General features: G+C 45.5%; 1 protein-coding gene across 1 annotated transcript; it reads left to right on the top strand.

The window, feature by feature from the left end:
- Positions 1 to 47,578: 47,578 nt before the first annotated feature.
- On the top strand, positions 47,579 to 133,942 carry MEGF10 (multiple EGF like domains 10). The gene is made up of 25 exons (XM_054287317.1): positions 47,579 to 47,636; positions 66,629 to 66,760; positions 69,486 to 69,587; positions 70,272 to 70,372; positions 75,307 to 75,399; positions 88,467 to 88,713; positions 89,265 to 89,385; positions 91,215 to 91,351; positions 93,622 to 93,834; positions 99,425 to 99,599; positions 100,459 to 100,579; positions 102,965 to 103,128; positions 105,603 to 105,705; positions 115,021 to 115,167; positions 117,582 to 117,716; positions 118,019 to 118,147; positions 120,721 to 120,849; positions 121,926 to 122,054; positions 123,944 to 124,072; positions 124,614 to 124,850; positions 125,811 to 125,938; positions 126,101 to 126,224; positions 128,042 to 128,086; positions 129,547 to 129,753; positions 130,650 to 133,942. Exons 2-25 carry the CDS (start codon positions 66,645 to 66,647, stop codon positions 130,811 to 130,813), a joined length of 3,396 nt encoding a protein of 1,131 aa, XP_054143292.1. The 5' UTR covers positions 47,579 to 47,636; positions 66,629 to 66,644; the 3' UTR covers positions 130,814 to 133,942.
- Positions 133,943 to 144,179: the final 10,237 nt, after the last annotated feature.

The raw sequence follows: 144,179 nt of genomic DNA, 5'->3' as shown, positions 1-144,179 counted from the left end.
TTTGCTGTACATGTAAAAACACTAAGAAATGTCTTTCAAAACAAGAACTCTTCCTCTTAAATATCTTTTTTTTTTTCCCTAGACTTCTCCATGAGACAGGAATGTCTGCTTTAGAGTGTATTTTGGAAGCCATCCTCTTGCTTTAATCCAGAGCCCTCTGAACTGTGCACTGCAAACACAGGGGAGAGCAGTTTCAGTCTAAATTCTGGCTGCCACTGCAGCACCTGGAGCTAAAAATCCACACAGAGGTGTACAGGTTGGTGTTATTTCCTCTGTTAGATTTGTTTACTGCAGCCTTGGGGAGGAACTGGTGTTTTCTACATAACAGCCTCCACCCCCTTCACCTGGAGAAACCACCCAAAGAGTCTCCCTGGCCTCTGAGTGGTTTCTATGGATTTTGGTTGTTGTGTGTACTTTGATGCATTACAGCACCTGGAGTGGCTGCAGTCCTTCCTGAGACAGCAGGAATACACAAAAAAGTACCATGCAGTCGTTCCCATTCTGTTTTATCTTTTCTGGTTGTGGACCTGCAAGGCACCACATCAGCTTCTGCATTCTTCAAATGTTTAAGTGTGAAAATAATTAGTCATTTCTGCTTTAATATGTGGAAGAAAGCAAAGGTGATAGCCAAATTTCCAGAGTGATGTGAGCGTAATACATAACTGAAAAAATACAGGGTGAAATAAATAAACAAACACACCCCTATGGGTAATAAATAAAGGTATAAATTAATATTGACCTGTTGAGTCCAGACACACACTCTGTGCCTGATCTATTCCCCCCAAGAGCATGGTGATTTTGTTATCAAGAATGCATAGCCGTAAATATAACTGCCTTATTGATTTTTCTCCCCTTAGGTACCAATGTGAACAGCAGCAGAGGACAGCTGTGCTAAGCACAGGCACATCTGGCAAAACCTCAGAGTTCCAGCAGCATCTCCACGTTTTCCCTGCAATCCTATTTCCACGAGCTCTGAGATAAAGCAAAGCTGTGGCAGCCAATAACCTGTGGCACCTAACTGAACTTCCAGGCTACTGAATTACGGTGCAAGGAGTGTGACAGTATTTCCTACTTCTGCTTTTCCAGCATGGCAGGCATTTATAGTCTTTCAGACTTTCAGCTCTGCCAGAATACACACCAGTTGTGTTAAATTGGAAGAACATCCCCTTAAGTGCTTAAGCTGAATTCTGAATGCAAAAGAAGCAATCCCAAACCCCAATTATCTTTTGAAAAAGTAAATAAGAAAGCACTAAATCCTTGGGGGAGGGGGTGGTAGGGTGGTTGGTAAATCCTCCACCCTTTTAAATGCAAAAGGATGTTATATTTGAACATGAGGGATCTCTGATGATTCCCAGCACAGCTGGCAGGGCAGCATTTGGTGCCAGGTCGGTGTAATAAGGAATGGAGTGCTTTTTTTGTCGAAGGCTGGAACACGCTTATATTTCTTGTAACTTGTTACAATTTTTAAGTTCCGTAACTGTTCATGCATTTTTGCCACCATGAGTTCGCCCTCCTCAGACATCTCTTCCAAGGAAGCTGATTGCTGAGGTCCAGATCTGAATTTTTAAGTCCAGAAGTTTAATTCCTGCTTTTGTGGCTTATTTATTTTCTAGATGCCTGAAATGACACAATTCAGGTTGAGGAAGAACCACATATGGTGTGATACATGCAAACTGTCATAGAGTCATCAGAGGTAGAGACAGTTTCTGCCAGCAAGCAGGAACACTGCCCAGGAGGCACAGGAGGGTTTTCCAAATTAACTGAGGTGGCAGAGGTTGGTTTTAAGTCTTGCCATGAGCCCTGTGTTTTATAACTTGGTAACAGTTTGATCTCTGGCACAAACTATTTGTCTCTCTTTAGTCTGTACAAAACTGCCAGTTATATGGGAACTGTGAAATTCGACAAATAGAGACCTTGGTTAGAAAATCAGACTGCAGTCTGCTCTTTTAACTGCAGAGGTTTAGCAAAATTACGCTCCTAGGTAGTAAGTGCAAGAACATTTCTCTCAATTCCAGAATTACTCTGCATTTTCTGCCAGCTGTGGAATTGAAGCTAGTGAAAAGCTGCTTTTCTGCAATGGTCAATACTCACTGTAATATTATACACGTACTCTTTTAAGTAAGAACTGACATTACTTTTGTACTACTTTTGCATATTTACAACTAAGTTTAACTTGATTTAAAAATAGTATTTTAGAAATGTGCTTTTAGGAGACTGGATGTTTTATGAATAAAAACACCCTTTACTGGGGTGTTTGTCATGAAGGAAGGAAGAAAGAAAGAAGAAGGAAAGAAGGAAGAAGAAGAAAAGGCTGTGGTTCCTGCTGCTGCTCAGGACATTGGACTCTGTGCCAGGGAACAACTGCTGCTGCTGCTGTTCCTGCACAGAACCTGGGACTCCATGCCAGGGGCTCTATGCCAGAGAGCAGCTGTTGCAGCTGCAGCTTTTGCTCCATATCAGAAAATTTTTAGCATGGACTTGAATACTTAGAACTCTTTCCCTTCCAAACTGATGCATTCATGCAATAAACAACTTTATAGCAACCAACAACTGCTCTTGCCTCTTTGAAGACCCCAGACCCAATGACAGCCTTGACAGAAAAGTAATGAAGATGTAGCACTATAAAGACATCTCATGCTTGTCTGTAGGAGCCGAGATCACTTTTAGTGTCACTGCTAATATTTGAAAGTACAGAGAAGAAAATTATATTCCCTTTTAGATGTCCACGCTAAGGCATCTATGGCTGCCTTGCTGTGCCATTGAGGGCAGCTTTGTGCCAAGGGTGAGGCATAACTCCCTCTCACTGAGCTAAGGAGCTGCAGGCCTTTGCTGCACATGGTGGCCAGTGTGATTGTGGTGGGTGAGAGCCTAAACAGCTGTTAGGTGTGGGACAGCAAGCACACAATGCTGCAGGCAGCTAGGAAGGGTGGGAGGACATTGCAAGAGCAGGAGCTCTGCTGCAGAATCGTGCTGCCACGACTCACACTACTGTTGCACACCACACTCACACTACGCTGCACACTGGGACAGGGAGGACTGGGAGAAATGGGAAACAGGCTGCTGGAATATGGTTGTTTTCTCACCCCAAATTTGGATTTTAAGATTGTTCTAATTTGGAGACTCCAGAAAGTAAATTTAGAGAAGGAGGAGTTGCCTGGCATGCCCAATTCTGTTAATTTATTACCAACTAAATCCCCAAAATTAATGTCATAGACTTGTTCAGAGAACACCTCGGGGAAGTGAGGAAACAACCATGGGACAAGCTGTTTCAATTCCCTTTTTGAATAATGAACTGCGTCCTGAAAGGATTCCCACAACTTGATTTAAAACTCCTTTTGGAGCTGCTGACAGCCTAGCACCCATGGCTGAGATAACAAATTGAGCAGCTCAAACCAACCCACTGCCCCTGAAAAACCAAAACTGAAGCAGAACACCACTGCCAGTTCCCCACAAGAAAGAGAAAAGGCTGCGTAGCAAAAAGAGAGAGATCCTGGCTCCAAACCTACAGGAGCACAAGGACAGGGTCCCTTAGAAAAAGGGGACCTATACAAATGGCAGGGAGAGTAAGGAGGAAGGAACCTCACTCCACAAAATGGGAGGAAAGAGGTTTCCTTACCTGTCAGGCAAGTGGAAAAGAAAAATCTGGAAGTGGTGGCTCCTACCAGAGAACGATTCCTGTGATGCTTCAGGAGCTTCCATTCCCGTCCCCCAGGAGTGTCACCCACCAAAACAGTCTGCTCCCACTGGGGTAGCTTGCCAGCCAAGAAACCTCTGGGGGCACTCCAAGGTACAAAGGCCAGGGAAGTGTCCGAGGTCTCATCTGTGGGGTCTGACATGGCTCTCAGGCCCCACCTTGGGCGCCATGCTGTCACTGTGTCCCTCTGAGCGAGCGCCCGGAGTCACCCACCTTGCTCTGGCACAGCGAATGGTGGGGTGTAGGAGCGTTGGGGGGAAGGATGGTGAATAGTGTAGGAGCGTTGGGGGTAGGATGGTCAATGGTGTAGGAGCCTTTGGGGAGTAGGATGGTCAGTGGTGTAGGAGCGTTGGGGGTAGGATGGTCAATGGTGTAGGAGCGTTGGGGGGTAGGATGGTCAATGGTGCAGGAGCGTTGTGGGGAAGGATGGTCAATGGTGCAGGAGCGTTGGGGGGTAGGATGGTCAATGGTGTAGGAGCGCTGCGGGGTAGTAGGGTCGGGATCGATGGATATGAGAGATCTCTGCAGCCAGGTCAGGAACTTGTGGTTTATTGCAAAGGGCCTGGGTGCAGGGCCCTGCTGGGAGCTGCCAGCCACAGCTCAGAGCAGAAAAGAGAGAAGAGAGGGGTAGAGAGGATGAGAGGGTGAGAGAGTAAGAGGGTAAGAGCACAAGGGAGTAAAAAGGGTAAGAGAGCGAGGTTCCCATTACAATACAGTAAACCTTCCTCTGTGTTGACTATTCTAATTCTCACTAACCAAGAGCTCCCAACCCTGTAAGAAATCTCCGGGACCCCCAGCCCCTTGACACCAGCACAGCACCCACAGCCTGACAGCCCCAGGGCAGCAGCAGCTGCTGCCCCACCTGCTCATCTTGCAGGTGATGGCACCCCCATCATCTTACAGTGAACGAAGCAGCACTGGAGACACCACAGCAGCCCCTCAGCAGCACGCTTGCGGCTGCGTGGCCACCCCACTGCTCCGCACTGGGGCAGGGATGGGGCACTGCCACAGCACAGCCCCAAACATGCCTGGCACCCCAAGGTTTGCCTGGGCCACAGCCTCTGTGCACCACAGTGCCGCTGTGCCTCTCCCAAGTGTCCATTTGGAGTGTCCAAGCTGACTCCGGCACAGCGGATAGCAGGGAACACTCTTCTCCTGCTCCTCTGGAGGCCGGGAGGGCAGCTAAGGCTCTTGCCTTGCACGGATCAGACACTGAACAACGCTTGTTATGGATATGAACGAGACCAAACTTTCTCCAGAGAAAGAGGTTCTCGTTTATTAAAATAGCTACAAGGAACGGAGTGTCCAGGATAAGCCCAGGCACCCACACAGCGAGCCAAAAACGAAAACAGTGCGCTCACCCCAAGTGCACTGGGTTCTCCCAAACAACAAGTACCTCAAAATAAGAAGAACCCCAACCCAAACGAACTCCCCACACTTATAGTCCCCCTCGGGTCCAGGATTGGTGCATTTTGGATCCTCGTGATGATTGGTCCATTTCCAGGCTTCTCATTGGTCTTTACCGCCGTTCATTCTGGACCAATCATTTCTGCAGGGCTTCGAATGATTGGTCAGATGTTTCATCCAATCTCTCTTCGACCTTGCCTTGCCCCATCAGACCCCTGTTTCACCAAACCCTGGACCCTTCTAGCACATTCTAATAAGCCCCTCCCCTTTAACATAATACAAATAATAGAACATAATAATTACAATATAATTGAACTATATCCTATTTTAAATTAACTTAACTTTTACCTATAACACGCTGGTAGAAGTAAAGGGGTGGACTCCTGCCCAGATTCATTCCAGGTATATTGTAGGATGGTATTGAAGTGAAGGGGAGAACGACCATCCTGGTAATGCATCGAACTCCAACTTTATTGATCAATCAATCACCTTAAATAACAGTGCTAACGAACGCCATGAATATTCTGTAATCCAATGTCATGATAGGCTAACAGAGAAACTTCTAACCACTCCTCTTGTTTTAGAATACCTACAATTGTTTATTAAAAACAGAAACCAAAACAGAAACCAGAAACTAAAACAGAAACCAGTGTTCCCAAAACTTCTACATCTGTTCTCAGGATGGCAGGCCTTCCCAGAGACGGTGTTCTACTTGTTATGGGAAGACAGTCTGAGAACTCTATTGTTTATAGAATGATGCCTGAGAGAGTCTAATTGTTTATACAAATCAGAAGGCTGAGAACTGTTAGAAACTGCTTTACTTTTCCCCTATACTTTTCTCTCAATTGTATGTCTCATGGCCTTTTCTTTAAGTCATTCTCCGACATTTCCCCTGTTTTTTTCTTTTTTAAGAAAGGAGGTTAGTTTGCAGGTTTTTTCTATTATCTTACTATTTTTTGAATGCAACAAGGTAAGATAATGGTGAAGTTTTTCCTCACAGAAACTCTTGTGGAGGAGACATTACCTCCACGACAGGTGGTAATTGGACTAAGAAAAGAAAGCTGTTAACTGTTTTCATTCATGCAACCTGGAGAGAAGGTGAAAAAGTCTGAAAATGATTCTTTCTGTCATTCAATTTATCACATCCACCTTTTTTCATGAGCTTCCCAGAAATGTTCAAAGTCAGTTTTCAGTTAGTAATCCTTTAGTCATTTGGCTCAAATGGCATCAACTGGGCAATTCTCAGCCCTTTGTTAATTTGGAGTGGTGAAAAGATAGTATGCATTTAAGGCACTTAAAATATTTGACTTAACAGACTTATTTGCAAATCATGTAAAATCACTTAAATCTAATTCAAACTTAACAGAATCTAACTTAACTTACTTAATAATACTTAACAAAATTTAATTTTCTTTAAATCTCACACAACTCAAACCTATATATAATTTAAACTTAGAAGACCTCGAACCCAACCGAAAACAAGCTTAACAGATTTAACCTTAACATTTAATGGCACTTAATTGATAACTTAACTTAAACTACTTAATAACAGATAAAACCTACTATAGAAATAAAATACAGCATTTACTATAACTTACTTACAGGCCTGATTCTAAAATATTAAGCTAAAATAACTTTCTTCACATGTTTGCTATAGCATTTTTATACCAAAACCACACTCACAACATCTCACTCATACAATCAATCCAACACATCTCAACATTTTTAAACTTTTCAAAATACAACTTTAAAGTCTAATGTTCCACCGGCCCAGCCATCCGGGCTTCTGATGTTCAAAGTCTCTGGTAATACAGATGTTTCCAAGACAGCATAACCAATGCCGAGCCAAATCGGCCAAAATTTTGACTCCTGCATTCATTTACGCTGATCTGCTTTACAGTCTGTGCTGGGGAGAACAAAAGATCTCTCTAACTTAGGTGAAAAACATCCTGACAGCAACAGTCCTTGGTGTCGCTTGTTTAGTTTCACTAATCTTTTAATTGCAATAGGAATCTTTTCTTTTGTTGACAAGAGTCACAATTATTACGGCTGTTAGATCTCAAAGTGTAGCTTTTTCCTGCTACGGGGCAGAGGGAGAAACGTTCCCGCTCGAAAAAGCACTCTGAAGTCGGAATCCGCTAAGGAGTGTGTGACAACTCACTTGCCGAATCAACTAGCCCTGAAAATGGATGGCGCTGGACGCTCATCAGAGCCCAGAAAAGATGTCGGTCGATCTAAACAGCAGGACGAAAACTATCAATGCACAGCATGATTGCTCCTCCATCACCTGCTCTCTGATGTCCAGTTACTGTTCCCAAGCAGCAACTGGCCGCCCGTGGACATCTGGCCCCCAGTTCACACATGAGGGCGATGCGGCTCCGGTCGCTCCCCCCGCGGCGCTCTTTGTTCACTTCCGGCGCGGCTCTCGGGGTGGCGCGGCTTGGTTTCTGCGGCGGCGGCGCGGCTGCTCCTGCGCAATGGCTCCGCTCTCGGGGGCGGCGCGGCTCGGCTCCTGCTGCAGCGGCTTTTGATCTTCCCGCCGCTGCCTCCGGTGCGCCTGTGCCGAGTTCGGAGTAGCACAGCACTGCAATTCCACCATAAATCACCGAATTCACACATTTCCGTTAATCCGTAAACCATATGGAAAATCCCTTTACCGTAACTATAAGTCCAAAGTCCTGTTGAATCCTTTTGCCAATTCATCTCTGCTTTGCGCTGCGGGTCACTCCCTTCGCGGCGGTTCAGCTTCGCCCGCGGTGGCTCCCTGTTGCGGGGGATTAGAGGCAGGAAAAGGTACCGATGATGCAGCGATGGCTTCTGTTGGTGCTTGGCATTCCCGGCGCAAGCGGCCCGTGCCTTCGCAGCATTTCGTGCGGCCCTCTTTATTTGATGCTGCAAACGCAGCGGACGTTTGAAGAGGTGCAAAAGCGGCTAACACCTGACTCTGAGAGGACCTTGCCTGCTTTCGAAAACCTATTCCTATCTGCTTAAGTGCATCTACCACAAAAGCCTGCTGCCTGGTAAGAATAAGAGCCATCCTCTCTAATGCTTCCTCTACAGTCCAATCCGCACCTAAAGCATTAAGTATGTTTCTAGTAGCAGAATTACAATTTTGAATACAACACTGTTTAAGGAGAGCCTCGCGCATAAATTCTGCTACTCCGGCTCTCTCAATTGCAGCCGCAGCTCTATCAACAAAAGCGCCAAATGTCTCATCTTTGCCTTGCTTAATTCCCATATACACTGGTATCCCTCCTGGTTCCTTTACCTTATCTATCGCGAGTCTGACTAACCGCATTGCCTTCCGGCACTTTTCTTGACCTATTAAAGCTTGTGCATCAGTTCGAAGAAAACGTCCCAGACCCATAAGTTCATCAACAGTGACACCATGCAGAGGGTCATCCGGCTGTCTCTGAACTACCACACACTCACTAACAAGTATCCGCCAATGATCATTAAACAGCAATTGTTGATGGTGGGTAAAGATTAATTTAACTATGCTAAGACAATCATTAACGAGGAGGATACTGGTGTTAAAAATATAGTCGAGCATTTGCTTAGCTGGTTCACTCTTAAAGCCAAACTGACTAACAGTAGCTCGCAATTGAGATAACAGCTTCCAGTCAAGAGCGTTAATTGCGGCTTGAAAACCTCCTCCAGCCTGAGGGTTAAAGACAACCGGACAAGCCAGTTCTCGAGCCGAACTTATCAGCTCTTGATCTCCCCTGTCAATTGCATCTTTGGCCAGGGCAGCCCACGCGTCCCATCTTTCCCTCGCAATCGCCGCCGCCAAGCCGATTTCCGACCCAGGGACCGGCTGATTGCTTGTCGGGAACGGAGTACACGTATCTGGCCCCAGCTGCTGAGACGCAGCAGGTACGGGAGAGTCAGAGGTGCTCTGTGTAGCCTGCGGCAAAGCAGACAACAAGGCACCCCGCGGAGCTTGGCTCGTTAGGGGGGGCTGCGAAGCGGGTACTAAAGCAGTCTGCGTAGCCTGGTTTGTAGGCTGGCTCGTAGCCGGGCTTGTAGCCTGGCCCGTTAAGGGGGGCTGCGCGGCGGGCAGCGAGGCAGTCTGCGCCTGGCTCATAGTGTGACTCATAGCCTGGCTTTCCGAGGGAGGCGGCGAAGCAGGTAATAAAACTGTCCGCGTCGCGGGGCCAAGAGGAGTTCCCGCGTTCTTATCAAATTCCCTATCTTGATCGTAGTGTTTGTTACGATCGTGGGCAGCAGTGGCTTGATAAGCAGCCCTTTTTTCAGCTTGAATTTGCAAAAGCTCAGTGTTAACGACCCACCATAATTTACCCCACTTCTTAGCAGTTTTATCATCATTTAACGTAGCCTGCCACAATAAATCACCAAATCTACGCCACTCCAACAATTCGTGAACTGTGTGAGGATTTATAAAGATCCTCCTTTCTAGGCCATAAACTAAAAGGCCTGGTAACTCTTTCTGTAAATCTATTCCCTTAATTTGCCGTTTTTGCAAAAGGGTAATAAAAAGTTCATATGCGGCTTGCCTTTCCATACCTATGTGCGCACGTTGCAGCTCTTCAAATCAAGGTCGCGGCCGCATGTATCGGACGAGCCTATCTGTATAGTCGCTCGCAGCGCGGCGCGGGCCGGCGGGTTACCCTCCGCTTTGTCTTCCGCGCTTCTTCGCCGTTCCGGCTGCAGTTTCGATCTTACGGAACCCGAACCTGGCTTCACTTCGCGTGGCGTTCGCTTCCCCGTGGTGTTCGCTATCACGGTCGGAGGTCACCATATATTGAAGTGAAGGGGAGAACGACCATCCTGGTAATGCCAACTTTATTGATCAATCAATCACCTTAAATAACAGTGCTAACGAACGCCATGAATATTCTGTAATCCAATGTCATGATAGGCTAACAGAGAAACTTCTAACCACTCCCTTTGTTTTAGAATACCTACAATTGTTTATTAAAAACAGAACCCAAAACAGAAACCAGAAACCAAAACCTCTGCATCTGTTCTCAGGATGGCAGGCCTTCCCAGAGACGGTGTTCTACTTGTTATGGGAAGACAATCTGAGAACTCCATTGTTTATAGAATGATGCCTGAGAGAGTCTAATTGTTTATACAAGTCAGAAGGCTGAGAACTGTTAGAAACGGCTTTACTTTTCCCTTATACTTTTCTCTCAATTTTATGTCTCATGGCCTTTTCTTTAAGTCATTCTCCGACAGGATGGTATGAGAGCTTGTCCATCCACCAATGAGGGTATACGGGAGTGTGAAAATAGAGAAACAGTTGGAAGAACCAATAAAGGTAACTCAGGAGAGGGACCCCAGTGCTCAGCCCTATCATTCAACACCCCTGGTGGAAGTTTCTAGAGGGAAGGGATGGGGTGCCCAGTAATGGACAGGACACTGGGGAGTGGTTGGGGGCACTTTCAAGGGTGCAGGGGTGGAGGCAAGGAGATTGACAGGGAGGAAGAAGGAGGAGGCAACAGGGACAGAACCATTCCAACAAGGGGAAACTGGAGTAAGCCAGAATACAAAACATTGCAACAGGACATAAGTGAACAGAAAACAACATGCACTGGGGGCAGGGAAGGAGCACTGCCACAGCACAGTCAAAACCCACCTGGCACCCCAAGCTTTGCCTGTGCCACAGCCTCTGTGCACCGCAGTTTTTCACCCCATTTCCCTCTGGGTCCCGCAGAACTCCTTTTATTTTGGTAGGAGAAGAAATCTCACTTAGGGTGCACTCCCCTATGATTGTAAGGAACTGGGGCGGCGAGAAGAAAGGCCTCCTGGTTCCGGGATCCATGGCCTGTCACATCCAGTTCTGGTGACATAGGAACCAGAATGAGGGGTGCGGGAACTGGAAGTCAGAAGAGGATAGGTGGAACTGCAGGGCACAGGAAGGAGACATGGGTGGGATTACAACATGAAGAGAGGAACAAAACACATTGGGGGAGGGGCTGAAGGAGAAGCCCACATGAAGGGGAGGCACCTGATGGATGGGAGGAGTTAGCGGACAGGACGGGGGTGGATGAGTGGGAGAGGGTAGGGAGAAAGGGATTTTGGGAAGAAGAAGCACAAGTGGGGGGCCATGCCATGTAGCCACCACCATCTTTTGTCCTAGAGGGGCCATCTTGGGAATCAGAGAGTAAACCACTTTGGGGAACAGTTTGGGAATGATTAACTGGGAAAAAACAGGAAACAGACTGGAGGATCAGGCAAGGATCCGCGACAGCTGGAGCCATGCTGCCAGGGCAAGGATGCTAAGGAGAGCCAGGGAATTGAAAGCTGTAGCTGTGCCTCTTTACAGTCTGCTCCCCACAGACCCCCCAGGGTAGGAGACAGGGTTCTAGGATCATGGGATGGGGAAAGAGGGACATGCGGATTAACTAGGGACAACTGTGCTTGCCATTTCATCATTTTCTCTTGATCTTTCACTGCTGACCAAATTAATATGAGCAACACAAGAAACTCTGCGGGATTTGTCCTCCCCGCGAGGGAGTTCCTGGGCAGAGCAACCTCCTCGGAATTCGAGGGAGCAGCCCTCCCAGCCCACCTTGCACTCAGGCCCAGATGGATAGTCTTCTTTCCCATCAGATGAAGAAGGAGGACTCAAGACATTGCTGAAGGTCTAGCTAGGTTTATTATAGGAGAGTCAGAGGATCCAGGAAGAGAGAGGAGCAGGGACAGCACTACAGTTGAAGGGGAACTAGTGGCAGAGCCCAGAACAGGGGTGGGGCCAGGGTTTATAACAGGAAGAAGGTGGGCTGGGCCAGGATACAAAACAACCAACAGGGAGAGGGATCAGAGGAGTCGTCAAGGTGGGGTGATAAAGAATACACCAATGGGAGTGGGGAGAAAAGGTGGTCTCCTAAGCCTCTTGGGTGGACCTCAACTGGTATCGAACGTAGTGAAAAAGCCTGGCAGTTGGGGCATGTCGCTACAATTGCTCTGGCTTGTTCGATGGAAAGTCTGAATTGCCGCCACAAGGTGGGGGCATTTTGGTGGTAAAAATGGTGGCTCAGTTGAGCTTGTTGAAAAATGTCTGGCGTAGTGTGAAGAGTGGGGTCAGAGCAACCTGGCACGGCCAGAAGGTCTGCTCTCCTGTTGCCTTCAGTGATGGGGCCAGGCAGGTCTGTGTGAGACTGGACGTGCATGATATGGTAGGTTGCTCTCAGTGGGAAAGTAGCCAAATGAGTTCCAAGAGCAAGGTGAACAATTTTTTGTTTTGAACTTCTTTAAGCAAGGCACATTCTGCCCACTCAGCTATCCCAGCAACACAAGCCAAATCGGTGACCACATCCAAAGGTGGCTGAAATTTCCTGAATGCTCTCATGACCACAGCAAGTTCTGCGATCTGGGGAGATCCATCAACAGTTTGGACACTGGATTCCCACCTTCCAGTGTCGGTATTTCTCCAAGTGATCACCGACTTGTGGGACTTCCCTGACCCGTCAGTGAACACTCTGAGAGCATCTTTGATGGGTGTGGTGCTTTTGAATGTCCTTGGTGCCAAATGTAAAGAATCTTTAAAGAATTTTTCTTTTGGCTAGTGTGTGGAAAGTTGGTCGAGGTAGCTGTCTAATGCAATTTGGAGGTGTTCATCTATAAGAGTGACTAAATACTCTAATGTGAACGGTAGGTAAATGCATGCTGGCTCACGCCCTGCAAGGGTTTGGAGACAACCTCTAGCTTTGATTATTAATTGTGCGACCAACTCTTGTGGGGGTGTTATGGTTTTTCGTGACTGGTGCAGAAGGAACAGCCACTCAATGACAACCAGTGACTCTTTAGAGCCACTGTCCCACTGAAAGATCAAAGTGTGAAAGTGTGGTGCCTTACCTAAGACTACCACGTCCAAGGGAAGAGACCGGTCCACGCAGTGGGCTTGATGGAACGCTACAGCAGCTGCGACTCTCTCCAGGGCCTTTTGAGCTCCTGGGGTCAGGGCATGAGGGGAGGCGAGGTCACGGCCACCACGTAAGAGGTCAAAAAGTGGGGCCAGCTCCTCAGTGGTGAGACCCAGGAAAGGCCAGATCCAGGTGATGATTCCGCAGATCTGCTGCAGGTCGTGTACAGTGTGTGGATCTTCTTGGATGGTGAGGCTCTGGGGTGTGACAGTCTTCCTGGTGATGAGGAAGCTGCAGTACTTCCAAGGGCTGGACATTTGGATTTTGTCTGCTGCAATTTGGAGGCCTATGTGTTCGACAGCAGCCACAGTCTTTTCAAATGCAGTGTTTAGGTAGGCTTCAGTGGGCGCACACACCAGGATGTCGTCCATGTAACAATAAATCACCGCTTCAGAGAAAAGCTTTCTGACTGGAGGAAGCACTTGTGCCACGGAAGTCTGGCAGAACACAGGGCTGTTTTTCATCCCCTGAGGCAAAGTGACCCAGTGGTACCGCCTGTAAGGCTTCTTCCAGTTGATGGATGTCACCAGGAAGGTGAACCTGAGTGTGTCTCCTGGTGCAATGGGATGTTGAAAAAGCAGTCCTTGATGTCGAGGACTGTGAGTGGCCAGTCTCTCAGAAGCAGAGAGGGCAGGGATGCAGCAGTCTGTGGCCTTAGGCTAATGTCCGGCTAGCTAGAGGGGCGGCCAACAGCCCACTGCAACTCAGGCACCCCTAGGCGTCAAGGCCTATGGGCTGTGCCTGTGAGATGGGATCACTGGATGACCAAATGTGAAGCTGTGATGAAGGACGAGAAGGAAGAGCCGGACACTCTCTGGGGTCTGTCAGGCTTCAATGATGGAAGATGCCAGGGAGTAACCCCGACAGGAACCCAAGCAAGACAGCCAGGGAGTGACCACGAACAGTGGGTGCAATAGGGTTTTATAGGGGGAGGAATCCAAGGGAGGGGTTTACACAAGAACCAATAAGGGGAGGAAGGGGAGTGAACTTGGGGTAACAGACACATAAGGATAACCAATAGGTACAGTGTAAAGGAGGGGCCCTGGCGCCACAGCCAATCATGACTCCCATAGTGGAGAACTTTCTGGACGAAAAGGTGGAGTGGGGAGTGATTGACTGGGCCCGGGGGGGAGAAGCAAGTTTACATATAAGGGAGCATAGGGAGGAGAAATTATATAACTAAGGGGATTGACATAACTTAGCGCAGGAAAAACCATGGTAACAACATGACAGACATAACAAAGGCGGAAAAACTCTCGGGGGCAGAACCATTACATAAAATAGGGGAGCAAATGAATAAACTAACAGAACACACCACAATATCTCCCCGTTTTTTGTTAAATAAACTTAAAAAGAACGTAACTGTCCAAGTAGAAACTTAAAGTGCAGAGACCCGCAACTGGTCCGGCCATGTGCCTTCCTCTTCGTAGTCCTCCCAGTGGTAGTCCATTGGTGGTGCGGTGGGCCCCTCTTCATCCACGGCCACTGCCTCCAAAGAGAGGTCATCCACTTCTACAGGTTCATTGTAGTTGGCTACCACCTGGTTCATGCTGGGCGATGTGAATTTGGCTACAAGTCTCTGGACCAGCACGCGGATCAAAGACACAAAAACTAAAAGTAAAATCAAACCTATCCCAACCTTGAAAACAGATTCTAACTCTGAACTGGCCCAGCCGCTCAGGTCCCAGCCCTTGAAAATGTCCCCCAGCCAGTCTGATGTCTCCTGCTTGACCTGATGTAAAAGGTCCTGCAGGTGTTTGACGGAGTGTCTGGCGTCCTCAGCTTGAGAGGACAGGTTTATGCAGCAGAGGCCCTCAAACTCCTCACAATGACGGTGATACAGCAGCAGCAAAAAGTCTATCACTGCTCTGTTTTGGAGTGTCGCCTTCTTTGTTATTTCCTCATCTGCTAGGAGGTCGTATAAGGCAGCTGATGTAAAGTTGGCTTGTTTAGCCACCCAACACTCTAGGCAGCCCAATTCGCCTAGAGATTTAGCCACCGATACCCAGGGCAACAGTATGGTAAAGGCGACAGCTTTGAGTTCAGACCAATGAGTGATTTTGTTGTCACATTCCTCAGTGAGATCCTTAAGATCTCTTTTGGATCTGGCCAAGTCAGAGGCGACGTTGGTTTTTCTCCAATTTATAATTTGGGTCATGTTGGGTGTAAACAGCGTCAGCCTCCCGAATATGCACGGCCCTCGAATTAGGCGAGAGGGGATGCCTGCCCACGCTCGGTCGCCACAAATTAAAAACACTCCCCTAGGAAGGGCGAACAAGGTTTGACCAGTGGTGGTGGGTCCGCTGATCTTCAGCACAGCTGCACACCACTGGTGTGCTTGATACTCACTCTTTCTTTAGCTGCTGAACCACCTCTACACCCTTCTTGATGGGAACAAATGAATAATCGAACTGAAAGCAAATGGTAGCATTCGATGAACCGAGCAGCTGTAGCTCTGCGAGCTCGGAGGCTAAGGAGTCCAGCCTCTTTACTCCATCTCTCCAGGCACCACTAGTGTCAAAACTGGAGGGAATGGTGAGGCTCCGGGCCAAAATCGGGGCAAGGGCTAACTGAAAGGCAGAGGGGAACTCGCCTGGAGAGAAAGGGATCCCCGCAAGACAAGACGACATAGGGTCCTCTGCTGAGCCGGTATCTAGGCATATGTGATCCTGTCCAAGCGATTGAGCCAAGGCATGCCAGACGTTAACCTTCGGCTGGGGGATGACCCATGCCTCCACAGGTGTTGCTAGGAGAACACAGGTCAGCAGTATCAAGACGGCGCTTGGGTTGGGGGCCATCAGTGTTGTTGGTAGCGGGCACTCAGAAAACGAGGAGATATACTAAAAAACAAAATGATAATTGTTAGCATATGGAATTTTTAAACAAAAGGTTCTGCCCCAAATAATAGGTTTAACTCCAAAGAAGACGAGGAGATGGGGGAGGAAGGTTGAGACTCGAGGATAACGTTGAGGTGCGAAAGGGATGGGGAGGAAGGAGGTGAGGACCCAGCTTCTGGAACAAGAGGGAGGCTGGAGAAGAAAGAAGATGACAAAGGAGAAGATTTCCTCCTCCGCCGCCAACACGCCTTGTGCACCTGTGGTACAACCCTCTGTTTCGCCTGTTTAGGGAGGAAGGGCCTGACCTACTTGAGATGGTATCCACTTTGACCCTGAGGGAGTGGATACGCAAGCGTATCCCCTCCCCCAGGTGACTAGATCAAAGGGCCCCTCCATCCGCCAGGTCTCTGGATCCTTAATTAGGACCGGCGGCCTGGCTTTAGGCTGCAGCTGCTGGTGGCTGCCGAAATGCCGGACCGCTGGAGGATTCATGTTGTGGAATGAGCAGTTTAAGAAGTTGAGAGTGTACAAAGCTCTCGACAACCAGACGTGGGGGGTTTCCACCTTCACTGCTTGTTGACGTGCTGAAATTTTCTTTAGGCTCTGGTGGGCCCTCTCCACCATGGCTTGGCCTGTTGGGGAATAGGGGATGCCTGTCTTGTGTTCTATTCCCCATTGCTGCAGGAAGCTCCGAAGCTCCTTGGAGGTGCACACTGGGCTGTTGTCCATTTTGAGGACCCTAGGGATGCCCAAGACAGCAAATGCCAGAAGCAGATGCTTCTGGACGTCTGAGGCCTTCTCACCTGTGTGGGCAGAAGCAAAGATTGCGCCCGAGAAAGGGTCCACTGAGACATGGACGTAACACAATCTACCAAAGGATGGGATATGTGTCACATCCATCTGCCACACCTCACAGCTTGCCAAACCCCGGGGATTTTCCCCCGCTGCTATGGTAGGCATCTGATGTTTTTGGCATTGGGGACATGTGGCCACAATTGCCTTAGCCTGGTCTTGGGTCAGGTGGAATTGGCAGACCAGGCCAGGCGCGTTCTGATGGAAAAGCTGGTGGCTGATCTTGGCCAGGCCGAACACATCTGGGAGTGGGCTCACCGTGACTGCAGCCGCAGCCAGAGAATCGGCTCTGCGGTTGCCTTCAGCGATGAACCCAGGCAAGTTGGTATGTGACCTTACATGCATAACATAAAAGGGATGCTCACGGTGGGAGACCAGATGTACGATCCTGTGAGCAAATTAAATAAATTTTGGTTAGAGACTTCCTGGAGGACTGCCAACTCTGCTCTGGAAACTACACCGGCAACGTACGCAGAATCTGTAACCAGATTGAAAGGTCCAGGGAACCTCTCGAATGCCCTAACGACTGTGTCCAACTCAGCAATTTGTGGAGAAACCTCCACAATAGCAACATCAGTCTCCCACCACTGAGTGTGGGGATCCCTCCAAGTCATTACCGACTTGTGGGATGCTCCAAACATGTCAGTAAAAACTGTCAGGGCATCCAGAGGGGCTCTGCTCTGAATCTTTTTGATAGATAATTTGAATTCCGAATTAAATAATTTATGGGCCGGCTGATTAACTGCAATCCAACCGGTATAACTATCCAGAGCAAACTGAAGCATTTTGTTAGTTTGCAGCAGTTCATCCAGTGTCTTTTTGGTCAATTGGCCCGATTCTAATTCGATAGGGATATGTATGCATGCAAAGTCACAGCCTGCCAGCTCCCTGATCCAAGATCTTGCTTTACAGATCAGTTCGGCTACCAGCTCTTGTGGCCTTGTCATTCTTTTGGATCTCTGATGGCTGAGAAACACCCACTCTATGATTAACAGGGAGTCTCCCGAGCCCTGATCCTTTAAACTTTTGTCCCATTGGTGGATAATGCCGTGAAGGTGTGGCAGTTTTCCCAGTATGATGAATCTGAAGGGCAGGCCCGGGTTGTAACGGTGGGCCTGCCTGACCGAAATGGCTTTCTGGATTTTCTCAAGCGCTACCTGAGCCTCTGGGGTGAGAGCCCTAAGAGAACTGAGCTCCTCTCTCCCTTTCAGTAAATTGAAAAGGGGGGCCAGGTCTTCTGTTGGAATACCCAGCCAGGGTCTCACCCAATTTAAAGACCCACACAGCTGATGAACATCCACTAGGGTCTGGACATTTGTCCGAATAGTCAATTTCTGCTGAACAATGGTCCACTTACTGATTTCAAGGTCCAGGTATCTCCAAGGTGGCATCCTTTGAATTTTCTCTACTTGGAGCTTGAACCCTGCAGCAACCAACGCATTGGTTGTCAGGTCAAGCGCATGGGCAAGCAGATCATTGTCAGCGGCGCACACGAGGATGTCGTCCATATAATGATGGATGATGATGACATCCCCGAGGGCTGTACGTACTGGGGACAGCAGAGAAGCGACGTACCACTGACAGATCACTGGAGAGTTCTTCATTCCTTTCGGAAGGACCCACCAGTGGTAGCGCCTGTCTGGGGACTCACGGTTGATGGAAAGAACCATGAACGCAAAACACGGGCATCATCCGGGTGTAAGGGAATTTGAAAGAAACAATCCTTGATATCAATCACAGCCAAATTCCAATTTTGGGGGAGCACTGCAGGGGATAGCATCCCTGGTTGGAGAGACCCCATATCAACAATACGTTCATTAATTTGGCGGAGGTTGGTCAGGAGCCGCCACTTGTCTTTGTTAGGCTTCTTGATCACAAAGACAGGCGAATTCCATGGTGACATGGTCTCCTCTATGTTGCCTTTAAGTAGCTGCTCCTGAACGAGCTCATTGAGCGCCTTTAATTTTTGTTTATTAAGTGGCCACTGTAAGACCCGTACTGGTTTATCTGACCGCCATTCCAGCTTCCAGGTCCGGCGCTCCTCAGTGGCCACTGCCCGAAAAACCTGGGCAGCCTTGGGAAGGTCAATCTTGGCTCCCCATTGGGCTAAAAGGTCTCTCCCCCACAGGGGCTTGGTGTGGTCCAAAAAGAATGGGCGCACAGATGCCAATTGCCCATCCGTCCTCGTAATTTGTACAATGCTCTTAGACTGTTTTGCCAATTTGAGACCCCCTACACCTTGGATATGTCCGGCTACGGTTTGCAAGTCCCAATGTGATGGCCATTCCCAAGAGGGAATGATCATCACATCTGCCCCTGTGTCCAGTAGACCCCTCACTATTTTTCTGTCATTTCCTAGGGTTAGCTGATAAGTTAGCCTAGGTTTCTCCCTCCCCACAACCTGGGCCCAGGCTACCGTCGGAGGTGAGGATCCTTTAGATGACTTGGACTCCTTCACCTCCTCCGGCACCGGGATGGCCTGGGCGATGACCTGCCCTTTGGGGAGGAAGAGTGGGGGTTGGACACAGTACAGCCCTACCACAAACCTGTCCCGGTCCGTGGTGACGAGGCCCAGGACAATGTGTAGGTCTTGCGGTGTGTGCTTAGTATCCCCAAAAATGGTCCACCTGCAACGTCCAAGTCTCCTCCAGCTGCCGAGATGTTGAAGGTTGGCAGACACCAGGTGGAAATTGCTGTTAGGAAGATGTATTACCCTGGTCAGCTGCAGCCTATAAGGAGGAACAGATGATAAGGTGGTTAAACAGGCTGGGGCTGTAATCAACAGGTGCTGTGCGTCAAATCCGGTGTAAGAAAGTCAAGATTCGGTAAGGCATGTAGCGGTTTAATTCTTGTTCCTTGCTCCCCGCTGGAAGATGTTTTTCCTGCCTCATCTTTATCATTGCGCAGGGAGGGGCTGCACTCACATCTTAGTTTTTTTTCTCAGAGCTACCCTGCTGAGCAGCAGGGCACTCCCCCTCCCTTTTCCTAAATTCCAAAAACCTTTGCTGCAGTGGGCACTGCGGCATCCAATGCCCCATCTTGCCACATAAGTGGCAAGGGTGCAATGCTGGCGTCCTTTGGGTCAATCCAGGTGTTAATGGACCAGCAGCAGCAGCGGCTTCGGCTTCCAGGTAGTCTGGAAAAGGCGTCTCAGCAAAAGCAACTGAAACTCTTTGGGGGTGAGCCTTCGGGTCTTGCTCCACCCATGTTAAAGGAACCTTTCTTGCACAAAGTTCTATCATTTCTTCTATAGTGGGCTTCGGGTACAGGGGAAGCGACCGGATGGCCTCCTTGCATGCATCATTTGCATTTTGGAAGGCCATCTGCCACAAGACGTCCTCCATTGCCGCGTCCCCCTCAATGCCCACTAAACAATAAAATCTTTCTACAAACAAAAGGAAAGGTTCGTGAGACCCTTGTTTTATTTCCCCAAAGTCAAGCTGAGAAGTGGTAGTGGCGAGTTTAAAAAACACCCTTTCCGCCGCTTTACATGTTTCCATTAGATGGACCGGAAACAAAACCCTGGCCTGGGCCGCCCCACTTGCCCAAGTCCCTGTGCCCACCAGGTGGTCGGTGGACAACACCAAGCCGTCCGCATCATGAGATGTGGACTGACTCGCCCGCAGCGCTGGGAGAGCGTCCACAATCTCCCTCCCCTACTCTGCCGCCCAAACCCTGAATTCCATAGGGCCCAAAAAGCTGGAGAAGAGGGCCTGCAGGTCCGCAGGGACCAGATCTCCCAGTGCAAGGACAGACCAAAGGAGCCCCCGGAAATACTCAAGAGTCCCAGGAGAACTCCCTCTTGTGCCTTGCACAGTTCCATGATCTCTGCCTGTGATATCGGCACCCATTGGGCCTGCAAGCTCCCCTCCCTGCTGAGGCGGTATGTGACCGGAGCGGCTTACAATACAGGCACCTGCTCCGGCTTCCAGTTATCCACACCTCCCCCCACCCCGAACACAAACAGTGGGAACCGGATGAAGGAGCGTGGGAACCAGAATAGGAGGAGTCTGAGGCGTGGCTTGGTGTCTGGGAGGGGCAAGGACATGGGCATGGCGGTTTAGTTTTCTCCGCCTCCAAGGCGGAGTCAGGAAGTGGAGCAACATAGAGAGGCGGGTTTAGGGAAGAGTCAGCGGGGGGTGGAGCGGGGGGAGGAACAGAGGGTGGAGAAGGGGGGGAAGGGGATGGGTCAAGAGAAAGGAAGGGGTTGGCTTGGGAACGAAAGGGATTTCAGGAAAGAGAAAGGGCAGTGGTGGGAAAGGCCATGTGGTCACCAGGCTCTTGCCTAAGGAAAGAGAGAGACGAATGAGAGGTAGGAATATGAGAACTGGGACAACTGGGGTTCAAACTCGACCAAGATGAGCTCTTTCTCAGTTCCCCAGGTGGACGCAGTGAAACCAACACGTTGCCCGCCCAGTACGCCGCGGATGACAACTTTGCCTCCCCAGAATTGACCACAAGTTCTAATTTGGCCACAATGGCGTTGCAAAACCGTGGCTCTCGTAAAAGCTCTGGGGAAGCTTTGGGGAACTGAGAAAAAACCCATTTTACCAACCTTTTCTACTCTTTTTTTGGGGATTTCAAACCCTCCCCCAATCAAAAAACCTTTAACTTGATAAAAGACTCTTTTTTGAGCCGCGCTCAACCCTGCACCCATGGTTAAACTCTAAAGCACACAAAACTGTGCAACCTCAGAGTGAGCAAGGACTCGGATGTTAATTGCTGCCCGCCCAGGGGAAAATGAAAACTAAAACAATTCAGCGCACGCCACCGCCCCCTGCTCCGCGACCTGTCCCCAAGTCTGGGGTCTCAGCCTCACAGAAAGATGAGGTTGGGGGGTAGGGACTGTCCCCAAGTCTGGGGTTTCAGCCCCTACGGGAAGGGAAAACAAAAAACGGAGGGGTGAGGACTGTCCCCAACTCTGGGGTTTCAATCCTCAAGGGAAAAAGGTAGGGAGTTGTCCCCAAAGCAGGGTATCAATCCCAAGGGGGAGGCTAAAAAGGCAGGGGGGCAAACCACCAAGTCTGGGGCTTACCTAAACTGGCGGCGGCACAAAATAAATCCCAGGCGAGCAAGTCCCATCAGCGGAGTCCTCCTCGGGAGCGAAGAGTTGTGACTTCACGTCGCCCAGGAGTGCTACCCCTAAAATGGGGCCTGCAACCACTGGGTAGCAGGCTGCTGAGAGTGGCCCCTCTGTGACCAAGACTGCTCTGAGCAGCAGTAGAGCAGAGCTTGCCCTCTACAGCACGCAGATATCTTCAAGCACTGAGGACAGAGGCAATGATGATGAAAGAGGCATTTTTGGTCTGATTTTCCAAAGGGTTTAGTCTCAGAAAAGGTCAGGGATGAAAGCTGAAGAACATGAGTGTGCAGGGGTTTACATACAAGGGAGGTCCCAGGGGTGGTTTCAATGCTTTAACCAACAGGGAGGACATAGACAAGGGGAACAGTTTAGATGTACCACCAACATATACAAGCACGTGCCAGCATTGCCCCAGCCATGCCTCTCACCTCCCAGTGCCTGGCCTCGGCCACTCTCCAACAATGGGGCTCTGCTGGACAATGAGGAGATACAGCCTCAAGTGCCCCAGCAAGACCCAGAGCCAGGCACTGCCTGCTCCTCTGACCGTCCCCTTTCCACCTCCTCCACAGAACAGAGCACAAGAGCCTCAACACAGAAGGCACCAGGGCCTGGGCTGCCACTGCCCTTGGACCTGACACTTGACCACTTGGAAGAAAAACAATCCAAGCTCTTGGAGAGTCGGATCCCCACAGTGAGCACTGCCCAAACCAACCTGCTGGTATGGCCAGGAGAAAATGCCACGCCAGCAGCATGCCAGAATGCAGAGCCTGTCCCTGGCTGCAGCTCCCATGGAACCAGGTATCACCATGTGCTGGGCACACCATGGTTCACAAAGAGCCTGCACGGCTCACAAACTCCAGGGAGATAATGCACGTCCTCTCCTGCTCTGGCCAGGCCTGCACCCGCTGCTGAGAATGCAGCACCCGCCACAAGAACGTGCAGGCACACGGAAAAGAAGGACAAGTGCCAAGGTCTCTGACACTTGTCCCTGCCATGCCCAAGAGACCACAGATGCTGCCCAGGAGCCACGGCTTGGCCACACGAGCTCATATCGCTTCTGATGGCATTGATGATGTTTCCATGTTCTGTCTAGAAAAAATGATATTCCATTCCCTTTTAGACCTGCATTCCCACCATGGTTGCACCAAATCTTCACTCCTGACCAGTCTCCCTTACATCCATCCTGTCTCCATCTCCAGCTGCATCTCCCTTGCTGCTACATCTGCACCTCAACTACCACTCTGCCCATCCAGAGCCTCAACAAGGACATATCCCCTTCCACCTGCAGCTCACGCATCGCCTCTGCCACCATCTACTGCCCTTTCCTGGAGATACAGCACTCAACACTTCATCTCCATGTGGGGACTCACAGGCCATGTCACCATCTCAGGGCCACTGGGGCCACCAAACTGTACTGTGTCCCACAGTCCCCACTGACCATCTGCCTTGACAAGAGCTCCCAACCCTGTAAGAAATCTCCAGGACCCCCAGCCCCTTGACACCAGCACAGCACCCACAGCCTGACAGCCCCACGGCAGCAGCAGCTGCTGCCCCACCTGCTCATCTTGCAGGTGAGGGCACCCCCATCATCTTGCAGCAAACAAAGCAGCGCTGGAGACACCACAGCAGCCCCTCAGCAGCACGCTCGCGGCTGCGTGGCCACCCCCCTGCTCCGCACTGGGGCAGGGACGGGGCACTGCCACACCACCGCCCCAAACACGCCTGCTGCCCCTGACTCACTCTCCACCCAAAGCTTTAGGGAGTGCCATGACAATTCACCTGGCAGCAGGTGTGGCTACACAACTTGTTCCTCACAGCTCTGCAACCACAAATACACACATCCTCCCCCTCACCAATACATCACACAAACTGGAGACACACACAAAGCAACAGAGCCAAGGCCACCGGGCATACGCCCCTCTATAGGGCCAGGAAAGATTCCATGCAGGATCACCCCAAGGCCCTCCTCGACTGCCTGCCAGGCTGGCTCAAAGGCACAACAAGGTAATCTTAGCTGACCTAGTAGGTGCCCACAGCACAACCTGACCCCACTGCACCCACACAGGTGACTCACAGAGCCCAAGCCTGATACCCAGAATGCCCACAGTGTCTGAGGACAGCACTCCCATACTTCATGTGCATGGGGACAACTCCCTATTGGCGTTTTATGGGGCCACATTTTGCTTGTGTACGAAACTACAACAGAGGTTGTTCTTTCAGATGCTGCTGTTGGAAGCTTCCACCATGTGCCCTATAGGTCCACAACACCTCTCAGCCAGGCCCTAAACCACAAACACACACAAGCCCAGAGGCACATCTGCAACATCCAACAGGCAGGAGCATCCTCACTGGCTCCCCTGGGCAGCTCAGCATCAGCACAGCAGCACTTCCCAGAACAAGCAAACCAGGGACTGGCTGTGAGCGCTGAGTGCCCCAGCTGGGCCCTTCTGCTCAGACCTTCCTCCCCAAGCTAGTTGGAGATGGCAAACAGCCCATGTTCCCCCCAAACTGCTCTTCTCTCAGCTCCCTCCCTCATTTTCCTCCCTTCCTACTTGGCAGAGGCACGTGCCAGCATTGCCCAGGCCATGCCTCTCACCTCCCAGTGCCTGGCCTCGGCCACTCTCCCACAATGGGCCTCTGCTGGACAATGAAGGGACACAGCCTCAAGTGCCCCAGCAAGACCCAGAGCCAGGCACTGCTTGCTCCTCTGACCGTCCCCTTTCCATCTCCTCCACAGAACAGAGCACAAGAGCCTCAACACAGAAGGCACCAGGGCCTGGGCTGCCACTGCCCTTGGGCCTGATGCCTGACCACTTGGAAGAAAAACAATCCAAGCTCTTGGAGAATTGGATCCCCACGGTGAGCACTGCCCAAACCAACCGCTCATTCTGCTGCTGGCATGGCCAGGAGAAAATGCCACGCCAGCAGCGTGCCAGAAGGCAGAGCCTGTCCCTGGCTGCAGCTCCCATGGAACCAGGTATCACCATGTGCTGGGCACACCATGGTTTACAAAGAGCCTGCACGGCTCACAAGCTCCAGGGAGATGATGCACGTCCTCTCCTGCTCTGGCCAGGCCTGCACCCACTGCAGAGAATGCAGCACCCGCCACAAGAACTTGCAGGCACACGGAAAAGAAGGACAAGTGCCAAGGTTTCTGGCACTTGTCCCTGCCATGCCCAGGAGACCACAGATGCTGCCCCGGAGTCACGGAGTGGCCACACGAGCTCATATCGCTTCTGATGGCATTGCTGAGGTTTCCATGTTCTGTCTAGAAAAAATGATATTTCATTCCCTTTTAGACCTACATTCCCACTATGGTTGCACCAAATCTTCACTCCTGACCAGTCTCCCTTACATCCATCCTGTCTCCATCTCCAGCTGCATCTCCCTTGCTGCTACATCCGCACCTCAACTACCACTCTGCCCATCCAGGGCCTCAGCAAAGACATATCCCCTTCCACCTGCAGCTCACGCATCACCTCTGCCACCATCTACTGCCCTTTCCTGGAGATACAGCACTCAACACATCATCTCCAAGTGGGGACTCACAGGCCATGTCACCATCTCAGGGCCATTGGGGTCACCAAGCTGTACTGCGTCCCACAGTCCCCACTGACCATCTGCCTTGACAAGAGCTCCCAACCCTGTAAGAAATCTCCAGTGCAGCCATTCTAAGGTCAGCGGCCTTAGAATGGCGATGGTCCAGCTACCGAAGTGGCCAGCGAGCTGCTGCAGCAGTGAGGAGTCGACCCCGCTGGCAGAGCCCCAGGGTCGCTCCTACGAACGCCCCTCAGCCTCAGTGGCTTTGGGCGGCATTCGTGTGGACGAGATCGCTGCTGTGAAAGACGAGACAAAGAGATGAACACTATCTGGGGACAGTCAGGTATTTTGGCCAACGATGGTCTGCTACACAGTGACCAAGATACATGGGTGAAAGTAACTTATATAGTGGGAGGAATCCAGGGGAGGGTATTACAATGGGACCAATCATAGAGGGAAAGGGAGTGGACTTTGGATAACTGACATACCAGGAGAGCCAATAGTTACATATTTAGGGAGGGGTCCCGGTACCACAGCCAATCGTATCTCCCAGAGTGTAGAACATTCCGGAAAGAAGGGTGGAACAGGGAGTGACTGACGGGGCCCAGGGAGGGAGGAGTATGCTCCCATATAGGGAAGCAAGGGGAGGAGAGCTTGCATAACCAGGGGATTGACATAACATAAGGACGAAGTAACCATGGCAACAGAGTGACTGGCATAACTAAGGCGGGAAAACCAGTTGAGGGCAGAACCATTATGCAAAATGGGGGAGGAATCAAATAAACTAACAGAACACACTACAAAACTCCGGGACCCCCAGTCCCTTGACACCAGCAACCGGACAGCCCCAGGGCAGCAGCAGCTGCTGCCCCACCTGCTCATCTTGCAGGTGAGGGCACCCCCATCATCTTGCAGCAAACAAAGCAGCACTGGAGACACCACAGCAGCCCCTCAGCAGCACGCTCGCGGCTGCGTGGCCACCCCACTGCTCCATACTGGGGCAGGGATGGGGCACTGCCACAGCACCGCCCCAAACACGCCTGCTGCCCCTGGCTCCCTCTCCACCCAAAGCTTTAGGGAGTGCTGTGAGAATTCACCTGGCAGCAGGTGTGGCCACACAACTTGTTCCTCACAGCTCTGCCCCCACAAATACACACATCCTCTCCCTCACCAATACATCACACAAACTGGAGACACACACAAAATAACAGAGCCAAGGCCACCGGGCATACGCCCCTCTGTAGGGCCAGGAAAGTCTCCATGCAGGATCACCCCAAGGCCCTCCTCACTGCCTGCCAAGCTGGCTCAAGGGCACAACAAGGCAATCTTATACGACCCAGTAGGTGCCCACAGCACAACCTGACCCCCTCTTTCCACCTCCTCCACAGAACAGAGCACAAGAGCCTCAACACAGAAGGCACCAGGGCCTGGGCTGCAACTGCCCTTGGGCCTGATGCCTGACCACTTGGAAGAAAAACAATCTAAGCTCTTGGAGAGTCAGATCCCCACGGTGAGCACTGCCCAAACCAACCGCTCATTCTGCTGCTGGCATGGCCAGGAGAAAATGCCACGCCAGCAGCATGCCAGAATGCAGAGCCTGTCCCCGGCTGCAGCTCCCATGGAACCAGGCATCACCATGTGCTGGGCACACCATGGTTTACAAAGAGCCTGCACTGCTCACAAGCTCCAGGGAGATGATGCAGGTCCTCTCCTGCTCTGGCCAGGCCTGCACCCGCTGCTGAGAATGCAGCACCCGCCACAAGAACGTGCAGGCACACGGAAAAGAAGGACAAGTGCCAAGGTCTCTGACACTTGTCCCTGCCATGCCCAAGAGACCACAGATGCTGCCCAGGAGCCAGGGCTTGGCCACACGAGCTCATATCGCTTCTGATCGCATTGCTGATGTTTCCATGTTTTGTCTACAAAAAATGCTATTCCGTTCCCTTTCAGACCTGCATTCCCACTATGGTTGCACCAAATCTTCACTCCTGACCAGTCTCCCTTACATCCATCCTGTCTCCATCTCCAGCTGCATTTCCCTTGCTGCTACATCTGCACCTCAACTACCACTCTGCCCATCCAGAGCCTCAACAAGGACATATCCCCTTCCACCTGCAGCTCACGCATCACCTCTGCCACCATCTACTGCCCTTTCCTGGAGATACAGCACTCAACACTTCATCTCCAAGTGGGGACTCACAGGCCACGTCACCATCTCAGGGCCATTGGGGCCACCAAGCTGTACTGTGTCCCACAGTCCCCACTGACCATCTGCCTTGACAAGAGCTCCCAACCCTGTAAGAAATCTCCAGGACCCCCAGCCCCTTGACACTAGCACAGCACCAACAGCCTGACAGCCCCACGGCAGCAGCAGCTGCTGCCCCACCTGCTCATCTTGCAGGTGAGGGCACCCCCATCATCTTGCAGCAAACAAAGCAGCGCTGGAGACACCACAGCAGCCCCTCAGCAGCACGCTCGCGGCTACGGGGCCACCCCACTCCTCCGCACTGGGGCAGGGATGGGGCACTGCCACACCACCGCCCCAAACACGCCTGCTGCCCCTGACTCACTCTCCACCCAAAGCTTTAGGGAGTGCCATGACAATTCACCTGGCAGCAGGTGTGGCCACACAACTTGTTCCTCACAGCTCTGCAACCACAAATACACACATCCTCCCTCTCACCAATACATCACACAAACTGGAGACACACACAAAGCAACAGAGCCAAGGCCACCGGGCATACGCCCCTCTATAGGGCCAGGAAAGATTCCATGCAGGATCACCCCAAGGCCCTCCTCTCTGCCTGCCAGGCTGGCTCAAGGGCACAACAAGGTAATCTTAGCTGACCTAGTAGGTGCCCACAGCACAACCTGACCCCACTGCACCCACACAGGTGACTCACAGAGCCCAAGCCTGACACCCAGAATGCCCACAGTGTCTGAGGACAGCACTCCCATACTTCATGTGCATGGGGACAACTCTCTATTGGCGTTTTATGGGGCCACATTTTGCTTGTGTGGGGAACTACAGAGGTTGTTCTTTCAGATGCTGCTGTTGGAAGCTTCCACCATGTGCCCTACAGGTCCACAACACCTCTCAGCCAGGCCCCAAACCACAAACACACACAAGCCCAGAGACACATCTGCAACATCCAACAGGCAGGAGCATCCTCACTGGCTCCCCTGGGCAGCTCAGCATCAGCACAGCAGCACTTCAAAGGACAAGCAAACCAGGGACTGGCTGTGAGCGCTGAGTGCCCCAGCTGGGCCCTTCTGCTCAGACCTTCCTCCCCAAGCTAGTTGGAGATGGCAAACAGCCCATGTTCCCCCCAAATTGCTCTTCTCTCAGCTCCCTCCCTCATTTTCCTCCCTTCCTGCTTGGCACAGGCACGTGCCAGCATTGCCCCAGCCATGCCTCTCACCTCCCAGTGCCCGGCCTCGGCCACTCTACCACAATGGGGCTCTGCTGGACAATGAGGAGATACAGCCTCAAGTGCCCCAGCAAGACCAAGCCACAGCCAGGCATTGTCTGCTCTTCTGATTGTCCCCTTTCCACCTCCTCCACAGAACAGAGCACAAGAGCCTCAACACAGAAGGCACCAGGGCCTGGGCTGCCACTGCCCTTGGGCCTGATGCCTGACCACTTGGAAGAAAAACAATCCAAGCTCTTGGAGAGTCAGATCCCCACGGTGAGCACTGCCCAAACCAACCGCTCATTCTGCTGCTGGCATGGCCAGGAGAAAATGCCACGCCAGCAGCGTGCCAGAAGGCAGAGCCTGTCCCCGGCTGCAGCTCCCATGGAACCAGGCATCACCATGTGCTGGGCACACCATGGTTTACAAAGAGCCTGCATGGCTCACAAGCTCCAGGGACGTGATGCACGTCCTGTCCTGCTCTGGCCAGGCCTGCACCCGCTGCAGAGAATGCAGCACCTGCCAGAAGAACATGCAAGCACACAGAAAGGAAGGACAAGTGCCAAGGTCTCTGGCACTTATCCCTGCCATGCCCAGGAGACCACAGATGCTGCCCAGGAGCCACGGCTTGGCCACACAAGCTCATACCGCTTCTGATGGCATTGCTGATTATTCCATGTTTCGTCTAGAAAAAATGCTATTCCGTTCCCTTTCAGACCTGCATTCCCACTATGGTTGCACCAAATCTTCACTCCTGACCAGTCTCCCTTACATCCATCCTGTCTCCATCTCCAGCTGCATCTCCCTTGCTGCTACATCCGCACCTCAACTACCACTCTGCCCATCCAGGGCCTCAGCAAAGACATATCCCCTTCCACCTGCAGCTCACGCATCACCTCTGCCACCATCTACTGCCCTTTCCTGGAGATACAGCACTCAACACATCATCTCCAAGTGGGGACTCACAGGCCATGTCACCATCTCAGGGCCATTGGGGTCACCAAGCTGTACTGCGTCCCACAGTCCCCACTGACCATCTGCCTTGACAAGAGCTCCCAACCCTGTAAGAAATCTCCAGTGCAGCCATTCTAAGGTCAGCGGCCTTAGAATGGCGATGGTCCAGCTACCGAAGTGGCCAGCGAGCTGCTGCAGCAGTGAGGAGTCGACCCCGCTGGCAGAGCCCCAGGGTCGCTCCTACGAACGCCCCTCAGCCTCAGTGGCTTTGGGCGGCATTCGTGTGGACGAGATCGCTGCCGTGAAAGACGAGACAAAGAGATGAACACTATCTGGGGACAGTCAGGTTTTTTGGCCAACGATGGTCTGCTACACAGTGACCAAGATACATGGGTGAAAGTAACTTATATAGTGGGAGGAATCCAGGGGAGGGTATTACAATGGGACCAATCATAGAGGGAAAGGGAGTGGACTTTGGATAACTGACATACCAGGAGAGCCAATAGTTACATATTTAGGGAGGGGTCCCGGTACCACAGCCAATCGTATCTCCCAGAGTGTAGAACATTCCGGAAAGAAGGGTGGAACAGGGAGTGACTGACGGGGCCCAGGGAGGGAGGAGTATGCTCCCATATAGGGAAGCAAGGGGAGGAGAGCTTGCATAACCAGGGGATTGACATAACATAAGGCAGGAGTAACCATGGCAACAGAGTGACTGGCATAACTAAGGCGGGAAAACCAGTTGAGGGCAGAACCATTATGCAAAATGGGGGAGGAATCAAATAAACTAACAGAACACACTACAAAACTCCGGGACCCCCAGTCCCTTGACACCAGCAACCGGACAGCCCCAGGGCAGCAGCAGCTGCTGCCCCACCTGCTCATCTCGCAGGTGAGGGCACCCCCATCATCTTGCAGCAAACAAAGCAGCACTGGAGACACCACAGCAGCCCCTCAGCAGCACGCTCGCGGCTGCGGGGCCACCCCACTGCTCCATACTGGGGCAGGGATGGGGCACTGCCACAGCACCGCCCCAAACACGCCTGCTGCCCCTGGCTCCCTCTCCACCCAAAGCTTTAGGGAGTGCTGTGAGAATTCACCTGGCAGCAGGTGTGGCCACACAACTTGTTCCTCACAGCTCTGCCCCCACAAATACACACATCCTCTCCCTCACCAATACATCACACAAACTTGAGACACACACAAAATAACAGAGCCAAGGCCACCGGGCATACGCCCCTCTATAGGGCCAGGAAAGTCTCCATGCAGGATCACCCCAAGGCCCTCCTCACTGCCTGCCAAGCTGGCTCAAGGGCACAACAAGGCAATCTTATACGACCCAGTAGGTGCCCACAGCACAACCTGACCCCCTCTTTCCACCTCCTCCACAGAACAGAGCACAAGAGCCTCAACACAGAAGGCACCAGGGCCTGGGCTGCCACTGCCCTTGGGCCTGATGCCTGACCACTTGGAAGAAAAACAATCTAAGCTCTTGGAGAGTCAGATCCCCACGGTGAGCACTGCCCAAACCAACCGCTCATTCTGCTGCTGGCATGGCCAGGAGAAAATGCCACGCCAGCAGCATGCCAGAATGCAGAGCCTGTCCCCGGCTGCAGCTCCCATGGAACCAGGCATCACCATGTGCTGGGCACACCATGGTTTACAAAGAGCCTGCACGGCTCACAAGCTCCAGGGAGATGATGCAGGTCCTCTCCTGCTCTGGCCAGGCCTGCACCCGCTGCTGAGAATGCAGCACCCGCCACAAGAACGTGCAGGCACACGGAAAAGAAGGACAAGTGCCAAGGTCTCTGGCACTTGTCCCTGCCATGCCCAAGAGACCACAGATGCTGCCCAGGAGCCAGGGCTTGGCCACACGAGCTCATATCGCTTCTGATCGCATTGCTGATGTTTCCATGTTTTGTCTACAAAAAATGCTATTCCGTTCCCTTTCAGACCTGCATTCCCACTATGGTTGCACCAAATCTTCACTCCTGACCAGTCTCCCTTACATCCATCCTGTCTCCATCTCCAGCTGCATTTCCCTTGCTGCTACATCTGCACCTCAACTACCACTCTGCCCATCCAGAGCCTCAACAAGGACATATCCCCTTCCACCTGCAGCTCACGCATCACCTCTGCCACCATCTACTGCCCTTTCCTGGAGATACAGCACTCAACACCTCATCTCCAAGTGGGGACTCACAGGCCACGTCACCATCTCAGGGCCATTGGGGCCACCAAGCTGTACTGTGTCCCACAGTCCCCACTGACCATCTGCCTTGACAAGAGCTCCCAACCCTGTAAGAAATCTCCGGGACCCCAAGCCCCTTGACACCAGCACAGCACCCACAGCCTGACAGCCCCACGGCAGCAGCAGCTGCTGCCCCACCTGCTCATCTTGCAGGTGAGGGCACCCCCATCATCTTGCAGCAAACAAAGCAGCGCTGGAGACACCACAGCAGCCCCTCAGCAGCACGCTCGCGGCTGCGGGGCCACCCCACTCCTCCGCACTGGGGCAGGGATGGGGCACTGCCACAGCACCGCCCCAAACACGCCTGCTGCCCCTGGCTCCCTCTCCACCCAAAGCTTTAGGGAGTGCCATGACAATTCACCTGGCAGCAGGTGTGGCTACACAACTTGTTCCTCACAGCTCTGCAACCACAAATACACACATCCTCCCTCTCACCAATACATCACACAAACTGGAGACACACACAAAGCAACAGAGCCAAGGCCACCGGGCATACGCCCCTCTATAGGGCCAGGAAAGATTCCATGCAGGATCACCCCAAGGCCCTCCTCTCTGCCTGCCAGGCTGGCTCAAGGGCACAACAAGGTAATCTTAGCTGACCTAGTAGGTGCCCACAGCACAACCTGACCCCACTGCACCCACACAGGTGACTCACAGAGCCCAAGCCTGACACCCAGAATGCCCACAGTGTCTGAGGACAGCACTCCCATACTTCATGTGCATGGGGACAACTCTCTATTGGCGTTTTAGGGGGCCACATTTTGCTTGTGTGGGGAACTACAGAGGTTGTTCTTTCAGATGCTGCTGTTGGAAGCTTCCACCATGTGCCCTACAGGTCCACAACACCTCTCAGCCAGGCCCCAAACCACAAACACACACAAGCCCAGAGACACATCTGCAACATCCAACAGGCAGGAGCATCCTCACTGGCTCCCCTGGGCAGCTCAGCATCAGCACAGCAGCACTTCAAAGGACAAGCAAACCAGGGACTGGCTGTGAGCGCTGAGTGCCCCAGCTGGGCCCTTCTGCTCAGACCTTTCTCCCCAAGCTATTTGCAGCTGGCAAACAGCCCATGTTCCCCCCAAATTGCTCTTCTCTCAGCTCCCTCCCTCATTTTCCTCCCTTCCTACTTGGCAGAGGCACGTGCTAGCATTGCCCCAGCCATGCCTCTCACCTCCCAGTGCCTGGCCTCGGCCACTCTCCCACAATGGGCCTCTGCTGGACAATGAAGGGACACAGCCTCAAGTGCCCCAGCAAGACCCAGAGCCAGGCACTGCTTGCTCCTCTGACCGTCCCCTTTCCATCTCCTCCACAGAACAGAGCACAAGAGCCTCAACACAGAAGGCACCAGGGCCTGGGCTGCCACTGCCCTTGGGCCTGATGCCTGACCACTTGGAAGAAAAACAATCCAAGCTCTTGGAGAATTGGATCCCCACGGTGAGCACTGCCCAAACCAACCGCTCATTCTGCTGCTGGCATGGCCAGGAGAAAATGCCACGCCAGCAGCATGCCAGAATGCAGAGCCTGTCCCTGGCTGCAGCTCCCATGGAACCAGGTATCACCATGTGCTGGGCACACCATGGTTTACAAAGAGCCTGCACGGCTCACAAGCTCCAGGGAGTTGATGCACGTCCTCTCCTGCTCTGGCCAGGCCTGCACCCACTGCAGAGAATGCAGCACCCGCCACAAGAACTTGCAGGCACACGGAAAAGAAGGACAAGTGCCAAGGTCTCTGACACTTGTCCCTGCCATGCCCAGGAGACCACAGATGCTGCCCAGGAGCCACGGCTTGGCCACACAAGCTCATACCGCTTCTGATGGCATTGCTGATTATTCCATGTTTCGTCTAGAAAAAATGCTATTCCGTTCCCTTTCAGACCTGCATTCCCACTATGGTTGCACCAAATCTTCACTCCTGACCAGTCTCCCTTACATCCATCCTGTCTCCATCTCCAGCTGCATCTCCCTTGCTGCTACATCCGCACCTCAACTACCACTCTGCCCATCCAGGGCCTCAGCAAAGACATATCCCCTTCCACCTGCAGCTCACGCATCACCTCTGCCACCATCTACTGCCCTTTCCTGGAGATACAGCACTCAACACATCATCTCCAAGTGGGGACTCACAGGCCATGTCACCATCTCAGGGCCATTGGGGTCACCAAGCTGTACTGCGTCCCACAGTCCCCACTGACCATCTGCCTTGACAAGAGCTCCCAACCCTGTAAGAAATCTCCAGTGCAGCCATTCTAAGGTCAGCGGCCTTAGAATGGCGATGGTCCAGCTACCGAAGTGGCCAGCGAGCTGCTGCAGCAGTGAGGAGTCGACCCCGCTGGCAGAGCCCCAGGGTCGCTCCTACGAACGCCCCTCAGCCTCAGTGGCTTTGGGCGGCATTCGTGTGGACGAGATCGCTGCCGTGAAAGACGAGACAAAGAGATGAACACTATCTGGGGACAGTCAGGTTTTTTGGCCAACGATGGTCTGCTACACAGTGACCAAGATACATGGGTGAAAGTAACTTATATAGTGGGAGGAATCCAGGGGAGGGTATTACAATGGGACCAATCATAGAGGGAAAGGGAGTGGACTTTGGATAACTGACATACCAGGAGAGCCAATAGTTACATATTTAGGGAGGGGTCCCGGTACCACAGCCAATCGTATCTCCCAGAGTGTAGAACATTCCGGAAAGAAGGGTGGAACAGGGAGTGACTGACGGGGCCCAGGGAGGGAGGAGTATGCTCCCATATAGGGAAGCAAGGGGAGGAGAGCTTGCATAACCAGGGGATTGACATAACATAAGGCAGGAGTAACCATGGCAACAGAGTGACTGGCATAACTAAGGCGGGAAAACCAGTTGAGGGCAGAACCATTATGCAAAATGGGGGAGGAATCAAATAAACTAACAGAACACACTACAAAACTCCGGGACCCCCAGTCCCTTGACACCAGCAACCGGACAGCCCCAGGGCAGCAGCAGCTGCTGCCCCACCTGCTCATCTCGCAGGTGAGGGCACCCCCATCATCTTGCAGCAAACAAAGCAGCACTGGAGACACCACAGCAGCCCCTCAGCAGCACGCTCGCGGCTGCGGGGCCACCCCACTGCTCCATACTGGGGCAGGGATGGGGCACTGCCACAGCACCGCCCCAAACACGCCTGCTGCCCCTGGCTCCCTCTCCACCCAAAGCTTTAGGGAGTGCTGTGAGAATTCACCTGGCAGCAGGTGTGGCCACACAACTTGTTCCTCACAGCTCTGCCCCCACAAATACACACATCCTCTCCCTCACCAATACATCACACAAACTTGAGACACACACAAAATAACAGAGCCAAGGCCACCGGGCATACGCCCCTCTATAGGGCCAGGAAAGTCTCCATGCAGGATCACCCCAAGGCCCTCCTCACTGCCTGCCAAGCTGGCTCAAGGGCACAACAAGGCAATCTTATACGACCCAGTAGGTGCCCACAGCACAACCTGACCCCCTCTTTCCACCTCCTCCACAGAACAGAGCACAAGAGCCTCAACACAGAAGGCACCAGGGCCTGGGCTGCCACTGCCCTTGGGCCTGATGCCTGACCACTTGGAAGAAAAACAATCTAAGCTCTTGGAGAGTCAGATCCCCACGGTGAGCACTGCCCAAACCAACCGCTCATTCTGCTGCTGGCATGGCCAGGAGAAAATGCCATGCCAGCAGCATGCCAGAATGCAGAGCCTGTCCCCGGCTGCAGCTCCCATGGAACCAGGCATCACCATGTGCTGGGCACACCATGGTTTACAAAGAGCCTGCACGGCTCACAAGCTCCAGGGAGATGATGCAGGTCCTCTCCTGCTCTGGCCAGGCCTGCACCCGCTGCTGAGAATGCAGCACCCGCCACAAGAACTTGCAGGCACACGGAAAAGAAGGACAAGTGCCAAGGTCTCTGACACTTGTCCCTGCCATGCCCAAGAGACCACAGATGCTGCCCAGGAGCCACGGCTTGGCCACACAAGCTCATATCGCTTCTGATCGCATTGCTGATGTTTCCATGTTTTGTCTACAAAAAATGCTATTCCGTTCCCTTTCAGACCTGCATTCCCACTATGGTTGCACCAAATCTTCACTCCTGACCAGTCTCCCTTACATCCATCCTGTCTCCATCTCCAGCTGCATTTCCCTTGCTGCTACATCTGCACCTCAACTACCACTCTGCCCATCCAGAGCCTCAACAAGGACATATCCCCTTCCACCTGCAGCTCACGCATCACCTCTGCCACCATCTACTGCCCTTTCCTGGAGATACAGCACTCAACACCTCATCTCCAAGTGGGGACTCACAGGCCACGTCACCATCTCAGGGCCATTGGGGCCACCAAGCTGTACTGTGTCCCACAGTCCCCACTGACCATCTGCCTTGACAAGAGCTCCCAACCCTGTAAGAAATCTTCGGGACCCCAAGCCCCTTGACACCAGCACAGCATCCACAGCCTGACAGCCCCAGGGCAGCAGCAGCTGCTGCCCCACCTGCTCATCTTGCAGGTGAGGGCACCCCCATCATCTTGCAGCAAACAAAGCAGCGCTGGAGACACCACAGCAGCCCCTCAGCAGCACGCTCGCGGCTGCGGGGCCACCCCACTCCTCCGCACTGGGGCAGGGATGGGGCACTGCCACAGCACCGCCCCAAACACGCCTGCTGCCCCTGGCTGACTCTCCACCCAAAGCTTTAGGGAGTGCCATGACAATTCACCTGGCAGCAGGTGTGGCTACACAACTTGTTCCTCACAGCTCTGCAACCACAAATACACACATCCTCCCTCTCACCAATACATCACACAAACTGGAGACACACACAAAGCAACAGAGCCAAGGCCACCGGGCATACGCCCATCTATAGGGCCAGGAAAGATTCCATGCAGGATCACCCCAAGGCCCTCCTCTCTGCCTGCCAGGCTGGCTCAAGGGCACAACAAGGTAATCTTAGCTGACCTAGTAGGTGCCCACAGCACAACCTGACCCCACTGCACCCACACAGGTGACTCACAGAGCCCAAGCCTGACACCCAGAATGCCCACAGTGTCTGAGGACAGCACTCCCATACTTCATGTGCATGGGGACAACTCTCTATTGGCGTTTTAGGGGGCCACATTTTGCTTGTGTGGGGAACTACAGAGGTTGTTCTTTCAGATGCTGCTGTTGGAAGCTTCCACCATGTGCCCTATAGGTCCACAACACCTCTCAGCCAGGCCCCAAACCACAAACACACACAAGCCCAGAGACACATCTGCAACATCCAACAGGCAGGAGCATCCTCACTGGCTCCCCTGGGCAGCTCAGCATCAGCACAGCAGCACTTCAAAGGACAAGCAAACCAGGGACTGGCTGTGAGCGCTGAGTGCCCCAGCTGGGCCCTTCTGCTCAGACCTTTCTCCCCAAGCTATTTGCAGCTGGCAAACAGCCCATGTTCCCCCCAAATTGCTCTTCTCTCAGCTCCCTCCCTCATTTTCCTCCCTTCCTACTTGGCAGAGGCACGTGCTAGCATTGCCCCAGCCATGCCTCTCACCTCCCAGTGCCTGGCCTCGGCCACTCTCCCACAATGGGCCTCTGCTGGACAATGAAGGGACACAGCCTCAAGTGCCCCAGCAAGACCCAGAGCCAGGCACTGCTTGCTCCTCTGACCGTCCCCTTTCCATCTCCTCCACAGAACAGAGCACAAGAGCCTCAACACAGAAGGCACCAGGGCCTGGGCTGCCACTGCCCTTGGGCCTGATGCCTGACCACTTGGAAGAAAAACAATCCAAGCTCTTGGAGAATTGGATCCCCACGGTGAGCACTGCCCAAACCAACCGCTCATTCTGCTGCTGGCATGGCCAGGAGAAAATGCCACGCCAGCAGCATGCCAGAATGCAGAGCCTGTCCCTGGCTGCAGCTCCCATGGAACCAGGTATCACCATGTGCTGGGCACACCATGGTTTACAAAGAGCCTGCACGGCTCACAAGCTCCAGGGAGTTGATGCACGTCCTCTCCTGCTCTGGCCAGGCCTGCACCCACTGCAGAGAATGCAGCACCCGCCACAAGAACTTGCAGGCACACGGAAAAGAAGGACAAGTGCCAAGGTCTCTGACACTTGTCCCTGCCATGCCCAGGAGACCACAGATGCTGCCCAGGAGCCACGGCTTGGCCACACAAGCTCATACCGCTTCTGATGGCATTGCTGATTATTCCATGTTTCGTCTAGAAAAAATGCTATTCCGTTCCCTTTCAGACCTGCATTCCCACTATGGTTGCACCAAATCTTCACTCCTGACCAGTCTCCCTTACATCCATCCTGTCTCCATCTCCAGCTGCATCTCCCTTGCTGCTACATCCGCACCTCAACTACCACTCTGCCCATCCAGGGCCTCAGCAAAGACATATCCCCTTCCACCTGCAGCTCACGCATCACCTCTGCCACCATCTACTGCCCTTTCCTGGAGATACAGCACTCAACACATCATCTCCAAGTGGGGACTCACAGGCCATGTCACCATCTCAGGGCCATTGGGGTCACCAAGCTGTACTGCGTCCCACAGTCCCCACTGACCATCTGCCTTGACAAGAGCTCCCAACCCTGTAAGAAATCTCCAGTGCAGCCATTCTAAGGTCAGCGGCCTTAGAATGGCGATGGTCCAGCTACCGAAGTGGCCAGCGAGCTGCTGCAGCAGTGAGGAGTCGACCCCGCTGGCAGAGCCCCAGGGTCGCTCCTACGAACGCCCCTCAGCCTCAGTGGCTTTGGGCGGCATTCGTGTGGACGAGATCGCTGCCGTGAAAGACGAGACAAAGAGATGAACACTATCTGGGGACAGTCAGGTTTTTTGGCCAACGATGGTCTGCTACACAGTGACCAAGATACATGGGTGAAAGTAACTTATATAGTGGGAGGAATCCAGGGGAGGGTATTACAATGGGACCAATCATAGAGGGAAAGGGAGTGGACTTTGGATAACTGACATACCAGGAGAGCCAATAGTTACATATTTAGGGAGGGGTCCCGGTACCACAGCCAATCGTATCTCCCAGAGTGTAGAACATTCCGGAAAGAAGGGTGGAACAGGGAGTGACTGACGGGGCCCAGGGAGGGAGGAGTATGCTCCCATATAGGGAAGCAAGGGGAGGAGAGCTTGCATAACCAGGGGATTGACATAACATAAGGCAGGAGTAACCATGGCAACAGAGTGACTGGCATAACTAAGGCGGGAAAACCAGTTGAGGGCAGAACCATTATGCAAAATGGGGGAGGAATCAAATAAACTAACAGAACACACTACAAAACTCCGGGACCCCCAGTCCCTTGACACCAGCAACCGGACAGCCCCAGGGCAGCAGCAGCTGCTGCCCCACCTGCTCATCTCGCAGGTGAGGGCACCCCCATCATCTTGCAGCAAACAAAGCAGCACTGGAGACACCACAGCAGCCCCTCAGCAGCACGCTCGCGGCTGCGGGGCCACCCCACTGCTCCATACTGGGGCAGGGATGGGGCACTGCCACAGCACCGCCCCAAACACGCCTGCTGCCCCTGGCTCCCTCTCCACCCAAAGCTTTAGGGAGTGCTGTGAGAATTCACCTGGCAGCAGGTGTGGCCACACAACTTGTTCCTCACAGCTCTGCCCCCACAAATACACACATCCTCTCCCTCACCAATACATCACACAAACTTGAGACACACACAAAATAACAGAGCCAAGGCCACCGGGCATACGCCCCTCTATAGGGCCAGGAAAGTCTCCATGCAGGATCACCCCAAGGCCCTCCTCACTGCCTGCCAAGCTGGCTCAAGGGCACAACAAGGCAATCTTATACGACCCAGTAGGTGCCCACAGCACAACCTGACCCCCTCTTTCCACCTCCTCCACAGAACAGAGCACAAGAGCCTCAACACAGAAGGCACCAGGGCCTGGGCTGCCACTGCCCTTGGGCCTGATGCCTGACCACTTGGAAGAAAAACAATCTAAGCTCTTGGAGAGTCAGATCCCCACGGTGAGCACTGCCCAAACCAACCGCTCATTCTGCTGCTGGCATGGCCAGGAGAAAATGCCATGCCAGCAGCATGCCAGAATGCAGAGCCTGTCCCCGGCTGCAGCTCCCATGGAACCAGGCATCACCATGTGCTGGGCACACCATGGTTTACAAAGAGCCTGCACGGCTCACAAGCTCCAGGGAGATGATGCAGGTCCTCTCCTGCTCTGGCCAGGCCTGCACCCGCTGCTGAGAATGCAGCACCCGCCACAAGAACGTGCAGGCACACGGAAAAGAAGGACAAGTGCCAAGGTCTCTGACACTTGTCCCTGCCATGCCCAAGAGACCACAGATGCTGCCCAGGAGCCACGGCTTGGCCACACAAGCTCATATCGCTTCTGATCGCATTGCTGATGTTTCCATGTTTTGTCTACAAAAAATGCTATTCCGTTCCCTTTCAGACCTGCATTCCCACTATGGTTGCACCAAATCTTCACTCCTGACCAGTCTCCCTTACATCCATCCTGTCTCCATCTCCAGCTGCATTTCCCTTGCTGCTACATCTGCACCTCAACTACCACTCTGCCCATCCAGAGCCTCAACAAGGACATATCCCCTTCCACCTGCAGCTCACGCATCACCTCTGCCACCATCTACTGCCCTTTCCTGGAGATACAGCACTCAACACCTCATCTCCAAGTGGGGACTCACAGGCCACGTCACCATCTCAGGGCCATTGGGGCCACCAAGCTGTACTGTGTCCCACAGTCCCCACTGACCATCTGCCTTGACAAGAGCTCCCAACCCTGTAAGAAATCTTCGGGACCCCAAGCCCCTTGACACCAGCACAGCATCCACAGCCTGACAGCCCCAGGGCAGCAGCAGCTGCTGCCCCACCTGCTCATCTTGCAGGTGAGGGCACCCCCATCATCTTGCAGCAAACAAAGCAGCGCTGGAGACACCACAGCAGCCCCTCAGCAGCACGCTCGCGGCTGCGGGGCCACCCCACTCCTCCGCACTGGGGCAGGGATGGGGCACTGCCACAGCACCGCCCCAAACACGCCTGCTGCCCCTGGCTGACTCTCCACCCAAAGCTTTAGGGAGTGCCATGACAATTCACCTGGCAGCAGGTGTGGCTACACAACTTGTTCCTCACAGCTCTGCAACCACAAATACACACATCCTCCCTCTCACCAATACATCACACAAACTGGAGACACACACAAAGCAACAGAGCCAAGGCCACCGGGCATACGCCCATCTATAGGGCCAGGAAAGATTCCATGCAGGATCACCCCAAGGCCCTCCTCTCTGCCTGCCAGGCTGGCTCAAGGGCACAACAAGGTAATCTTAGCTGACCTAGTAGGTGCCCACAGCACAACCTGACCCCACTGCACCCACACAGGTGACTCACAGAGCCCAAGCCTGACACCCAGAATGCCCACAGTGTCTGAGGACAGCACTCCCATACTTCATGTGCATGGGGACAACTCTCTATTGGCGTTTTAGGGGGCCACATTTTGCTTGTGTGGGGAACTACAGAGGTTGTTCTTTCAGATGCTGCTGTTGGAAGCTTCCACCATGTGCCCTATAGGTCCACAACACCTCTCAGCCAGGCCCCAAACCACAAACACACACAAGCCCAGAGACACATCTGCAACATCCAACAGGCAGGAGCATCCTCACTGGCTCCCCTGGGCAGCTCAGCATCAGCACAGCAGCACTTCAAAGGACAAGCAAACCAGGGACTGGCTGTGAGCGCTGAGTGCCCCAGCTGGGCCCTTCTGCTCAGACCTTCCTCCCCAAGCTAGTTGGAGATGGCAAACAGCCCATGTTCCCCCCAAATTGCTCTTCTCTCAGCTCCCTCCCTCATTTTCCTCCCTTCCTGCTTGGCACAGGCACGTGCCAGCATTGCCCCAGCCATGCCTCTCACCTCCCAGTGCCCGGCCTCGGCCACTCTACCACAATGGGGCTCTGCTGGACAATGAGGAGATACAGCCTCAAGTGCCCCAGCAAGACCAAGCCACAGCCAGGCATTGTCTGCTCTTCTGATTGTCCCCTTTCCACCTCCTCCACAGAACAGAGCACAAGAGCCTCAACACAGAAGGCACCAGCGCCTGGGCTGCCACTGCCCTTGGGCCTGATGTCTGACCACTTGGAAGAAAAACAATCCAAGCTCTTGGAGAGTCAGATCCCCACGGTGAGCACTGCCCAAACCAACCGCTCATTCTGCTGCTGGCATGGCCAGGAGAAAATGCCACGCCAGCAGCGTGCCAGAAGGCAGAGCCTGTCCCCGGCTGCAGCTCCCATGGAACCAGGCATCACCATGTGCTGGGCACACCATGGTTTACAAAGAGCCTGCATGGCTCACAAGCTCCAGGGACGTGATGCACGTCCTCTCCTGCTCTGGCCAGGCCTGCACCCACTGCAGAGAATGCAGCACCTGCCAGAAGAACATGCAAGCACACAGAAAGGAAGGACAAGTGCCAAGGTCTCTGGCACTTATCCCTGCCATGCCCAGGAGACCACAGATGCTGCCCAGGAGCCACGGCTTGGCCACACAAGCTCATACCGCTTCTGATGGCATTGCTGATTATTCCATGTTTCGTCTAGAAAAAATGCTATTCCGTTCCCTTTCAGACCTGCATTCCCACTATGGTTGCACCAAATCTTCACTCCTGACCAGTCTCCCTTACATCCATCCTGTCTCCATCTCCAGCTGCATCTCCCTTGCTGCTACATCTGCACCTCAACTACCACTCTGCCCATCCAGGGCCTCAACAAGGACATATCCCCTTCCACCTGCAGCTCACGCATCACCTCTGCCACCATCTACTGCCCTTTCCTGGAGATACAGCACTCAACACATCATCTCCAAGTGGGGACTCACAGGCCATGTCACCATCTCAGGGCCATTGGGGCCACCAAGCTGTACTGCGTCCCACAGTCCCCACTGACCATCTGCCTCGAGAAGAGCTCCCAACCCTGTAAGAAATCTCCGGGATCCCCAGCCCCTTGACACTAGCACAGCACCCACAGCCTGACAGCCCCACGGCAGCAGCAGCTGCTGCCCCACCTGCTCATCTTGCAGGTGAGGGCACCCCCATCATCTTGCAGCAAACAAAGCAGCGCTGGAGACACCACAGCAGCCCCTCAGCAGCACGCTCGCGGCTGCGTGGCCACCCCACTGCTCCATACTGGGGCAGGGATGGGGCACTGCCACAGCACCGCCCCAAACACGCCTGCTGCCCCTGGCTCCCTCTCCACCCAAAGCTTTAGGGAGTGCTGTGAGAATTCACCTGGCAGCAGGTGTGGCCACACAACTTGTTCCTCACAGCTCTGCCCCCACAAATACACACATCCTCTCCCTCACCAATACATCACACAAACTTGAGACACACACAAAATAACAGAGCCAAGGCCACCGGGCATTACGCCCCTCTGTAGGGCCAGGAAAGTCTCCATGCAGGATCACCCCAAGGCCCTCCTCACTGCCTGCCAAGCTTGCTCAAGGGCACAACAAGGCAATCTTAGATGACCCAGTAGGTGCCCACAGCACAACCTGACCCCCCCTTTCCACCTCCTCCACAGAACAGAGCACAAGAGCCTCAACACAGAAGGCACCAGGGCCTGGGCTGCCACTGCCCTTGGGCCTGATGCCTGACCACTTGGAAGAAAAACAATCCAAGCTCTTGGAGAGTCAGATCCCCACGGTGAGCACTGCCCAAACCAACCGCTCATTCTGCTGCTGGCATGGCCAGGAGAAAATGCCACGCCAGCAGCGTGCCAGAAGGCAGAGCCTGTCCCCGGCTGCAGCTCCCATGGAACCAGGCATCACCATGTGCTGGGCACACCATGGTTTACAAAGAGCCTGCACTGCTCACAAGCTCCAGGGACGTGATGCACGTCCTCTCCTGCTCTGGCCAGGCCTGCACCCGCTGCAGAGAATGCAGCACCTGCCAGAAGAACATGCAAGCACACAGAAAGGAAGGACAAGTGCCAAGGTCTCTGGCACTTGTTCCTGCCATGCCCAGGAGACCACAGATGCTGCCCAGGAGCCACGGCTTGGCCACACAAGCTCATATCGCTTCTGATCGCATTGCTGATGTTTCCATGTTTTGTCTACAAAAAATGCTATTCCGTTCCCTTTCAGACCTGCATTCCCACTATGGTTGCACCAAATCTTCACTCCTGACCAGTCTCCCTTACATCCATCCTGTCTCCATCTCCAGCTGCATCTCCCTTGCTGCTACATCTGCACCTCAACTACCACTCTGCCCATCCAGGGCCTCAACAAGGACATATCCCCTTCCACCTGCAGCTCACGCATCACCTCTGCCACCATCTACTGCCCTTTCCTGGAGATACAGCACTCAACACATCATCTCCAAGTGGGGACTCACAGGCCATGTCACCATCTCAGGGCCATTGGGGCCACCAAGCTGTACTGCGTCCCACAGTCCCCACTGACCATCTGCCTTGACAAGAGCTCCCAACCCTGTAAGAAATCTCCGGGATCCCCAGCCCCTTGACACTAGCACAGCACCCACAGCCTGACAGCCCCACGGCAGCAGCAGCTGCTGCCCCACCTGCTCATCTTGCAGGTGAGGGCACCCCCATCATCTTGCAGCAAACAAAGCAGCACTGGAGACACCACAGCAGCCCCTCAGCAGCACGCTCGCGGCTGCGTGGCCACCCCACTGCTCCGCACTGGGGCAGGGACGGGGCACTGCCACAGCACCGCCCCAAACATGCCTGCTGCTCCTGACTCACTCTCCACTCAAAGCTTTAGGGAGTGCCGTGAGAATTCACCTGGCAGCAGGTGTGGCCACACAACTTGTTCCTCACAGCTCTGCAACCACAAATACCCACATCCTCCCCCTCACCAATACATCACACAAACTGGAGACACACAGAAAGCAACAGAGCCAAGGCCACTGGCACGAGTCCCTGTGCAGGGCTATGCAAGTGTCCATGCAAGAACATCCCAACCCTTCTCTGTCCCTGCCATGCTGCCTCAGGGCACACCAAGGCAGCCTTAGATGACCCAGCAAGCGCCCAGAGCCCAGCCTGTCCCCACTGCACCCACACAGGAGGTACATTCACAACACCTCCCTCACTTTACATCTGAGAGACGCAGAAACACCCAAAACCCTGACATCTTTCCCAAATGTAGCAGCAACAGCCTGCAGACCTTTTAACTTTTCGGCCCCCAAACCCACGAAGACCCAGAAACATATCTCTCACATCCAACACTGCCCCATGGGCTGCAAAAACCACCACATAGATCCCCAAACCAGAAACAACCACTAAGCCAGCAAAAAAGGAGCAAAATGCTGCTTAGCACTTTGCTCCAGGCTGGTCTGACACAGCACTCTGATGCTGAACCCAAAATGGGTCTGGTGAGCACAAAGAAAAGGGAACACCCAAACTTGGAAGAGCTGCCAGTTACAGTGGGGCTGTGAACACAGCAAATGGAGGTGGAGGACCTCAAAGTGGAGGGAGGACCGTTCAAATGGGGAGGGGGGGACACCCCTGTCGCCGTGTCCTCTTTGTGAGCAACCTGTCACTCCTGATCAGCCCTGACACAATGGATGGCAAGGGACACCCTCCTGTGCCCCTGGCTATAGGAGGACGGCTACGGTTGTAAGCCACAAGTCAGAGAAGGCACTGGCAGATGATGGTGGAGGAGGAAGGAGTTGACTCTTCCCAGGGTTTCAGCCAAGGTTTATTGTGAACTCTGGGGCAGGGGGGAAGCCCTACGCCTCAGCGTGACCAGGTACGGAAGAGCACAGACTGAGCTCTCACAACAAGTTTTAGACGGGGGTGGAAACAAAGGACAGATTCATACAACCAATGGGAAGAACTGGGGGCGTGGAAAACGGGGAGATAGATAAGAGAAGGCACAAATTGGGAAGCACCTTGAGGGAGGACCCTGACCTCTGACCAATCACTCTGTGCCCCTGATGGAAGGTTCTGGAAAGAGGAGATGGGGGTCCATGTGACTGACAGAGGCCCAGGGAAGAGACTGGGGAATGAATTCAGCAGAAAATTGGGGATGGTAGAGGCTTGTGGGGGAGTGGAGAGGCTTGACATAGGGGAGGAGGGAAGCAACTTGGGGGAGTACATGGATGAAACCATTACAAACTGAAATAAAATAACACAACACACAGAAACAACTCTGACTGCCATACAAACAAAAGTAATTTAATTAAAACCTTAAAGGCTGATCCAAAACCATGGTTATAGAAGGTGGAACAGCCATTATCTGGACAAGCCTTCCAGCACTGTCCCTTTTGCTTTGCTGACTTTTTGTGAGTTCTCAAGAAAACCTTTCTAGCTTATTCTCACTTGGGGTCCAAGTCATTTAAAACAGTAATGCTCTAGAAAAGTCAGAGCTTATCTCAGGATAGAAATCCATCAGAAATGGACACTGGGAGCACAGCAGTGACCACTTGATCTGCAAACACAGACATGGTGGTCAGGTCTCCATCTCACGGCCATTGGGCTTACCAAGCTGCACTAGGGAGTCACGGCCCCTAATGACACCTGGCCTCGAGAAAAGCTCCCCAACCTTTTAAGAAATCTGGAAAACCCATAACCCCTTTACACCCATATGGGACCTACAACCTCCTTCAGAACACTTTGTTCAACATCCCTGTGGTCCCTGCAATCCCCCCAAAATGCAGGACACTTCAATGCCAACTGAACCCCATGGCCATCCCAAACCCATGCAGTCCTTCTGGCCACTTGGTGTCCCCACACCTCTACGGTGTAGCTGTCATCATCTCCCTTGACACCACACCAGCCCAGGTACCCACACAGCGGACACTCGCAGCCCCGAGGCAGCGCCCACAGCGCGGGCACTCTCGGCCTCCCCACAGCCCGGGCTGGGGCAAGCCCGGCTCCCAGGAACCGTTCCCACACCACCCTCAGCACCCCCACGCCTCACGGGCATGGGGAAAAGCTGTATGGGGCGGCATGGTCGGGTTTAACAGTGTGAGGTCTGGTTTAACTTCTCAGCTTCTCTGGGAAGGTGCTGGAATGTTCCTCCCTGTCCCGCAGAGGCAATGGCGCCGGCTCCAGGACGGGTCCGCCGCTGGCCAAGACTGAGCCACGCAGCGTCCGTATTAACGCCTCTACAACACTACGCTCGAATATGGAAAAAATAAACCAAAAAAAGCGACAATGCTTCTTGCAGAGTAAAATTCTTCAATATACTTGAATATACTTTAGTGCAAAAGTCACCATGCCCTTCCTCTCCATAGCAGCTCTGGAGAGGAACACATGACGTTTCCTTTTCTGTAAAAATGCGTCTCCTGAGGAAGCTGAGGATCAGCCCCTCATTGCGGGACTTAAGCTTTCAGTCGTTCGAAAAGACGATTTCCCTCCTCGATCATCTGCTGGGTAGGTACCTATCTTTCACTAGACCGAACAGAATGACCCGTGAGGTCCCTATGGAGCTCGCACTTGAGTGAAAGGCGGCGAGTCCGGTTCTGAGGGAACGCGCCGCCCGCTCAGCCCCGCGCCCCGAGCGAGAGTGGCGCTGGTAACGCGGATAAGTGGTTAAAAATGTCGGTGGGTCTGCCCGGGGGCGGTCCGGGGCAGGCGGAGGTGGGGCTGATCCCCGGCGGCCCCGCCGCTCACACCGCCCCTCGCTCAACTCCCGGCGGCGGCGGCGGCTCCCGGCGGCGGCGGCTCCCGGCGGCCGGTCGGACGGGGAGGGCGCCCGCGGGACAGGTAGGCACTGATCCGTCCCGTCCCGTCCCGTCCCGTGCAGCAGGTGCCGGGTGCGGCAGCCTCGGGGAGGCAGCGGGGCTGAGGCGGCATCGCTCCCTCCCGGAGCGGGGTTTGCCCTCGGCAGAGGCATCCTCCGGGGAAGCCGGTGGGATGCGCGGCCGCCCGCGGTGCCTCCGCCTTTGCGGAGCATCCCGGCGTGTTTGTCTCCGCGTTCGTGCGGAGACACCGGGATGGTGGGGCGGGATGCGGGAGCGCTCCCGCCGTCCCGAGCCAGAGCGAGTCTGTTCAGTTTCTCCTCAGAGCACTTTAATTTATTTATTTATTTATTTACTTTCCGCAAAGTGCCTGTTTTTAAAGGTCATCCTTTTTTCTTGGAAGGCTTTTGGCAGTCCTGGGCAGAGACAGGAGCAAATGTACGCCCTGGAATAGAGGGATGCTTGTGTATAGATGTAAATTAGCGTGACCTGCACGTGAAAATGCACATCTGTTTAATACCTTGATTTCGTTCCAGCATATGTCCCTCAGCAGAAGCTGCCTAGAGAAATTCTCAGTTGTGTGGTATTCTGCACAGATTTTCTTTTGGCGACAGTAGTAGCAGTGTAAACATTTCCTACTTTGTCTGTCAGCCAAGGAGTAGGTTCAATCTGGAAATGTAGGCACAAATCAATTAGGAAAAATATGCAGCTGCTTTTCCTAGAATGAGCTGGGAATGGACAACTTTCAGTAATCTTATTAATTACTTAAATGTTGCTGCCAGTCATTGAGTACTGAAGTGTAGTCAAATTGACCATGCATCTCCTAGAATCACGTACACCTCTGAAGTTTTTCCAGAGCACTAGCTTCTCACTATAGAATGAGTTTAAAACCTCACTTGGAACGGGTCTTTGGTATAGAAGATGCTTCATAGATTATTTTATCAAGTTGGTAACTGAGCTTTGGCAGCAGTGTTTTAGAAAGCTAATTAACATAATGGCTCTGTATAGGAAAAATGTTTTATTCCAGCATCTTGGAAGAACAAAGGAAAAAAATCTGAAAAGACAAGTCTGGAGAGTAACATTTTTTTCCCAGCAGATAAGCTGCAGACCTTTGCAGAAAAGTCTTAGATTCTTTGATTGAGCAGCATGTCTGATGTGAGACTGAAACTGAAAGCTGGCTTCAGTTGCCTTGTCAACATCCCTAAATGGTATTTTTTCCCCCAGCGCAATACTTGGAGGAAAGCATATGTAATTCGGTATGTGTGTTCTTCTTGAAGTGGAGGGAGTGAGGGTGCAGCCATCTGAGCTGGAGACAGAATTTAGCCAAATAACTATTTAGGCCAAATAACTATTGCTTGCTACTTACTGGCCCTGCAAATGAAGCAGTATTAGCACGTCTAGTTTGATTTCCCATCTCAAATCAGAAAATCCAGCTGGGCAGGTGTGCTCTAGGTTTTTAATAAGCTGGACAAACTCTAATTTAGGACCAGGTTTCTACTTGTTTGCCTATGTAACTCATGCACCTGTGCAGCATCAATATATGGCACCCTATGTAATAAACTTTATTTAAATTTTCTTACAGAGCCAACCATGTGGCCTTGTCATACAATCAAATTTAAACATGTGTTGCTCCCACAGGGGGTGAATCAGTGGCATCATATTAGAAGTGGTTGTTAATATGCTCTGGAGATGCCCTGGCTTTGTGTGTGGTTCCTTAGCGTGTGGTTTAGAGTCTGGAGTATTCAAGTCTCTAACAGCGCAGTTCACAGGACAGGGTATGAAATCTGCCTTCTTGCTCACTGATTACAGTCCAGATCGGGCAAAAAAATATTTCTGTACTGCAGGCAGCTCAGAAAGCTGACCTGTGTGAAGTCAGGTGGCTTGTCCCTCCCTGGAAACAGAGCTCCCCTTTTCTGGTGGTAAAATGGTCCGGAGGTGGCACAGCTCTCCAAGGGCAGGGCTGTGCACGCCAGGTTTCAGTCCCCACAGATGGAGACGGTACTGCCCTTGCCTTAGGGGAAGATGCCTTAGCCCTTGGTATCTGAATTTCAGCATTTAGATGTCTACTTAAAACTGGGATAGCCAATGCCGTCAGTTTGCATGTGGCTGGTTGGGTGGGAGTGGGCACCTGGAGGACCTGTCTGGGGGTTTCACTGTTAAATGAGCTGTTCTAGGGTGAGCAGAAGGGTTTAACCAAGTGAACAGTCCCCTGGTGACTTGCATAACCATGTTTTCCACAATCAGCTGTTCAGCTGTACGGGTACACTCACCCCCCCAAGGAAGCAAGTGCAGTTAACAAAAGCAATTAATTCATCTATGCAAAGAACACAGGAACTGTGCATTACCATACTTAAGTTTGATTAACATCTAGCACAGTTTGGAGTGGGCTTTTGACTGCAGCTGGTAAGGATCCCTTGAATTTATATTCAGATTACTTGGCAGGAGTTTTGCATGGTTTCTGTATGTTGCTTTTTCTTGTCTAGGCATTTTCATTTCTTGTTAGGGAAAGCAAGTGGCTTTTGAGGGAGGTAAAAACCAGCTTCTTTGTCTACATGCCACAGTTTTAGTCTAACCAAAGATGTGTTGGTTTAAAAACCCCAAAGTTATGTACATAGCGCTGTAAAATGGATGTGATCCTGTTTTTTTAACAAATTATTTTAATGGAGCACAGTGTAGATGAGTAGTGTTTCTTTAGGTACGGACAGGAATGGTGTAGTGAAATGACAAAGTTCTTACATCCTTACTCCTGTTAAGTGGTGTCTTCTTTGATGAATGATGCCAGTGGAATCAGATTTCAGTATGTAGTAGTTATGTTACTGACTCACTGCCAGGAATTTGATCTTGATTTTTAATACTAACAGATTAGTTTGTCAGTAATTAGTACTGACTTCATATGCTCCAGTCAGCATAGCATAAACGTAGATATAAGTGCAGTATTTTTTTCATCTATGAGAAAAATCTGTGTCTTGATATTCCAAATGTTGGGGTTTTTTTCCTTTTTTTTGTTTTTTGTTTTTTTTTCTTTTTTACTTGTGAAGAGAGTATGTATCATCTAAAGCCATCTGTCAGAAAACTAGAAGAAATATTCTGGGGTGGGATTTGCTTTACTGGAATAGCTTTATTGATTGTGTCAGCATTCATGTTAATTAACCCATTCAAACTGTCTGGTCTATAATTGATGTTTTGCCTGTGTAAGGATTTGTGGTTCATGCCTTTGGTTGTACACATTAAGTTATATTAAAATGTGGACAGCCATCTCTTCCAGTTTTATCAGTGTTTTGCATCTGATTGTCAGAGAAATTAGCCTATAGTCAGCAGTGAGATACCAATTCTGAGCTCTTTTGATGTGCAAGACAATGAAAACATACAACAGAAAACATAGTTTTAACTTTGACATTGACTTGCTGTGTGACCTCAGGAAAGAAATGTAATAATTTTTCTGTTGCTGTAAAAGAACACCGTTCTCAGCGTACCAGATAATTTTTGTTGAACATTCAGAGGTGCAAGTGTGCGCAAAATTATTTTTTCAAAGAAACGTAAAGACTTCACATTGGTGTGCCATTTTAGACTTAGGATCACTGGCACAAAGAGCTGTAGCTTGTATGGCTCTAGTGTCCACCACTGCAGCCACAGGAGATGTATAATAGCCAAAAATTGTCTTTCCTTTTATAATCTACACCCAAGACGAAAGGCAAGAGGAAGTAAGGAGAGACAACAAAATAATGAAGGCAGGTGTCAAGCTAAAGTCATGTTATTTTTCATCAAAAGTCCACTGAAATTCATACAATTAAAGGAATTAATAGGTGTTTTTAGATGAGTCTGTAAGTAGAAAAAAGTGAAGAACTGTTTCTCTGTAATGCCAATATATTGCCAATGACGGCTAGAACTAAGGCCTCACCAAACAAAGGGCCAACATCTTGTGAAGTACTAGGAATGCTGGGCATGGGTGGAGACCGTGAAAGGCAAGGGGCATCTCAGAGAAGCCATGACCTTACAATGATGCAGAAGGGTGAATTTGTCAGGCTGGACAAGAGGGGATCAGCAGGGGTTTGTGGTCTGGGTAGAATTGTCCAGGAAAGAGCCAGGGTGGCCCTGACCCATTGTGGTGCTGTCTCTGGGGCAGTGCTCATCTGGAAGGGTCTGCTCAAAGTGGCAGTGGAGGGTGTGCAGGAGGAAGAAGGCTTGCTCAGGCTGCCTAATAAAGAAAAAATATCCAGAGCAGGGTAATATGTGTTTAGGGCGCGTTTATGAGCAGTACCAGGGTGGAATGCCAAAGTGGGGCTCAGGAGTTATATTACTTTGGTGGACTGCAAAGGGAAGAAGAATGAACCGGACAGGAGATGGTAGTTTGCTGTTCCAAGCACAACCCCATTTCTTTTGGGAAGAAGCCACTGCTTCCCAAAGTTTTCTGCACATCACAAGCGTTATGTCATGAATTCTTCCCACGCAGTGCCTGTTTCTTCGGGGGTAGGTCCTGTAAGTCCTCTTCGGAGTGAGTGGTGTTGTATTTCAAGAGCAGTACGAGACAAAAGTTTCCAGTACAAAATTATTCAAGTATGGGCAGGAGGATGTTTTTCTTAATATGGTTTGGTCTCAGCCCTGTGAGACTACTTTTCATTAATGAAAACAGAGACATCCGTACAGGGTTTCAATAACTTCAGCATGTTTAAAGCAACTTTTGACGTTTCTCCTATACAGAAGTCTTCCCTATCTATTTTTCAGAATATTTTGTTGGCAGGGGAAGGGTTGGGTGTTCTTGGTGAATTTAGAAGATTTACAGAGCAAGTAGTAAAATAACATTGTCACCTGGCAAGTTACTTGTCTTTGTCCTGTGGAAATGTTTTGATTTTATCTTGCAGACGAATATTCAAGGTGGAGATAACTTGGACTTGTGATTTTCTTTTTTCCCATCCCCCACTTTTATTTGGAGCACAATTCTCTGCTGTCAGAGGGCATAGGAAAAGTGATTTAAAGTGATGTAAATAAATGATGGCTATGTTGCATTACTTGCCCCGCTCTTCATGTGGCCCATAGAGAAGCTTCATAATCATTTGATTTGGATGAGAGCTTTTGAATCCTGACTTTTAAAGTTTCAGCGTTGCCGGGCTGATGAACTAAAGAGCAGCACAAGAGTTTTGATCAGCAGGGCTCTGCCAAAAGGAGCCCCCAAAGTGAGTGTTCTGTGTGAAAGCATGCCTTGCAGTTTGAGCCCAGAGTGACAATGATTGTAACACAATGCTGCTCATGTGACAGTGAGACAAAGAGGCCATTATGCACGGCTGACTGGCATCAGATCCTCCAAAAGCCAATAGTCAGACCAAGCTTGATCGCCCTGAGAATGTGAACACACTAGAAGCACTTGCATGTTAAAAAAAAAAAAGAAAAAAGAAAAAAGAAAAGGACATGTGTGTTTGTGTGTGTGCACGCCAAGGCCTGGTTGAGTTTTAAGTACAAAATGACATAATTGGTTTGTTTATGTTTATTTGGAAGCTGCTGTCAGGAATCAGCAAAAAACATGTAACATATCTTTGAGAGCAGACATAGTGGGAATAAGATGGAGTATGCCAACAGGCCAAGTGGATCTTCCACTTCCTTTGCTTCTTTGCTCCATTGCTTCCTTCTGTGTGCTTTTGAGCATGTCTAGCTGAGTTTTCGTTTCCTCTGAAGTGTTTACAAAATTTTGGACCACATTGGTCTGTCAATACACACATGTCATGATCACTGGAACTTAGGCACAAATAATGACTATGTGTGTTTGTGGGAAGCATCTGTTTGGTGTCTTATAAACCCTCTTCAAAGGGTTCAAGAGCACTTGATACATGAAGAAATGACCCTGATGTGTTGTGAGCTGTGGCAGTCTTGGTCCCAAAGGCAGCAGGGCTGGAAATCTACTGAGTAAATAGGATACAGCAGCTGGAGTGGAGAGCTCTTCAATTAAAGAGGTATTTGTTTAAAAACCACTCGTTTGCCTTTGCAACCTTGAGGGATGGATTGACTTCTGCAGCACATCCATCACATGGGAGGTGGCACCTGATGATGGCCAGAGTTTCTGGTGATCACACCCTGCAAAGAGGTTTGGCCATATTCCCTGACATACTGCTGTATGTCACTTTTCCTTTTTACTGTTTTCCTACCATAAGAAAATTTTCACAATCTGCACAGGCTGCCTGAATCCATCACTCTGTCACCACCAAAAATCCGAGGCTGCCTCTTTCATATCCTCTTCTTGCCTGTGAAAACCCCACTTAACTCTCCGGCCTCCTTCGCTCCCAGCTTCCTCCTGCTCAGACAGTGACAGCAGACTGATGATTTGGGGCCCATTTTTGCAGAGCTGTGTGTGGGCCCCTCCGGATCGGGGGAGCCCCCTCGGGAGGGAGCCTGGACAGGAAATTCACCGGCAGCTCCCCCGTTCGGCTCGTGGCTCTGCCCGCCCTGTGATGGAGCTTTCCTGCCTTTCTAATCCGCGCCACATGCGGCTGACCCGAGCAAACCCTGTGGGAAGACAGAAGCCCTGTTGTGTGTTTGTAGAGCAGTTGCTCGGAAGCTGATGTACAGCTGTGGCTGGGCTTGTTTGGAAGTCAAGAGTAACTTGATCTTTTAATCTTTTTTTTTTTTTCCCCCTTCGCCTTCTTTTTTTATTTTTTTCCTCCCCCCCCCCCCCCCCATGTTGCAGACAACAACTGTTTCTGAAGGGTACCTGCCAGTGAGATTGAAATATGTATTTTAAATTGAAGGGTAGAGTTCATGAAGATTCTGTCAGTCTGCAAAGAATGTAATTTCTGTTGGTTTTTTTTTTTTAATAAATTAATTTCAGCTAGTTTCATTTCTTTTAAAATAAAAGGTGTAACTGTAGAGAGGCTGAGAGTCCAGTTTTCTTACTTACATTGAGTAAACCAGGAGTGACTCAAGTGAGATCAGAGCAGCTGAGGTGAAGTTCATGATGCCAGACCCATTGTTTGTGCACTTTAGGATCTGTGAGGACACGCACATCTGTGTCATCCAAGTATACCAAAGCTGCCTCTACCAAAGCCAGAACAACTGGCCTCTTTTAATAGATAATTAAATTAATAGATAATTAAATTTTCTTTTAGCAAAAAGCTGAGCTGCCAGCACTGTGATGGACTCTGCTGAGAGTGCATGGGATGCTCTCTGTGCTTTGGGGTCGGTTTGGATTAAAGGCACTACTTCTCTTTAAAAGAGAAGATGGTCCTGAAGAAAAAAATCACTACTTCCAGGGAACTTGTTTACACTCTGAACCCAGAAAAGACTGCATTTTTAATTATTGAGTAAGAAGATAGGGTGAGTAGTTGTTGAAAGAGTAAAACAAAAACACAGCAAGAGAAAAGCTTCCTTGTTTTAAGTATCCCCACTGCTTGTCAGTAGATTTTTCAATCTCCATAACCCATTTCAGGGAGCTGTGAGACTTAATCTCATCTCTGGAACAATATTGTTCTTCTGCAACTTTAATGCACTTTTTAGAAACGCTCCATTCTTTCTTGCTGAACACTAGTTCATGCCAATTTGCATTATGTATGAATAATGACAGCCAGGATATGCATTCATGGTAAGTGAACCTCAAAGGATGCAGTGGTTTGGGGTTCTGGTCTGCACCACTAATATGCAGGAGAAGGGGGTTATTTTTGTGCTTTTGCAGATTGCCAAACTTTCTGTGTGTATTTTGACAGTGTATCAACTTCAGAAAAGAGATTTCTATTTGGCTTGTTTGCTGAAGTAGTGTGGGGATGCAGGGAGGAGATGCCCTCTCTCATCTAGCAATGAGACAAGTTGTGAAGAAACCCTGAGGTTGCTGCTGCTGCCTCTTGGTCTGCACAAGGGGTTTTTTTTTGGAATTAAGTAGAAATCCATTGCAGTCACTCCAAAAATGTCCAATGCCACTGAGTAATGTTTCTGGAGCCTGCCTTCTAGATACACTCTTTAAACTTTTATCTTCTCTTGTGGGAGTCTCTCCATAGACTTTTGAAAATTACCCTGCTTTGTGTTTCATGGCCTATCTTCAGGGAAAGAGCAAAGCTTTAGTACACTGATGTTTGTTTTCTCTTCATTGCTGTTTCCAACAAGAACACCAGTGGGAAAAACAAGCAAAAAACCAGACTGACGAGAGGGCATTATTGGTCTCTTCAGAGGTGACCCAAATCTGTAAAAAAACCTTCTCTCAGTCGTGACATTGGGTGTGGTGGTTCCTTTGTAAATGTTTAGGACCCAGAAGTGTGTATTTCATTATTTGCTATACCCAGTTAGTACCATAAGCACGATGCTCATGTTGTTGCCATCATGGCAGGATATCAGACTGGAGGCATGGGTCCTGGACGTGGGCTGAAGATGGAGACTAAAAGATCTAAATTCTGTTTTCAGCCCTGCTGTGGACTTGTTTTGTGAAACAAGATTAAACACTTAGACAGACTGGAGCCGAATACTTTGCATGTACAGTGTGGTTAATAAGAGTAGCCTCAAGAATAAAAGGCCTTGCAGTGTTAGAAGAAGATTTGTAGATCTTACAGGGAAGTATGTCAATTAAAATACTGTATGTGATATTATTACATAATGTGTATCTTAAATAAATGTGCTTAAGTGAGTGCTATTTTTTTGCTGTATTCACTAGGCTGAGGGAAAACAGATATTTGCAAAGAAAAGAGATCTCAGAGTAGAGTGCCATGTGGAAACTTTCTGGACCCCTATGTGGCACGGAGCAGCCTTGAACTGCTGAGAGCACAACAAAAAACCTTCAAACAGGGACAAAGAGCATCTGCCCTGGCTTGTCTCACCCATTGGGGCAGAATCCTTCCAAAAAACAGTCATTGCTCTCCCGGAGGGGGAGAATCAGAGTGTCGCAATCTGCCCTGCCGAGAGAAGACAGATATACACACGGGTTAGTTCAGTGGGCAGCTGACAGGTTGGGTCAGGCTGAGTGCCCATTGCTTGCCCAGCCCATGGAGGACAGCTTTGCTTCAGCTTCCAGCACAGAACCATCCTTCCACCTTTCAGAAGTGGGTATTGGTGTATTTTTTCTTGCTCTTCCACATATATTTTTACCTTTCTCTGCTCTCTCTGGAGCAGCAGAGAAAATTGGTAAGGAAGGTCAAATAATCCCTTGCTCCTTATTGGATGAAGTGGATGAAAAGTAGTTTTCAGCAATACTGCAGCTGGCCTGTCTGTCTTCATGCTCACAATAGCAACACACATTTCTGTGCTCTTGGTAGAAAGCCTGTGTGAAATTGGAAAAAAGAAGTTAGCTGAGGGAGAAAGTGTCATTTTGCTATGTCAGGACAGTAGATGCTAAGAGTTTGGGTTCTAGAGCCAAAAGAAAATCAGCTGGTCATAAAACCAGTTATTGGCAGCTCAAGGCAGGTGGGATTTTCACCAGGTGTCATGGTCTGTGGATTTCAGAGAAAGGCAGTTCCTGAGCTCAGCTTTCATCCCAAGTTTCCATGCAGACCAGAGGAGAGTGTCCATTCCATTTTTGCTCTTCCCTCACTGTGATTGTCCAGCCCCTTTGCAAATGCTGTGCTGTTTGCCACTGTCCCCTCAGCCCTTTGCTCATCTGCTGGCAAAGTGAGGCAGCAAATGCACCACTTAATGTGAAATTTCATGTGGTGCAATTTCCAAATTCTGGGTTGCTCTCATCCACTAATGAGAAATGACACATTCACACATTGAGGTAACCACTGCTCTTCCTTCTGAAAATAGGGACTGCTTTTAATTTATATTTAAGAAAGGACAAAAAAAAAAAAAGAAAAGAAAAAAGGAGGAACAATTTGCAATACTTACTTTAGTTTTTAATGAATGACTGAACCAAGGCCAACGTTCCTGTAGATTTAACTGAGAGGCAGCAGAAGCTGTAACAGAGATGCTGATAGTGCCAGTTGGGCTATAAGTTATAAGTCTACTTTACAAAGTTTGCCTGTTTTCTGGCACAGTCTCTGACACATACACTCCAGTCAATCAAAGTAAAGTGCCTAATAACAGATGTGGCAATTAAGCTGAAGAATTCTGTCTCTCTCGTTTAATTTTTATTACAGAGAATAACAGAGTACCTCATTAAACCCAGCATCATAGAGTTGGGCTTTTTTTTTTTTTTAATTTGGCATACAAATGTCTGCAAAAATTAGATCTCTGAATAGGGTGCCTTGTTACGAAAGGTGCTTTGTCGACAATGATATGGACAGACCATTTTTGTATGACAAATATGTGCTTGTGCTGCTGCTGTCCTTTTGCACACTGCAGAGGTACAGGCTTAAAGAAGTCAACATGTGTCCTGAAGGATGGTATTTTTTGGGATTTAGGGCCTTGTGTTCAAGTTGATAAGAACATGGTCTTGATTTTTCTGAGTTCAAATTACACTGCCCTCAACTGAAATCAGCAGCAGGCATTTAAAAAGATTTTGGATAATCTGTAATGCAGGTAAATTAACATATTAAAGTAAGAGAAGTTTTCTTGATGAACAGTATTAATTGCAACCTGAAACAGTTGTCTTCTGATTGTTGAAGCTTCTAAGGCATTTGCCGTCATTAGCTTCTTCTACTGATGTATTGGGCACTCTTTTTAAAAAGGCCTCTGATTCATCATTAGACAAAGTTAATTAAAGAATTTAATGATTGGAGGTGCTCTAAAATTTATGGTTACAGAAGACTGATACTGATATAAATCAGAACAGGAAGCTTTGTTATGAAATTACTGTGTATGAAAGGCATAAAATTACAAAGTTGTTTACTTGGTCATTCTTAGAAAGAATCTGCTTTTTTACTGCCTGCCACAAGTGCTGGTAGCAGGTTTATTTCTTGGAGGTTTTATTTATCCACTGAAGCACAGCATCTTGTCCTACAGCTGCAACTGATACTATAGGAGTGTATTGAACCAGTTTGTGCCTGTGTACATTCTTTGTCTTTTTTGCATTCTACATATAAAAAATGTTTATATATTCTCAGTGTGCAGAAAACTTGCAGACACCACTGGCACCTGGCAAAGTTGAATTTCTCCCTAGGAATTATTTTTTCTTCTGCTGGCACATAGGGAGTACTAGTATTAGGTACTAGAATTACACAACTGCAAACATGGTTTTAAATTTGTATTAATGTTTACAGAGGATGTAATGTGTTTAAGCCAGTTTACCATGAAAACCACATATTTTGCATGTTGCTCACTCACTTCTTTAGGCTGTGTTGTAATCCCTGTGAAAGTTCTTCAAGGCAGAAGTTCTTCAAGACTTAAAGACAGGATTTATCCCTTTAATTGTGGGTTTGTTAAAAAACTAGAATTAACCAGTCACTTTCAGTTTTGAATTATGTTCTTCCATTTTCCCCTTTGAGTGCAGGAGTACTACATCCATTCCAACCTCTGCAAATCACCTAAATAAAAGATGGAACTGAGTGAATGAACTGTCAAAGGAAATGCTTTTGTCTTCCCTATTCTTCTGCTAAAATGTTTTGAATTTCCTTTGTAGGGTGGTGGTTGTGGTGGCATGTGAGGCTTTGTGCAGTGAATCACAGATGCTTTGATTGCTGGAGGTGGAAAAACTGATCCGTAATGCATTGAAAAGTTTCAGAAGCTGTTAAGGGGAAATGGCGTCAAAATGAATTAATTTTGGGGTTTTTTTGAACAGATCATTTGAAACATGAAGTTTTTAAGCTGTGATAAAGATTTACAGAAGTGTAATGCTTGGTGTAAATCATGAAAACAGGAGCTAGCTGGAAAGACAACTTTATTTTCATCTGGCTGTTGCATGCAAAGTGGCATTTTACTGGATGATTTACAAGGACAAAGGTTCTGAAGCAGAGTTGCCAGCAAATTTTTTTTTCACAAGCTATAGCATTTTGTTAGCAGATAGAAGTTATAAACAAATGCAGGAGTGCATATGTCTGATTCTCATAGCGAGAGGGTCTGTCACAAGTGCAGGGAACTGCAGATTGAAGAATTTTGCCAGTGATAACAGAGGCTGTGTCTAGCAAAGGGTAGAATCTAATGTATGGTGAAAATGTGTGTGGAAAAATAGAAAGTGCATGTCACGGGGGAGGGAAGGCAACAGAGGCTGTCTTTGAAGAGGGCTGGAAAGCAGAAGACTTTTCAAAGGAAGGTGGGAGCATTTGAAATTGATCCTAAATTGCATAGGAAGCTCAAGTAATTATCTGAGTCCTTTGACTGTGCTCTTTTATATACTGGCAATAAACTGGAAGTGACACGGTGTCTGGGAGGCTGGTAATAGGAAAAGAGGGGTCACAGAAACTTTGTTCAAGAGAGGGTAAAACCATGAATGATAATTTCCACAGCGGTGGAACCAGGGCATTGGTGTATTTAGGCAACCACAGGATTGTCCCAGGCAACTTGTCAGCAACCACAGAGTTTTCACAGTTACATCCAGGAGTGCAATGTCCTTTTTCATTATTTCCATTAGGGAAAAAAACCCATCAGAAATGTATATGCTATATGGCTGAGGGACTATGACAGAGGTTTGATACAGATATCTTTGTTGGGTAACTCATTAATAAAGCTTTCATACATGGTAGTAGTACCTTATTTCAGAAATAATTCTCCTTTAAGACATGCATTTAGCCATTTTTACTTAATTCTACAGTCTTCTAGCCCTGTATTATTAAAATTGACTTGGGGTTAAAATAAAGAGATGTTTCAGTTAGGAATACATTTTTTGAAAAAACATTTTAAAATATATTAATTTAAAAAAAGGAGGGGGAAGCAGAGGGGGATATGATTTTTGTCTCAAGCCTATAGAGTCTATTAAATTATGTTATTTGCCTTTTCGGCTGAGAACTAACTGTTAACTCCCAGCTTCCGCCCTGGGAAAGATGCCTCGGGCTGAGAGGTGCCATCTGTGTATGGACCTGACACAGTTTTTCATGTTTCACCTGAAACATCTTGTTTCAAACAGGCAAATCAGGATTTATGGTCAAGGTGCTGTTTCTTCTTCTCCAAGTGTGCTTTTCAGAAACTTTGGTTTGGATTCTACACAGTTTTAAGTGTCTTTATTTGGTAAATTTTCATCTGGGTGGGGGGAAAAAAAAAAGCAGCATATTTTGTCAAAAGATTTTTGTTAAGAGCTTGTCCTGCTGGCTACCTGTGGAAATAATCTTTAAACATGCAATACCGTGGGCTGTAGGTAACCTTAATGGTTCAACACCTGTACTTGTTATCTGCCTTAAGAAAAGGAAATACTTTGAAGTGAAAGGGCCCTAATTTATCAGACAGTGACAGCTGCAGTGGAGTGACCCCATGTTTGTGATGTTTGGCAGCCTTCCTCTGAGGAACAATAATGTGTCCATCTGCAAAGTATCTGGCATGCTGGCATTTTTCTTTACTGTGCCTCCTTGCCTTGTGCAGACTTGACTTGCACTGAACTGTCTTTCCTGCCCTTTTAATGCTAATTTGAGGGAGAAGAGGACTGGTAAGTGGATATATGGTCCCTGCCAGCTTAGCAGCTTCAGCAGCTCTCACTGAATGGCAGCAAGTGAAGTCAGCAGGCCAAAGACAGTCTTGCTTTTCAAGAGGACAATTCCTAGAGTAAACTCTCATGATCATTTGCAGTAAGAACAGGTCTTGTAAAAGATACTGCTGAGGGTTCTGCAGGGAAGGACAGGGTCCTTGAGGACCTTGTTGCAATATTCCTGTGCGTTTGGGTCTGTGCTGCAGCATGATCCATGCTATCCAGCCACCCATTGCATCTGGAACTGTGTGACTTTACTAGTGAAAATCCACATATTTGCTGTGTGGCAAAGTTTCCTGTTTCCTCCCATGTTTGCAGTTATCTTACTTCATTCTGTGCTTGTAATTACAACACAAGAGGTTGTTTGATGCTTACAAAACAATGTGCGGTGTGGCAGCTCCCAACCTCTCCGGGTTTCCACCAGAAAATGTTTAAGGGGAAAAAAAAGTTTAACTCCAAAATTTACTCCAGTTTACATTTTTGATATAGTTTGAATTGAATAGCTCTCTGTTATTTAAGATCAGGTCACATCTTTTTGCATTTATATTTAGTAGGAATGGTAGAGAGATTCATTCTGTGTAACTACAGCACTACCATCAAATAAAGGACTGTGATGCTGTTGCTTTCAAAACTGGTAATTCCATCACTTAGGGGCAAATAAAGCCAGGTCTGTCTCATCCAGACTTGTGCATTTTCACTGGATTCTCTAGAACTCCACAATTCAAGACTTCTTCTCCACTCCTGCTTTGAGTGACTGATAAATTTACAGGTTATTGGGCACGAGGCCAGAACACACAGACACACACTGTGATTACATAAACCTCATTTTCTTAGAAGCCTCTGATAATTAAAGACAGACTGAAAAATAAAAATGACCTAATCTAATAACCAAAGAAAAATTGTCATTGATTACTGATTTATTTTTCTTTGCAGCGTAACTTGAAAAAAGTAGCAGCATCTCTGTCTCCATCAAGGAGACTTGTTCCAGCTCACTCAGCCTTTGATTTGTTTATTCTTCACACATCAGTCTAGATGAATTGTTTTTCCCTCATCCGTGCTTAGCCCATCTTCAACACCTCTGCACTCTCCAGCTGTGTCAGTCTGCTTCACAGTGAGGTTTGAAAGCAGAGCAGCCCAGGTGAAGAGGGTCAGATCTGATTAGGCTGCATCAAGAAGGGCTCTTATCATCTCTGACCATGGAGGGTGTGAATGTTTAGAGCCCTTCAGTGTAGGGCACTATTGGGTTATCCTTTAGCAAACTCTCATGCTGGCTGTGCAGATCCCGTGTGTTTTCTGTCAGCCCTGCCAGCTTGGTCTGTCCTGAGCTCCCCGTGACAGTGACAATCAATGCTGCCTTTGGAGTGATATGTTCTGAGGATCTGGGAAAAAAAGAACAATCAGTTTCCATTTGCTGTGGCTGTACATCTTCAGCCAGCCTAGGGTCTGTGTGATAATGCTCGTAATTCAGGTTATTTTGTATTTGCTTTATGAGTGAGATTTCATGTGACAAGGTGTCAAACTGATTTACTGATTTCCAAAGGGAAAACGCCTTCTGCTCTTCATCCATTAATTCCCTAACGTAATCGATAAAAGCAATCAGTTGTGGATTTATTTTTTTTTCTCACGGAAGCTAACCCGGGATTAATCATCATTGACAAGATTAGGTCAGATTCAAATTTTGGTCTGCCTGACATCAGTTGTGAGAGAGATGGTTTTATAAGCAAATTGTGTCTCTGATAGAGGAGCTGAGCCTCCAGAGTGAAGGGTGTTAAGAAGAAGACTGTAGGAAGTGAAAGGCCAAGCAGTTCTTCACTTAGAAGTGCCTAGAAAAACACTTTTATCTCACTCAAAACTGTAATTTCCAGTTGCAGTCACCAAGTCTGTGTGGGGAGCTCTGGAGAGAGTGAGGGCACGGACACCTGCAAAGGCCTTTGCACAGATGACTGTGGGGTTCACAGTTCAGTCTGAAATTTGAAGAAATCTATGACGGACAGAGAGGTGATTTTCTTTGAAGTAGCACTTGCTATACATGTAGGTTGATGCCATATCAATGCAATTAAGAATAGGTTTGCAGCTCAGAAAACATTTTGATGCCCCTGTGCCCTACCACTGTGTGTAAAACCTTGGAGATGCTGCAGCAGAGTACAGAAGGTTCTCACTGCTCTGGAGTTTGTCTTCTAACTGAATGGCCCATTCCTGCTGCATTTTTCATGTTTCAATGGTAAAAATGCTTCTGCAACAGTAATGGGAAAGCTGCATCAGCATTTCCCTTGGTCTTGGGTCCATTATGTCATGTTAGCAACTGTGTCGTACTATTCTCTGTTGCTCATGCAGGTCTAATCCTGGTTAATTCTCTGGCAGCACTTGATTTTGCTGACCAAAAAATATTTGTTTGCAGCCTTGAGCAGCCTTCACTTCTTTTACAGTGTCCATCATATCTTCCCCTGCCCCCCTCAGTTCCACCTGTATTTATTTGCCTTTTATTATAAGAAATCTGAGGGAGAGCTGTGCACCCTCAGCTTTGCCTGTGGCTCTGCTCTGGGTGGGTGGAGAGATTAATTTGTAAGCATGTTGTAATTTTCAACTCATAAAGAAGAAGCATTTTTTTGCCTCTTTTTCTTCAGTTATCTGTTCTTTCTCTGGTTTTGATCCTGAACTCTCCATGGGGAAAAAAAACTCTCAAACCAAATAAAAACTGTCAAGACAGTTACTAGTGGCAGAGAAAGTGCCTAATAATCTCAGATATTGGGTATTAATGGTTAACTGTCTGTGTTTACACATACATAGTGCACATACTCATACGATTTTGCATCAGCTTACTAGTGAGAAAAATGCAATTTATGTAGTCACTCAAGTTTAAATGTATTTTAGGGGAGTATCTGTAATTTATAGGAGTAGATTTTGTACTCTTTTTATACCATTTTAAAATGAGCTTGTTAGTAGTTATAAAAAAACCTTGCGATGATCAGATTTATTTTTTACAATGACTCTTATTGATTATCTGTTTTTTTATAAAATAAATATCAAACTAGTTTAATTTCCTTAATTAGCTTACAGAGATTAAGAGAAGTACTCTACAGTTGTTTCTTGCAGCTGCACTGCTTTCCTGTTAAAATTTTTACATCATGGGTATGGATTAAAGTTGAGGGAAACAGAGAAGTCTGACCTGAACAGACACTAGCACTGCCTTAAAGTTCCTGCCTGAAATAGGAATAAAGATACAGCTTTGTCAACGAGAGGTTTTGCCTCAAGTGCTGCAGAAAAAACTAACAGACAATAAAGCCTGTTTAGTGTTCTGTTGTGGAAGGAAGTCCTGGTGGTGAAACACCAAGGATTGTCTTAAATTTGTTGGGGTTTTATTCCTATCTCATGTATGTACTAATTTGCACAGGGAAGGCATTCCTCAAAATGAGCATTTTCAGTACTTAAACTACAGGTTCTGTGTACATGTAGATAATTGAAATACTCTTGTGTTATTGGTTGAGATAATTTGAGCAATATATGGTATGAAAAGTGAATCTCTGAACAGTTGTTCTTGGTGCAAACCGTAGGCAGCAAGAGTTAAATGAGTCATCTACATCTTTTATTGCTAATATCAACACTTCAGCAATGCTAATCAGCTGTACTGATTTTCTGTTTTGATTTTCCTTAATAATTAAGCAAAAGATCTGGAATGCAATCAAGTTTTACTCTAGGGGGTTCATGCAAATTTTTTTTAATTTAAATTTTGTTAAATGTATCCTGGAAAAGGAAAGTTGCTGAAGTTGAGAATAAAAGAAAGAAAAAAAAGGGAAAATACCATTTACAGTCTGCTTAATCAGAGTGAATATTTTCAATGAAATCAGAACTTCATTGCAATTATTAGGTGAAAATACAGCTGCTGTTGAAATAGCTGCACGTTGACTGCTTTGCTGCATGCAGAGAAATAGTTACAGACCATGAAATACCTTTCAGCAGCCTGATTATTCAAGAACAATTCAGCAAAATTGGATCATCTCTGTGTCTTCAGATACCTTAAATATAATAGTTTCATGTTGTGAGCTTTTTTATGTTGAGTTCTGAAGTAAGAGTTAAGTAAAGTAAGAGCACTTTGTCTCTTTTTTTTCCCATGGTCCTGTGGTCTTCTTTCTCATATAACAATGTGATTGATGTAACTTGCTTTATTCTGTTGCATAATATTTAAAGTAAAAAATTGCTATTTCTGGATTAATTTACTGTGTTAAAAATATTTTTATTAAATCAAATGTATTTATTAGAAATTATTTTCTAATTATTTTCATTTATTACATTGCATTCTTTTTGAATTATTTTCATTTATTACATTGAATTATTTTCATTTACTACAGATCAGACTCAAGAATCTCATTTTTTTGTTACCTCTGTAAGCACATAATGTTAGAATCAGTGTGAAAGTGAGGAAATAAGGTCAAATGTTCACTGAAACAGAAATGTAGCTTAAGTCATTACAAATAAATTACATGTTAATAGCATTCATTCTGGCATTTGTGGATTAATGACCACTTGGATTAAGAGTGTTTCAGCATGCAAATTAAAATAATTTGCTTAGTAAAAGTGTTAAGATAATCTTTTCAGACCTTGATGTTACCACAGCAGCTTTCTTTTATGAATGTTTATTCTGTTCGGAAGCTGTACAGCCGGCTGAGGTGGGGGAATTAAGTTTTGGGGCATTCAGGTTTGAAGAGCAGTGGCAGTGCAGAGTGCCATGTGAGACTGTGCCAGCCATGGGGAGGAGGCACAAACCCTTCCTGTGAGTGAGGGACATGCAGGGCTCGGGTGCTTTGTCCCAGCTGAGCCTCTCTGCTCCTGTGGTCCTGAGCGAGTGGCGGCCTTTACTGCAGAGCTTGGCTCTGGCTTTGGGAGTGGGCACAGCATGGCTGAGCACTCCCGGCCTTTACTGCAGGCCTCAGCTCTGGCTCTGGGAGCGCTCCCAGCCTGGGTGTGGGATGAGGGACATGCAGGGCTCTGGTGCTGTGTCACAGCTGAGCCTGTCCGCTCCTGTGGCCCTGAGCGAGTGGCGGCCTTTACTGCAGAGCTCGGCTCTGGCTCTGGGAGTGGGCACAGCCTGGCTGAGCACTCCCAGCCTGGCTGAGCACTCCCAGCTTTTACTGCAGAGCTTGGCTCTGGCTCTGGGAGTGGGCACAGCCTGGCTGAACGCTCCCAGCCTGGCTGAGCACTCCCAGCCTGGGTGTGGGATGAGGGACATGCAGGGCTCTGGTGCTGTGTCACAGCTGAGCCTGTCCGCTCCTGAGGTCCTGAGCACTCCCAGCCTTTACAGCAGAGCTCGGCTCTGGCTCTGGGAATGGGCACAGTGCTCCCAGCCTGGGTGTGGGACACTGGAGGGGACAGCAGGGCCCCTGAGGTGCCGTTTGCCACCAGCTCACCTCGTGGGAAACGTCTCCGTTTGGGCTCTCCTTCCACAATGGGCATGGTGTCGCTGCTTCCTGGAAGTATCCCTTGCTTTACATTAATTATACGTGTGTCAACATTATTATCTTCTTTAAATTCTCTGTGGTATTACTAATGTATATTTCTTTTTCTCCTCACAGCCATCTCGTTGGAAAGATGGTTCTTCATTTCAACTCCCTTTTTGGCTTCCCTGTCATACTCCTGTACCACTGGATGGGTTCAGCTGTGTCCTTGAATCTGGAAGATCCCAATGTGTGTAGCCACTGGGAAAGGTAATGCTTCCCTTTTGGAAAAATAAGTGATGTAAATTCTGATGTCATAATTTTGCTTTGCTTTGCTTGGCATGCTTCAAATTATTGAAGGCTTTTAGCTGCGTTTAAAAACAAGGGAAAAGAATTCATTTTACTGCATGGGCAGGTGAGTTCTTGGATTAGTAAAAGACTGTTTGACAGTGGGCTGAAATGCAACTTTGCATTGGGGGTTAGGATGCAAAGAACCACTACAGTGGTACTAGCAATGTTACACAACCATCTGGGTACTAGAAGTGAGTAAAAATAGCTCTTTCCAATTTAGGTGAAAAGAAGTTTTACATATGCAAAATATAATTAACCATATTGGAATTTGGCCAAATTTGATTATGCTGATTCCTTCCTATTCAGCGCTCACAGGATCTGAATTAAGATTTGTTGTTTAATTATTTTGATGAGGTTCAGAAATTTATAACATGCAAAATGAAATTCATCATCAATGTAGTTGGTCTGTTTGTTCATCCAATTTCATGTGAATTGCAAAAAGCCACAATGAATTGGGAGAGGTTGAGCCTCAAGCATCTGCTGAACTTCTTTCCTTATGTGAAGGTTATGATAGTGAAAACAAGACTTCTGGTCTCATTATAACTGTTGTGCCTGTAATTGATCAGAGGGTCCATGAGAAAGTCTTAATTTTCACCGTTCACTTGAGGACATCAGTATTTCCTGCACTTACTGTAAACTCTGTTTTGTGCTTAGTCATGGGGAGTGCTGCTGAGCCACTGTACATTTATTTTTGATTATTGTGGCTGAATCTTTACAAAGAAAATTGAAATTTGTATTTACTTTTTTATAAAGTCTCTGTAATAAAATTAAAAAACAAACCCAACACGTAAGAACGCTCTTTGGGAATTTACCTCAGCTTCATGTAAAGGATTTGGCGCCTCTGCCTCAGCTGCTGTGTACAGTTCATGCAAGAATGTGTATATGAAGTAGTCACCATATTAAATACCTGTTTGTAGTAGTCAGGAATTTGTCTACAGTGGTACTGTCCTGAATTGTGTGTGCTTTGTTTACAGTTTTTGTAGATAGAAGTGGTTTTGGGGAAAGATACAACATAGTGAAAAAAAAATGGGAAAAATCCCCAAGTATAATTATTTACACTACATAATATAATTTAAAACTAGCCAATCAAAGTCTGCAGAAGGAAAAATATACCCAAAAATGCATTTAGCAAGCATGCCCACTTTGTTGTATGAACTTTTTTTTCCTTCTTGTGCTATCTCACAATCAGGGCAGAGCTCCAAATAAACTCAGTGCAACATTCGTGCTGCTGCCCAAAGCAGGTGACAAAAGGACAGAAGTATGAAAGGGCAAAGCCTCAGACAGAAGCTCCTAACTGCCACTGTCACTGATGTATGCTTTAAATAAAAAACAGACCTCAGTCAGTGGTAAAATGATCTTTACAAGTGGCGAGAAGGGGTAGAGAGTGCCCTGCTGCCTCAGGGTGAGAGCACAGAGCCTCAGGCAAGCGCCAGCATCCCGCTGGAATTTTGTTGGGCTGGGACAGCTGGGTGGATTAGGGCTGCTGATTCCTGCTTTGCCTTCTTGCAGGAAAACAGGGAGTAGGGTGTGTGCAGTCAGGGATGAGTGGCTCTGGAGGTGCTCCCCCTTGGCATAGATGGTGACAGCAGGATGGGGAGACCTGGCTGTCACCCTGCACGAGGGGCTCGGGCTCAGAGAGGGGGTGAGTGGAGAAGAGGCAGAGCTGGGTGAGCTGTTCAGTGTTCTGGCTGCTCCTGGGAATCAGTCCTGCTGCAGGAGCTTGCCACGCATTCCTGAATTTTCAAGCTCCCTTGCGCAACCCAGGGCTGGCTGCCAGCACAAACAGCTCTCAAAGAGTTTTCTGGGATGATTCAATATTTTCCCCTTTTGAGACAGGGTTCTGCTCCTCTTGTGTCCTACTGACAGCTTTGGAAGCTCTCAGCATGGATTTGTTTCTAGGACACTGTATAATTGTGTAATTTGGCAAAAAAATAATAGTAGGATTTTGTATAGTATTTCTGGGGGTGTGGTGTGGGTGGTTCTGTGTTCAAAATTATCCAGTAAGCAAAAGAAATTATGGTCTTCAGTATTCATTAATTTTGATTGCTGAGTAGACTGTTTGGTGGTGTGCCTGTAATGTAATTTTCCAGTAATTACTACTCAGGTGTATTTCTGTATTAACATTCATTTAGTATTTAAGTGCACTGGATGTCTTCCTATAGGCCCAGTTTTTTTCTTTTAAAAACTTGATCCCTATAGGGGTCAAATTTTAAAAGAAATTTCTCAGAAAGTTCTTTTTTTCTATTTTGAGTGATAATACAAGAAACCCCATTTTCTGTCTCTGTAACTAGTTGTTCAGTATCTAGTTCATTAATAAAAGTTTCTACAGGAGAACACCTAATGTGCACTACTTCCATTTGCTGCCTGTTTGAGTTACCGCCATTCTCACTTTAAGAAAAGTTAGGCTGACATTACATTTCTTTAAATGTCGAGTAGTGGAATTTCATCAAATGTGTTACACAGTATAAACATGATGACTCTCTGCATGCTTATTTTCCTTTGCAAGCTTTCTGTGTCATTTTTTTAGGCATAAGTATTTTGTTATATTTTTCCATTCTGTAGCAGGATTCTGTAAAAGACCTAAGTAAATGTACTAAAAGGACTTGCTTGATGATCTCCCTTTTTTCTCTCTGTCTCTCCCCAGTTACTCAGTTACAGTGCAAGAGTCATATCCACATCCTTTTGATCAGATTTACTACACCAGTTGTACTGACATCCTAAACTGGTTCAAGTGCACACGACACAGGTGATGTATAAATCCTAATATTGTCAATTGGCTTATATTGTTAAGAATCTTGACTCAAAATCAAGCATCATATGTAGGATTTTTTAGCTGTAGTGTCCACCCTGTTTAACTGCTGTGATCTGTGTCAGCTGGAAAATGCCTGTCCAAGCAATGTCACATAAATTTTAGTAGCAAGTTGGGGTGTACCATCCCATGGAGTGCCAACAGAAAGCAAACAGCTTGCGAAAAACTAAATTCTCCAGACCCTGCAAAGTGTATCTGTTCAGAAATATCACGGGGAACCCTTGTGTTCTGGGAGAAGTAAGTTTATGCTTTTTGAAAGAAAAGTGAAAGGATTTGTTAAAGGAAACTTCCTGTGCAAGCAGAAAGCAAGCAAGGGTTGAGTGACTAAAAACTGGTGACATCTGTAAAGAGCATTTTCCTCAGAGGAATATGCCCATAAGTATGAACCATCGCAAGTGAAAAATTCCCCATTCTTTTCCTGCTTTCTGACCACCCATGAACCTAAGGCATGTCAGGAAACCCCTTGGACTCTTAAAATTAGCGACGGATAAATCAAGGCCACTTGGAGCACTTTATTTCTTTTCTTGTGACACCTGAATGTTTTTTTAAGATGTGTAAGAGCACACATCCTGTGGTGCTTCTGAGCCAAGGTATGTGACAAACACTCCTTCCTCTCTTTAGGATCAGTTACCGCACTGCCTACAGACATGGTGAGAAAACGATGTACAGGCGCAAATCCCAGTGCTGCCCTGGATTCTACGAGAGCAGGGAGATGTGTGTCCGTAAGTTCAGCTTCTTGTTATCATTGTTTTGGCTTTGAAACTCCATCATGGCTGTGCTGGTGTGGCTCCCCTCTGATGGGTGGCCTGTGGAGGCTGGGTTGCAGGAGCTCAGGTACTCGCCAGCGATGTGTTTGCAGCTCTCGTTGGAGCCAGCTGAGGCTGGGCAGATGCAGGTGACAGGATGGTTGGATTTTAGGTGTCTGCATGGCCAGCCAGCTTTCATGTGGTTCCGGCTAATGACCGTGTGGAAAATGCGTTGTGCAAGCATCAGTGTTTTAAACACAAGGTTTAAAACCATGAGGGACGTGGAAGTCTTTTCTCCTTGGAGCAGACCCCAGCAGATCCTCATGCTGAGCCACTCTTGGGGGTACAGAGGTCTGTAACAAATCTTTGGAGGTCTCAGCACCTTTTTATGGTGGCACATACCTCTATCTAACCCAAAATTGGGAAAATTTGTGTCTGGGGAGTCTGGAGGCACCCTTGGCTCAGTTCTTTGTCTCTCTCGTTTGGCCTTGTGCAGACCTGGGGAGGTCTTAAAATGGTGTTTGATAAGAACGTGTTTTATGTCCTGGAATTTGAAAAGAAGAAGCTTTGATTCAAAACATTTTCTGCTTGTGCAAAAGCAAGGTCAAAATATTTTTTTAGAAAACTAATATATCTGATAATAATAAACTAATATATCAGATTGGCAATGCATTTAGCTTTTTTTTGGTAATATGTATATATTAGACTTACAAGAACCAATTTCTGACTACATTTGGTTATTATGCAGCATTTGTGAATAATGATATTTTATTTTTTTATGAGGTAGAATACTTTTTGAAGTGTGCTACAGTTTGATTCGTGATGTGATGACAGGTGTGATGGTGATTCTCTTATGTGACAGCAGCTTTTACACAGCTATAGCATATGTAGTAAATTCATTGTGTTAACACAATGATATTCAGGACCTGAAAAGTTCAAATACCATTGGACATACTAATTTTTCCTGTTACTACATGAAAATATGCCTGATTATGATACTCAGGACATACCTGCTGTGACCTCTGAAGTGATTGTGGAATGCCTTAGACTTTAAATTATGTGAAAATACAGATCCTTCAGTGTAGCTGAGTTTGCAGTTATTTGACTTTGGAAGAAAGAGAGAGACCTTCATACTTCATCATCTCCAGCTGGAGCATTTCCATTACTCCAATTTTATTTTCATGCTGTGTAGATTATTTTCTTTACCTAGTGGAAGAATGTAAGGTGCCTCTAAAAGGTTAAAATTCTTGTGTTGTTGTCGATATTTTGTTGTTTGTTTGTTCCTTTATTTGACTTCTCAATTTAGAAACGTAAATTAGAAGGGTCTACTGTTTAGATGGTTTTGGTATGACTTGACATTGCATTAATTGAAATTTCATTGCTGCTTCTCAAAAATAATAGGAATCTGTGTCATTTTGTCTTTAGGTGGGTTGACATGAAAGTGTATTTTAATTTTAATTCCAACATGAAATGCAGTCAGTACTTGGACTGTTTATAAGAGTGTAGTTATCTTTTTAGTGAGTACTCATTCACTTTCACTAAAAAAATGTGCTTTGTGCTGTCCTCATGAAACTCCTGTTCACAGAGGATATAAATAACGCACAAATTTCTCGCCTCTGTCTCCACTACTGCCAGCACCTCTGTAGAGCAGTAGGTGAAGTGGACCTCAAGCTGTTATTTTACTCTTATGTTTGGACCTGACGCACTTTCTGAGGTAATCTAAATGCAGTTTATATGTGGATACAAGGGCAGAACAGTAATTCTGTGAAGTTGTGTTAAGGAGCTGACTCCTGGCAGAGTGGGTGACTGAATTTCGTAGTCACTCCAAAGAATTTCCTGCCACTTGTCTGCTACTATCAGTGGCAATCCCTAGGAGATTAGGCATATGAATACTAGGCTTAGCTACAGACTAGAAACTTTTTCAAAAAGTGCAATTTATTTTTTTTTTAGCATGTTTCTGAAAAGGAAGATTTCAAAGGTTTTAAGACATTTTCTAGTGGCTTTCTTGAAGATGGACACACAAGCAAAGGCTGATTGTTCCTGGCAGCTTGAACGTTTGCCTCACTTAGTTTCTAACATCGTAGTACATTTCTAAGCATCTTAATGGAGAAGTTTTTATCAATCTTAATACTGAATTTCCTCAAAACATGAAATAGAAAATGCACCATCCATCTTAAGATATAACAGGATATCATTCACTTTACTAGCAGTTAGCCATCAAGCACAGGAAACAAGGATCAAACAAGGGATATGTTCAAGCATACAGTGTAAAAGTGAGGGATTTATTTGAAAAAAACATGTTTATAGTGTAGTTTAATAGGTAATTTATTTTTTCCCACGACAAATGCTTGTTTCAATTAATTTGGAGGAAGTTGGAGCTAAACCTTGCAGTCATTTAATTTATGTGCATAATTATGTAGGAAGTGTTTCAATTTTATGTTAACTGGTTTATGGCTGGCTTTTTGAAGTGAAAAAGAAACAGATCCTAAAATGCATGCATAAACTTACATCAAAGATAAAAATACTTTTTTTCAAGTTTTCTTTTAAACATCAGATAATGAAGGCAAGAGTGTGGAAAAGATCTTGAAAGAACAATAAAGCACAAAAAAAGGGCAAATAAGATGTAAAAGCCAACATGCAAGACTAAACCCAGATTGCTTTTCATGCAATAATTGAGCTTTTTCTTGCAAAAAAAAAAGAAAACATGGCAATTGCTGCCAGGGAGTTTTTGGTGCTTCTTCACGCTCATCAGTAAAAAAAAGAAGACCCTTCATGTTAAGTTTGTCATCTACACCTGCATATAAGCATTTTTTTAATACCATGCCAAACAATTCCATAGAAAACCAACAGAAACTATTTCATCTGCTCCTGGTGTTATTCACATCTTTTCAGCTTCATTTTTATGTTGTCCTCACCTCTGTAGCTCTGTGTAGTAAATTTTGGTTCTCTCATCTCCGTGTCCACTGCAATATTCTTTTTTAACATGTGCTGTCTCTTACAGATGTAGGATTCACTTGCCAAGAGTCATTTAGCCCAGAAGGTGTCTGGAGAATAATTTCTTTTGGTTGGAGAATAGGTTTTCATGTTTATCCAGAGTGTGGATCCATGTTCTGAGCGCGGGCATGAGGAGCAGTGCAAGGAGCTAGGTCTGGTTTCTTGCAACTTATTTATTTTTCTGCTCTGCTCCAGCTGCCTCACAGAGGAGGTGGTGGAGCGTTGCCTCATTGTATGTAGGGCTCAGTGCTCAGAAATGCGGGCTGGGGATGTTTGCATTCCCTGGGTTGTTCCTACGAGTGCTCACACTGCGTGTTTACAGTGACCTGCGCCTGCCTCACGGCTTGCTGGCAAGGGTTTCACACATTTGGTTTGTGGCGAGCCCCAGGGCCCAAGGCAGCACTAACTAGGAAGGAATCTCCAAAGATGCAAGTGATTCACGTCAAGTTACGAGACTAATGGAAAATTGTGATGTATTATTTAAACTCAGTCTTTCCACAACACATAAATAGGCAACAGCGCTCTGTGTTAATGCCTTGCTTCATCAAATGTTTAAAAATTATTTTTGTCCCTGTTGATTTCTAATGAAGATCATTTTAATGCACGTCTGAAAAGCAGCTTGTTAGAAATAGTTGAGAATTAAAACTGAAGGGTGTAAAAATAAGCAGTTAATGGCTGGGATCCCGTATAATCAAAAATTTTTATTTTATTGATCTTTGTGTGGTTTTCCTTTTTCTTGGACACACTAAATGTAAAGATGACCAATGTGCTTCATCATCTTTAATTGAGAAAAACCCAGAAGTTGCAAGTGTTTTACCTAAATACCTAATTACTCTAGAATAGTTTCAATCATTCAGAACCCCAGTGATTCATATGTAGCCCCATGAAACTTCTTTTTAACATGCACTTTGTCTTTTTCCCTTTAACTTTTTATTCATTTATATAGCAGTCAGATTTCCAGTTTCTCTGGAAATGTTGGTACAAAGAAAAATCTCATCCTGCACACATTTTCTAAGTTTTATTGTTATTTAAAGTGGAAGGAAATTATTAGAGCACATGTATTTTGGAAAATTAGGGGTAATTTGTGATTAATATCATGACAGCAAATTGTTGCTAGTCAGAGGTTTTTCCTCTTGGGTGTATTGTGTTCTGGCATTGATAATGCTGGATATCAAAGTAATTTCAGTTTTTTCTTAGATGTTTCAAACAAAAGGTCTGTTTCAAAGAAGGACTTATCTTAGAAACGTGTTTGCGAATCATAAAAAAGAAAATAAATTCAAGTGCACCTTGTTTAGCACTTAGAATAAAGGTTGCAGTGATTAATAAGTTTTATATGTCATGCTTTACTTCAATCACTGTCACTGTTATGTTCTTCAATTGAACTGTGCAATCATTTGGAAAAGTTGATACTAAAATGTCGGTGTGTTGCAAATCTTACTTTATCCATGCTGTTGCAGAAGAGCATTTCTTTGGATGCCTGCTGAAGTTCCCCTCTTTTTTCTTGGCATGAGGGTCAGAGGATGGCTGAGGTGGGAAGGAACCTGTGGAAGTCATCCCATCCAAGTTCAGGCAGGGCCAGCCAGAGCCTCTTGCCCAGGACCACAGTCAGATGGATTTCCAGCCTAGATCATACTTTGACTCTTTTTTCATTAAATTTGGACCATTTCCTCTGAACTATTTGCGTAATACTAACACATTTTTAGCTGGATTCTTCAAACTTAGGAGAAATGGAAGAGACTGAAGTGAAATATATTTTTAATAGACGCCACCAAACACACTGGTATTTATTTTGCTTTTAAGAGGTACTTGAGACACGAAAGAACTGGGTTAGGACTATTTTAGAGTATTTTAAAGAATATTTTTCCCAGTGGTAGGAGTTCTGTAATTGTTTTTTTTTTAATTCCCTTCTCTGACAGCTCACTGTGCTGATAAATGTGTGCATGGCCGTTGCATTGCGCCCAACACCTGTCAGTGCGAGCCTGGCTGGGGAGGACCCAACTGCTCCAGTGGTGAGTTTTCACCTGCTTCTGCCTGTCTAGTACTCTTTCCATGGTGTTGTCCTCTCTTTTGGGCAGATAATCATCAGTTCTGTTCTGGGCTTCTGCTCTCTGATCAGGGCTTTTTTCTGAGTTATCAGGTTACTCAGTGTAACCTGATTTTTCTTCATTTACTTGCAAACACTGTTCCCACGTAGCAGCATTAATGAGCTTTCTTTTTTTTTTTTTTTTTTTTTATGTACTCAGAGACATGCAGATTGCACAGTATCTGGAGTAAAGACATAGTTTTATTTTACATGTAAGAAAATCTCACAGTTTTTACTTCACTAACGTGTGAAGTTTGATGGTGCCAAGTCACATTTAAAAGCTATGAGGAAAGCCTTCCTAGCAACTCTGTCCTCCTTTTTCACTCTGACACTGACTCAACCATTTTCCCCTTCTCTCTTCACTCCCTGAACTCTCAATGTCTTTCCATTGTACTCTGGTCAAATTTCTCCCACTTCCTTCTCCTTTCCCTTTGCATGTGCAGGAGATGAGGAGAGTAGAATTGTGCTGAACACAAATCATTATCTTTTCTTCTGAAATACAGTTTCTCAGAGTAATTTTCCAATTCATTATACTTCTTTATTTATTCCAGCCTTGTGGCTATCTTTTTAAGATCTTTAAAAATGTATTTTTGAGGCTAACATAAAACCACATATTTTGATACAATCAGGTTCAAGGTGGGTCTCTGCTAGTGATTGTGCAGTTGAAAGAAATGTATTTTAGCCAACAATAAAAACAATTGTATTTACAAATTAAAGTCCATAGACCTTGTAAATCTCTAACAAACAAATTGCAAAGATATTACACTGCTAATTTACTTAGTACATGATTCCTATAAAATTAACAACTCCCATTATCTTTCTTTTAAAAAAGGGGAAATGTTCTTCAGTTTTCAAACATGTTGCTATCATAATTCATCTGGAACTGATCTGTTGCTCCAGCATCATATTTGTTAGCATGAGGAAGAATTTAACTATTTTAAAATTAACTACATTTGTTGTGTAGTTTTTTTGCACGCTTACATGGGATTAATGTATAGCTCCAAAGAAACACCCAAGTTTTGCATAAGGCATAAAACTGAAAGAGCCATTGTTCTTTCACAACAGAGTGTTGCTGTAAGACTGGTCTTAATCTAATGTACCGAATTGTCAAAATAAATTGTCAAAACATGCTATCTTTCTTTCTGAAAACCTTATGCATTAAGCTCTTCTGTAACTAATCATACATGCAGAAGAAATGTGAATCATTAGCACAGATTGCAAAAATACTGTTATTTACTGAGATTTTCAAGCCTGAAAGTGTGCTTTAGATGAGACAGGAACCTCTAAATCTGCCTTTGGAAGTAACCCTTCCTCTTGCAGGATTTCTGTCTGGCATAATTCACTCTGGGTACGCCTCCAGCTCTTTTCCTCTGCTTTTTTCTCAGCTGGTTGCCTTTTGTGTACTTTTGAACAGTGATCTCTGGAGAGGCTGGTGATCCTCTAAAGGCTCCTGGGTGACATTAGGGCTACCTGGAACTGCCAGAATTATTTTGGGATTACTGGTGTAGCCCTAGGAGAAGGGGGTAGGCTGGGGAAGGGGATATTCCTGTGCATGTGCTACAGGAACATTTGTTCTGGGATTTATCCCCTTCTGCGTGGACAAACCTGAGAAAGTTGCTGATTTCCCTCGTTTGTCCTTCTGAGCTCGAGAGCTGACGTTTGCTGCTATCTGACCATGATCTCCTTATCTGAAGAGCTACAGCACAGGTCAAATTGAATTGAGGAGTAGTGGATAGTGTTGGAAATAGCAGAAAGTGAGAGGGGCTTGGCTTTCTGAGCCTTCTTGTTGCTTGCCCTACGCAAAAGATTTTGGTGCTCTGCCTTTAGTTGTATTTTCTGCATGATCCCCAACTTGGTTTTAGCTTTAGTCACAGAAAGGTGCAGTGATACAAAATAAAGATATGTGCTTTTTTAAAATAATGGTTTTTTATATAGCAAGTTATTAATTCAGTAGGAATATGTGCATGTTGCCCTACTGTAATAATGTCCATCAAATAATCACTTTCATTACTTACCTGAATGGTGGAACCATATTTGAAAGACAGGCCATTGTCTTTGTAAAGCAAAGGTTCAGGGATTTTATGGCTTCTGATGACCAGATAAAATGCCCTGTCTCAAAAAGAGGTATTATCCTCAAAGTGTGAGGTATTAGGCCAACTTCCAGATGCAGTCATCTGTTCATTTTCATGGATTCACACATATGGGAAGGAACTGTTCTACCTAGGGACCAAACATTTTGTAAAACTGCAAAAAGAAACATTTTCTTCCAAATTGCTGTCCCATCTCTATTGGAATTGTTTATTCTCCTTACAAAGGAATTTTATCTGCAAGTATCGGAGAACAGATTTAGTCCTGTTACAGCATCTGCCAACCCCCAAACTGATTTTTATCTGTTGTTTCTCAAGGAGGGAATAAATTTTTTTGGTGACTCCCATTTCCTTTTGTAGCAAATATTACCTCCTTATTGCTGTGACTCCTTGCCAATTCCTGAATGGTTTAGGTTAGTGGCTGCTCTCAGTTTAGGGAGAGGAGGCCTAAGGCTTGACCAGAGTGCTGAGCCTGTCTTTTTTCAGTGCTCACTTCTAACCCAGACTATAACTCTGCTCCTCACCACATCCTCTGCCTTTCTGAAAAAATTACATCCCAGCTGAGTGGGAAGCAGGATTGGATCTATTCTTCAACAAGGAAAACCTCAGTTGTGGCTTAGCAGTTTTGTTAATTAAATAATGCAACCTTGGGGAACATTTCTGCACAAGGTGTAATTTTTCTTCAGGTGTTTTCTTTTTATTTAAAGGAAGTAGAGTGTATTAGACAGTGTTTGCTTGCAGTGATGGAAGTCAGTGTGAGGTGGATCAAGAAAGTGATGATAATGTGGATATATCTGAGAGGAAACACCACTTGGATCAAGAGATCAGTCCTTTGCAGATCACTGCATTTTGGTGGGAGAGATGACAGTCATGCAAAACAATTTATTCCAATACAGATTTATTGACTGAACACAATAGTCATGATAAAGGAGTGGACAGAAGATGTGTTGAGTGAGAGGAGCAAGTGAATTAGCACAATCCATAAGTTCCCCCTTGAAGAAATACTTGTGAATTCCAGGAATATAAGTTGGTCATTTCTGGGCTAGGGACAAGTGCAGTATTAACAAAAGTGCATAGAGTGATAAATGTAGGTTAAACAAATAGATTTTATTGAAGAACAAACAAACTGGCACAAACTTTTGCCTCCCAAACTAAACTGTTTTCTCAAATTTTTAACTGGCATGTGTGTGATTGGGTTGTTTTTAAGACTGCTTTTGAGTACAGGTTGAGAATAGAATAGTCTTCTGTAGAACTTTTGCTAATAGTTGAATTATGTGCTAATGTCTGTGTAGATGTGGAGATGATCAAACCCTATTGTACATTTGTAATTTATGTTTCCTGCTCACACTCCTACAACACTACTTTATCTCTATTTATAAATGTTATTTATTTAAATTATTTATAGATATGTGATATTATTTATATTTATACTGTTATCTATATTATAATGGATAATACATGAACCTGATTGTCAGTTTTGGGTGAGTGTGAAGTTCAGATTAATTTCCTTTATATCTATTTATAAATTTTATTTATTTTTTTATATTATTTTTATATGCTAGTATTTATATTTATATTTGTATTATTATCTATATTAAAATGGATTATACATGAACCTGATTGTCAGTTTTGAGTGTGAAGTTCAGAATAATTTCCTTTATATCTATTTATATATATTATTTATTTATATTATTTATAGATCTGTGATATTATTTATATTTGTATTATTGTCTATATTATAATGGATAATACCTGACCTGATTGTCAGTTTTGAGTGGGTGTGCAGTTCAGGGGGTGTCCTGTCCACAACCAGGACACTCATTTTGTTTTTTTCTTCTCATGCCTAGCAGTCCGCAGATAATTCCTTCAAAATCAATAGGACACTTTCTGGATAAGCTGGAGCAGAGGCAAAAATCAATATTACACTGACTGGTCTGAAATGGTTATAGCCTTGTGATCCCCCCCTGGCATGAGTGGTAAAGCAGAAAAGGGAAAGACATGTCCTTGATTAATGACCAAACAATGTTTGTGAATATGGGAGTGGGATTGTTCCATTTTTATTATGCTGAAGTAATCTTGATACTTGTTTGAATCACTGGGTTCTAATTTGTAATTTGATTCTGTTGGTGATTAGCAGAGCTTTATTGGGACTATAGTCTGAAGTCATGGGAGTAGAAAAAGTGGTGTGAAGACATAATTTGTCTCCGGGGTTTTGTGAAGCATGAGAAGAAAATTGGATTTTTCCTTAATACATTAAGCTGCAAGTCTAAGGCTGGCACCTCAGAGAAACCTTTACCTTTAAATGGGCTTTATTAAGGTAACTTTTAAACCACAGTAGCTCTGCTACTATCAGATTTCCTTCACAGCAGTGGGTGTTTTGTAAAGTTCGCAAATTCCGTGAAAATCTCGCTGTTTTCTTCATGGGCCTTGGCAGATGCAGGCCGTGGCAGAAACTGGATCCCTTGGCACTGCTGTGTGTGGGACACTCACGTGAGCCATGGCAGTGCCAGTTTCCCAGTGCAGCCCTGGATTTCCTTTAACCCTGCAGAGGTGCAGAGACAGCCTCCGTGGAGCCTGCCTGGAGCCACCTTGCACACTGATGGCACAGAGTCCTCCTAAACTGAGCTTTTTCTGGGCCAGGACATTGCTTTCCCTTTCCCTTTTTCTTTCTTTCTTTCTTTCTTTTTTTTTTTTTTTTTTTTTTTTTTTTTTTGACCAATGCAGCTTGCAAGATACGCTCAGGGAGTTAGCTCATCCCTGAGTCTTCCAGGCCGTCCAGCAGGCTGCAGAAATAAGTTCTGGTTTTAACCACATCCTTGCATTAGGAAGGCTTGGTTCCCAGAACTTGGGAGCTGGTAAACACACAGGCAAAACTGCAGAGTGTCCTGGCAGACAGCTTTTTACTTTTATGGAAAATGTAGAGAAATGGCTTGTTCAAGTAACGCAGAACTGCCCCCAGCCCAGCTCCCAAACAAAAGTGCCAGAAGGTCATAGACAATCTTAACCTTGACCTGTTCATATTTAATGTGGCTTCCCTGTGTTCACTGCCTATAATTCTTCTGTAATTATTGCTGCTGTAACTTCCCTGACTGACTTCTCCTCAGTTTTTCCAGCTGAACACTTCATTTTTCCCTTTAAGGAGGCTGAATGTCTTTGAGTTGAGAAAATAACCCACCAGCAAGTCAGATGAGGTGCAAATAGGAAAAACAGATATTAACGGAAGTTGCCATCACCTTCAATTTTAACAGTCACTGCAGTGTCACTGTGGTAGGTAGCATCAGAATTTCCAGGGCTACATAGGATGTCTGCTTGTCTGGAGGTTCAGTACAACTATGCATTTGAAATAATAATGTTCTTATGTTTAGTGTATCTTTGGTGCTGTGAGCCATTTTGCTTTGGAAGTCCTAGGGAAATTAATGGATTTTATGGCCATGTGTTAGAATTTTGCTTAATTACAGTATCACTCCTTAAGCAAAAGTAGAAACAAAAAAAAAGCTTTCTACAACACAGAGTTATTAAATTTACTTATATTGAGATATACTTAAAGGAAGGCATTCCTTTAAGTAAATGGTGATAGTTTTATTGCTTTGTAAATTTTTTCTGGACCAGAGAAACTTTTCATTTCTGCTTTTCACCGTTTTGGAAACCCAATAATTTATACTGTTTGTCTAAGCTGATTTTTTGACTAAGGTCGGTGTTGGGGTTTTTTTTCCCCTGCAAACAGTGCCTAAGTATTTTTAGTGCTGATTTAATTTCAATCTGCCTTATATATTGGTGAGCTTATATATTTTCAGTGGCTTGCTTAGTAGGTTTTCAAGGATGTGAGGGATAACATTTGTGGCCAGTTTAAAAAAAAAAAAACAAACAATTAAGATGACCTTCACGTCATTGCAAAAAGAAAAAAAAAAGGAAAAAAACCTAACTTATGGTTCTACAAAGATATCTGTGCAAAATCAGGTCATGGGAAGGATGTAGTACAAGCAGGTTCTTAAAATTTTTCCTATAATAATAATTATTTTTAACAGGTTTTATCTCAGTAACATGATAAAATGAACACCAACAACCATCTGTGTGTGTTTTCCTTATCAATTATCCATCCTTGTGTTCTGCTGTCCAAAGCACTTTAAAGAGTCTTGGAAATTTATGGCATGTGAAAGGCATATAGTTCCAGTCTTTCATGAGATCTGAAAAACACATTTTCATTGTTCTTCCACTTCACGGATCAAAAGGCTTTTATAAAGTAAACAAGAAAAAACCCTGAATTAAGTTTAAGCTTAGCGTTTTGAATAAAAATCCTTTCTTATACACAAAACAAAAAGTAACAATGAAAAATACGCCACAGGCTAAAAGGCCTACAGTATAACAAATGCAATCAGAGAGAAACAAAGGACTGAAAGAAAATTCCAGATCCAATAGAAATGGCATTCTGAAAAAAAAAAAAAAATTCCATGCATTTTTGTGTCTGGGATGTAGGTAAAGTAGGCCTTTTACTGAAAGACATTGGTATTTTGTAATTATTATGAGTGATTCTCTGAAGGAAAATTAGGAGTTTTTATTAATATGCATGTGTCATTTTCATAGCATTTTGAGATGACTAGAACAGAGCAAAATTGAAAAAAATTACATGGAGAATAATCCATGGTTTTATGAAATAACACGTTGAAGGTTTTCTACAGGATGTTTTTATTCTAGTTTTCAGAGTAGCTGGCTTTGTTTCCTGGCTTTTTTGACTCATCTCTGAAGTTTCTGTTTGCCATGTTCCACATTTGCTGTCCAGGCTGACAGACGGGCTGATGTCACTGGGGAATTTGTGCATCTTGTCAAATTTAAAACACACTTTGAGTATTTATAGCTTTCAAAATCAGCCGGAATTTACTTTTACTTGGATTAAATTCCAGTTGGGAGAATTATTATCTGTTTCCTACCCTGCAGAATTATCCTAAGGGAAACAAGTGCAATCCATTTAGATCTTCAGATGGAAGTAGCAGAGAGTAGTTTCAAGAATACTCTCTAAACTTTCCAGTAGGTGTGATGTGACTATAGATCAGTGATAACATCCATATTTTTGTCTTTTTTTTTGCTTGTAAAATCAACAGATTTCCCCCCTGTTGACTCTTGGAAGTCTCACCTTGGGGTATGTCCAGGGATTAGCAATCTTGTTTGTAGTAACAAGACTGTCAGTGGAGTACTCCTTTGGATAAATCAAAGTTTTCTCAATATTGTTCTTTTTTTACTCACACTGTCTATGGCTGGTTATTGGGAAGGGAAGGGAAAAGGAAAAAGGGAAAAGGGAAAAGGGAAGGGAAGGGAAGGGAAGATGTTGAAGCTATGGGCAGCTTCACTTTGTTTTCCATGCTGAAGCAAGGAAAATCACCTTTCACTTACTAAAGGCTGCAATTGCTTGAAACTTTCTGCAGAAACTGTGTTGGGACTTTTGAGGGCAGAGAGACAGCAATATGTATATGTGCCAGTGTTGGATTATTTTAAATTTATACTTCACAATATTGCATTCCAAGGGAGGGAGTATTTACTCCCTGCTGTCTGTGGTAGGGAGTTTTGTTTTTGTTTTTTTTTAAAGGCCATAAAAATACATAAGCCTAATGAAGTGATAAGAATCTCCTCTGTTTTCCAACAGTGGTATGTATTTCCAGGAACACACTGCAATGTGTCTTGCAGAAAGATGGGTAAGATAGACTAAAATCTCATTTAGTTGTCTTGGTACTGCATATGAGACACCTGCAAGAAACTAACAGCAAGGACTGTAAATCTTAGTTTTGCTGTAGTTCTTCTCCCTCCCCAATGGCACAAAAAGAAGTTATCTTTAAAAATAGCATTGCAATAAACATTGTCTGGCTTGAGTATGAAGTTATAAGGGAAATTGGGGGCATAGCTAAAAGGTAGTTGTAAGTTAGAGTTTCTAAGGAGGTCTCTCTTCTAAACTGTTCTTTGGCTTGGTCTGATAGCATTATTTGTTTATTATAGGCCAGCCTTTAGAGGAGTGCAGAGTTTTAGATGATCAAGGTGGGTTTGTCAGGATGAACTGGGAATTGTTTGAAGTTTTTTTGTTGCTCTTCAATGAAATCAACATTTTTAAGAAGCAGGGAAAAAACTTACAAGCACATGACTGTATTTAGTTAAAAATGTTTTTTGTTTATAAAGAGCAATAAAGTAGTTGCCAAATTCTACCCATCTGTTCCAGATTGTTAGAAAAAAAATCATTAAAAAAGATAAATTAAAATATCAGAGCTCCTATCACCCCAGTTTGTAAATTACAAAAACCACTCGCACAAAACCACATTTAACCCAGCACAATAACAATGTGCATTACAGTTATTTTACAAGGAAATCATATGCTATACAGGAGAACTTTACATCTTCAAAGATGCTACAAAAGGCCCCAAACTGGTAGCAGTTTCCATCACAGTTTTCAGTTTGTTCTCAAAGATTGTTCTTTTACCATTGACTCCTTAAGCTTCTCCCTGCTTCTCGAGTCACTTGGCCCTCAGTGTCACCAAGAATTTTTATTATGGTAGACCTTCATAGTCTTAGAGATTCTTACCATAGTGTTCATGTTAAATAGAATTTATGCAATGCAGCGCTTTTATTCCAATTCCTGCTTTTGCTCAACAAAGCAGAGAGCAAAGTTCTCCTTCAGGTGTCTGTGGCGTTGTGTGATGTGCTAAGTGCATACTGTGGTGAGAAAAAAAGATATTCCCAGATGAGTAATAAAAGAAAAAGATTATAAGAAGATGTGACATTAATACCACAGTGTTAAAAGTGGTGTTTATGTGTATTTTGTTTTTTCCCCTACAGCATAAGATGAAGGCAGAAAGGACCCTGTGAATCTGATACAATAGCTGACGGGGGGGGAGACTAACTAATTCTTTTTAAAACATGAAAAATACCTGAGGGTGAATATAATGTGTGAAAGGTAATGAATGCCTTTTGTAAAGCAGGTGTTCTGTGTAAGACAGAGCAACAACGAGCCAGTTCTCTAGGATCAACACAGAAAATTAATACTGGTTTCCTGGCTGGGTTTGGCACCTCTGAGTGGTTCAGGCTTTGACTGGGGCTGAGATACACCATCCTTGTTCTGAAATAAATCTGAACCTTCCCATGTCTCTGTGCATTGCTCCCCTTTCCCCTTGTGCTGAGAGAGATGGTGTGACAGCTCTGGATCTGTTAGAAAATCAGTGTATGAGGATTTTTCAGGTGCCTGTTGTGGAGTGTGCCCTGTGGCCGGGTGCAGCCAGCACAGCTCTGCTTATTAAACTCCTGCTGACACTCTGCAGTGTGGCAGTAGTCATTAGCTAACTCCAGGAATATCCCATTCCACCAAATTAGCAGATATGTGCGACTTCCAGCCCAGCTTTCTCAGTGTTTGAATCCTAGAACTAGTCTGATGTAATAATTGTATAAAAGTAATCCAAACTCGCCCCAGGAAATATTTCTGCCCTTCTTTTCTAGTGGTAAACTGAGCATCAGTTTCTGACAGATCACTCTGATTTCCTATGGAGAATTTTATTGATGGTCAGTCAGGGGAAATTGAGTTAAAATACATGATTTATCCATCTTGTTCAGTATTATTATTTATTCCCCTTAATCCTGCACATTTCTCCACAGTTCTGCCCATAAGTCACAGGTGGATGGAAGGCTGGTGACAGACCTTGTGTGAAGGGTTGTGGCAAAAGTGCACTGTGCTGGGGCCGCCACTTGAATGTAATGAAAGATTGCAAAATCAATATTTGTTATTCACCTGATCATTGCTGGGAGAGTGGTCCTGAGGCTGGGTGTTTGCCAGCCATAGGATGTGCTTTTATTTTAATGATTTCCTGCAAACATAATGAGAAGGTCATGCCAGGAAACTAATTAATGGCTATGTACTGGGCAGTGCATCCTGCCCAAGTGAGGCTGGGTGCTGGATGTAGGGACAGATGCTTGGTAGGAGCAATCACAGACTCATTGCACTGGGTCTTCAGGAAGCTGCAGGGATATTGCTGGCTGCACCACCAAGAATAAATCTCTTGCCACCACCACCAAGAATAAATCTCTTGCCAGCCCCATCTTTGTAGCCAAGGGCATGTTCTGGCTGCCTGCATCCTTGCCTGAGCTCTGCACTGGAACAGTTGTGGTGTGGCAATCAGTCTCAATTCTCCTGTTTATCACACATGTCTGGACAGGGCTTGTTGGGTTTTGGTTGGTGGTTTTTTAATATTATTATTATTATTATTACTTGTTTGATTTTTTAATTAATATTTCCATGAGGAATTGCAAAAATTGAAATTTTGTCTGAAATGAAGAAGACTTTCATCTGAATGTAAGCTAATATGTAAAAAAAAAAAAAAATATATATATATATAAAAAATTAGGGGTTCTGCTCTGCCATGATAGAACACATAACTGTCTCAGGCATCTTGACAGCCATACATGTATTTTTTACACCCAAAACAGTTAGTTTCCTGCCCGGTTGAGCAGGAGGGTTACACGTTCTGCTCCATGCAGACATGCTGAAAATGTTTAAAGTTATCGTGGCAAAAGGCAATTTGGGAGACGCAGTGTGCATCTCTCCGTGTGTTACAGAGTGTTGTAGGCCTGTTATTTGTCCACAGCAAAACCCACACATCTTTAAAGACAGAGGCCAGTAATAAGATGGGCAGTTGCCCTTACAGCCCAGCAGCACTGCTTGGTGTTTATAATACATAACACTACTTTCTGCTGCTCTCTGTTTTATTGTGTGTAAGTGCTCACAGTATCTCCATTTATGGATGCATGTTCTAGTGACCTATACTGGGGGGAAAAAGGAAAAAAAACAAAACAACCTTAAGGAGTAGATTCTTGAAAAGACCCTAATTCCTTTTTATTAGTGTAGCCTGGGTGAACAGCTCTTACAGCTGAATAATTCCTACCCCGAGGAGCATTCTTGAATTACTTTGCATTAGTCTAGGAAAGTGTGGCTGTTCTCTGCCTGGCTTTTTTGCCCCAAGAGAAGACTGGGAGAACAATGGTTGTCAGTCTCCAAGAGGAGAGCCTGGGTTTACAGTCCCTGCAATTGAAGCTTTCCCATTGTGCTGCTGTTATCAACAGAACATAAAAATAAAATCAGATCATTTGACCATATGATTAACACATTCCTGTTGAACTCCAGGTGACCCTAATCTCCTGGCTCTTTACAAAACCTCCTGTGTTTCTTAGGGTAAAATTTCTTCCTTAACATTGAGTTCTTCTTTTGATGCTGAAATACCTTCTAAATGGTTTGCTTATAGAGCTTTAATGGGATGCATTGGGGCAGACAAGAAAAGATGGATTTGAGTGGTCATAAAGACGCATTGGATAATCAAATTTGTAACATCCAGATGAAGTTTAACCATGTAGTTGTTAATTTCCTATTGCTTGGTGAAGTGCTTCTTGTGTTTTCTTTTGTCCTGTCAGTGTATTTGATGATTGCAAAGGAAATATTTGCAATTACATGAACAAGTAGGAATTCTTTCATTTGCCCAGAATCAGAAGTCTACTCTGAGCAAACTTTGCAACTTTCTTGTGGGATTAAGAGAGTTGGTGGTGGATTTAGAGTACATTTTTTAAGTTAGCTAGACTTCCCTCTGTAAAGGGAAGCTCATGGCTTGATGGTTGAGAGTTATAATGGAGTGTCACAGACATCTTTTTATGAAAAATCCTTTCCTTAGGACTTCTCCTCCTGAGAAGCTGAGAGGCCTCAGGAACAAAATGTAAACAGTGGTTATCTGCTGCAACAGGTGCATCTATGATTGGTCTCATGTGGTTGTTTCTAATTAATGGCCAATCACAGTCAGCTGGCTCGGACTCTGTCCAAGCCACAACCCTTTGTTATGAATTTTTCTTTTTCTATTCTTAGCTAGCCTTCTGATGAAATCCTTTCTTCTATTCTTTTAGTATAGTTTTAATGTAATACATATCCTAAAATAATAAATCAAGCTTCTGAAACATGGAGTCAGATCCTCATCTCTTCCCTCATCCTTGGACCCCTGTGAACACTGTCACAAAGAAGAGTTTTGAGAATTAAGAGATTTGAACCTATATTTAGTTTTCCACCTCGTGTTTATAATGTTGGCTTTTCTCGAGAAGAATGAATTGCATAAATCACATAAACCAAGTCTGATCTGCCTGCCACAATCCTTAAGTCTCGGGTTTTGGTTGTTAATTGCTGCCCCGAGATGTGCAGGGTGTCTCTGTTTCGGCCCGCATGGCTGAAGAACGAGTCTGGACTCTTCACTTTTCAGTCTTGAGGTTATTTATTAATTGTTGTCTATAAAATTATCTTTCTGCCCAGCCGAGATCTGCTCAGCAGGGCAGCCATGAGCACTCTGACCGCCCCCAGGGCAGTATTGTCTTTTTATACTACAAACTACGTATAACATATTTACACTTAATTCCCAATACCCATCACCTGTGTTAGACAGTGCACTTCTACTCTAAACCAATCCCAAAGCGCCAACATGACTGCAAAAAATGGAGAACAAGAAGAAGAAGAAGAAGGAGAAAGGCTGGACATGCCCAAGTTCCTCCACCTTGTCCGCATAACCCCCATACCAAAAATCCTAAAATCTGCATTTTCATGCTGTGATAATTTTATTATTACACTATTCAAACTTCTGTGACTTTCATGTCCTCATACAAAGCTGGTAACTTGCTCCAGGGGTCAAAATCAAATCCCCAGGTGTTTTGGGCTGTGTGCCAGGGTCTCTGAGCCCCCCGGCAGGGTCCTGGCAGCTCTGGACACCTGGAGGGATGCACTGAGTTCTGACATGTAAGGACCAAGAAGGAGAAACCATTCCCCTTCCATAACTTCTTCCTTATTGCTGCACAGCCAGCTCACTGCACTGTAACCACAAAAACTCCTTCTAAAACTTTTCTCCCTCTGCCCGTTTAGCGTGTGACAGCGACCACTGGGGACCCCACTGCAGCAGCCGCTGCCAGTGCAAGAACGGGGCGCTGTGCAACCCCATCACGGGGGCCTGCCACTGCTCTGCAGGCTTCAAGGGCTGGCGCTGCGAGGAGCGCTGCGACCCCGGCTCCTACGGCAACGACTGCCAGCAGAAGTGCCAGTGCCAGAACAGAGCCACCTGCGACCACGTCACCGGCGAGTGCCGCTGTCCCCCCGGATACACCGGCGCCTTGTAAGAAGCGCCCGGGTTGTGGAGTTTGTTTGGGGTGTTGGAGGGGTTAGATTCCATGTAGAGTCTTCATTCTGAGCTGGCGGGTTTGGGCAAAGCCATGCTGGAGGGTGCATTCAGATGTGTGGCCAAGAGGAAAAAGATCCTTGATGCAGATGGGTAAAAACACACAAAAAGGAGCAGCAGTGGGTTCTTCGTGGCCGTCAGTCCGGCCACAGGTTTGGGAAATGGCATTGAAACATGGAGTTGTTTGGCCTTTGTCATGCCAGAGCTGTGTGAGCGGCAGGGAATGAGTGCCAAACTGCATGTGAAATTGCTTATTGGGAAGGAGTAATTCCTGGAGTGCCAGGTCTGTTTCCTTAGATCCGTTGTGTGGGTATCGCACAGCGCTCGGGGCGCATCTCTCTGCTCTCAGAAGCATCTCTCGGGGCGCATCTCTCTGCTCTCAGAAGTGCTCCACGCTTTTTGGCTGGCAGAGCTGATGGTGATAGCACTGGAAACAAAGCTGGGGCCTGTGCTAACGGGTGTCTGTGCTGTCCCCACCCTGTGCCCAGCTGCGAGGACCTGTGTCCCCCCGGGAAGCACGGCCCGCAGTGCGAGGAGAGGTGCCCGTGCCAGAACGGAGGCGTGTGTCACCACATCACCGGGGAGTGCTCCTGCCCGCCAGGATGGATGGTAAACAATGCTCCCTGAAACCCCCACAGCCCCCCAAAACTCCCATAGCTGTGCATCTCCACAGGGGGAAAAAGAACAGGGTAGCAAATGAGGATAGCAAATGTGGTCTGCTTGTAGCCAGGAGTAATGAGAAACATATTTTAGCATAGGGGACTGAAATAAAATGCTTGCAAAACCATCTGTTTCTGAAAATGCTCCAGTTCTGCACTGCCTTTTTAACTGTATCAGATTCTGGGAAGTAAAAGACTTGAGTTGTGCTGTGACAAGGCAATATCCTTTAGATCTTGCCTGGGAGTCTTTGGTTTCTGCATGTAGGTTGATATTGTAGGGAGATGACACTACTGTGTTTATTGATAGTGGGGTTTGTGCCTGTTTTTGTATGTCTAATATGCATGGAAAAAAGCCCAAAACCTTTGCCTAGTGTGTTCACTGCTGGGGAGGAGATGGGACATCGGATCTTTGACATTATCTTTAGGCTTCCTTCCCTTTTATCAGAGGATAGGGAATTAGGACCTGACCTTGCAGCTGCAAATTACCTTCCCTTGCTATCAGGCTGCCTGCTCTGAGTTGGTAAATGATGCAATTGGAAGGTGATCAAGGCCCAAATAAATTCTTTAAGTACATTTGCTGATAATATTGATGTTGAGCATTTGGTAATATTTTTCATTTAAATGTTTCTTTTGTGTGAAAATTCATATTTACTGATCATTTAATTACATATTATATTATACTGAGAACAAGCTGTGGCAGAGGCCAGTTTTTCACCAACTAGAGAGCATGCTATAAAATACAATCTCTGGTTGTGAGATTCTGTAGCACACCTCACTACCCAGCTGGTAACATTGCCATTTTTACTTTCTATTGCATTTCATGCTAGAAGAGCAAAATTATTGGTCAAGGAATACAGATGTTTGCATAAATTCTTGACTCCCCTTTATCTGCCTAAACAGAGCTACTAAAAATGAGATATAGCACATGAAGCAGTCAGGAAAACTTTACACTACTAGTATGTATGTTAATTAATACATGACTATTCAGACCTTTGATTAATTTTCCATTCCAAGTAATTATTTAAGGGGAAGTTTTAATTGTAGAATTTTCAGTTTCGTGAAACACTGTTTTGTCAGTGTAACCTTTTTTTTTTGCTCTTTTTCTTGTAAGGGAGGTTTAAGATAGCAAGGTGCAAATTCTGCAGTGACTTACATTAGATGAAATACCTGGATGTCTTTTGTCTGATGAACTGCCTGTAAATACCTTTTTCTTGTAATGGCTTCTTAAAAGTCTTAGGTTCTGATGTTTCCCTCACCACCCAGGTGCAATTAATTCCAAGGATGTAAAAGGCAGTGCAGAAATTCAAAACCCATGAAAGGAGCAATCATGCTACTTAAGCTTTTAGGATGTGCTGCTTTAAGTGAAATTGTGAACAGCTTTTTCATTCATCAAAAAAAAAACCAACTTACCATAAAGTAGAATAATTGGGGCATTAGAGCAGCTGCTGATTCTTACACCTCTATTCACTGGAGGACATTCCTGGGTATATTGATATATAACACTCCTGGTAAATAAATTGGGAAGAGATTGACATCAGTTGCCTTTCATGTGTAAGTGTTTTCACAGGTGCTTAGAGGGAGTGTTTTTCATGAGTGTTTCACTTCCAACATGCAAATCCAGTGCTGGAACATGCCCCGCATTTAAAGCTGGAGAAGGGTCTGGCCTTTCCAAGATCAGCACTGGGAGAGTAATACAGCATGTCCTTGATCTTCCTTCACCTCTTCCTTGTCTATTCAAGCTTCAGTCCCAACTCTAAGACTTCTCTTGTGCACTGCCAGGGCATGGTGTGTGGTCAGCCTTGTCCTGAGGGTCGTTTTGGGAAGAACTGCTCCCAGGAGTGCCAGTGCCACAACGGAGGCACCTGCGACTCGGCGACGGGCCAGTGCCACTGCAGCCCAGGCTACACGGGGGAACGGTAAGGAAACCCATTCCTGCCAGGCTGCTCAGCCTGCAGGGCTCTGCCACAGCAGGGCAGCTGCAGAGGCTGCTCAGAGGAGCACTGGAAGCATCTGAGATGTGATTGAAAGTGCTGGTTTGGGTGATGAAGTGTTTGCCGCATCGCTCGGCTGAGGCCAGGTTGCAAGTTGAAGGTCTGTGTGAAAGAACAGAAGGAACTGCTGGGTTTCACTGTTTCCCTGGCACTTGTGTGAGCCTTCCACCCGTGGAGTGTCTGCAGAATGGTGCAGCCTGGGCTGTGGTGGCGGGCTGAGGAGGGAGGCCCGTGGGTTTGTGCAGATGTCTGGCACTCACAGCAGCGAGGGACACTCGTTCAGTCCCTCCTCACAGGCTGCAGGCTGCAGAGCTGTCTCCTAAAAATGCTCCGCTCAAATGAAACATTGCATCTTTGGATGTCTGTTAAGTCAGCTTTGGCAGATTGGAAAGATAGTAGAGTGAGACATCCCTTTTGAAGGCAGTGGAAAGCGATGAAAGAACATTTTCCTGCATGTATTTTAAGCAGCACACAGCTCATTTTCAGGAGTCAGCAGCAGCCTGATCTCTGGTGTCAGTGCAGGGGATCCCTGCCAGCAGCTGTGGGTTTGGTAACCATGTGCACTCCCCACACCAGCGTTCACAGGACTTGGGAAGGGCTCTGCCAGACATAATGTGGAAAAAGACCTCAAGAAGAAGAGGAATAACTAGCCCAGAGCCATTAGTTATATTTGTGTCTGTGAAGAAACAGTGCAGAAGGTGGTAGATGCATTTAGGCAGACATAGACAGGGGCTCCAGGGAAAATCAAAGGAGTAACCACACAAGTGTCTGTGCACTGCTCTGCGCTGGTGTTTCTAAAAGTAATTAAATTTTTCGTATTGTAATAATTTAAATCTGACTTTCGTCTGAAATGCCTTACAGTTTGCAGCATTTTGATCACTTTTGCAGATCTTAGCCTCCTTTTCTTGCAAAAGAGGCTGTATTTTCAATTCTTTCATTTTTCGAGATGGTTCCAAGGGCAGGAAGGAGTCAGTGGCAAGGTTATTATTTAAATAAGGACCTGGTCCTTATTTCATGTCTGAGAGCTGTGTGGCTACTGTCTGAGTAGCCCATACACACCTCCTCCAAAGAGATGAGTTTTGCAAATTAAATGAAAAAAAAAAAAAATCTGGGTTAAATTTTGTTTACTTTGGCTGAGGTTCCTGGTTGCCATTTGAAGAAGATTCTTTCACATCTTTATTTGTATAACTTCGTCAGGACACATTGATACAAGGTAATTTGCTTTATTATTATGCTGTTAGCTCTACTTTTATGCTACACCTCAGGAGAAAAGAAGATTTTATTGCTAAAAAGTTAGGACAGAGTTACAAATACCTTGAAACTTCTGGGTATCAGCATCAGATTGAGAAAAGTAGTGTAGAAGCATGAAACAAACATGTTTACTCATTTTACTTCAGTCAGAGGGCTTTGGTAATTTCTGTTACATTTTGCAGTTCCTTGTATCATGTGTCTTTGAAATTCTCATGTAATGAGGGAAAAAATCAAAACAAAAAATGCCAAATTTATAAGAAAAACAGAAAAAAAAAACCATTAATAATGTGTTAAATTATCTAGTATTTTTTTTACAACCTGTAACTTGACTGGCATTCAAATTTAACAATTTCTTTTTAGAACACATGAAAGACAAAGCTGTAAACATCAAACTCAAGACACAGAGAAATGAAATTGCTATCTAGAAGATCATTACTTTATGAGCTGCGAATTTGAGAAGCAGGATACTGCAGTTTTATTTTCTAGTAGTCAGATTGAAGATGGAGACTGATCTTTAGGTTAAACAATGTGTTCCATCTATGAAAAATTAAGGAAATTAATCTCTTGGCTAAACAGATTAATTTATGTCTGTTGTCTATCTTCTCAAAACTCTGTGAATAAGAAGGGAAAAGTTTGGTGAAGTTTCTTTCTTAACGTATATTTTCCTTAAGCAGCAACAAAAGTCATTGCTAAGCCATGTGGGTTAAACTCAAATTTTTACTGATTTTCATTTTCACCTGTCAAAAAAATGAGATGAAAAAACCAGGTTTGATGTCCTGAAGGTTTCCCCAAGTTATGCAGATTTTTGCTCTAATTTAAGCGACATTTTCAACCAGCAGAAGACATTCCTCATACCCCAAATTTCCTTCAGGCCTCCAGCAGCTGTCATTTATGGGAAATCCACAATTCCATTGGTTGTTGTTGTTGTTGTTTCCCCCTGCCAGGTGCCAGGATGAGTGCCCGGTGGGGCGCTACGGGCTGCTGTGTGCGGAGAGCTGCCGGTGCGTGAACGGTGGCAAGTGCTACCACGTCAGCGGCGCCTGCCTCTGCGAGCCGGGCTACACCGGGCAGCACTGCGAGACCAGGCTCTGCCCCGAGGGCATTTACGGCCTCAGGTGTGACAGAAACTGCCCCTGCCACATGCCCAACACGTGGAGGTACGCTCTGCTCCCTCTGCCCTGCCTTGCTTTTTTCCTAAACAGAGCACAGAAATCTAAATATATAACCTGAAAAGGGGTATTTCCTGATTTTTTCTAACACTTCTGTGCAGACTGAAGCAGGTAAAGGCTTGTGAGTATTCGGTGTTCTCTGACTGCAACGAGAAAGAAAATACCAACCCAAAAGGTGCTTTGCGTTCTTGCTTGCAAGCGCGTTTGATCGTAATATTCACTGCTGTGTTTGGTCTCTGACCCATGAAATAAATATTAAGACAAAGCATGACCTTTATCTATGTTTGCCACCTGAATAAATCATTATGTTGTTCACTGTGACTGAATAAAGTCAGTGCACATGGGCTGCCTCTTACACACTGTGGTTACTGTAGATGAGAAATAACTGGATTGAAATCAATGGATGTTTGAAGTCTTCTGATTGGACATTTCTCTCAGTCTCTTTGTATAAGAATTTCTGTGGGCGACTTATTTTAGCACAAAATTCCAAAAGCCTTACCTATTCTAAATCTGGGAAAAGTACATTTTTTGTCATTTAAGAGCTTTTTTGAGTGAGCGGTAAAATCCAATCCCTGGAAATCAAATGAAAATAGTTTTCCCATTCTCTTAGCTTTTACACATCTCTCCTCATTCAGGAGGTGATGAGCCCTCTTTTTTGAGTTTTTGTGAATTTTGACAGCATTTGAGCGTATTGTTATGAAAATATAAAAACTGCTTATTTGCAGACAGAGTTTCAGCTGTGAGGGAGGGATGTCAGATGTCAGTTGAGGCGAGCCAGCATATTTATAGAACAATTGTGGACAGCTTTCTCTTGTTACAAAACAGTTCTTCTGATTAGATACTGTGGTCATTGTGCATTCACTTCTACTTAATTGCATTACTAATAACAGTACCTTGGAGAAGGGTCGTGAGCACAATTTAAATTTTTGCTATTGAAAGTAGCTGCGAGGGTAATTTGCAGGAGCTACTGAGTGTCACATAGAATGCTGCTCTGCATTAATATAAGAGGCACTTTTTCTCATAGACAAAACAAAAGCCTTTAGTCAGAATTTAGAAGTGATGTTAAATCCATGCACGGAAATAGCTACTCTGTTAATTCTTTGTGAAAAATTATTCTGTGTTTTGTTGCAGTTATCCAACACACCTTTTGTTGACAAACTGAATAATTTTCCCCTTCCGGTCCTATAATTTTACAGTTGTGTATTTGTGCTTTTGCTCATCCCATTTGCCTGAAATACCTTGAAAAAAATACAGATTTATTTTGATGTAAAATCAAGCAATTTATTATTTGGGCAGTGTGTTCAGGAATACGTGGCATTATAATGCAGGGCCCTCCATCTCTCAGATTAGGCTAGCACAGCAAACACTATTGTGTTATGAATTATAGTTAGCTACTTCCCTACAGAAAATCCGTCTGCAGACTGTTGCAGCAGCCTGGTTTGACAGGAATGCATTGCACTGTATACCATTTCTAATATTACAGGGATTACTTCTCATTCATGTCCCACACAGCTGTTCCTTCAAGTGTACCACTGGAGGAGACAGCTCGTGGTCAAATCAGATCACAAATGTTCACAAGTAAACAGCATTTGGCTGGTCTTTTTTTTTTTTTTTTTGGACATTTCCCCTCTCTGAATGACAAATCCAAAGGCACTTAACAGCCCTGAAGGTGCTGGAGCATATTTGCCAGAGCATCATGATGTGTGAGAAAAACAAATATTTTCCTTGCTTCCCAAGAACATTTTACATATGTGTAAGTTCCTTCCCCTTGGGCCAGGATGTGCCCAAGACCATAAATATCAGGAATAAAGGCAATGATGTAGAAGACAAAACTCCCTGTGGGCACTTGAAGCTTTTGAGTATCTTTTGAAAATGTTTTCAGAAGCCAGTTGTGCCTGGTTGTCCTCGCTTCTTGATGTCAGTCAGCCACGAGGCAGCTCTTTAATCATGTCAGGGAATACCCTCAGCCCTCTGCTTGCCTGCCACAGGCAGTGCACTAATTCATTTAGCAGAAAAGGAATCTCAGGGCATGCAAAAAATAAAAAAGAGGTGGAATTCCTTCTGCAAATAAACTTTGTGTGTCTGTAGGTCTGGGGTTCTGTTTTGGGGGCCCTTGATACCATAACAGCTTTTGTCATCTGGGTGTGATCACTGATTTAGATATCCTCAAAGAGGAGCTGTTGGTAGGCTTAGAGCTCTAGGTTATTGCTATTAATCAATACAGAAATGAACAGAAATGTTAATTTTTAAAAAAATATGCTTAGCTCCAAAAAATACTGCTCTAAAGAAGGTGTACATAAGTTCCAGAATACAACTATGTTTTCTTCACATACATCTCCACATACACAGTTGGATAATGCACATTCTTTGTTTTTATTACTGTTTTATCATTGGCAAAAAAACAGCTCTGACAATAATTCATTATTTGCATTTAGGGTAGGCTAAGCTGTAGAGATTTTGCTGCTGCTGTTGGTTGATGGCAGCTCCTGCAGATGAAAGGCAAGCCCTTCCTTGCTGTTGGTCCTACCAGCAGTCTTTATTAAATGCTCTGTAGAGCATAAAAATAGCTATACTTGAGAGATTTTAATCTGTTTGAGGGGCCCAGAGGACAGCAACAGGTAAAGACGTTCTTGTACCAGCACCCTTGGTACAGTTCAGCCTGCAATTAAGAGTTATTCATGACATGAGCATTAGTGGGGTTTTTTTTCTTGTCTCATGCCCTTTCTGAGATACCCATGTAGTTTTATTGGTGGAATTCATGTTTGGTTCATGTAGTTTGGCTCTATTTTTAAAGTAAAGATTAGGGCTTTTTACATTTCCATTTTTATAACGGGCCTGTATGTACAGGTGCAAAAGCTTTTAATGGAAATTTTGTGTTTATTCATATTTATGTTTATACTTATTTTTTAGAGTACTACATAATTTGGTTGGATACTTTGAAAGCAAAACACATAAATTAAGCATATAAAAATCATTATTTTCACCTAAATCTTTCAAATATATAATATGAAGTGCCCACAATAATTTATTTTTGTCTCTGTACAGAGTGGGGTTGCATTTCCAGGAACTGTGAACAGACAACCAGGAATAAAATAGGATATATTGCCAGTATCTCCCAGCATCTCTTTATGTCCCTACCTTAACATTTAAACATTATTGCCAATTAAGATAAGTGCGTGAGAACCCATCCAAAGCCTCCAGAAGTGCTCTGGCCTCCTGCATCTAATTGCAAATCACGGAGTGCTAATTTCAGCGCCGGTCAATACGTGGGCAAGGGCGCCTGGGTGACACTCACTGGGGGCACAGAACATCAATGCCTCTGCCTCATCCCCAGGACTCCCTCATGTCCTGCGAGGGGGGAAAAAAGGAAAAAAGCCCAACAGCAAACCACACTTCCAACAGGGAATTCACAGGATTCCATGAGCGCTGGGATTTTTGTTGTAAGGTGCCCGTGCTACTGAATTTATGTCATGAATATATTCTGGTTCTTACCCTAACAATTATCTAGTTGTGAATTGATTTTTTTTTTTTTAATCTTTCCTGCTCTGTATTCTTCCACTAGTGAGAGCTCTGGGGTCCTGCAGGAATTTAGGATAGGAGACAAACTTGATTATCTTGCTGCATGTGTCTTCTTAGTTTTGCCCGTGTTTTATATGAGAATATCTCCATTTCATCTTGTTTCATGGCTGGTATGCACATAACTAACAAATGACTAGGTCTGTTCAGTCTGAGCACCATGAGTTTTGAACCATTTCTGTATGAAAAGGCCTTTCCTCCTACTTTATGCCAACACTGTCAAAGGTATTTTAATATTCCATGAGACCCATGAATTTTTATGGTGCCATAGTGTGTGCATTAAATATGCAGAAAGCAGAACACATGGTGATGTTCCAACTTTCACAATCCTTTTGCCTTCCCTGATTAGCAATGGTTGTTTTCAGCAATTTTAAACTCTTACTTGGACAAGAGCAGCCCTCAAGTCCAAAAGCAGTTGTAACTAATGTTGTGTTCCAACGTTACACTGCATCTCTTTCAGAGTTTGTTGTTGTAATGTTATAAACGTGCAGCAGGTATTTTTTCAGACTTTCAAAAGGTCAGAAAAATACTCAGTGTCCAATACACCCCCACATACAAAGTCAGCAAGCCCTGCAAAACCAGGCTCTTGTCATGGGTCATTTAATTTGTCTGGAGGAAGGCTTTTCTTTTTTTTTTTTTTTCCTTTTTCTTTTTTTTTTTTTTTTTGGTCCTTCCAGCACTCTTAAAGGAGCTTCACTGCAATCAGTGGGAGGCAAATATCTCCAAACAGTCTTCCCATTGTAAATACACTGGATTTGGATACTGAGGCTTTCCTTTGGTGAGAATTAAGCAAATGCTTTGTCTGCCAGAGCGCTACAGAGCAGCCCATTGTGTCCCCTCTCCCAGCCCGTATATCCTTGCACAGCTGATGATGTCCATGTGTTCCCAGGCAGCAGCTGCCTGCGTGGCCCTTCAATGGAACTGCTGTTCCAGGTATGGGGCAGCTGCTCTGCCACCAGGTATGGCCAGCACAGAGGGGAGATGCTGCCCCAAGGTCACTGCCCTCATGCTATAGCTGGCTTCTGCCCACGGCTGGGGGTTTTTTTACCGTTCTCAGTCATCCTCTTCCAAACTGGCTTAATGAGGAGAACGTTCTTGCTCGGCTGATGGGGTGCTGTGGTTTTATTTCCTGTTGGATGCTGCCATGCTATTTTTCTGCTCGATCATGTTTCTCGGACAATATGCTGCTGAGCTTCTGCAGGGTTAGGAAAATGGTCCTGTCAGAGTGGGAATCTAACAATAAATGTTGAGCAGTTTAATGGTTTGATCCTCTTAGTATTTGTATCCGTGCATATCTGTGTTATGGTAAAAACTGTGTTTCAGTGAGGTTTCTGCTCAAATAGAGAAAAGTTGACACCCTTTATTTCTTTCCATGTCATCCCAAAATGTCTGTATGTTGCATAATGTTGCATGTCCCATCTTAATTGGAACATATTTTTATATAAATACACCAAATTGTGTTGTGGGAAGTAAAATCATCTCACGCAAGGCCCTTCGCACAACTCATCTCCAACAAGGCGGGGTTTGGGTGTTTTGTTTTGGTTTTTTTTCGGTTTTTTGTTTCATTTTTTTGTTTGTTTGTTTGGGTTGGTTTGGTTTTGGGGGGGTTTTTGGGGGGGGGTTGGGGGTTTTGTTTGGGGTTTTTTTTGGTCTTATGTAGAGAAAGCAATACTTATGCCACATGTAGTCCTGAATTACTGAGTCAACCTTCCCTTCAGCTGTCACCCCATGTCTGGGGAGTGCTCCTGCAAGCCAGGCTGGGCTGGGCTGTACTGCAACGAGACGTGCTTGGCGGGCTTCTTCTTGTTTTGGGTTTTTTTTTTGTTTGTTTTTTTGTTTTGTTTTTTGTTTGTTTGGGTTTTGGGGGGTTGTTTTGGTTTTTGGGGTTTTTTGGGGGAGGGTTTTTCGGGGTTTTTTGGGGGGTTTTTTTTTGGTCTTATGTAGAGAAAACAATACTTATGCCACATGTAGTCCTGAATTACTGAGTCAACCTTCCCTTCAGCTGTCACCCCATGTCTGGGGAGTGCTCCTGCAAGCCAGGCTGGGCTGGGCTGTACTGCAACGAGACGTGCTCGCCGGGCTTCTATGGGGAGGCGTGCCAGCAGATCTGCAGCTGCCACAACGGGGCCGACTGCGACAGCGTCACCGGCACCTGCACCTGCGCCCCTGGCTTCGAGGTAAAAGGGTCTCACTTCCCCATCCCACAGCTTGTGCAGCAGATTCCGCAGGGTGCCACCCCGTCCCTTTCTCCTCCGCCGCGGTACGAGGGAAGTGAGGGTGTTTGGGTGGCACAGCTTGTGCTGCAGGATCCTGAAAAATCAGCATTTCTGGTCGGGTCTCACTGCTAAAATAAAGGTATTATCAGAAAGGGAAGTTACTTGCTTTATAAGATGTTGGTAAGAACATTTTTAGAAGGAGAAGTTATTTGCTTTATAAGATATTGAGGGCGTGCTGTTGAGGTGTAAGTGAAGACAGGAACGATGGGTTTCAGTCATCAACTCCTCACGCTCCATCCACAGAAACTCCAGCCAAAAGCACTTCTTTTTATACTTCAGGACAGATTATTCTGCAACTTTTACACACATTTGCTGTTACATGTGCTTTGGATGCTAATCTAACATTTTACAGTATGACTGTTCTTGTGAAAGTAATAACTGAAAACGTCAGCCAAATTAGCTCTTAAAAATATTTTACATACCCACATAATTTACCATTAGACTTCTTTCTTACTGTGTTTTAACTTCATAAAGAGCTTCTCTATTGTTGCCCCCTGATCCACCTTATCTAACCAGGTGCTATGTGACTTGACCTCTCAGAGCAAACAATACAAAACTAACACTTACTGAAAATAACTTTAAAATACTTCAAAAGCATGAAAAGTGTCCCTCTCCCCTAAATTAAAGAAAATTTAGTGACAGCCTAGGACATGCATGGGCTGTATTTTTGCTGGCTTTTGTATCACCTGAGTCAGTTGTATTTTCTGAGCCGCCTCAGTTGGTTTTTAGGCTCTTTTTAGACTCTTCTTTTATAATTCAGGGTGCATCTTGTGGTACCCCTTGTCTCCCTGGGACATATGGCGTGAACTGCTCCTCCGTGTGCAGCTGCAAGAATGGGGCCACCTGCTCACCTGTGGATGGCTCTTGTGCCTGCAAAGCAGGTAAGTGTCTCCTCAGATGGGTTTCATTTCCCTGTAACTCTAAAAATTAAATTGGGTTTTTGAAGCAGAGAAGAGGAAACTTAATGAGAAGCAGACACTTGATGCTTCTGCTGCTCTGGGAGGTGAAAACAAGGAAAATGGGAAGAAAAGTTGTTTTCTGCGCTGTCAGGAAGTCTGTGGGGTGTACCCTTTATCTGATGTCAGCATTCCTAATCAAAATCAAACGGAATCCCAGAACGATTTTGTTGGAATTACATAACTTTCGTATTTTTTTTAATTAATGGTTTTCATTAACTTTTAATAACTTGTTTTTAATTAATCATAACCCATATGTTTGACTATAAGCAGTGTGTTAGTTTTGAATCACTTTTAGCCACAATTCAGCAAAGTTTGTCATAAGCAGCTGTTGTGGGAATACTTGGAAAAAGTTACTGAAACTTGATGTTTTCCTTGGCTAATTTTGACATGCTTCAATGAACAAAGCCTGGGGGAGGGAGAGGGAGAGAGAGAGAGAGAGAGAGAGACGTGTTGTTTAAAATGAATACGAGAAGTGCAGAATTTATGGGCTACAAATACATTTTGCAGAAACCAGAAGATGAGGAAGACAGCAAGATAACTGAGACTCCACATATGTGTATTGGAAGCTCCCTACCTGTGCAGAAGATAATAAAAAGAGTAAAAAATACAGATTAATTAGCCTGAGAAGTGAGGAATCCATTACCAATAGAGGACAGAATGCTACGTAATGAAAGAGAATTACATGATTTAGAACCAATGAATAATAATTTCTTTGTTTGCTAAAAATGGATGAATAAGTGAAAAAGTTTTGTGTCTGCATCTGTGTGGAGGCCAGAATTTTGTCAGCCACACACACCCAGAGACCCTGACCAGGAATAAACCAATGCCTAATTTGCTGACACAGAACAGTGTTAGAGGGGTTTAATTGTAACAAGGATTTTGGAGGATTTGGTAACAGTTTGGGATGGAAGGGACCTGAAAGATCATTTTGTTCCACCCCCAGCCATGGCAGGGACACCTCCCACTGTCCCAATGTCCAACCTGGCCTTGGGCACTGCCAGGGATCCAGGGGCCAGAGCCTGCCCACCCTGCCAGGGAACAATTTCTAATCCCCAATATCCCATCTAAATAGAGTTTGCTAGACAAATATCCACTAAACTTTTCAGAGACTGACACTGTTAGATCAGTTACGCAGCAAATGTAGAATTTCTGCTCTTTCTAGAGACAGTGTGGCTGCTTTAACCCTGTTCAGGTTGATACTGCAAAGCAGCTAGCTGATGAGGATAAAAATATTCCTTGCAATGCAGAATCCTATCTTCCTGTACCCCATGCAGTTTTAATCACACTACAGTGAAAGAGGACAGCAAAAAGTAAAATTAAACCGAACCTAGGTACTTGTCATGTAAACAAAGGAAGGTAATAAATCCTGGGAAGACAGCTGAGGGAGAGTGACTCAATTTCCTAGTCAAATTACAAAAAATACATTTTTTCCTGAAATGACCCCTGAATTTGAAGTTATCAATGAAGCACGAGGCAGCCTGATTGCTGTGCATGTGTTTTGCATAGCCTATTGATCAGTCTCAGTGCAGAACTATTTTTCCCTCCACTTACTGTAAACAAGGTACAAAATTAGAAACTTGGCCTGTGTCACTGGTGATGGTAATATGTGACTGACTGCCTCACACTGTTCCTCTTGAATGTGATGGATGATCACATATTAAAAAATCTATTCCCATCCCAGTCTATCCAGTCTGCAAACCACTGGTATTGGACATGATCAGTGGTGAATGCTGCATTTTACAGCTATTTTCCATTACATTTCTTTTTGTATTTGGAGAGAAGTATACAGAAATCCTCTAAAAGGTCTTCTGTGTTTCCTCAAAGGATCCAGTTTATGCAATACTTTTATTTTTTCTCTTTTTTTTTTTTTTTTTTTTTTTGTTAGATACATGTTAAAACCATATTACAGGACTGTCTGAGTTGAATGTTGGTGGAACAATTATGAAAGCAGCAGCTTGAGCCTAGGGAAAATATTCCTAATTGTTTCCAGGCTACACCTTAACACTCTCAGTGTAGTTTAGAGCTTCTCAGTGAAGTGTCAAGGTGTCTCTATTTCCATTTCAGATCTTCCATCAGTCTCTTTTGCTTGTTGGCACCCATCTGCAGATGTGTGCTGTGCACAGATGTTACAAGGTGCCCTTGAGCACCTTTGTTCCAACCTGGACAGGCCCTGAGCTGAAGCAGCTGATAAATCCTGCAGTGAATTTTACCCCAGTACTGCCCATCTCAGAGACATGAAACATCCTCTGAGAGGAATGGGGGAAAACCTGGTTAATTTCTGACTTTAATCCCTTTTATTTTTGTCAGGTTGGCATGGTGTGGATTGCTCCATAAATTGCCCCAGTGGCACGTGGGGACTGGGCTGTAACCTGACCTGCCAGTGTCTCAATGGAGGGGCTTGCAATGCTCTGGATGGAACCTGTACCTGTGCCCCAGGATGGAGGGGAGAGAAATGTGAGCTCCCGTGCCAGGTACTTTAATAATTCCACTGAATTTTGAGGTTTTTGTGGGAGAGTATTGGGCAGGGAGGGGCATCTGCCATTCTTTGTCTCCATGGGGATGAGTCTCCTTGGACCACACAGGATGGGGTGCTGGGTCAAGGACAGGCACTAAAAATTTCTTCACCAAATGCTATCAAACTGCTACTTTCAAGTGTAAATAAAAAGAGAAAAATACAAAAAATACGCCCCAAATCAAATAATCTCATTTTAATTACTTTTTTCCTTGTCTCTGTTACAATATGAACAAAGAATTTTTATTCCTTCTCAGTCAAAAGTGAGAAGCTACTCTTACCACCAGTTCCATCACAGGTCTTCGTGATGGAAGACCTTCCCCTGTCAGTTGTTAACTTTTGCAATATATCTGCAGAGCAGGTTGTTGGTTTGATATAACTACAAAGGAATCACCTGAAGGGAGCACACACCCTGTAAATATCACATTTCAGCTTCTTTCAGTTTGGACAAGCTCTACTGAGCAATGACATGATGAGAGTAGCTGAACTACAGCAGAATACTGGAAATCACCTCATTTTCAATGAAATTTTTTTCTGCTGAACTGCACTAGGAACGCTCAGGAGTGATTTTTTGGGTCTCTGCTTTTGGTTTTAAGATGAAGCACTCCTGTAGTGAGTAAAGTGGCAAAGAAAATGGAATATATTCAGGAAAGCTGCTGGCAGTACCACCTGTGTGCAGTGTTTCCAGCAATGCATATGCATCAGAAGACTGATTTTTCTGTTTCCTCAAGCAGCTTTGTTTGTCACTTAGTGCCTGATTCTTAGTGCCTGATTCCCAAGCTGCTTTAGCTCTTCCGAAACTGACATTTAAAAAATATATGTATCATTTCAGAGCAATTGCATCACTATCCCAAACTTTTTCTGTATCAGATAACTCAGCATGCCCAAGCTCACTGTCTTCCTCTCCCTCTCTGCATCTGTATCAAACAATGTCCATAAGCGTTTACCTATTTCAAATGCAAATTCTGCTTCAAAATTCCAGAGCAGGGGAATAAACAGAAATTGTTTATTCAAATAATAATAAATATAATAATTTATTAAAAAATAGTTCAAGTACTTCCAGTTGTCTAAAATGTTTTTCATGTCTGAGCAGAGACTTCATTTAAATCGGTATATTTCAATTTGTTTCGGTAACTTCAGAACATTATTATCACTGCTCAGATTGTTGTTCCAGATTTGAACTACAGTTTGGACTTCAGTCCAAGTACATAGCAGGCTAAAAATACTGCTTTTCAACAGCATATTTGAGGATTTCCTTTCATTCCAAATCTGATTATATGCAAAGGAAACGCTTAATCTTTTCTTTTTCTGTATGTAAAAATGTATTGTTGAGATGAGTGAAAGGCTCCTTACACTGAAGTAATGTAAGATTTTGTTCTACTTTAGACTTGAAAGACTGGCAGTTGAATAGCTAAATCCTGTGGCACTCGGTTGAAATGTATGCATGAACATCAAAGAACAGCAGATTAATTTTCATATAGGTTTTATTCGGATTTTTAATGTGACTGACACTAATTTTTAGCTTTGAATGTAAATTATTGGGGTTTAAACCTGACATGATTTTTTTTCCTTTTTTGCCTTTGCTGTGGGTGACCCTGAAGTATTACTGTAAATTATACTGGCTTTTTTCCCATGCTCTTTTTTTAAATTTTGTTCTGCCACTTTTTATTCAAGATCAATTGACTTCTATACTTTTCCTTGTTTGGAGATTGTAAAGAATCTGCTCTTCTTAGTTTCTTGGGTTGATTTAGTGTGAAATTTTCCACAAATCTGTATGCCAGCTTCCATGGAAGCAGCAAGAAAAGCAAATTCAAATGTTTAGATGTTTCCCATGAAAAAAGAAATACACCAACAGAGTGATTCAACTTGTGACTTTCATCTCTTGTTGGTTCAAAAAATGTTGCATAGGTAAAAATAAAGTTTCATTTTGTGCACTGTTCCACAGCCAAAGATTATCTCTTTTTGATGGAGTATTCATTGTAGTGCAGAGAGAAATGTTTTTAATCAAGAGAAATGTTTCTAATTAAAAGAAAGTGATAGTTTGCTTTATTTATGCAGTGAACCTCACACTGAAGGTATCTTGTAATTTAATGGGTTTCACTCATTTTCTTTAAAATTAAACCTCTGTGTGGTACCCATTTTGACCCTTAAGCAGAGATCTCAGAGTCTGATGCAGAAGGGAGACTTAATTCCTTTAGTCTGGTATTTTTCAAGAGAGCATAATTCATTCTTTATCTTCCCCCCTTTAATGAAAGAACGAAAGCGAAGGATGCTGACACGATCCAAACGCCGCAAACATTTTACATTATTAACAGCCCGGGGATTCAGGAGAGGTCTGTGGCTGCTCCTTGAGGCCGGGCTGACCCTGCCTTGTCTGTGCTCTGGCTGCCAGCTGCCCTCACCTGCGGGCTGTTGTGTTCTCTGTTGCCACAGGATGGTACCTACGGCCTGGGCTGCGCCGAGCGCTGCGACTGCAGCCACGCCGACGGCTGCCACCCCACCACGGGCTACTGCCGCTGCCTCCCGGGATGGTCAGGTACACACACACCCCTGGGGAGCACACCTGGTCAGATGGTCAGGTACACACACACCCCTGGGGAGCACACCTGGTCAGATGGTCAGGTACACACACACACCTGGGGAGCACAGAAACAGAGCTCCCCCCCAGAGGCACCTGGCTTTGGGGGAAGAGGAGGAGTTGGTGAGGCTGCAAGGGCAAAGAGCCCCCCCGCTCTGTAGCTGCTATGCTGCTCTTGTGACTCAGAGGTGGGGAAGTTTTCCAGTGTGATCTGCACAAAACTGGGAATGGAAAGGGAGAACTTTAAAGCTTGGGCACGTCCGCTACACAATTCCTTACAAAAGTGGTGATGAGCTGTAAATATCCATGGTTGTTCTGGCAGCTTGGGGGTAAAGCATCATGTACAGGAGCTCAGGAGGCTTTGTTCAGGCAGCCAAGAAGAGAACAAACCATTGTCCCAACTTGTCAGCCTCCTAACTTGTCTCAAACCAAGACAGCTGTGCTGCCATTTCAGTGTCTCAACCCTTTTTAAGTTTCTCTGTAGATATTTTGTCCTCTACAAAAATTTTCTCACAATTTTTTTTTTTTACAATATGATTTTAAGGACTACTGTCACTGGAATCATTCACCAAATTTTTGTTGGGCACTGTTGTTGCACCCTCTTGCTAGTGGAGAGCAAGACTGTTTTTTTTTTTTGAAAACGTGGTGGGACTGTGCAGAAAGGCAGCTATCACGAAATGTTCCCTTTATCTCTAGGAGGGAGTTTTAGGTCTCACAAGGATTTCTAAGCTTTAAATTTGGAAGAGCTCTTTGATCTTCTGTAAAGTTTAATTAACACTGTAAGTTTGCCCCTCTTGGAGTGTTCCAGCTGCCTCTCTGTGATGCTGCAATGTTGCAAGGATCACACAGGTCTCACATCACCTGTCTGTGTGGGCTCCTTCCAGTTAATAATGAGAAGTCAGCATGAAAAACAAACCTTTAATGAGCAAAGCATGTTTGTGCTCTGAAAATCAGTGATTTGTGTTTTATTTGTGATTTTAGACATATTCCACTCTTCTATAAACTAATGTTTAGCCTAACTGATTATGTAGGTTCATAATAGAATTGTTTTCTTTTTATTTATGGTGCTTTTAGACAAAGTAGGTAGAGGTGAGCTTATAATCTCCTCAGGTAGGTAGGTACAGTCTTACTATTGTTTTTTTCCCAAACCTTTATTTTTCTATGCTCTTTCTTCCTAGCTCTGTGGATGGATTGCCAGCATCTTGTTTGAAGTACATAATACTTGGTGTCTGCTATTCAGGTTGATTAACCATAGCTGATTGCAGCTTACCTGCTGTTTTTTCTACTTTCTGTTCAGATGAACATGACTTTTATGATAACGGGGGGTGGGAAGTGGAAATCTCTAGGGGATGCAGATACACAGGCACACGAAAAGCTCCTTCTTTGCTCTGGAAAACCAAACCTCTCTGTTGTTTACTCATTTTTTCTGTTTATTTTCTCTTTGAGAAGGCCTGTCTCACCATTTCTTGTTAGTGTGAGTGAGAGGAGCTTTAAAAGCCAGCGCTCACTAACTGAGGCAGGAATTCTTTGAGTTCAGTTCTCTTCCCACAGTCTGCAGTGTGATTTGCATCAGCCACTCAGATGCCTCAGGTGTGCAGAAAATAGTAGAAGCTACCTGAGTGAATTACAAGAAAATACTATTAGCCTTATACCAGCTATTGCTGTTTCTCCTGACACTGCTTTGTGTTTATTTTGTTATGATGTCAATGTCCTTAACTTTCAGGTAGTTTTCAGGTAATTGTGTGTGTGTTTGGACTCATTTCCACAAAGTTACATTTGAATCTGCTGAAAATGTGATCTCATAAATTACTAAATGTATTAATCAAAGAATACCCACCATAAAAACATGTGAAGAGTTGCTGATCCTTAATGGTGCACGTAGGTTCACAAGTCCTAAGGACCCAGTTTGAAGTACATCCTGTAAGTCTTCTAAAATTGAGACAGACAGTAAAGGTCAAAACGTGTTAATGAATGGATCCAGGTTAAAACAGGCAGTTTTGAAAGGCTAAATTAAAAATCTAGCAGCATGTTTTATAACACGTTATAAGAATTACCTGGCCAGTGTGATATAACTAACCCAGGGTGTGACAGAGGCTTCAGGTGCACCTTGACTATGCTTGGATTCAGGTATGGGAAAGCATAATCAATATCAATAATGTAGATTACATAATATATAATAAGATAAAGACATAATATAGTAATTTTTTGTAGTGAAATCTTACTTCGCCTTTGTTCTTAGAAGGAAAAATACTTCACAAGAAAGAGACTTGAGGCCTAATTATTGATAAAATGGAGCCCCCCATCCCTGGATGATGTCACCAGAACAGCATGTGTGTGACAGACTAGTTTTGACATGTTGGTGATGTCTAGACACACTTTACAACATCCACAGCATAGCTCACTTTATACTCAGTGTCTGGAAAAAAAAATCCTCCTCCCACACTTCACATGTCAGAGCAATACCCAGAGAGGAATCCAGGCTTTGTGCAGATGCTTATATTTGGAATGATTAAAAAAAAGGAGGGAATGCTTCAGGAAAGGGCTCTCAAATAGCTGTGCTGTAACAGTGCATTGCAGGAATAGCAGAAGATTGTAGGATTAAGGAGGGAGGTTGTGCATAGGGTTGTGTGGAGAAGCAGGTGGAGGTTGTGTGGAAAATACAGGAGCTTCTAAAATGACAGAATTATGTGGCTTGGCCTTTTTTTTTTTTTTTTTTTTTTGTTTTTGGTGTTGGATTTGTGAAAGTAACCATCAGACATACAGATATACTATTTTTGGGTGGGTAGTGTTACCTACCTAGTTGAAAAACAAAGGGAAAACCAGATTTTGGGTTGGTTTAATGCTTCTCTAACCCAAATGAAGGATTTAGTTGCTTAAAGCCATTGATGTTGAACCAGCTTTAAAAATAAATACATATTAAAGAAGCTTAAAAATATGAACTTGTGAGTATCTTTTGGTTTTAAGCACAAATAAATCCATGACGCCCAGGTGAACTTCCCAAAACGTTCTGATGCCATCAAAATAACACAGACTTTCCAAGAAGGTGCTTTAAACGCAGCATTTTCCTCAGCTCTGTGGGCAAAACAGCTATCTGCACTTCCCCCAGGGAATTCCATCAGAGGGAACAGTTTATGTAACTCTTTAGGAGCAGATGAAGGAGTGACGACACAGCTGTCCCAAAAGGCTGGGGAGCAGGAAGCGCTGCTTGGGAGGGAGGGTTGGTGACCTTGGGGTGTGAAGGAGCTCTGGGCTGCTGGCGTGGGCACGAGGACTTGGCCTCAGGTGGTCACTGAGATGGTCAGCACTGAGATGCTCTAAGGTCTAGTTTTGTTAAGGAGTTTTTTTAGTTACTTTTTGAGCATGCTCAGGGTGTTCTCCTTATTAGGTTCTGGGTAGGAGTAAAAGTTCAGTTTTTGACACAGCTATTTTTTGTTAAAATAGTTTTAACACTATTATTGTGTTAAAAGAGTCAAGAAACAGTTAAAATTGACTTTCATTAGATCTCTGTTTTTATTTGGGGTTGCTGGTTTTCATTGGGGTTCTGTTTCATGCTAAACACAAGCGACTTAGGTTTACAGGACCCGTGTTAGAAATCCTGTGCTCTTTTGCAGTTTGCAGAGTGTTTTCCCTCTGCAGCAGCTGAATTCTGCTTAGGGAAGGAAGAGTTAAGGGTGATGTTTTTTTCCTGGCAGCCTGACCATTCCGTCACGTTCCAGGAGCCACATGACAGGATGGCACAAATGAGAAACATCCGCCCACACAGAGCATGATGTCTGCCCCAAACTCCCTCATCCCTTGACATTTTCACTGTATCTTATAAATAACTTCTTTTTCATTTGGAGGGAAAGTTCTTTTTCATTTCTCAGTAACCAGAGAGTGGAAAAGAGTAAGAACTATTAGAAGGGAAAACAGAAGAAACACACAGAAAATATACTCTCCTGATAGTTAATGATAATTCTCCTATTAAATTATACAAAAACTTTTGGGTAACTTCCAGTATAAAGGTATATCCAACACTTCTCTCAACAAGCAAACCAGCAACCACCATGATAGTTTCATCCCTTAATCTTATCTCTTCTGCAAGCAGCTGTCAAAATAAATTTCTCCCACATTTCCTGAAAGGTTAGGGAACTCATATTCTTGCAAACAGAGGTTTCGCATTAAAGCATTAATCAATTAAGTAAAGCAATATGATTAATTAGTCAAAATGGCAAAAGCTTTTTCCCTCCAGACAGTTTATTGGTGTAATTGCAGTGATGTGGGTGCTCCTGATCAGACACCACTGCTCTGCTGCCCCTGGTGCAGCACCTTTGCATTTGTGAGGAGACGTCAACGTCAGGGTAGCGCCACACTTGTTGCTCTCAAAATCGATTTAAAGGCTATGTGATGCCAGGGATTATGAAATACCACCAGTCTGCTATCTGGTACCAAAACAATGGCAGTGGTTTGTGGAGAAGACAGATGCAGGAATACCAGCCCACATTTCACCAGCGGGCAGAGCGTTCACCCACAGGCTGCAGCAGGAGGGGTGTCGGTGACTTTTTCTGTGCTGGACACCTGCTGGCATTACTCAGCTCACCCATCACCAGATGTGTTGTTTCTCTGTCCTTCCATGTGCCTCTGACAGTATTTCTGAGAGGCACATTTGTTGCTGGATTATGAAGGGGAGGTCTGCCATCTGACACCCACCCTGCTGGTGGAAACGCCCAGGTCTGCAGCTCTGCCTTCACCCTCAGCTTTCCATGAGTATGCATTTTTCCCTGTCCTACAAAGCAAAAAAAACCCCAGAATTGGAAGGGTTCTGTCTCACCTTTGCAGCAAAAATGAGCTGCTGCTGTAGCACCAGTGCACCCAAGCCAAGATTCTCTTGTAAAACATAACTTTCCCTCCATTGCCACCAGTTCCACCTGGCCTCCTGAAGGATGAGGCTCCACTGGGAGGAATACTCAGTGAGCTGAGAAATGAAATTACTTCTGAGCACTCTCCCATGATAAATGACAAATTTGCTTTTCAAGCTTGGGGAGAGGAATTCTCCAGTAAGAGTTTTGGTTCCACCCTACATCTGGGTTTTGCTGTGTCCATGTGTCTGTTCTCTGAGCGCTGTCGTGGATTTTTATGTGGAAGAATTCCCACCCTTTTAGAAAAAAATGTAGCTTTAAATCACTGTTTAGATGTACCTGTTTTCTGCCTAGAAGAAGTTGAAAAAGGGAGAAGTCTCATTTGCTGGTGGCTACATAGGGATTGATAGATGAAAAGAAGAGCACCTCTGGAGTGGGTAACAGTATGCAGCAAGAGTGTGGCCTTCAGAAGGATACTGCCAATACCTCAAAAGGGATTCTGCTACTAAAATTTGCAGATAAGGATTTCTGCCTTCAAACTCTGATGTCCTTGTTGACAGCCTTTTGTAGTTGGCTTCTGACCAAAATTTCCAGCCATGACTCTCCTGCTGCTGCAGGGAAGCAGCTGAAGTCTGAACTTCTGCAGAAAAATCTCTGATCCTCTCATTACCTCCTCAATTTGAGACACTTAAATTAATTCCTCTGGCTACCTGCAGCAGTGGAGTAAGGTACCACCCTCCCTCAAAGACAGTGAGGGTACTTTGAAATAGTGCCTGTGACATTTTTCACCACCTCCCTTCCTTTGGGCTTCCCATTATTTGACAGAGGAATTAGGAAAGTAATTCCCACCATGAGAAGTTGCAGCTGCCTTTAACAGAAATGTTAGTTTTTCTCAAGAATGAAGGACAAGCACTTGGACCATAATGAGAAAGCATCATGAGCTTTAATGACACCAGGATTCCTCCAGCTTTTGAAAGTCTTGTTCCTTCTTTACTTGAGGCTGCTACATATCCAGTTTTGCACTGGCACATGGGAAGTACACCAGTATATAAATAGTTTTTAATGCTGAGGGGTTATACTGGAAAGTTCCATGTGTGTTAACATAAATTGCACAGCAAATAAAAGTTCTTCAGAAAAAAAAATACTCTTCGTAAAGTTTGGGTAACCTTTTCTCAGACTAATGGAAACATAGTGAGGTGTAAAACAGCACTTACTCCAACAGTAAATTTGCCTCGGAAGATAGTAAGAAATAATTGGTAATTTCCCTCCCCCCCCGCCCCACTTCAAGTGCTAAAACAAACCAGCTCTTTGTTGATGTGACTCGGGTGGATCATGGAGTCTCAGCTTAAAAATACAGCATGGGGAGTGTGCAAATGCTCTGCTAGCATGGGCAGAAGGAGTGGTATCCCTGAAGAATTCTTCACTTCATTCATGCAATTACGAATGCTGGGGGAATGCTGATTGGGATGTGAGGCCCCCAGCATAAAGCACTGGGCATTAAATGCACGAGCATTTCTTCAGAGCAGCTTAGCTGAAGTTTATCATGACCATTCAGCTATTGCCTAGCAACTTGTGAAGGCCATCAAAGAGCTCTTTGTCCATAGCTCTGGCAAAAACATTTTCTCAGATATCCTTATCAGTATCAGAACCAACATGAAAACTTAATAAAAACAATTTTATTGTGTCAGAGATTAATACTTGCACAAAAGTGTGGCAGTCATCAACCAGTTGATAACACTGTTGTGAAAAGTGAGTCTGATCTTGCTTTGCAAGTTCTGGTAAAAATGCTTTTTTTTCCTGAATAATTTCTGGCTTTTCTATCAAAGCATAGCTTTCTTTGCTGAAATTTCATTAAAAGCATCACTCTGGAAATTAATTTTAAAATTTTTTTAAATCCCTTTAATATTTCTGACCTGTCCTTTCTCAAAAATGCACAGTTGGTTTTTACAACCATAAGATATGAAGCTCAACTTGTTATTTTCAAGTGCCTTGTGAACTTACCTAAATAAATAAATAGTGAGACTGAAAACTATTTTAATAAGTAGAGATGCAGCAAATAACTAAATGATTTCGGCCTTGCTGCATTGGTTCTTTACACTCAAGAGGAGTAAAACTGATTTTCCTAATGATCAAGAGTGAATATAATAAAATTGCAGTGAAACAGAGTAGTTGTCAGCAGTCTTTCAGTGTGTTACGCTGTCATCACTGTTACCCAGTGACATTTAGTGCACACTGTTTATTTGCTAAGTAGAATGATGCCTTTCTTCACCTCCTCGTAAGGGATGAGAGTGGGAGATAAAAAGCAGGTTTTTTCAGTTTCCCTAAGGGGTGGTTTTCCCTGACATGTACTGAAGGAGCCATTTTCCCCCCTTTTTTAGTTTTTAGTGGTATTTTTTTTTTCTGTTTTAAGCCCCGTGGCTCTGTGCAGCATGGGACCCATTGTCTTCCCCATCCCAGCGTGCCCGCATCACCCTCGGACACTCTGCTGTCATAAAGCATGCTCTGTGCACAGATCAAGGCAGTATAATTGAGCCTGGTGTTATTGTATGTCACTGGTCTACATAATCTCAGATAATGCACTTTGGTAGCTCTTGGCAACCACGGGCTTGTTAATAGTGACCATTATACACTGGGCGCCGCTGACACCCATTGAGGCTGTGAAAAATGGCTTTTCTGCAGCAGGGTGCACCCAGTGCAGCTATGTGGGATAGGGCAGATAACCCTCTGAGGGGCTCTGCCTGTGTTTGCACAGACTCGGAGACCCACATTCTCGAATTTGGGAGCACCAGGAAAAGCAGCAGCTGGAAGAAGTGGTCTTGTTTGTGGGGGAAGAAAAGGAATTAAATGCAGTGATGTCATAACTGCCCTTGTGCACCAGCATCTATCAAAGTCAAACCTCTCTCTTTAATTTGCTTAAATGAGTTGATGAAAAGTTTGAACTAAACTGCTGAGAACCAAGTCAGCACTGCCTCTCAAATGTAGATGGAGACAGAAGAACGGCAGGCACTGTCTAGGCAGGCAGAAAGTGAAAAAGGAGTGATGTAAGCAGCCTTTCATTTTCTGATAATAGGTTTGTTTTAGGTCAGTGCTGATGACCATGGTGCAGTTAGGGCTTCGAGGTGGCCTGGGTACCGTCTGTCAGTATCTGGATTTTTAAAGGCAGGTGTTGTTCTGTCGTGCTGGCACAGGTTGGTGCAGTCTGTTGAAACACATATTTGACTCCTCAGTCTGTTGATTGTCCAGTGGAGAAAAACAGTTCAAGAGTCTGGAGTTGTACCTTTCCTCTTATTAGAGGGTTGGTGTTTAGATATGGGCAGCTTTGCGAGGCACATGCTGGGGGTGATGAGGAATCACCTCTTAGTCTGATGTATCAGCATACCATGTAATTATTTCTCAGGATTTTTACAAGCGGTGGGTTCAAAGTTAAAAGATTTTTTTTTTCCTTGTCACATGTAAAACTGTTTTGGTTTTTTTAGGAACCTGGCAGCCATTGAACCCGTGGCATATTTTGCTGGAAATACTTACAAAGCAAGACATGGTTGTGGTTGGATCCAGTCCACTTTTCCCTTAGTAGAGGGTTCATTCAGTGGAGGCATTACAATAAAACTTGATTGTTAATGCAAAGTGCTGCAGACACAATAGGGTCTGAGTTCCACGGTGGTGCCTGCTGGCATTTAGCATGCACAGTGCTTCTTAAAAAGCAGGGAAATTATATTTAATGCTGCTGCATTGTGAAGAAAAATGACAAGCAAACAAACAAAAGAACCCAGCAAACAAATTGTGATTGGATGATTGTGATGGGTGGTGTGTGTTAGGATCTATGCGTAGAGATTCAGGTTGTGGCCATTTTACAATCAGTTTTATACTGAAACAGGTTAAACAAAGCACTGGCTGACCAGCATCCTTAACACTGTGGCAGCTCAGCATTTTGGAATGCTCACGTGGTGTGTTTGGAAACCCTTTGTGTGCACTGCATTTTTCCGTTCAGTACGAGGCTGAGCAGTAATCAGCTCACCACTAATTAGAAATCATTCCGTGCCCTGCACCCCATTATTATACACAAGCTATATCAGACACAAAGAATGCTCAGAGGGAAAAGTTCCTGCAGTACCTTCTGCGGTGCATTTCCCAAACATAAAATCTGAAACCAAAAAAACCTTCTTCTGTTTTGAAACAGCCGTTATGGAGGAAGCAAAAGCCATTTATGTGCCTCTCACCAAAGCTGGTGATATGAGGGCAAAGCTGGAATATGAGGGAAATTCACTGTTCTGGAGAAGGCAGGAAAAGAGAGGCAGGTTTATCTTGTGGTACTTTCCTGATGTTAGTGATGTTTTGATAAACAGGTTGTGTGAGCTGTGTTTTAAAGTTCAGCAATGGTTTAACCTAACTGTGCACAAGAGCTCTTCACAGATGTTTTGTTTGTTTGTGGTTGCAGGTATTCACTGTGACAGTGTGTGTGCTGAGGGACAGTGGGGTCCCAACTGCTCCTTGCCTTGTTACTGCAAAAATGGAGCATCCTGCTCTCCAGATGATGGCATCTGTGAGTGTGCACCAGGATACCGAGGCACCACTTGCCAGAGAAGTAAGGACAGCATAAATGCTCTAAAAAATCTTTGTTTCTTCCTCAGTTGCTTGGTAAACATATCCCACAACATCCTAATGCTTTGCTAATCGCAGTCTGAAAGGGTGGGAAACACTCCTTGATTGGACATTTTGTCAAAATACATGAATATTCAGAAAAAAAAAGGGTTACCTGAAATGAACAAATGTTTCATCTAGTAGTGATCTTCTTGTTATGGTAGAGCTTTCCTTTTATTCACTGTGTGTCCTGTGGCACTGTTATGAACATGACTTTCCAAGACATTCATAGGGGATTCCATTCTAAAGCATTTCCAAACATGGTTGATGAGTGTTAAGTTTGTAATACAGGTAAATAAAACATACTTGAGTTTCAGAAACTAAAAGCCTTCCCATTGTCTGCTATCTTAGTTAATATTTGGGGCTTCAACACTTGTTTTGTAAGAATAGTCAGTGAGATCAGGCCCCACAGTAAGCAGAGAATGTCACATGTACCCATGGCTCCTTTTGAAAAACTTGTCTGGGTAAAGTACAAATTTCACAAAGAGAGATACAGATGAACTAAGGAAACTCATGCCAGAATTAGGGAGGTAGATAATAACTCTGCCCTCCCAAGATTTGTCACATTTTTCCAGCTATCTTCAGTTTGAATCACTGAAGCTATGAGGGGAAGGTGTTCAGGGAAGAGAAATGTGATTTGTCTGGAACTGGAGGGTGATAGTGGAACCCTGGAAAAAGTTAAAGATAGAATCTAAAATGTTAGGCTTTGTGCTTTCCCAGATCAACTGCACCTGCGTAAGCAGTATGATAAATTATATAATTGTTAGATGTGATGATTGTTTAGTAATTAAATGTAATTATTATATAACCATAATAAGAATAGTGAGAAACTATGTTGGAAATTCAGAGAGGGGCTAAATTTATGTATACAATAGAACAATATAAGTTCAATAATTAACATGAAAGTTATGTAACGATAGAGTATAAAACATGATCATTTCAGATGTATGGTCGGAGTCAGATTTGGGTTGAATATTCCCCGATTCCCAGAGCTCTTAATAAAAAGCACCGCATATAGTCCCCGTGATTATGTGTTTTTGAACGCTAGCAAGGGGAGCCCAGTTTCCAGAGCAGGTCTCCCAGAAACAGGATCCAGAAGCAGGTGGGTTAAGGACAAGCAAAGATGCTCCTGGCTCTTCCAAACTAGGCTAAAAAGGCAGGAGATGACCTGCAATGGTCACTGCCAGGAGAAGGGGAACCAGAGGAAGGTGAAGTTCTGTCAGTCCAGGAATGGCAGCATTTCCAGCTGAAGGCTGTGTCATGGCTCTGCTAAATCCCACGTCAGTGTGGCATTAGTATTCCTTGAGCATTCCTGACTGTGAGCACTAATTACTCTCACTATCTAATCTCTGTGGGCCCCGCAGTCAATCAGTGCATCCAAAGTGCAATGCTGCCATGTAAAAATGTTCCCTGGTGTTTTGGAACTGTGCCTATAACCTGGACAAGGGGCTCCCAGTCCAGTGCCCCTCTGAAGCACAGTCTGCAGGCTGGGAAGACAAAGGTCATAGGAATAATTTGGATCCTGGTCAGAAACTGCCTTTTCAGTAAACAGGAAGACCTTTTGGCACTGTTTCACTTGGAGAAGTTAATCTCCCTGGAGAGATCCTGGCCATATAAGTTGTATCAAGTGTGTAATTAAAAGACTGAATCTTGAATGAAATTGAAATATTGAAAAGATTCCAAGGTAGTTTAGTCAGTGCTAATTGCAGCTGTTAGGTATTTCTCTTGATCTCTTACCTAATATTCTAATTTATCAGGAAATAAATGCCAAAAGGGATTAGATCAACAAAGAAGGAGAAGCAGCCTTTCCTCCTCCCATTTTTTTCTTTTTCTTCTTGAGAAACTTGTGCTTTTAGCATCACAATTAACTGCACAACTCTGTATTTCTGGTCTCAGGTTCCCTGAAAGTTAGAGTGACTCTGTACCATAAAAAAGAAAGGCTGATTGGAAAAACATCTGTGCTTTTTATCCAGTGAAGTTGTGGCTATTTGAATTCCAAGTTAGAAAATACATCAGGAATCAAGGTCTAAGATGACCTTACTCATCTGGAGATAAAACTATTCTCTCTGTTACTTCAGATGTGCTTCAAAAGATGTCCTTGTTTGGCAAAAAAAAAAAAAAAAAAAAAGTACGCATTCCAAACATTATCCAAGTTCAGGGTGGCTTGACATCCAATGGAATGTCAACAAAGCGGCGATGAGCCAGAATTACACCAAACCCTTGAGGAGAAGGGAGCAGGTCTCGTTTGGGGAGTGTAAATCACCGAGCTGCCCAGATAACAGCGACCAGCTCTGCGGCTGGCAGGCAGGGAGGGCAGCGGAGCCGCCGGCAGTGACAGCCTGTCCCCTCTGTTCGCAGTCTGCTCGCCCGGCTTCTACGGCCACCGCTGCAGCCAGACGTGCCCCCAGTGCGTGCACAGCAGCGGGCCCTGCCACCACGTCACCGGCCTGTGCGACTGCCTGCCCGGATTCACAGGAGCCCTGTGCAACGAAGGTACCACGGGGAACCCCCCCATTCCGTCACCCAGGGGCTGCCACGCCCAAGATGCTTGCTGTTGTGGAATGCTCAGTGCATCAATCAGAACTGTTCATCCTTCGGGTGGTTTCGTCCTCTGTACTCTTAATTGCATTGTTTGAGTGGTGAATATGGATATTGTGCCCACTGTCATTTAAAACACCTCGCTTTTACCCTTACACCTCTCTCAATCCAAATATTAGTCGTTTTCTCCTGAAATGAAGAAAATGAAATCTTGTTCTGATCACTAAGGAGTTCTAATTCTGACAATTTCTTCTCAGTATGTCCCAGTGGCAGATTTGGGAAGAACTGTGCTGGAATATGCACCTGCACCAATAATGGGACTTGTAATCCTATTGATAGATCCTGTCAGTGCTACCCTGGATGGATTGGTAGTGACTGCTCTCAGCGTAAGTACCAGGAGTTTTTTTACCTTTAATTTTAGAATAAATAATCAGGGTGCAGCCACTGAAATTACCTTTTTTTTTTTTTTTTTGGTAAAGAAACACTCTCTTAAGTCAGAAATTAGGACTTCATGGTAAATAATGGAGAGATAAATAATCCCAAACTTCTCTGGCCTAGGCCAAGAACAAAGCTGCAATTTTCTCAGGCATAGGTTAGTGCTCTAGCTGCACAACCATCCCTGTCCTCACTAAGCATTTAAACATTTTGTTAAGAAATTTTTCACTGCGCCTTTTTTTTAAGTGCTTGTAACTCTGTGATGCATTTTCCTCCTTCTTCCTTTTATAAGAAGAAACAGATAGACGTGTTTCCACAGATAGACATTTTTAGTGTCATTCTGCCTCACTCAATGAGTATTTTCCTGTGCTGAACTCACTGGACTCTTCATTACTGCTTTAAAAAGGAGAAGGGAAGGTCCTAATTTTACTGGTTTTTGTAAAGTTACTTTATTAAGTAGTCACTCCCCATATGCCTGGATGGGTCTATGAGATTTACTAATTAGAGGAAAGAATTGTTTTAAGGAAGACTCTCACAAGAAGCATACCCAATCCCATAAGGTGATAAAATCCACACAGTCTGAAGCACACACTTGCCAAAATTTCACTCAACCCACTTTTGTGACTAAAAGAAGCTGCACCATACCCTGAAATGTCAGGCACTGTGCTGGGGTTTCCAGGGAAGTGCATTTTTTAATAACATGGCTCATTGGTTTATATCATTTACGGTTTGACTGGCCCAGGTTACCAGGCTCCGCACAAGTGCAGAGTAACATCTGGTCAGTTTGGGAAAAGAATCCGAAAAACAACTTCCCTGGCTAACTTCTGTGAAGTGATTAGCATGCACAGCCCAGTACGATACCAAAATAAATCCTGGGCCCATTCCTGTGGAAGCCAGTGGCTACAAAGGTCCCTGTTTTTATGGTAAAATAAGTAGGTAGTTGGGAGAGTAGCAGAATAGGGGTATTTAGGAAGAGGAGGGACTTACTCACTGCATCAATATCAAGAAAGTGGTGCCAGCAATATGAATGGAAGTGTTTATTGAGGCTGTGCTCAGAGACCATAACAGAGGAAGTTTATTTGCTTTGTATAAAGGCCTTTCGTTCACATGGAAAATAATGATTCCATTAATTTCTTTCAGAACCAGCGACCTTTTTTAAACTTCTAACCTTTTGCCTGTATGTGATTTACATTCCTTCCTAGCTGACCACTAATTTCAAACACAAAACAGTAACAAAAAAAAAATAATTACAAGGCACAGCTGAGGTGAAAATAATAAAAAAATAAACTTAGTGGGTTTTTTTAAATTCATCATAATATAATTTTTAATGAACTGAAATTAGGGGAAAAAAGGTGATACTTTGGAAAAGTACAGCCCACTTATACATGAATCATTATGCAAGTGTTAAAGGATTCAAGAGTTCTATTGGTCTCAGGCAATCAGATCAGTACAAAACAATAAGGAGTTACTCTTTTAAATTTACACAGGAATAAAACCAAGGCTTCAGTGTCTGACCTCCTGGTTCTCTCCTACAAAATACTGACACTGTACTTCCATAAAACCATTTTTAAAGTACTAATTAATTATTTTACTATTTATTTTTAAAATATTAACTACTACTTAAAGTACTTTGCTTTCTTTACTAAAGGAAAAAACTCCTCAAGATGAGAATCTACTCAACAGAAAGGGTCTTTTCTTTGAGTACCCTCTTCACTTAGTGATATTCTACCATGAAGAAAATTATCTTTTGCTGTCTCTGAATAGTAATTAGTATTTTGGAACCACTTTACAGTTCTAGTGGCAGCACATAGCATCAGATTCATCCATCATGACATTTCCAAAGCAGCCAGTAAATTCTGTCTCATAATGAGTCTACATGATTGTGCAAAAAATAATCTCCATTCTGTGGATAATTACTTGGTGTTTAGAAATATTACATTGATTATTGGATAATTACTTGGTGTTTAAAAATATTTTATTGATTATTGGACCCACGGAAGCAACTGAGTTAACCAGATTAAGGTACAGACCTGATTATCTTCATCACATTTAGGCAAATACATGAAATTTAACAGTGGAAGTACAAGAAGCAGGCTCAGTATAGGATCTAAAGCCCTAGGCTATATATGAGTTTCCACCTTCTCTGTTTTCCTTCAGTTATTGAGGTTTAAAAGCTGTATCACCTTGACTGTTTGCAGAATAAAAAATAAGTGAAGAAAGCAAACCTAATGGCTTTCTCTGTGAGAAAGCTGCTGTGAATGCCCTATTTACTGAGTATAGAGTATGCATTTTTCACCCATTTAATATTTTTAAGCACCTTTTTACCTGGAGTAAAACGATGCCTTAGCTGAAATAAATGAATAAATCTATGGCTGTTTGCTCAGAGCAGAGCAGCCAAAAACATGAACTCGGGAGAAAAGCAGCGAACAAAGCAGTGCTCGTGTGTGAATGGAAGCAGCTCTATTCATGTGCATCAAGGAACCTTTGTCATCTGAGGTTAATTAATTGCTCTGGGTTGTTGCAGCCTGCCCACCTTCCCACTGGGGACCAAACTGCATCCACACGTGCAACTGCCACAATGGAGCTTTCTGCAGTGCCTACGATGGGGAGTGCAAGTGCACCCCGGGCTGGACTGGCCTCTACTGCACACAGAGTAAGTGAATTTTGTGCTCGTCCTTAGTCTGAACATCAGTGACACAGTTATCCTCCAGAACAGCTTGAACCTGGAATCCAAGTACTGATACAGAAGCTGTTTCTGTTTAGAACCTTGAAAGATTATTTCACTGGACAGTAACATCATCATTTCTCCTGGAATTTTCTTCATGTAATAATACATTAGTTCTGATTATTTTTTTTCCTCTAAGAGCTCTTTAAAGTAAAATAGTGTGCAGTGAGTGGGGGTAGGTATATGTCATTCATTAAGTTAAGTGCAGGCTAAGAGTTCATACGAAGTTTAAGAAACAAACATTTGTTAGAAATAAATATGAGTAAAGCTGACTTCTTATCTTTTTTGCTTTACACTTTCAGTTTGGTTTACCTTCAGTTCAGGTTGCCATCACTGACTGTGATCCTGGCCACAGCCCCTGCATTTAACCTCAAGAAAAATTGGGACTGCTGACTGTATTTTGCATTCAGTGTTCAAATACATGTTTTTCATAAAATCAGAACTTTCAAATGAGTAATGTCATAGTGGCAGGAAATAACAGATACATTACAGGACCATATGGATGCAGTTCTGGGAGACATTCACTATGCTGGTTCAGCTGTCAGCTCTCAGGGGTTTTTTGCTTCCTGCTGGTGAATAATGATCTCTTTGCAGTGGTGTGTCTTCCTCATACTGAAATGGTTTCTTTGTAAGTAGCTCAGGTACAATATGTTGTTGTTTTGGCTTTTTTAATGCTTCAGTACAAACCACGAAGGAAATCTGGCCAGAGAGTCACTGACTGATGGGCAGACTCCCCAAGGTGCCCTCAAATCTCTTTGGAAGCCCATTTCTTCAAGGAGCTGTCTTTTCAGAACCTCTACTGCCAGCACCATTTCCCAAATAAATTTTTGCCTGATGTGTGTTTTACACCACTCCACACCAGGAAGGTTTTGGTCCCTTGGGCTGACAGAACTCTCCATTTCAGGAGCTGCAGGAGCAACCCTCGGCAACACACCAAACCAGAATGTTTGCCTTCGCTCCCAGAGTGTTTCACCCCTCTCCCCCTCCCTCTGCTTGTGTTCCAGGGTGTCCCCTGGGCTTTTTTGGGAAGGACTGTGCCTTGATCTGCCAGTGCCAGAACGGAGCCGACTGCGACCACATCAGCGGGCAGTGCACATGCCGCACGGGCTTCATGGGGCGGCACTGCGAGCACAGTGAGCACACCCTTCCCTCCTTCCCTCCTTCCCTCTGCCTTGGGACACAGCCTCTGGCCTCCAGGGCCACGTCCCATGGACAAACAGCTGGCCACAGGCTTTTCCAAACAGTTTGAAACCCCACAGAATTGAGCTGTCAGTCACAATTGTGGTTTCTGTTCCTCTACGTTGCGTTTTAGTCGCTTCGGGCGTGACGCTAAAGGAACACCCAGTTACTCCATCGTGTAAAAGCAGCAAAATGAATCCAAGGAATTGTCACTAGAATCCTGTGAAAGTAATGAAATGTATCCATTAGTACAAACCACAGTGACAGCTCATAGTTGGAAAACTGGAGATAAGAACTAACACATCAGTGCTGGCGGATGAAACGAACCTTTGCAGTGTGGGTTTACAGCACAGCTGGTTTGTAAAAGCGTTGTAGGTGGTGTTTTGTTTTCACACACACGTGTGCTGCTCTCCTCAGGAAGATTAGGGATAACACCACTGACATCACTGGTGGTGTAATGTTGTGCAACATTAAAAGAATAATCAGGCTCGTGAGCACAGCACTGTTTGTCCAACCTTTGCTGACTGTACGGGGCTCTGCTTCCAAATTTGTTCATTCAAATGACATCTGTGTTTCTCCTCAAAACATCACTAATGTTCAGGAGAGGGTAACTTTTTAAGATAGTCTCTTGATGTCAAACCACCTCTTTGAATAATTTGGCAAATCTGTTACAGATTTTGTATTTTATCCTACAAGTTGATAATAATGATTTAGCAGGGTTTAGCTACATGTTTTGGTGTTCATACTAATTCAGATCTTGAAATGCAAAAATATATTGTGACATGACAGGTTTTGGCCACCCATTTACCTCAGTATTTATGATCTTGTTTTATTGAGTGTAATCAAGAGAAGGAGGAAGTACATAAACATGAATTTTTTCACTTGAGTTGGGATTTGTCAAGGCTGCAAGACTCTTCTCTGGCATGCTTTGTGTTATTTTTTTAAATTATTCCAAATGAGGAATGCATGAAAGATGAGTTAGATTCTTTTAAAAACACAAAAGGAAATAAATAAAAGTGCAGAACTCTCAAGAAATTTCAGAAAAAGTGAAGACTGCATTTGCTAAAACCATCAGAACTGCTGTAATGTGCCAGGCCACACAGTACCAAGTGGTGGCAGTATAAAAGAAATTATTTTTGTCAGTATAGGGTAATTCTCTACCAGGATACCTACATGAGGTAAGAGACACTTTGATCAGTAATTAAGTATTACATTCAAGTAATTCAAATAATTAAGTACAACTTCCCCAGTTACCTTATTCTCCGTAATTTAGCATTTTTCTCCTGTTGGTAGTTTCTCAGTGTATACATTGCAGTATCAGAGCATGCAATGGGCAGTAGTTGTATTTCTCTGTAAATGTGTGATGCATTTCGGACTCACTGTTAGAGTCCTTTCCTTTTGCTGTTTTACACCAGCACACCTGTCACACCACAGAACACCATCCAGGTGTCTGGCTCTACCTGTATGACAATGAGATTTTTCAGGCACTGGAATCTGAGTCTTCTGGCTCTTTATTCACACCTTGCCCATTTTTTCTCTGCCTTCTAATTTCTAAAAATTTATCCTTTTTTGCCTTCTTTTTTTCCCCCTTGATTCCTCATTGCACTGCCTCGGTGGCGTTGCAGGTGAAGCACGAACACCCATCTGAGCACAGCTTCTCTCGCTCCTGCACTCCGAGGAGGATGCTCCTCGTGGGAGCACCTCCAGGAGAGCTCTGATGCTGGTGACACATTGCCACCTGCTGCCCAGGGACAGGAGCGTGTGGGGCTGGGCTCCTGTGCTGCCGCAGACCTGGAACCCCAAACTTTAATGTGAGGTTTTTGTTGCTTTTTGTCGTGTGCAGAGTGTCCCCAGGGCACGTACGGGTACGGATGCCGCCAGATCTGCGACTGCCTCAACAACTCCACCTGTGACCACATCACAGGCACCTGCTACTGCAGCCCGGGCTGGAAAGGGGCCAGGTGTGATCAAGGTAAGCCTGGACATAATCACATTTGTTGGCATCTTTTCACACGGAAAGTGGCCTCACCTAGTGAGCACCATCTCTGTGTCATTCATTAAATAAATCTGACAGGTGGAGTTTTTTGTGTAGCCCATTCTGCAGTGTTAATTCATGTAAGTTTTTGAAGCTTTAAATTAGATTAGTGATAATTAAAACTGGAGCAAAGTAAGTGGAGTGTGGATTTGCATGAAATTACAAGGCAATGCTTCTCAAAGGTGCTGATGGAGCATAGGCTTTACCTGCCCTGTTCTTTTGCCCAGAGAACGTTTTACTTTTTCAAATTCATGAAAACATCTCTTTTCTGAGTGAAAATTCTGAGTGTTTTTCTTTTCTGTGAAGATTCTAGTTTGAAGATTCTAAGATTCCTTAAATTTAGGATTGGTTCCTGACAGAGTTCTATTCTGGCCTAACTAAATACAGTTATATTTAGAAGTGAAATTTCGTCTCCTGCTCCCGACACGTGGCCCCTCTGGGTTTATGGCATTTATTTTCATTTCTCCCTCTGTTCCAGCTGGTGTAATTATAGTGGGGAACCTGAACAGCCTGAGCCGTACCAGCACTGCCCTCCCTGCTGACTCCTACCAGATAGGAGCCATAGCTGGCATCATCATCCTTGTCCTGGTGGTGCTCTTCCTGCTGGTGCTGTTCATCATTTACAGGCAGAAGCAGAAAGGGAAGGAGACACACATGCCCACTGTCACCTACACCCCTGCCATGAGGGTCATCAATGCAGACTACACCATTTCAGGTATGGCATGTCTAGAGTGCTTTTCTTTTTTTTCCCCCTCCACCTCTTGTCTTTGTGCTCAGATCTGCCCCTAACAGGGCTTGAATTCACATATTTCTGCTTTTTGAGACCATGAAGGTGGCACACCCTGGAAAAATGTCTTAACTCTAAAGAAAAGTGACCATTTACTTCGCCTTCCTGTGCAACGTTTTACACCGTCAAAATTTTTTTCTGCATTAAGCATGGACATTTCTATCCTCTGAGCCTGCTTTTATACAGTGGGAATTTTATACATATATACAGTGGGAATGTGGCAAAATCTGGTTTCTACAAGGGGCTTTAAATTCAATGACAAGAGCTTGAATAGAGGAAGAGCGTAGAAAATCAGGATTTCATGCTATCTGTAGCAAGATTCTGCAGAGAAACAGACAGCAAAAGGTTTGAAACTGACTAAGGGAAGGAGCAGTGGAACAAACAAGAGTTTTTGACCTACTGTAGTGCCTGTGAGTTGGGATTCAGTGGGTGCATGAAACTTGAGGCAATTGTGCCTTCTGAACACCGCTGTCAAGGAAAGCTGAAGAAGGCAGCAGGAAGACTTGTCTGAGTTAAGGAAAAGCAAATAGCAAAGGCCGTGGTGTTCTTGGAGCACCAGAAAATGTTGATGCAGACTTGATGGTACAAGTGACTACAATGATGGCTAGGAAAGAAAAACAGAGCAAGGATCCACAGCAGAGAGAGGGGTTGAGTTAGCAGGCTACACTAGAATGCTCCTTGCTAAAAGTGAGGACATGACTTGTCACTCAGGGCCCTGCATCTCTCATTTCTTGGAATGAATAAAAAATACTTAGTTTTGTGTTTGTTGGGGTTTTTTTAGGAATCTCTAGGTCAGATTCGAAAATCAGTGCAGCACTCTCTCTCAAAAATTTACCTTAAGGAAGAAATTCTGTGTTCTTCTTCATTTTCCTTTCTTTTTATTTCCAGAAACCATCCCTCATGCCAATGGTGGAAATGTCAACAGCCACTACTTCTCCAACCCCAGTTACCACACTCTGACCCAGTGCTCCAGCCCACCTCATGTCACCAACATGGAGAGACTGACCTTGGCAAAGGTAAAGCAGGAAAACGTGGAAACTTCTGGCAGTCTTTAGTTTATTTTACATCGTTCCCTGATCTCTCCTATTTGGCTGGTTTTTGCTCTTCCTGATCACCACCTGGAAATTCAGCATCTCCCCTTCAGTTTCAGTTTTATTGCCTCTCTTTCTTTGGAATAGGCAAAAACCAGCCAGCTGTTTGTGAACCTGAAAAACATGGAGCCTGGAAAACGAAGTGCTGTCATGGACTACACGGGAACCCTGCCAGCAGACTGGAAACACGGCGGCTACCTCAATGAGCTCGGTAAAAATAAAATTAAAAAAAAAAGAAAGGAGGAGAATGGGAATGTTCTTCACTGGATGTGGGATGCATCCCTTAAGGCAGGAATAGATTAAAAAGTGACCCCTTGTGAGGAATGGTGGAACAGTTTTTGATGCCCAGTGCAGATGTGGCGTGTACAATCTCTCATTTTTATTAAAAGATTTGCTTATTCACTAGTTTCATGGAACAATGGGGGTCTGCTTGGACAAAACTATAAATTCCTATCAAATAAACGAAAGGTTGCATATATTATTTTTTTTAAAATCACCACAAGATGCAAATCAATGGTTTAAAAAGTATTTTTGCATAACCTGAGCCACTACAGATGTAAATAGTAGATCTTCCCAGCCATGCCTCCTGTTTGCTAAAAGAGCATTGTCTTTAAGGAGAGAAATTCCCAAGAAATGGTGAGAGTTGCTGTATCCTGCTTTTCACCCTTTTCCACTCTCATGCATTCCAAAAAGGCTGGACTGCACTGCCCAGTGAAAGCCTTAAAGAGGACTTTCAGTGGCAGTGTAATTCAGAAAATTTATTTACCTTCATTTCTGGTACTTACATATATCAGACCCTGGGTTTCAGAACAACAGTATGCAGCACTGGTTTTGGTTTGTTTTTCCATGCTCTTCCCCAGCCTTGGTCAAACCACAGTTCAGGCTCAGATCTGTTGTGGTTGGTTTGGGATTTGGTTTGTTTGGTTTTTTTGTTTTTCCAGGAAAGGATTTCAGTCATAATGCTCAACATTCAGCTTTGTATTTTCTTAGAGCATTTGAACTTGAACTAAATTCTCCTGAGAGACACTTGCTGTGGTTAACCCAAGGCAGGGGCCTATCTTGATCAACAGAGAGGTTCCAGAGGATGGATGAATGCTGATATTGTGTCTGTTTGCTAGAAAATAAAATAGAATTACTTGGGTTACTCGAGGCTGGTGACCTGAGCAGTAAAGTTGTGAAAACAACAGCACAGCTGACATGAGATCTAGTAAATAAAGATGGGCTAGGAATAAAATCAATTATGTGTAGGTCTCCTTAAAATAATACCACTTACCTCTTGAAAACTACTAATTTTGTTTAGAGAGTGCATGGATAAAACCATTTTAGGCTTTTATAATGCTTCTAGCATAGTACCACAATACAGCCTAATTAAAAATGAGCTCTCCACAATATCAATGGAAGCTATTTGAATAGATCAGTAACCAGGAAAGTGCCAGGTCTCTGCAGACAGCAGTTGTGCTCTGCTGTTTACTTTTATTGGGGGAAATCAGTGAGTAACAGGCAATTGCAGAGCTCTGGGTTCAGGTGCAAGGTGTTCAGGCCACTGGGGCTGGGACAGGCTGACCCTGATTTGGGAGTGATTACATTTGGAAGCAGAGAAATAAGAATTGGAGCAAGCTCTGCATGCCCTGAGATTTTCAGGTCAAGGTGGGATGCCTTTCTGGTAGGTAGGGTTTATCCAGATCAAAAAAAAAAAAAAAAAAAAACCATAAAAAGCTTTATTCCAACAGCATTTAATGGGATTGTTCAAGAGTGAGTAGCTGGTGTTATGTGAGTTCAAACTTGAGATAATGTAATGGTCCCTCATGACCCACCTCCCTGTTCCTGTTGGAAAATGTGGAAGCAAATGGTACAAGTGTTTCTGTACCCCCATCCTGGGCAGTTCCACAGCCCTTGTGAGAGAATTATTCAGCTAGGGCAGAAATGAGTCCCAAGGCAATTCCTAAACATTTACAAGCTGTTGTCTAATCACTTCTGTTTTCTTTGGTTTTAAAACTACCCTTTTTTTTTGTATCATTTTCTCCTCAGGTGCTTTTGGACTTGATAGGGGGTATGTGGGGAAGTCCCTGAAAGGTGAGGTTGTTTTCTGATGTATTTAGATGAAACTACATAGACATGCCTTTTATTCTTCCAAATTCCCTTTGGTTTATAGGTGAAGAAAATATAAAATTCATTCTGGAACTAAAGTTTTCCTAGACACTGAATCAATGCATGATTGGTTTCTTTGCTGGTGTGGGTTCTTTATCTTTTTTTGAAGGGAGGTTGTTGGATTTTTATTTTTCTTTAAACCAGCAAAATCACAAACCCAAGCTATTTTAAGTCCCCTGTGTGTCACACAGACCAAATGGTTTCTGTCACTCTTGAGTCACAGCAGAGCTCAATTCTAGACTGCAGAACACATGCTGCCTCTGCTGAAAGGCTTTAAAAGGCAATTCCAACTGCAGCTGGCCATGGTCTGCATGACCACAAACCTTCACCACATCCACTGCAGGCCCTTGGAAAGGATATCAGCATTAAAAGCTTCCAAAATTCAGGGTAGTGGTAATCTGGTATTTTGATGTTCTGAATTATCCAGTTTTCTCACAAGACTTTCCATTGTACCACCCTAGTTTGGCACTTAGGAATGTGGTTAAGTGATGGATTTGGCAGTGTTACATAAATGGCTGGACTCAATGATCTGAAACGTCTTTTACAACCTAAACAATTCTACACTTCTGTGATTACAGAAAGCCCAGTTCAAATGAGTCACAAAATCATGAGCACCCATCCACTGACAGGTCCACCAGGTCAGTCTCATGTTGGATATGGAGTCAGCAATGAGCTAAGAAGTGTCATGTTAAATAACATATTTTATCACAAAGCAACACAGAGAACAAAGTAACACAAACACCACAAAATCACTTCCCAGCACCAGCAGATACATCTCTGAAATTATTCAGTTATTCATCCTTCAGTCTAATCCTGACGTCACAAGCCACCTGTTGTTTCCTTGCCAGTTTTCCTGTATGTGCCTTACAGAAACTTAGAAGAAGCTGGTTATTCTTTTTGTGTACTCAGATACTCAACCTTTGCATCACCCAAGCCATCCCTAGATACCAATCATGCCATTTGCTGTTCGCCCAGAGATTGCTCTTGGGAACAGGCTCAGATTTTAAGTGTCCTGACTTCAGCACCTGGAGGGGCAGGAAGTGTTCTGAAGTGCTTCTTAAAAATTGATTCTTCACCTTATCCCTATCGTTGTCCCTGTATAATGCTAGGCACTATTTAAACCAGAACTGAAGATGCTCGGATTTTGCAACAGTAATTTACTGGTGGCGAGATGAAGTCCATTAAGGAGCATAGCAGCTGAGATGCTTTCATTGACTGTTGCAAATAATTTTGAGGTGTTACAACTGGTTTGCATTTAAATATTCACTTCTGAGTGACTTTTTAGAACTCAGCATGAAACAAAACCCTGATTTTTTTTTTTTTTTGATAGCCATGTCCATAGCACGCAGCATGCTCGAGACAGTAACATGCTTCTCTTTTTGTAGACCTGGTGAAGAACTCAGAGTACAACCTAAGTAACTGCTCACTGAGCAGCTCTGAGAACCCCTATGCTACCATCAAAGACCCACCAGCTCTGGTGCCAAAGAGTTCAGAATGTGGCTACGTGGAAATGAAGTCCCCGGCGCGCCGCGACTCCCCCTACGCCGAGATCGCCGGCTCTGCCACGGCCAGCAAGAACGTGTACGAAGTTGGTAGGTACAACATCCACCTCTGGGAGCTGGGGGGCACCAAAAAAGAGCACAGGGCTTTTTAATCTTTGCTTCAGTTTCATCAAAACACATGAAAACCACTGGGAAAACAAAATTACGCGTTCCGATTCCATGTTCTGCCCAAAAGCTGTAATGAAAGCGTTTTTACTAATTTGGTGTAATTTACACAAACAGGGTTTGAAGTACCTTCAGATCTGTTCTGTCACCTACAGGTACCTCTGAATTGCCCTGGTGTGAAAGCTTTGCTTTAACCAACAGCATAAGAAAAGTTTAGCATTTGATTTCAATGTAATTCAGCTCTAGGTTAGATGAAGAGTTATCCATGGGAGGGTAGAAGTTCTGTTTCCTTCTCTTGATGAGAATAAAATGGCATCTTCGCCCCCAGACGTAGTATTCCACTAATATGGGCCCTACCTAGTTGCCATATTTCTTTAGTTACAGAGATCTTTGGGGTCCTGTGGAGTGGTAGCTATCCTGATCATCCCTGGGCTGTAATAAATTGTGTCCAGTGTCACGGGATGGATTTTCCTTTTCTGCATGCAATTAGAGAGCACTGAAATCCATCAACAGACCCATTCTGCTTTGAAGGACTGTTACAAAGTCTTGACTGAAACCCTCAAATTCAGCTTGTTCTTTTGTTTGTTTTTTTTTAATTTGTTGAAATTGGAGACACATAAAAGGAGATGCTGTCTTGTTTCTGTCAGTAGAGACACTCATGGCAGGGCCCTGCTGCAAGTGTGAAGCAAAAACACCAACCTGTGTTTCTACAGCTGCATTTCAGGACTCAGCAGGATCAGGAATCTTGCTGCTGAAGCAGAAACTGAAATAAAGCATGAGTGTTTTCCCTGGATTTGAGTGCATGCTGTCTCTCCTCACAGAGCCCACGGTGAGCGTTGTCCAGGGCGCGTTCGGCAGCGGCAGCGGGCGCCTCGGCCAGGATCCCTACGACCTCCCAAAAAACAGCCACATTCCCTGCCACTACGACCTGCTCCCCGTGAGAGAGAGCCCCACGCCCTCCACAGAGGGGCTCAGCAGCAAATGACCCCGCAGGGAGCCGATGCCTGCAGCCCTGGGACTCGCGAGGGGCAGAGCAGCGCAGCCGCGCTCCCTCCGCTCTCGTTTACCGTCGCTCTGAGCTCCTGACCTGTCCTGCAGATAATTGCTGTACCTTGAGCAGAATCTCAGCACGAGGTCTGTGTTGTGTATACAAGTGACAGATGGACAAATGCCACACTCTGGGGATCCTGATTCTTCTTTTTTTTTTTTTTTCATGGCAGTAAATTTTATAGAAACAGGTATGCAACACATTTATACTGTAATATACTGGCTTAAAAAAAAAATAGTAGTTTGCAGATTAGTATTGATAACATCACATTTTAGCAACTTCAAATATAGGCTTCATGTCTGTCATGTTCCAGAGTAGTAATACTCCCAGGACAGTGCAATTTACCAAATACCACTTTGTACAGGTGATCTGATTCACCAGTTACTCACTCGTAGAAGGAAAACTGCCTTGCCAAATTTTACCTTCCATTCTTATCTTTAGTCAAGACATACTACAAGAAACAAGATCTGATGGGGATAAGGAAGCACAGTGTTGCAGTTGTTTGGGAGATCCACCATCAGGCTTTGCTGTCTCCATTGCAGGTGGTGGATGTACTTGGCTTGAATAGTTCTGGAGATAAATGATTGATGAAATAAATACATCAATATTTACATGATGCTTCAAGATCTCTTAGTACCGTAGACCCAGCACCAGTCTTCAACAAGTATTTTGCTACAGTTCAGCTTCATACGTTGCAGTTCTGACCACTGTTTCTGCCACACACAAACTAATAATCCAAAACATATCAGTTATTACTTCAAAAAAGATGTAAATCGAATCAGTTTATTTTTGACACCACGGACTGATTACGTAAGGAGTGGACAAAGGTGATGACTTCTGTAAATCTTAACTGCAAGGAAGGGTTTACATTTTATAAAAAGGTAGTAATAATTACTGTAATATAGGATAAAGATAGTCAAGTGTTCTGACTTTTTTTTTTCTTTGAAATAACTAAGCAAACTCTGTGCATACTTGCTAAAAAGGCACCTTTTCTTTTTTTATAGTTGACGTAGGGAAACACATGCTTAAGCTGGTCTTTTGCATTGCTAATAATGTGACACATGTACCCCCCCTCACCTTCATTAACTTCTCTCTCCATTTTTACGCTGTGTGTCTGTGTTTTTAGTGAGCTAGCTTGTAACTGAAAAAATATTCTAGTGTGTGTGTGTGTGTCCATTTCTTTTGCATTTTTGCCAACTGGCCTTTTGTTTGTCCGGTTCAAGGGACCTCTGGGCAGAGCAAGAGTATCCAAGTAAGAATTCACAGTGATGTCAATCAGGGTGATTAAAAAATACCTGACAGTTCAGACTAATTGATTAATTTGGGGGAAGAAAATCAAGGTGTTTTGTTGAGAATAACAACAAAAACACAGAAATAAAGTAAAAACCAATTCCTCCTTAAAGTTCAGCTTATTCTGTTGATCATGTGGATGGAGATCATCTTCCCAAAACAGCCCCTTTTTCCCAAAAGAGGCTTTCAGTCCTTCCAAAGTAATCTCTTACGAGCTGCACGATTTGGTGGAAATCAAATTCACCAAGGGATCCATCCATTGGACAGAATTTTCCCCAAACCCATCAACCTGAAGATTACATGGCTGTTACAGATGAGATATTCTCTCTCAGTGAAAAGTTATTTTTAGGAAGCTAAGAGTGAGGTGCCAGCATTTAATGTGACCTGGCAGTGCCTCTGCAGCACCTGGTCCTGAGGGTTGCTGTGTCACTGATGGATGGGGAGAAGGATCCTGGCTATTCTGCAGTTCCCTGGGCATTTCTGGTACATCCTTGGAATAAAGAATTCCATTACCTTTGGATTTGGAAAGTACAGGTATTAGCTAGGAGATTTCTAAGGCTCCTTGCCATTTAATCCCTGTCTAAGATGAAGTATTGATTGGGTTTGTATGCATCTAGATAAAATGTAGAGCTACTGGTATATACATTTTTTTTTGTATTGTGTGAAACAGACTTTAAAATAAAACCTTTCTTCTCTAAAGCCATGAATAGAAAATGCTGCATTTAACAATTGGGAGTTCAAAAAACTTGCTCTTTTCGAAGACCACTAGGTAAATTATCTTTATCACATAAACAATTCTTTTAACATGGAAAAGGGAAGAGCTGAATGAATGTTGGGATGTTTTTTAAATTTAGCCAGCACTCAGAGAATGGGCTTCACTTCACCACAGACAGGAATGGGAAGGGATGCCTTGCCTCTATGTGTTCACATTGCAATAGGGACAAAATGTAGCATTGAAAATGGAGGCAGCTCTCCCCTGGCAGCATGTCACCATTTCAATAAAAAGCTGCACCAAGTTAATAGCTGATTTAGGTAGTGAATATAAACTTTAGGCTTTAAATACTGTAGGCATTATTAATTCAGGCCACTTAGAAGCGTAACAAACCCCACAGCTTTCTGCTACATCCAAGATTTTAATCACAACACACTGTTACACATAAAATCTGTCCTTATCTTGATCTACCCGAGAACTTCCATTAACTTTAATTGGAGATGCACATGCAGATTACAGGAAGAAAGATTTCATTGTGCTCACACTTTCTGCTGAGACAATCTGCAAGTTCATACTGAAGTGCAGTTAGGATAAAATCAAAAGCAAGGAATGTGTTACTCTAAAAATTTTCAAGTACACTAACAACAATTTTTTTATCCAATATGTGTCCAAATAGTAATTCTTACACCGAAGCTCCAAAGTCCAGACTGAAGATCACAGAGCTAGTTTTGACAAAAAATGCTTTATATTAAAGATTGTATATACGGTATCTGAAATCACTGAAAGCAAATGAGTGTATGTAGAGAAAACCTTGTCATTTGATACACTCATCCTAGTGCTAGAGCACTGAACATAACTTTGCAGTTTTTTAGCCCACAAGACTTCACTTTGATATGACTGAACTGTATTATATTTTTAAAGAAAACCTATCAAGTATGGCTGGCTTTTTTTTTCTTAGTTGTAACAAAAAAAAAGTGTTTTGTTGTGAAAACATATATATATTTTCCAAAGATGACTGATGTTCATCATTCTCCCTTTCACTACCATATATTTCACTTCACATCCCTGTAGGTTAATACAATAAAGTTTCTAATGAAAGATAAGTAGTGCTTTGATATTTTTTTTTTTTTTTACTTTTTCATTTGCCTACAGGAGACCTTGAAATAGCACAGGCAATGTATGAAATGTCATTTTTGCTCTCATGGTTTAATCCCAGCTGGCAGCTGGGTACCATGTGGGTACCAGGGAGGAACAGAGGAAACGAAACCCCCTGGATTGAAATAAGAACAGTTTAATAACTGGAAGAAAATAAAGTAAATTACTAGTACTGACTGTAGTACAAACCCAGAAAAATTCATCATAGATGTCTAATGTTTCAGATTTTAAAAGCTACAACCCAGTATTGTAAAAATACAGTTCTACTTTCCAGGCCTTTCTGTGCAAATCTCAGAAATGTCCTTCACTGCTGTTGAAATGGGGTTCAATCTTAATCCTAAATAATTCACTTGTTTTACATTGAAATGGCCATCTTATTAATGAAAAAGTTACAAAGACTGATCCTGTTTAACTACATAGGGCAAATGATCATTGATCATAAATTAGTATTCTCCATAAAGAGTCTGCATGATTCCACATAAGGAAAAAAAGGGTTGGGACATTTCATGGAATCAGTCAGGTTGGGAAAGACCTTGGAGATCATCAAGTCCCAAGCTGTGACCTAACACCACCTTATCAGCTAAATTATCCTAAATTGAGGGCCCCAGAGCTGGGCCCAGCACTCGAGGTGTGCCCTCACCAGGGCCAGTACAGGGGCACAATGCCCTCCCTGCTCCTGCTGGCCGCACCATTCCTGAGCCAGGCCAGGAGCCATTGGCCTCCTTGGCCACCAGGGCACTCTGCTGGCTCATGTCCAGCCTGCTGTCCCTCAGTGCCCCCAGGTCCCTTTGTGCCTGGGCACTGCCCAGCCACACCGTCCCCAGCCCGGAGCATTGCAGGGGTTATTGGGCCCAAAATGCAGGACTGGGCACTTGGATTGATTAAACCTCATCTCATGGACTGTGCCCATCCATCCAACAGTTCCAGGTCTCCCTGCAGAGCCCTGCTACCCTCCAGCAGATGGACACAGCTCCCAGCTCAGAGTCTCTGCAGATTTACTGGTGAAAGGCTCAGTGCCCTCACCCATGGGGTCAGTGCAAACACTGACCAGAGCTGGCCCAGCCCAGAGCCCTGAGGGACAGCCCTGGTGCCTGGCCCCAGCTGGGTGCAGCACCATCCCCACCACCCTCTGGGCCACCCAGCACAGAGTGCTCCTGTCCCAGCCCTGGCTGCAGCTTTTCAAGGAGGGAGCTGTGGGACACAGTGCCAAAGGCCTTGCTGGAGCCCGGACAGACACATCCACAGCCTTTCCTGCACCCACCAGCAGGGTCACCTGGTCATGGAAGGAGACCAGCTTGGTCAGACATGACCCAAACCCCTGCTGGCTGGGCCTCATCCCTCAGCAATCCTGTGGGTGCCCTGTGATGGCCAACATGCCACAGAAAAAACACACTACAACATTGTTCCTCAAAACCCATGGGAATACAGCTCAGAGGAACTGCTCCACGGCACTGATCACGAGGCATCGAGGGGAGAGGCGAAGATGAGGGAGGGATATTTTGTGTATGCTCCAAAAAAATTATTCTCTGAAGGCTCTAGGGACAAAAGACACTGAGCAAAGGGGTACATGAACTTACATATGGGGCACATCTCAGAGGGAGGGTACAATTCTTAACCAATAGGGGAAGGGATGGGGAGGAGAAACAGGCAGGGTTTACAATACTTAAGCCAATGGGGAGTCACAGGGGGAGGGAATGAGGTCAAATAAACAAATGGGGCGTCAAGGATAAGGGGATTTCCAAAGGGGTGGTCCAAGCAGGGGGCTGGCACAAGGAGGGACTGACAGGGAACATTTGGGAGCAGGGGGCAGGGACTGGACAAGAGTGACAGTTGGGGAGGAGGATGCAACTTAGGAATGAACTAACAATATAGGATGAAAGGAACAAACCATTTAAGAAAAAATACACTGCAACAGGGAGCATGCAGGGCACCACAGAGTCTCTTTTAGTAGTTAGATTATAAAGGTTTACCCCCGCCAAGTCCCCGAAATCTGCTGTAAAGATGTTAGTTTCTGTAGTGTTCGGGAAATTATGAAAAATCCGGAGAGGGAAAGGAGAATGCAGGCCTAGTGGACCCCATTCCCTTACCACACCACTAAAGAGTTGTGTAAAGCCCAAAAAGAGTTTTCCCAGGAGAGTGAATACTTCAGGGGCTCCTGAGGGCAACGTTACCAGCATCAGAGATCACCCCAGCCAACTTAATTATTTTCACACCTGCTCTCCCCTACAGAGTTCCTAATGTGGGAAGCAGCATGGAAAAAAGAACTGAGGGGAATTCTCCCATCATTATGGGACAACCCTTGCACAGCCTCTGATGTCAATGGTGATGACATCTCCATAGATCATCTTTGTGGGGAGGAGGAATGGGAAGATGGTGCCAAGCAGGCACCGGCAATTCCGAATGGAGGTACTGAGGGAAAATGCCAAATAACAGAGAAAGTTTTTATCACCTTGCGACCCAAGGCACCAGTCTGTAGCCACACCAAAATTACACAAACACCAACCGAATCTTTTCTAACCTTTCTTGAGAAACTCTGCAGAGCAATTGAGTTGCAGGTGCAGAGTGAGGATGCATGGCTGAACATCCTCAAGAAAGCAGCACTGGCCAATGATAATGCAAAATGCAAAGCTGCAATCTCCTGAGTCTGCCCCTGGATCCCGCTCTGACGCTGCAGCACGTGTTAGAAGGCTGTGCTTGTGAAGTCACTGCCCTGGAGGAACATGACAAGAAGATTCGGCCGCCTTGGAGGATCACCGCTGTCAACTCTGCTGCTGGTTCAGCTCCAACACCAGCTGCACATCAGCCTTGCACCCAAAACCTTCCAGGAAACCCACAGACCTAGACAAGCCATGCCACCTGTGTGGGAACAAGGGACATTGGATGCCTGACTTCCCACTGAGGCAACTATTTTTAGACCTTAAAAGGGGGCAGAAGGCTCCTATGGAGGCCCAACAAAAAAACTAACTGAAGAGCGCAGTCCCTCCCTGCACCATGATATAAATGAGGTGGGCTTGTTCACTTCACAGGGGGAGAGTAGAGGAGAAAATGTTAAGGAGCAGAGCCTACCTGTGACCACAACTTCACCGGACTTTGTGGAGGAACAGAATGTAAGAAAATAAACATAGTGCAGAAGGTAGTCTCACACCTGAGGAGTTGCAGCTGTATTAATCACCAAAGATTAGGAACAGGCCTGCTCTTAATAGGTCTCAGCTGTGTCCAATGAGAAGACGAGTGCTACAAAAGAGTGGGTTAGCTGGGTGAGGAGAGAGTTGGAGTTTGTCAGCTGTGCTGCGCAGCAGTCAGTGCTGTGAGGAGCTGTCCATGAGAAATCACCGTGAAGGTATGGAACTTTTGCAATAAGACAGGACTTGTCTCACCTTACACCTACTAAACAAAGACCCATTTTGTCCACTCTGATTTTGAACCTTTCAGGTTGCAACTGACGGAGCTGTTTCATCTGCAGAATTCCGACTTCCACTTCGTGTCGGTGTGCCCAGAGTCTCAAGTTCTTGGAACCGGATCTGATGTAGGTACATTGTCATCGGAGATACCTCTAGAAATCAACATTGTTCGGGGTCTCCTGACATCAGACCCAGAATAATTCTCTCTTGGGCTGTACTGCTTCCGCCCCTGCACCCACCTCCCAAAAAGCCAGATAATAGCACAGGCCATACCAGTGCCTGAGCTGACCTAGGACCCAGAGCAAACCCATCTGCTCCAAGGAAACATTCATCACACTGTCTCATGGGCTCAGGTGCTGGGAAGGGAGAAGCTCTGCATTATGTGCAGAATGGAGAAGGGTGGGGAACATAGATACCTAGATGTACTTTCAGACTTAGGAGCAAATGTGATGATCATTTGCTCTGGGAGTAGCCATCACATTGGGAGCTGCAAAATATGGCTGGTCACATGCAAGGTATAGGGGACATTCAATTGGCTAGGCAATCAAAAAGCATCGTACAAATTGAGGGACTGGATGGGCAATTGCCATCAATATGTCCATTCGTTTCAGATTATGCAGAATCCTTGTGGGGGAAAGACCTCATGGCCCAGTGAGGGGCCAGAATTGACGTAACACCAGCCCCCCCCAGGTTTGTTTGGCAGCGGCCACTGAAGAGCGCTCTACCCAAAAACTGAATTGGAAGACCGATATACCAGTATGGGTAGAACAGTGGCCGCTCCATAAACAAAAATTAAAGGCACCTGCGGAGTTCATAGAGCAGCAGCTGCGCAAAGGAAACATCATGGAGACCACGAGTCCATGGAACTCTCCTGTCTTTGTGATCAAAAAATCAAAGACAAGGGGTGGCTCCTCCACGACCTCCACCAAATTGACAACATAACAGAAGATATGGGCTCTCTCCAACCAGGGATGCTGTCGCCCATGATGCTCCCCCAAAATTATCTGTTATCGATATCAAAGATTGATTTTTCCAAATTCCCCTACACCCTGATGACGTCCCACGGTTCGCCTTCTCAGTTCCTGCCATCAACTGAGAAGCCCCAAGGAAGAGGCACCACTGGAAAGTCCTCCCACGAGGGATGAAGAACAGTCCAGTGATTTGCCAGTGGTACGTCTCCTCCTTGCTGTCCCCTGTCCATGCAGCCACAGAAGATGTCATCATTTTACACTACATGGATGACATCTTGGAACGTGCTCCGAATGACAACCTACTTAATCATGTTCCTGAGCTCACAATCAATGTGTTGGCTGTTGCAGGATACGAGCTTCAAGAAGAGAAGATTCAATGGATGCCACCCTGGAAGTACCTAGGCTTTGAAATCTGAAAGCAAACCACTGTTCAAATCTAAAATAACATCAAGACCCTGGTGGACATCCACGAACTGTGTCGGTCTTTGAACTGGGTAAGGCCTTGGCTACGCACTCCCCTGGTGACCTAGCCCCGCTTTTCAATTTATTGAAAGGGGAAGAGGAGTTCTCCCTCCCAGGACACTTACCCAGGAAGCAAGGAGCCAGGAAGCACTGGTGAATGTCCAGGAAACCATCTCTGCCCAGCAGGCCTTCCAGCATCAGCCAGGCCTGCCCTTCAAACTTACTGTACTGGGGAAACTGCCACTCCTCCATGGGGCAATTTTTCAATGGCACATAACATCCAAGGCCAAGGGCCAGAGGGATCCACTCTTAATCACAGAGCGGGTTTTCCTCAGCCACCATCGGTCCGAAAAACTGACATGGCCACAAGAGCTGGTGGCAGAATTGATCCACAAAGCAAGATCACAGAACAGGGAGCTAGCAGGGTGTGCCCTTGACTGCATCCATTTGCCCCTTCAATTAGAGTCGAGCCAACTAACCAAGGCAATGGTGGAACATTTGCCTCAGGAGAATGAAGCCTTACAGTTTGCGTTGGATAGCTACACTGGTTAAATTTCCCTTCATTGGCCGGCCCACAAATTCTTTGATTTGGATGTTCAGTTTTCGCTATCTCTAAAAACCATTCAAAGTAGAACATCTCTAAGGAGATTGCCAATTTTTACAGACGTGTCCAGAGCATCCCACAAGTCAGTAATGACTTGGAAGTATCCTCAAACTCAGCGGTGAGAGGCAGATGTTGCCGAGGTGGAAGGAGCACCTCAAGTAGCTAAGTTGGCCACTGTCATCAGGGCCTTCAAAAGGTTCTCTGAACCATTCAATTTGGTAATAGATTTGGCTTATGCAGCCACTGTAGTATCCCGAGCAGAAAACACAGTACTGCAGGAGGTTTCCAACACACCTGTTTTCGAATTGCTCTCAAAACTATTAACCCTGTGTCCCACCGAGAGCAACCATTGCTTATGCTGCATGTCAGGTCACACACAGACCTGGTGGGGCTCATTGCAGAGGGCAATTGCTGAGCCAATGCCCTTGCTGCCCCTGTCGAGATGGCCCCGCTCTCCAATGTGTTCCAGCGAGCAAAGATCAGCCACCAGCTCTTTCATCAGAATGCACCTGGCCTGGTTTGGCAGTTCCATCGAATCCGAAAGCAGGCCAAGGTGATTGTAGCCACACACCCCTTGTGCCAGTCCCACCAGTTGCCATCTCCAATCTCAGGCACGAATCCCTGTCGGATGCAAAGCTGCGACGTGTGGCAAACAGATGTCACCCACATCCCTTCTTTCAGCAGAGTCAACTATGCCCATGTCTCAGTGGACGCTTTCTCTGGCACTGGCTATGCCTCAGCTCATGCAGGGGAGAAAGCGGCTGACACGAAAAGACATCTCGTGCAGGCTTTCTCTGTGTTGGGTGTCCACATGGTGATCAAAATGGACAACAAGCCTTTGTACAAGTCATGGGAGTTCCAGAGCTTCCTTCAACAGTGGGGAATTGAACTAAGACCGGCATCCCCTATTCCTCAACGCACCAAACCATGGTTGAGAAGGCCCACCAGAGTCTCAGCAGAACCCTCCAACAGCAACAACAGAAAATGAAGGTGGAATCCCCTCAGGTCCAGCTCTCCAAAGCACTTTTCACTTCAAACTGCACTTTCGACAACCTAAATCTACCCACTATCCAGCACTTTAAACAAAATTCTCAGTTGCACGTGAAGACCAGGCCTCCGGTCCTGGTGAAAGATCCAGGGTCTTGGAAGACAGAGGGGCCCTAGGATCTGGTTACCTGGGGGAGGGGCCATGCCTGTGTGTCCAACTCCTCAGGACTGAAGTGGGTCCCCTCCAAATGGGTCAAACCGTACCTCTCTAAGAAACAGCCCAAAATCAGAGTTGGGCTGCAGATAGAAGAGGCCTGCTGGAGAAGGAGGTGCAAACCCTAACCCCTTGATGCAGTGGCAGAACCAAGTCCTTTTAGGTTACCGTTCTAACTTCCTATGCTTTCTTTTAGTGACCCAAGCCCAATGGCCCTGATCTGAATGGTGGAATTCGCCCTTGTGGTTATCCTGTGTTCCATTATCCACCCTACGGACCAGTGGATTGTTCCTCAGCCAAAGGCCAATGTCTGGACAACCCTCGCACACGTCCTTGGCCACGATCACATTTGCCCCGCCACCGCCTCTGCAGAAGACCCACCTGCCTTGTGGGGATCCCTTTTAAAGTGAATGAGTTTCACCCTTTTTTAGCTGACTCCCTGACACCCCAGTCCCCTCAAAGAGCCACATGTTCCTTCGTGATGCAAGAAGTAGAAATTCCTGTAGCTAACCCAATGGTTGACTGAAGGAGCATGGTCTGAAAATTAACTCCACTTAATAACGAGCCACTAGAATTTAAATTACTCAGTTCCTCCAAAGCTTCCTGTTGTGTTCTGCTCATATTTAATCCCAACCCTCCAAGTAAGTTATTTTATGCTATGCTGTTCAGCAGTACAGGAGAAAATACACCACAAATTCCTCGTGTACTAGAGTGGCCCACATGAAGATGGCTTCAACCTTTAATTACGAGCCTTTAGCTCTCCCCAGAGGAATATTTTTCATTTGTGAGAACTGAGCATGGGCAAGTATCCCCTCTTGCCTCACTGGAAGTCCATGCACTTTTTCACACTGACCCTGTTCACACCCAACCAGACCCAAATCACAGACTGGTGGACCAAAAATAGCAGCCCATATATGGCACATCCTAAAAGAGACGCGAAAAATTTGGACCCAGATTGTGATTCTGAGATTATTCATTGGTCAAAACCAAAAGTTGTTGCAATCACTGTGTTTTTGCCTTGGGTGGCTGCAGCCAAGGCTCTAGGTGAATTGGCTAGAGTGCTGGGTGGCGAAACAATCGAACCTTACATCAGCTGCTCTTTCAGATCTCCTATCAGATGAGAAAACAACAAGGAAGGCAACTTTGCAAAATACGGCTGCTATTGACTTTCTTCTCCTACTGCACAACCATCGGTGCGAGGAGTTTGAAGGTCTTTGTTTGTCTAAACCTGACCACCAAGGCCGAGGACGTGCGAAAGATGATTGACAAAATGCAAGATATGGTCCGAGACTTGAAACAAGAGACTGCGGACTGGCTGGGGAACATCTCCTCTGCATGGGGTTTGTCAGGATAGGCTGCAGGAGAACATTGAAACTGAGAGCCAATGGACCTGTCACCAGGTCCCAAACAAGACCAAGCCACCACAATGCCAACACTTCCCAAGACAAGCAAAGCTCCTGAAACTCCCTCCCCATCCCAATTCCGTATCTCAGTGCTATAATACCCTTTGTCCCAATTCAGTATTCCTCTGTGGAGCTTTCCTGTTTCTGAGGAGGCTGTAATCTGATATTAAGACTCCTCCCATGAAACAGAGTAAAAATCCCCCAGAGTAGAAATCCCCCAGAGCAGCAATAGATTTGGGTGAAATGTACATCTTAAGTCTGTAAGGCCTAGGCTAAAGGGAAAACTGCACCAATGAAAGACATAGATAAAGGGAGACAGGGGGAGACAGATAAAGAGAAACAGAAACTGCTACAGGAGCAGGTCAACCTGACCTAGAAATTCTTTCTGATAAAAAGAACTAGTGGCAAATGTCACGTGAAATCCATAAAAATGAATATGTATGAATCTATTGTGAAACTGTTTGCATATGTATTTAGGAGGGAGGATAAAAAGAGATCTGAAGTTCTCAGATGCACGCATGCCTTTTTGAGGAGAGCAATCTCCGCATGCGTCCAGCGCTGTAATAAAACATACCAGCTTTACAACTTCCACAAAGTTGTGGAGTTATTTTTCTTTCTCTCTGTAAAACACCCATGGGACACCTGATAAAACCCTGCCACGGGTCTGCTTTGCTCTCTTTTCCCTCTGCTCTCAGCTCTCTGGGGCTCTGCTCGGACTCCCATGCCTCCTCCTCCCGCCCCGTCCTCCCCCAGCAGAGGGTGGGGGAGGGAAATAAAATTGACTCCCGTGCTAAACAATGAGGAAACTTTTCTCATCTGTTTCTTCTCCTGCTGTTGGCTGTGGCCTCCCTGGACATGATCTCATCTTTGTAGCCACACACTGCTACATTCCTATTCACATGGCCACACTTATTACTCTCCCTCCCTTATCCTCTTTGTCCTCTTTCTCCTCCACTCCCTCATCACTTCATCCACCAACGGATGACGCCAATGCACCTTAATGCAAGCCATTTTCAACCTGCAACAGCCAAGGCTTGACTATATGCTCCCACTGCACAAAATGGTCCCACTGGGCATCATCTACCTCATTAATTGTTATCCTGGTATTAACATTGGGTTTTACTCAGTTATAAATTTATAAAAGAAGAGAGGAGCATGGGAGAGTTGAACGCAGGAGCCCACCCCCACCAAGACTAACTTTTCTTTTGTTAACAACTGTTGTAGTGTATTTTTATACTTGGGGATATTCTGAAGAAGTTTCATTTTTGTATTCCTGCATTTTTCCCATGGTTTATCCCAGATTGTACCCCCCCTCCCTTTACCTGTGTAATCTCTCTCCCCTGCTGAGATCATTCCCAAATTCCCACCCTGGCTCTCTGTCAATCACTCAGCATCCCATCCCTCCATCTAGAAGCTTTGGTCCAGGACATCAAGTGATTAGCCACAGACTAGCTCCCCAAGCCCTGCCCCGTACGTTGTCCTAAATGTCTATCCCCCAGTACCCATCCCCTAGGGTCACTTATTGGTCAATAAAATGTTATCTACTCTCAGTTTCCACCTCCCTTTAAATGTAATCTGGGCACATCTCTGGGGTTCTCAGCAGGAGCCCCCTGAGGTGTAGGGGCTCCTTTGGGACTCCTAGAATAAAACCTTGGATTAACCCCTGCTAAGAGTCGGCCCTTTATCTCCTACCGATGTCTCTGGTGTCTCTTGTGCTGCAAAAGCGACCAGCCCAGGTGTCCTCCGTACCCTCGGGGCACAGAGAGTGTCTCTCCACTGCCGGCCCTGTCGGGGCTGCCCCTCGGTGTCTGCTGACTCGGGACTGGCAGGGGGATCCTGAGAGGCTCCCAGAGGAACAGACACAAACAATACTCCCTCCCACAGATGGCCCAGCTACTCAGTACCATGGAAAATAGAGCCCATTCACAGTTCCTGACACACTGGATACTTCTCGTGATGGCAACCGTGGATGCCCAGCTTGTAGCACAGCCCAAGGAGAATGTATGGATCATCCTCACAAAGTCTCTCCAACAGAACAACATATGCTTGGCCACAGGTAGTGCCACCAATCCCCTAACATCATGCCTGGTAGGTGTTGTAGTGT

The sequence above is a fragment of the Melozone crissalis genome, unplaced genomic scaffold (genome assembly GCF_028551555.1).
Source record: "Melozone crissalis strain CALT ecotype California unplaced genomic scaffold, PUWL_Pcris_2 ptg000005l_1, whole genome shotgun sequence".
NCBI lineage: Eukaryota > Metazoa > Chordata > Aves > Passeriformes > Passerellidae > Melozone > Melozone crissalis.
Note: the sequence above shows the minus strand (reverse complement) of the source record. Positions and strands in the feature narration are given on the sequence as shown.

Excerpts from the sequence above, each read along its gene's own strand:
- MEGF10 (XM_054287317.1), top strand. The coding sequence starts at position 66,645 with ATGGTTCTTCATTTCAACTCCCTTTTTGGCTTCCCTGTCATACTCCTG. Across the intron at positions 70,373-75,306 it reads GAGCAGGGAGATGTGTGTCC|CTCACTGTGCTGATAAATGT; the intron begins GTAAGTTCAGCT and ends CTTCTCTGACAG. Across the intron at positions 126,225-128,041 it reads CGGCTACCTCAATGAGCTCG|GTGCTTTTGGACTTGATAGG; the intron begins GTAAAAATAAAA and ends TTTTCTCCTCAG.